This window comes from Eupeodes corollae, chromosome 3 (genome assembly GCF_945859685.1).
Source record: "Eupeodes corollae chromosome 3, idEupCoro1.1, whole genome shotgun sequence".
Taxonomy (NCBI): domain Eukaryota; kingdom Metazoa; phylum Arthropoda; class Insecta; order Diptera; family Syrphidae; genus Eupeodes; species Eupeodes corollae.
Genome location: NC_079149.1, coordinates 17,313,162 through 17,432,538, shown reverse-complemented (window position 1 = coordinate 17,432,538; position 119,377 = coordinate 17,313,162). Strand labels below are relative to the sequence as shown.

Genomic DNA, 119,377 nt, shown 5'->3' with positions numbered 1-119,377 from the left:
AAGTGTTTTTCAAAAAGGGCGTGTAGATTTTGAAATGGAATAAATCAAGCCGTGTGCGAGGTACTAACAAAATTATATATTTATGTGAAAGGCGCAAGTATGTCATTAAGTGTGGAATATGACTAAATTTGAGCGCTGGCCTAAGTTATGTTCACTTTTATGGCATCGGTCGATTGTGCCTCCGACTTCAGGAAACCCCATAGGAAAAAGTCTAGTTCTTGGTGGCCAATTTACATCACCCCTGCGAGAGATAACCTTATCCTCAAATTATTAATGCAAAATACGGATCCGAGTGGTCTAATTTTCAATGACTCTTCCGCATAGATCCGACTGAATTTGAGCGTTAGCCTGTGTTATGTTCACTTTTAGGGCATTGGTCGATTGTGGTTTATTTGCAAAAACCTTCAACTTTAAGAAACCCCATAGGAAAAAGTTTAGTCCTTGGTGACCAATTCACATCATCCCTGCGAGAGATAACCTTATGCTCGAATTGTTAATGCAAAATATCAATCGTGGCGTTTGCTGCGTAGCCCGTAATGTCGTCCTGCTGGAACCACATGAGGTCTAGGTCCATATGATTCAATTTGGGTCATAAGAAATTAGTTATCACCATTATGTAGGGCTCGCTGTTGACGATGATTGCCTCACTATCTTCGTTTTCACCACCGGCCCAAAATACACACCAAACGGCGTTGTCTATGGTCATATGCAGGCCCAATTCCCGACGCAAAAGTAGCTAGGGGGCGCGAATATCTACCAACGACAGTTTTTCAAATTAGAACCTTTAAAAAATCAAAAATGTAAATTAAACATTGTCAATTACTCAACACACAGATGACATCGACATATTTGATGGCAACTAACTCAATTATAAACATGAAGTGATTGGCAAAAACCTGGGACTGCACAAAAATGAGGTTGGATTCTTCTGTGGGAAAGGTTGGAAAACCAACAAGGTATGTAACAACGAATTTGAAGAGGTTCAAACATTCTACTATCCTTGGCCAATAAAAGTGGCCGTTAATAATAAAGAAGAAGAAATACTCGGGCACCTGCCTATAGCAAATGGAACCTATTAGTCTATCAAAGCTCTGGTCATTCTGTTTGGTAGTTGATTGATCAGGAGATTTCCACGCACCCTTGTGGGATATCAAGAAGTGTGAACTCCGTAGTAGCTACCAGATCAGAGTCAGCGTGAATTCCTCGTCGGACGTGGTGTCGTGCAGGCTGTATCCGATTGTGCTACCAAAAATGTCTTCTCTTCCGAGCTTGACGTTAAAATTTTCCTAAGACAATTTTAATGTTATAACCAGGACACTGCTCATAAGTCTTGTCGAAGAGCTCGAAGAACATGCCTTTTTCTTTCTCCTCTGTTAGGACATGCGTACATATGAGGCTTATGTTTGCGAATTAAGACTTAATACGGATTGTCCTGATGCGGTCCCTCACACTGTTGAAACAAGTCTAGACTTTTTGCCCGAGTCTTGTTCCAACAGCAAATAAATCTTAAAAAGTCACTGCCTTTGTTCTCGGTAGCAGTAGCCGTTGTATACATAGCAGTCTTCTAGATTGCGTTTACCCGGTATATCCCATGGCACTTTCTGGGTGGCAGTGATATCTGCCTCGCAGGAGTTTAGGGCTTCCGCTAACTGTTTGGCTGCACTTGGCCTATCAAGGTAACATTCAAAGTACAGCTCCTAAGTTCTTTGTCCTTATTTCATTTGCTTGGTTTATTATCAGTCAATCCGTTTGTTTTCAAAGCTTGTTGGTGCTTTGCAAATAACTATTTGTACGTGGTTGGAATGTCGCCCCAAAGACACAACACCCAACCTTGAAGGCTAGATTCTTAATTTAGATCCAAGAACGGGGAGTCGGATGAACCGCTTCTTATAGGCCTGGGCTCCGAATAAGTCGTAGAAGCCCTATAAGATGTTCACTAAGTAGTTCAACCTTACTGGAACTGTAGACGCCACCGCTAATTCCATCTCGGGAGTTCCTCCACTACCGTCTGGATAAGAAGAGGTTTTTTTGTGAAAACACCCCTCTCTCATTTGCTACCTCTAATAACTTTCCACTGAGTTAGAACCCAATCTCCAAATTAGGTACTTGGCACACGATGTTTCCCACCGGGAGGTGAGTGTAGTAGTAGTATTATCAGTGATTTAGGTGTTAATCAACAAAAAACGGCATTCCGTGGGAGAATGGACATTTATTTAACTATATAGGAGAAGATTACCAAAAGAAAACAATATCAGCCATATCGCCATCGTTCCAGCATTATATCGTGATTTTAACAACCTTCACCCCTTTTGTTGTTTTCGAAGCACATATTGTCCCATTTTCATTATTGGTGGTGTTTATACTTGTAAAGTATCAAAAGATGAAATCTGAAGAAGTGACAGCTACCTAAATAGCTGTTATTCAAAATGAAACTTTTAAATGGAAAACTGATAAAAACAGTTAAAATTGTGTTAAAGGTTTAAATTTAAATTTTTTTTTTGAAATATGATCTTTTTTATAACTGCTTGAACAGAATGAGATGCAGCTGTAGCTAAAAAAATCGCTGTAGTATAAGCTGTCAATAAAAACGCTCACTAATGTAGCAAAGGTCGCCCACAATGGTGTAGCGCAGGAAATTTATTCGGTCATGTTCAACGCATATGAAATTTATATTTGAACTGAATTTGTATAGTAGCATACTATAAAAAAGTTACAAAACCAGAAAAAATTCTCAAATGCATTGAACGCTCCCCAAAAAAAAGTGAAAAGTCAAAGAATAAAATGGGTTCCCCCATCTGTCATCTCAAATGTAGCTTGTAGCGTCGCCAAAAGTTAAAGTTGAGTCAACTTCCGCTGCAGCTACTGCTACAGCTACAGCTTCTCATTGTGTCGATGTATACTATTTTCGTATCTTTTAACTTTTACAGTGCTACAGGCAACAGCTACAGCTACACCATTCTGTTCAAGCAGTAAGTTCTTAATATATCTCACATTTTTAAAAAATAGTTTTGAGTTTTGTTTTATTGTGTTTTCAGATTAATAAACTTCCAACAACTTATAATGCTCATTAAATTCGTCGGCGAATTGAAATTCCATCTACACATGTCAAGTTCAATTCGCCTCCCAATCAGCTGATATGTTGTGATTCGTGAAATGCTACGAAGTGGTTTATTTGGAAAATCTAGTTAAAAAGCAAGGAAAAAAAAACAAAAAGCATTGTTCACGAGCTTCAATTTAATTTCCATATCTCTTTTATTGGATGATTTATTTCACTTTAATCAATTCTGTCGTTGGAAACTCAAATTCAAAATGGTAAGTTAATTTCTTTTGTTGTTAACAAAAAGCACGACAACGACGTACAACCACGACGACGTCACATCACATTGCACAGCCCATCCCTACTCCTCCATCGAGATTCGAGATGACTTCAAGTGATAACAAAATAAATTTGCATTTCAATTTCATTTTCTAACCCAACACAGAGCTACCAAGACGAAGAAGAACAAATGGGCTATCATGTGGACTCATTCCCAAAGGATTTCGGGTATGGAGCATTTGAACCGGACAACGATAATCAGAGTGTCAGTGAGTCGAAACCACGCATCCTACTCATGGGCTTGCGTCGCTCTGGCAAGAGTTCCATCCAGAAAGTAGTTTTCCATAAGATGTCTCCCAATGAGACACTGTTCCTCGAATCGACAAGTAAAATAGTAAAAGACGACATCAACAACAGCAGTTTTGTTCAATTTCAAATTTGGGACTTTCCCGGTCAAATTGACTTCATCGATCCAACCTTTGACTCGGACATGATCTTTGGCGGGTGTGGAGCACTGGTGTTCGTTATTGACGCCAAAGATGATTACAATGAAGCGTTGACTAAATTCAAGAATACAGTTATCAAAGCGTACAAAGTCAATCCGCGAATTAAGTTTGAAGTTTTCATACACAAAGTAAGTACATAGTTCAAATGTAAATTTAAATGCAAATGTCGTCTAGCCTGAGAAACTTTACATATGTCCACTTCATAATGTAATTATATATTTTATTAATAACGCATTAAGGGTGTGTACATAATGTATAAAGTAGACAGGCAGACAATTGTAGATGAAGTATGTAAACAGATAACCATGTATTTTGATTGTTTGCTAATAAGTATTCAATTGTTAGGTTGGGCTTATCGGAATTTGTTTTTATTACTCTACAATCTTGTCTAGGGAATGTTAAATATACTGCACATAGATAAGGGAGTACTTTTGTTTTTTATTTGCGCTAATGCTCGGTGGAATTTTACTATTGGCGGCAATATGATTTAATTTTGTTGAGTTAAAACTTTCCTGAAAGCATCTCTTGTGATATTTATTGATGATCGAGCGTTGCTTTTAAAATAAATGAAAAACTTTCTGCTCGCTTGTTCTATGTTTCCCCCTCAAATCATTCAGAATACAATAAAATAGGGTAAAGCTTCGGAATGAGAGTTAGTATGTTGGAAAATCGTTTATTTTTTTTTTGGTTCCTCATAAAATCTCGTTCTTACTCGTCGTAAAGTATGGACCGCCAAATTTTAGCCATTTTATCTCTGAATATTGAATTGTATGAGAAAATGTGTGGCGCAAAAAATAACGGAACGGATCCAAAAACGGACATAACAACGAGCTTTAAGGGGACCATAACCACCGACAACGACACTGTTTTAAGAACACTTAGTTTAAAATTAAAAAAATAAAATAATTTTGACAAAAAATATTTTGTCATACAGTCAATCAAGTTGATTTTTTACAATCAGTTTGAATCAGAAATTATTCTAATCATTATTTTTTTTTCAAATGAGATAAATAATGTTTTAGCCAACATTTTAGTCCATCTAAAAATAATTTTCTATAAAATATGATCAAATTCATATTCGTAAGGTATTTTTTAGTAGTAAAATAACAAAGACCCGTTACTTAAAATGCCAAAAACAGTTTTTATCATTGAAACATATGTGTATTCCAAAAAATTGACAATATGTAAATAAAGAAGATAAGTGTTTCCAATAAAGGTAGCTGAGTTCCTTATACCGGTGGTAATGCCTTAGGACCCGTTTGCTGATACTCTTTTCAAATCTGTGCCATAACTAACTACAGTGAGTGCCATTAATATTCGGTTTTTTGTTGCTTTCCAAAAAAAACCTTTACTTTTCACTTTAAACTTTAAAAACGTTAAAAACCAGTTTTTTTTTAAAATACTTTGAATTTTATAATTTCAATATACATATATAATTTTTTTAATTTAAACAGCAAATTAACAAAATAAAATAAATAAATAACTTTTATATATATTAACTTTTTAATTAATCTTTCTTATCATTGATTTTAATATTTCGTTGGATGCCCTTGATTGGTCGCTTCGGCATATTTTTTTTATAATTGTTTGAAGGTATTCAATGTCTATTTTGCTTCATTCTTCTTGAAGCCGTTGCTTAAGTGCACTTATTGGAGAGGTTCTCGCGAACTCGACAGTCCAATTCATCCCACAAATTCTTGATGATCCTCAAATATAAAATACTAAATTTCCCATGCCTCTTGCCGAAATGCACCCCCAAACCATGATGTGCAACCATAAGAAAAGAAAAAAACCTAAAGAAGAAGATGAGACAGGAAAGGCATACGATTTCTTTTGAAAAACCAAAACAAACTTGTTCAATCCATACCAAATAAGTTTAAGTCTGTGATAAAAAGAAGCTATGCCAACAAAAATACTTAAATCCTCCTAATATAAATAAATGATAGATGTACGAATATACATTTGTTGTATGTAAATTAAGGTGCTGGGTTTTTGTGAATAAATTTACTATTTTTGTTGAATGAAAAAAAAAGAAAATCCGGCTCGAAGGACCAATAATATTTAACGTTTGCCTCTAAGGAGAAAAAGTTAGAGTTTTAAGCTAAAAGCATTTTTTTTAAATATAATAACAAAATTATTTGTTATTAGATATCAGAAGCCACTTACGTCTTTATTCAGTTAAAAATTGAATAAGAATGAAAGAAGGAAAAAATATCAGTAAAAGGTAAAAATAAATTGTTTCGTAAATGAAAAATAAAAAGGTTACTGCTAGCCCATAAAACTAATGCTTTAAGTAATTATTAAAAATGTTTGTATTGTGCTTAAGCTGAGACATGCTATAGCCATCAAGACTTCATGTGTTACTAGGAAATTTTAATAAATAAGTTTTCTTTTTTTCATTGAAAAAATAGGTTATGATAAAAGATTGATTTGTACATAACAAGAAAACTTTTAACGTAATATAGGGTCGTTCATGAACTTCGACAAACAGAACCGCAACTAAGTACTGACATCTTTCAATAATAATTCTCAAAAGGTTCGTTTTAGAAGTCTTATGTCTGCTCACTTTATTCTTGTCCTTTATTTATTCAATCAGTTTCTGGTCCAGTTTTTAAGAAGATACTTTGTTGTTGCTATAAAAACAGACCTTTAGCGTTCTTAAAACGTCACATTTATTTTTCAAATTATTCCTTACATATATATTATTATTTTATTTTAATTATTCCTTTCTACACTTTAGGGTGCACGCTCATAAAAATTCTTTATTGAATTGTTTGACGATATATTTAAATTTTAGTTAAGTTGAAAAAAAATCTTCCTATTATTTTGCCCTGGCTGAATATCTCCTTATGTTGATGTATTTTATAATTTATAAATATTTTTCAATTAATAATGTATCTAAGGTCGATGGAATAAGTGATGATTCGAAAATGGAATCACAACGTGACATTCATCAAAAAGCCTCCGATGACCTGAGTGATGCTGGTCTAAATCAAATCCACTTAAGCTTCCATCTAACCTCAATTTATGACCATTCAATTTTCGAAGCGTTTTCAAAAGTAGTTCAAAAGCTTATACCGCAATTGCCAACACTGGAAAATCTCTTAAACATTCTTATTTCGGTAAGTTATTAAAAACAAAAATAATTAAAAACAAAACTTGGTTCTCTATTCTGACAACTTTATTCTTCTATAGAATTCTGGCATTGAAAAAGCTTTCCTCTTCGACGTGGTTTCAAAAATATACATCGCTACCGATTGTTCTCCAGTTGATATGCAGTCATATGAGCTATGCTGTGACATGATTGATGTGGTTATTGATCTATCAAGTATATACAGGTAATAGCTTCAAGAAAGGGATTCACGAAAAAAAAACAGTAACAATAACTCAACGATTTATTTTAGTTCTGAGGAAACAGCATTCGACTGCAAAAGTTCTAGTCTAATAAAATTGAACAACAGCACGATACTCTATCTGCGAGAAGTAAATAAATTCCTAGCACTGGTCTGCATCCTGCGTGAGGACAATTTCAGTCGGCAGGGTGTTATCGATTACAACTTCCTTTGCTTCCGGGAGGCCATAAGTGAAGTGTTTGAACTGAGAATGAAAAATCAGAAACTAGAAACCTTGGACGAACAAGACGAAGACGAGGAAGAAGAGGAAGATTATAAGAGTGCAACTCTGATCAATGGTGGAAACTCAATTGTCAACTCAGCGAATAATTCAATCATTACTTGAGAGATTTAAGGAACAAACAAAAAAAACAAAACTTAATTAGTTACCTTTCTTTCTTTAGTCTAAGCATCAATGATTTATTATAAATAATATTCATGTGTTAAAGCTTATATATACTTACTTTCTTTTGTTTATCACTGATGCTTCTTTTTTATTTTATGTGCCTTTTTTTTTAAAAAAAAAAAGTTTTATTAATTCTTGGTTTACCTATATTTCCTCTCTTTGTTCTTCTTCTTTTATTTAAAGTTGTTATTACCTGTACAAAAAGCTTTTAGCTCATATTTCTTGTTTATAACCAACCATTCAAAAATATACAACAACAAATGCTTATAAGAACGGTTAGTATTTAGCCAGCTTATGCAACAAAAAAGGGAAAGTATATAATTTCACTTTCATTTTGTAATCTTTTCAAAACTAGTTCGCTGTTAGTGCTTAGTATTTTTCTAAAAAAATAAAATGAAAGAGAAAATGTCAAAAAAAGAATAAAATTAAAAAAAAAACATTAAAAAATTAAGTAATACAAATTCGAACAATTTAAAAAATAAATTTAAAATTAACTCAATTGGAGGGTTTTATTTTATGTTTTTTGTTGTTATGAATTGATCATTTTAGTTCCAATACATTTTTTTCAAGGAATCTCGAAACTGGAGTGAAGGTAAAATAGAAAATACACTTACATGTTTTTCTTCATAGTCAATTAAGACACGTATAATACAAAGAAGTCTGTTGTCCCGAAATTTCCCTAAGGATTTCGATTTTTGTGCTTCGAAAAATAACTCAACGTACTGGAGCCAAAAAAACAATACCCAAGAAGAATTAATTGCGCAACAAAATTAATCTTTTTTTTGTTTAAAAAATTTGGATGTCCTAGGTACCTTTTTTAAGTTCAAATATATTCAGGGCTATCGTAAGTCGCATATCATATTTGTCCCTTATTCGTGAACTTATTTCGAAATTAGGGAAATATTCCGCGAGAAATTTTTACCAATCGTGAACTATTTTTTTATGGGAAATTTTGTTCTCTTTCCCGTGGAATATTCCGTTGCAATTGTGCAAGTTATCTCGAGAACAAAAATAAATAAATTAATAATTAAATAAACGGAGATACTAAATTATTGATTTTTTAAGGTCTTAGTTCTTCAAATTTCAAACAAATCGAAAATTTGATTTCCTTAATGGAAAAAATCACGACATTGCATGGAAACAGCTTGAGTAAAACAAAAATACTATACAAAGCTAGTTGAATTTTGACTACGTAGTCACTAGCTTTATGAATTCGCCGATATTAATTATCAGACAGAAGAAGGGTAATTTTGAGATAGCCTCCCATCGTGCACTGATGCTTGATATCGGTGATCGATGGGAAGTGAAACCGATACTTTAGCAGTGACTAGGCCGTTGACCAATTCGCTGAAATACTTTCTAAACAATTAAGAGCATCTTTTAAATATAAATATTTTAATTTGTTAAGATAAGGATAAAATCAGCACGATCTACACTTCCAACGCTAAACTTTTCAACGTTTTTTTGGAAAAGTTAGTACAATCTTGCTGATTCAAGCCCAATTACAGCAAAATATACATATGTATAAGTTATTCATAAAATTTAGAATCACGCCATTGTTGTTCATTTACGATATTGTCTCAAGTCCTATCCAATTTTACTCTATCACCGTACCCTATAAATAAAAATGCACTTGTTTGTGGTGGGTTAGGGTCGAGCCAATGTTTGAGTCATACATTCAAAATTCTGTAAGAAAAAAATACTGTATTGTCAAAATATTGTACGTCAATGTTCTGTATATAAAAATACAGCAAATATGTATTTTGAAGTACAGAATTTGTTAAACAGAAATGATTTCGAGACTACGGAATAATAACAGTTACCATTAACCAAGCCTTAGTAAAACATTTTAAGACATTCAATATAAATATTTTTTATATTAACATTTACAAAAAGCGTATAGAAAATGCTCCACTAGGATGAGGCCACTGCGAATATTTTCGTGCAGCATTTTACAAGTGCGATCTTTTAAAAACTTTTGTAAAAATATCTAAAAGAGTACCGAAAACAACTGTTTTAAATTAATTTGAAACACACATAAGCTCTGGAAGCAGTATGATAACTACAGAAAGAGCAAAAATAGATGTTTTGAAGGATTTACGACTCTCAGGACGTGAAATAACAAGGAGACTTAACCGAAGCAAGAAAGTTGTAAGTTGCAAAAATATGGGAAAAATGAAAAAGAGTACAATTTAGAAAGAAGAACATAATGAGAAGAGCGGTTAATTCCGAAACTTCTCTCAAATTCCACTCTACCAGCGTCTAAAATAAGGGCCAAAAGCTGAGTATCAGCCAGATTAACAACCGTTCAAAGGATAATACAAAAGTGAAAGTCTTTTTGAGTAAAAAAAGGTTTAATATTGACGGCTAGTTGGTAACAACTTGTATTCTCATGATTTGAGAAAGAATAAGCTAATTTTGGAAAGACATCATATCCGTACCTACATCAGGTGTAACAGTCTGGGGAGCTTTAGTTTACTATAGCACAATCGACTTTTAGTTGTTGTCCACAATGACAATACTGAACAGGAACAACCATTAACGTTTCATGGAACATTCATTTCCAAAAAAAATGTGTTTGTTGACCTCCGCCTTGGATTTTCCAATAAGACCCCAATTCACTTTTGGAGGGTTCTTAGAAGTTGAATTCAATCAGAAGACGTGCCCCTTTACATGGCCCCTTTATTCATCACATTTATGAAGTTGGCAGACAATTTGAAGACAGGGACGCTTTTCTATGATTATTAAAAAAAATTAATATTTCCATTCCAAACCGTCTTACAATTCAGATATGGACATACAAATAGAAACAACAAACTGAGTTTTAAAAATTCATTTTTTTATTGACTTAACAAGATTTTTTTCCAGTTTGGTCTTCATTTTCTTATTTTTTCCTTCAAACTAAAATTACCCATTATTTATAGTAAAATTGTAACTTAAAATGTTTTAAATTTATAAATGTAAAAAAAGGAACAAATTTCGTGGGCATTAAAATAGATAAAAAGATCTAAAAAATTAAATTAAATGCAAAGCTATTCTGGATTTAAAAATTATTTTAATATCTGGTAGCCTGGCCCTTAGCTTTAATTACAGTGTGATACCAGTTGGACATTAGGCGTGTACCATCAACTGAGCGCTCCGAGCGCTCAACTATTTTTTAAGTGAGACAAAAAATCTCAGCTGAGCACTGAGATTTTTTGCGGAGATTTCTGAGACAAAAAATTCATTTCTCAATTTGCTTGCTCATCCAAAACAGCTGTTCAGTTGTCATTTGTCTGGTGTGGCGCGTAATTTAAATAATTTTTAAGAAAAGAAATAAAATTTAAACATTTTTATAAATTAATTAACATGAGTGAAGAAGATCAGCAAATTTTTGAGGTCGACGGGGTGCAACATCTTTTGATCGATACAGCCGAAAATATAGATGTATTGAGAACTGGTTTTGTTTTCCATTTCGATATATTTTTTTCCAAAAGTAACAAAGAATTATCAATAGAAAAAAATAATAAATTCAAATCAAAAACTATAATTGATAACTTATGTTTTTGATAGCTTATGTTTGTAACACAAAACGATTCTGCCTCCGTCAATCGGACATTGAGCGCTCACTGAGCGCTCAGTTGATGGTACACGCCTATTGAAGCAAATAATCTGCAGCATCTGTCAATTGAAATATTGCACCACTTCTGTTGAACCATCCTCCACAGTTCTGATTTAATTTTTTTAAATGTTTCCCAACCACACATTTTAAATCTTTCCCAACATGTTCTATGGGATTTAAGTCAGGCGATTTGGGATAGGCACTCCAAAACGTAGATTTTTCTGTCTTTAAAATACTTTTGAGCAGATTTGGATGTGTGCTTACGGTCGTTGTCCTGCTGTAGTAGAACACATTTGAGGGGCATGTTCTCGTCCGCATCCGTCAGCATCGAATCCTTCATGATATTCACCTCCATATTTTGATCCATTTTACCCTCAATCAAATGTATTGGTCCAATGCCATACCAATACAATTAACGGTAAAGTATGGTACTGCCGCCACAATTCTAGACTGTTTCCTGGACGTATTGGGATTTAGTTTTTTTCAAAGAAAGCCTTCTAAAGGTTTGTCTGCCATAACTCCCGAACAAATTTTTTTTTGTTTCGCCCATCCACAAAACATCCCCCACATTTGCCCACTCCAATCAAAATTATCATGGACGAATTTAAACCGCGTTGTTATTTTTTTTTCCTTAGAAAGCACCATTCTTGCGATCCTGCTAAACAAGTTAGCTTCAACAAGTCTTCTACAAACAATTTGGAAAGTTATTAGAAGCTGTAGTTTGTTTTGCAAACTTACAAAAGACTTGTAAGAATCTTTTTTTTTAGGCGCAAATGATATTTCAGTTTTCTCTTGGGGTTGTTTTGCTTGGTTTTCCCGTTTTTTGGATCACATCGGTCAAATTGCTTTTGTAATCAACTTGAGAGATCTGCTTCGTAGAATTAAAATGACAGCTTTCTCTTCTAAAGAACAGACGTAAGAGACTTAATTAGCAGTCAAGTTCATTATTTGAACGTACATTTCGACAAAGGCAACTAGTTACTTTTTCAATTGTCATGAAATTCAAATTCAGAACTTCGCAAACCACTACTTTATGTTCATAATACAAAAACTACCAAAAACATTATTGTCTAAGAAATACTTTTCAGGTAAGCTACAAGTCCATTACGCTTTGTATTTTGTATTGTAAAGAAATATTACTTATTTTTTTCCAAATAAACAAGGAAACCAATTGCAGACAACATTAAATGGAGTTGTGTAAAAAATAAATAAATCATTCAGTTATAAAGTTCAGCTTGCACTTGAATAAAAAAGCATGATCAACTGTCATTTTGATAGAAGTAGACTTGACTTAATAGTTAGGAAATTTTTTCTTGACTAACTTTCCAGTCAACTTTCTATTAAAGTTGTCTTAATTGAAAGGTAATTTTTTGGCAGCTGGCCAATCAGAGGCTACAAACTTGCCTTACTTTCAAGTCCTTTATTGCGTCTGAACCTGCCTAATGCTTACGACGACCGATGTGTTCCTTAGAATTAATTTTAATATTATTAAAATAATTTAAATTTACTTCCTAAAGTGAAGTTATTGTTTTATGAAAGTAAAAAATATTAAAAAGTAATATTTCTGATACTAGTTAAACATTTAGGTCTGTGTTCCAATGTGATTCTATTTTGATGTCTACCATAAACACAGTCTTACGCAGGAAACGGTTCATTTCTAAACCAGCAACAAACAAAAAAAATAAAACCCTATCTTTTTAATGTTGTTGTTTTAATTTGGTTTTACTCTTAGAAATTGTCTCTATGTCTTTTTTATGTCTTTTTTAATGTCCATATCTGTAGGTTATATCCGAAAATTGTGGGCTTATGTATAAAAACATTATAAAAAAAATGTAGTTAAATCATAAATATCTCACTAACTTTGCGGTTTTTTTTTCTCAAATTGAAATTTTTAACGTGTCCTTATCCTTTTCTTTCATCTGCACTTTTTTAAACCCTTTTTGTGCAGTTTATTTTATTATCTGTGGGAATTAAAACGCTCGTTTTCAATTTACCCTTTAGTTTTATAAATTTGTATTGTTGAAATACGTACATATTCAAAGGTAGTATAAGTTTCCGGGTACAATACATCGACCAGCTATAAAAAGTGAAAATCGGTTCCAAAATGTGTGGCCTCATCCTAGTGAATGTGTTTAAAATAAAATTACATTGAATTCTGGCACCTCTATTGTTCAGATTTTCAAAAAAAAATTATAAATTAGAACAATGCAAAAACACAATTTTTAAGTATACAGGAGCAAACAGAATTCTGCTCTACAATATTTTTACAGTCTTATTTAATAGAATCCGCTAAACAGATGAATAGTTATACAGTGAATAAGGATTTGTGTAGGCTCTATGTAACGTTGCGAAAATTCCTATTTATACAAAATTCTGCTATAAATTTTAGTTATACAATGCTTTTTTTTTTATAATAAGCGCACACTCAAGGGGATATATTACCCTTATTATGTAGACACAGTGTGAGCACTAGGAAAGGGAGAGAGGGGTTGAAAGGAGATGTCGGTGCACATTGGTTTTGAATTCCTGAATATTGCAATAGCTGGGAAAGACAGAGTGTGGTAAGGCATTCCAGATTCGCACAGTACGGCTAAAGAACGAATCTCCATATTTGACAGTACGACCGAAGATGGGCTCGAGGGTATATTGATGAGCATTCCTAGAAGCGCGAGTATTACGGTTTAACTGTTTAAGGGGAGGAATGCAGCTGGCTATTTCTCTAGAGCATAAACCATTAAAATAACGGTAAAACAGGGTGAGACAAGAAACATTTCGACGATGTTCAAGTGACGTAAATGATCTTATGATGGTAATATCACCAATCAATCTAAATGCTCTACGTTCAATACTATCCAAGAGGCTTAAGTAAGTTGCAGGAGCACCAGCCCAGATATGGGAGTTATACTCAAGCTTTGGACGTATATAAGACTTGTAAATAACAGCCAGATCAGAGGGGGAGAAAAACTTCTTGCATCGCCTTAGAAAACCCAAACATCTTGCGGCATTTTTGGTGACATCGCGTATGTGATCGTTCCACAAAAGGTGGTTGGTGATACACATACCGAGAATATCGAGATGTTCAGTTTCCTCGATGCAAGTGCCATTTATGGATAATGGCAGCGGGGGTATATTTCGCTTCAACGATACAAGACAGCATTGCGTTTTCGAAGCATTAAATTCCACGCGGTTTCTTTTTCCCCATTGTACAATGCTGTTTAGGTCGGAATTTAATGAGCTTATCATATTTTGTCGTTGCAGTTCCACATCCGAAGAAGAGGGGTGTGAATCTGAAAACGAATATGAAAAGCTAAGAGTACTATCGTCAGCGAAACAATGTATTGGATTAGATGTTGGAGACAGGAGATCATTAATAAAAATGAGAAAGAGTGTTGGAGATAGAACAGAGCCCTGGGGCACACCAGCATTTATTTTGGGGTTTTCAGACTTGAATCCATCCAATACAACTTGTATTGAACGATTCGAAAGGTAATTACTAATCCAATGAAGGAGGGATTCGTGCAAACCGAAAGCACGCATTTTCGATAAGAGAGCCTGATGCCAAACCCTATCAAATGCTTTTGAAATATCTAGTGCAATAATCTTACTTTCTCCAAAGCTATGTAAAGATTTGTTCCACTGTTCGGTGAGATGAACCATGAGATCACCAGTGGACCTATTGCTACGAAAGCCATACTGTCGGTCATTAAGAAGCTTCCGTTCTTCAAGATATTTCTTGAGCTGATAATTAATCAGCGTTTCCATGACCTTGGAAAGAAGGGACATAAGTGCAATCGGTCGATAGTTAGACGGTGAGGAAGATTCGCCTTTTTTGGGAATAGGCTGGACAAATGCGGTTTTCCATCCGCTCGGAACGAGACCTGAGGAGTAGGACAGATGAAAAAGCTTACGCAGTGGTTTCGCCAGCGATGAAGAACACCTCTTCAGAACAATAGCGGGGATACCATCCGGACCAGCAGATTTGTGTATGTTAAGATCTTTTAGGACCCTCGCTACGGTACGAGTGCGAAAAAAGATTTGCCCCATAGAATCATTAACTCGCTCAAGTACAGGCGGAGTCATAACACTCACTGGCAGAGTTGAATTGGCGGCGAACTGCCTAGCAAAGAGATTTGCTTTCTCTAAGGAGCTAACAAATGGAGTGTCATTCACAACGAGCGTAGGAACCGAGGAAGAGGAAGAATTCCTCATATTTTTTACAAATGACCAAAAATTTTTACTGCCTTTGGGACATTGCAGTATTTTTTGCCGTAATTTTTGGTCATGTAAAAATTTGGTCCGTCGAATATGGGCGTTGCAGGCCTTCCTGGCTTGCTTGAACTTATTCCGGTTTTCCTCAGTTGGATTGGCTTTAAAACAACGGAAACTTACCTTCTTAACCCTAATAACCTCTTTACAGCTCGCATCGAACCATGCGTTTTCCTTAGGTCTGATGCTTTTAACCCTATTCGGGATAAAAGTTCTCATTCCCAGGAGAATCAAACTTGTGATCATATCAGCGCTGGCGTCAACGTCACTATCGAGGAAGCACAGTGACCAGTTAAAGATCCTGAAGTAATTATTGAGACCGTCCCAGTTGGCTTTCTCGTATTGCCAAACGGTTCTCTTAGGAGCTCTTTCTTTAACTGGAGAGTTTTTACACGAGAAATTTGCAGATATGACACAATGGTCAGATGTGCCTAGAGGAGATAGGACACTAATAGTGTACCTACCAGGGTCAGAGGTAAGAATGCTTATATCAAAAAAAGTACCAAAATGTCTTTAAAATCAGCTTGTTGTCATAACAACTAAAATATAACAAAATATTTCCAATTATTTTTATGATATTCTCTTTCGAAAATCTATATTTTTTTTAAATTCTTCGTTTCTTCGGCTCACGAGCTAAACTGGAGAGGCATTATTGTTTAATTTTAATTTCAAAAAGAGAGGAGAGAAATCAAAATGACATTTACAAAATAATAATAACAATAATTTCCTTATGTAGCTGTAGGCTCTATTCAACCTCAAAACGCGTTTAGCTTATTATGGGACTATGCAACCTTATATAAGTTTTATAAATAGCATTTTTGCGTTTAGAGGCATTATAGAGATTACATAACTTTATGTAGGCTCTATACACCGTTTATAAATAAGACTGTTAATGTATTGTGTTTTGAAATAAAGACAAGAAGCATTATGACCAAAAAGTACGATACAAAGTTCTGAGCACAATATTTCGTTTTGTTTGAGATTATGATGATTTTGGCCAGATACCTTTTTAGTCCTTGAAAAGAAATACAACTTAACTTTGTTATTATCATTATATAATTTATTTCGAGTTGTTTTCTTTATTGTATACGTAACCATCGGTAATAGGAATTATTACGAGTATATATATTTTTGTTTTGAGATATAAATCCATGATAAAGTAAGGTTTTTATTATTTTTTTTATAATATTTTGGTTTATAAATTAAAAGTCTTTATTAATTTGTTAACATATTTGTTTTTATAATAATGTATATATATAATAATATATGTATTTGCAATATGCCACATTTTAAGTAATGATAATAATTATTTGTATAGTTTTGTAGTAGTAATATTTCTATTGGAATGTCTGTTTATTTGTTTTTGTATTTACTGAAGACGGAGAGAGATTTTTGCAAGACAGTTTTCTTTAATAGTTTTATTTTTTTTTTAATTGAATATACGTATGATAATATTTTAAAACACATAATTTCAAAGGATACAACTAATTGAAAAACAATACAAACAAAAAATAGTGCCTAAATGAAAACATCTTGCTTTTTTAACTTCTTTTTTTGTTGTTGTTCTTTTTAAATTATTTATTTATTTGTTTGTTTTTTTTTTGTTTTGAAACCTTGCACTAATATTTTGTATGTGTTAAGCATTGCAATTTTCTTATTCGATATTTCATTTGTTGTTTATTAATTATGATTATGCTTTTATATGGCAACTAATTGATAATATTTTAATATTTTGAAGCGATATATTTTAAAACTTAACATATTTTTATTATTAATAGTAAAATATAAATTTATTCTTAACTAAGAAAATAAAAATTCAACACAACTAATAAAAGAAATTGCACATAAAATTTTGATAAATATTTGTTTTTTGTTTATTTTTAAGTTATACATAATTTTCTACTTGAGATTTTTATCAGATTTTTATATTTTTTTGTTTATAAATTTTATTTTCATTTTTAAAATAGGCCTAGCTAGTCTATTCTAAAAAATATTACCGATATTTTTATTTATTGATTTTTAAATACATATCATGTATTTTTTTTTTGTCTATACAGATTTTGTTTTTTTTTTAATTTATAATAAATAAAAAGGATTTTGAAGTTTTTGGAAAAATATATTTTTACATAATATCTAAATGTGTTGTATTAAGAATTTTGTGTGTGTTTTTGTGTATATATATGAGTGTGTGAGTGTTTTTGTGTATGTATACGTTTTCCTTTAAATATATAATATTTTATTGATGATGTAAAACACGCGTAAGAGATCATTATTAAGTTTTCGATTATATTCTAATGTTGTTATAGGTTTTAACAGGTTCTTTTGTTTTATATTTTTTATTATTTTTGTTTTTTTTTTTTTTCTCTGTTTTAATTTATATATAATTAATTAATATGCTTTTTTGTAATTTAAATTTGCGTTGTATTTTTAAGAGAAGTTTATAATATAAATAAGATAAGTTTTGTTTTTATTAGATTTTTGTTTTTTAATTCTTTTTGCTAAACAAGATGTAAATTCGTTAGAAAGTTATTTTTTTTTTATTTTTGTAATCAACAATAAATATATAGAGAAGCTTTAGTAAAAAAATTAAAAATTAATACAGTTGTATAAGAAGTTTTAATAGTTTTGTTTTGTTTAAGTTGTATAATAGTTTCAGCTTTGTTCGATTCCTGGCTTTGTTTATTTATTTTTTTTAAATATATATTTGAAACTGGTGGAAATAAGGAGATTATATACTAAAAAATGTACAGACAAATTACTAAGAGTTAAATTATTCACTTCCATTAAATTTAGTACCGTCTTCAAAAATGTCGAATTTGTAATATTTGTATAAAACTTTAAAAATTTAATTTTTGTTATGTCGATTTTTCAATTTTAAGTAAATTAAACAATTTGTATGATAATGAAAACGATATATGAACGATGAATAACAAAGAAAGGCTTAACCCAATATAACCTTGACGCATGATATGAAGCATTGATCTGTCGATTGAAAGTGTGACACCTAAGCTGCCTTTCATAAATAAGGATTATAGCGAAACTAATCGGGTTTTTCATGGGTGAATTCAGATTTCCGTAAAAAAAATGTTTTTTGTTTTCCTAGCACTTGGAACAAGATTGAAATTGTTGTGTCTCTTTTCAATATATTAGTATAACTTCGTGTTTAAGAATGCGTTACAGCTGACAAATTTATAGCTTAGCAATTTTTCTTAATTGCACTAGTAAGTCTGTTCCAGATATTTTTTCACACTAAAAGTTTGTCAAAAGTCAAATTTGAGGAGTTGGGATGAAATGCTCTTGGAGAGAAAGCAAACTGTCAAAATATCTGGAACGGTTTCCGCATCAGTTTGCACGAGATTGGACTACTTTCTTAACGTCAAAAAATAAACTCGAGCAGAGTTACCGAAGATCATTGATAAATTTTAATCAACTTAACTATGAATAAGAATCCAATAAAATGAATATCAACAAAAGTAAACTTATATTTATTTTAAATAAAAATAAAATGATTCTTTAAATTATGAAACTTCAATTAATTTTTTTTTCTCCAAAAATCACTACTATTTTCAATAAATATTGACAATTATATACAGTTATGGTCATTAAAATAGAAACAGCAACAACTTTATTATATAAAGTTAAATAAAAACAAAGAAAAGCAATTTTCTACATTCTAACTGTTATTAGAAAATCAGTACTGTAAGAGTAAAAAATTAAATCAAAAGAGAGATAATGTAAACGAGAGAGAGAGCACACAAAAAATGAGAGACTGCCGGTTAGATATAAGAATATTGTAATTTTGTAAGGCATTCGAAAAGTAGCTGTGAATAAATAAGGTTGTTGATTACTAAAGGAGTGTTATTGAAATAAATTAAAAGTAAAAATATACAAATGAAAGTGGTGTTTTTGTTTAAAAAAAAGAAAAGTTAAATAAATAAAGAGAAAGTAGATTAAAGTACCACTACTTTATTTTAAATTATGGGATCCTTAGTTTTTTCCTCTCTTTCTTTGTTATTGTAAATGACAAGTTTATTGAGAAAACAAACATTTTTCCTGGTCATTAAAATAGAAACATTGCAATAATCAAGACGTATTTATCTTTAAGCTCAAAAAAATTAAATAATATTTTAAAAATCTTAAATTAGCCAAGTAGTATGTACCGTCTGGATTTCTTTTTTTAAGATATAAATTTATATAAGGTTAAAAGGGGCGTGGAAGGCACTGCAGCAAAGAAGAGAAAAGTGCAATTTTAATTTTACGTAAAGAAGGGTTTTTGTTAAGAAAAATCCTTCTTTACGTAAAAAATATTTAATCATGATTGTGAAGTTGTGGATACTTTTGCGCAATTTGATCTTAGGCAACTAAATCATTTTCATAATTCTTTTAACAATGTGCTTGATTTGGTTTTCGTTGATTCAGATTCAGAAACAACTGTATGGTTTCTCTTTTTCCTAACACAATTCATCATGTCGCATTCAGTTTGCATGTAGAATTTTATGAGTAATTTTCAGCTGAAACTCTCGGTTCTAAATTTAAATATAATTTTGCTATCAAACATTTTTGTCAAAAACGACATTATATCCGAACTTCGTGGAAACATATAACTTTGCGAACAAAAATTACAAATAAACACCTTATTGTTTCACACAAACGATTCAGTCAAATTAACGAAAAAACAAAAATTCACAAGCCGGGAAATTCTTTACGACTCATAATTCCGAGCATAGATACTGCGTGTAGCAAAGTGGCTAAGTGGTTGATACGGGAAATGAGTTGTTTAAATCCCATTGAAAGTGCATCGGTGAAAAATTCTCTACAGTTTTGTAAAAATATACAAAACCTAGTTTTAAAACCGGGTGAAAAGATGTTTTCGTATAATGTTGTGTCTCTTTTTCCGAGTGTGCCTGTTAATGAAGCTATTAAGGCATTAGATGATTATCTTATAGAAAATAATGTGCCAAGTGAAAAAAGATCTGTTTATACAAAAGCTGCCAACATGTGTATGAACCATAGTTTTTTCCAGTTTCGCAGTGAATATTTTAAGTCAACAAAAGATACAAGTATTGGTAACCCACTAAGCCCCTTCATTGCTGAAATTTATATGGCAAAGCTTGAAATGAAATTGAAAGCTGAAGGTAGTTTACCAGAAGTTTTTTATCGGTATGTGGATGACATTTTTACAATTTTAAAAGAGTCAGAAAGTGATAATTTTTTAAATCTTTTAAATAATCAATGCGAATCAATAAAATTCACAAGTGAAAAAGAAGTGGATCAAAAACTAGCCTTTTTAGACTTGGAACTGACAAGAAAGTTGGACAAAATTGATGTGGCAATATACCATAAGCTAGTGATTCTTATTGCCCTATTCAACATAAACAAGCGTCGTTACATTCCATGGCACATCGTATTGTCAATCTCCCACTATCTATAGTAAATTTTAAAAAAGAATATGAGTACATACTTGTTGTAGCTATTTTAAATGGTTATTCCAAGACTCTTGTGGATTCCATTATAAAAAAGCATTCAATGAAAGAGTACCAAAATGAAAAATCAACTTTGTTTAAGAAAAATTGTTTGGATTCCAGGAATGAAATGAAAAGAGAAGTCTTTAATTATGTCCCAGAAATAATGAACAAATTTAAAAACCGTTTAAATCAACATAACATTTCACCAGTGTTCTCTAATAGCCAAAAATTAAAAAACATTTTTGCATCTACAAAAGATAAATTTGACCAAGAACAAAAATCGGGAATTTACGCTATTGAATGTGGAGCTTGCAAACGACGTTACATTGGACAAACAAAAAGAAACTTGAATGTAAGATTTAAAGAACATTGCAATTGCATTAAAAAGAAAAAACAAAAACAATCGGCTTTTGCCGATCATTTAATTGCGGAAGGTCATGGTTCTGATGAGAGTGAGCACTTCAAAACATTACTAAAAAATGTAAACAACTTTAATGCTTATGAAAGCTATTTTATTGAAAAAGAAAACAACAATTTGAATGTGGATGGAGGAGACATTCAATCACCTTTGTTCTCTCTTGTATAGTTTTTACTTACAAAAAATCTAACTGTTTCTTCTTCGCTCTGGATTTACCAAAACTAATAATTGTTTGGGTCAATTGAGTTAGTGCTGATGATGAGCGCCACTGAAGCGTTCGAAATGCATTCACGTGTAAGTCATTTTTAATTAATGTTTAATTTGTTTTTTCGTTAATTTGACTGAATCGTTTGTGTGAAACAATAAGGTGTTTATTTGTAATTTTTGTTCGCATAATTTTGCTAAATCGAATTATGATTCAATCAATAGTCTTCTCAATTAAAATGATTGGCATGCATTATTTGTTGGTGCAAATTTTGAGAAGTGCAACGATTCTTTTTTAAAAATTGTGCATGATGCAATTAAAATAAGGTTTATAAGCATTTTCGCAAATCAAACAATGACCGTGATCTTTACAAACAATATCGGTTATTGGAATTTTGATACTTTAAATAAATTTCTTTACAATCAATATCTTTTATCTGTTGAAAGTGATTTAAAATCTAATAGTAAAAGTTTTTGGAAATTTATAAATACGAAAAAACAATCAAATGGCATTCCTAATCTAATGCGTCACGATGGCATATCATCTTCGGATCTTAAAGTAGTTTGTAACTTTTTTGGTAAACATTTTCAATTCGTTTATTTAGATAGTAATCCAAATCCAAATATAAATCTCGATAATCAATTTAATGGTATTGATAGTTGTCTAAAGATTGGAAGTTTACATTTTTCAATTGAGGAAATTGAAAAAGCTTTATCAACGGTCAAAGTAGACAAAAGACTTGATGTAGATGGAATTGCATCTATTATTTTACAGAAATGTTCAATAGTTTTTGCTGTTCCTTTACAAATAATTTTTAATCGATCTCTTGTAAGTGGTGAATTTTTAAGTACGTGGAAGCGTTCTATCATTACACCAATTTATAAATCAGGAAATAGGCGCCCCATTTGCAAGATCTCTACCGTTCCAAAAATTTTTGAAAAATTGGTTTATGAAAAATTAACTACAATGGTAAAACATGTTATCTCTCCCTGTCAACATGGGTTTCTCGCAGGTAGATCTACCAGCACCAACCTAACAATTTTTTCAAACACCATTTTAAATGGGCTCGAAAAAGGTTCCAATTCGATGTTGTTTACACAGATTTTTCCAAAGCTTTTAATAGGGTGAACCATGATATATTACTTATGAAGTTGAATAAAATTGGTTTTCATTCTAATTTGCTGAACTGGATACGGACATATTTAAAGGGTCGCATTCAGTTTGTTCGTATTAATAATTTTCTTTCATCGCCTATCAATGTTACCTCGGGTGTTCCACAAGGAAGCCATCTCGGTCCGCTTTTTTTCTTGTTATTTATCAATGACATTCCCATCGAAGTGGCACAGGGGGTGGCCCGAATAAGCAAAAAAAATATTCAGAAAATGAAAAAATAGTAATTGCGATTCTAGACCTAAATGAGGCCGTGTCAGGTAATTTATCAGGGAAACAATTCGGTGATCCGAGTGATGCGAATATTCAAGTGGCGGCCGGCAGCAGCACCAGTGTTAATGTGACTATGGAAGAAGCTGATGAGCAGGAAGTACTTCTCGCTATGTTCAACGATGACTCTTTACCACAACCAGACAATCTCTCAAAACTCTTCTTTTTATACGCATTTCCTCTTCTTCGTTAGTTTGGGATTTATCTTCGCTTTCAAGGAAATAGTCGCAGTGAAAAAACATTTTATAGAATTTATACAAATTACACTTATTTTTGAAACTTCCTCGACTTTATTTATATTTTGACATTTGTTAATAGGAGTGAAGTTAGTTGCTCCTTTAAAAAAATTATCATTTTTCGTTTTTGCCTGGCAACTTTTTTTGCTTTCTATTTTCGTATCTTATAATCGCTCTTCACCATGACTTTCGTTTCTTCGAGTTTCGTTTTTTCTGCCGTTCGTTTCGTAATTCATAATAAGGGCCCTGTATGAAACTTCGTCTCAAACACAGCTATTATTCTTATTGTGAATAAATAAGATTGCCGTAAGTACATTGCGACCTAAATATCTATTGGGTCATTTCTGGAACTCGAATTTTTCATCTATTTTATCTCTTTTGTATTTAAGGCACCATCAGAGAGGTAAGATTGTTTTCTTTTACTATGTATATTTTCCCAAGTGATTCCCCTTTTGTAGCACAAGTACTTCTTATATTCCCAAAACTTGATCAGGGGTCTGTTTCACCGAACACTTTTCACTTCAAAAAAAAAATAATATCCTGCGAAGTAAATGCAGTGTTTCACAAATTTGCAAACTGAAAGACTTTTCATATTTTTCAATTCTATAATTTCCTTGTTGCAAATTCGCGTTTAATGAAAATTAATTTGCAAAGTTGCGAGGTGAAAAGCGTTGTTTCCTGTTTTTAAAAAAAACCTACGACTGGGAAAGTCTATTCGGTCAAGGATATTTAGTTAACAATTTACAATGAGTAGGTTTGTTACTATTTTTAGGTTTTTACTACTTAAGCTTAAACAATTTTTTAAACGTTTTTGGTTAAAATTCCCAAGTAATGTGTTTGCCTTCTACATTTTTGGAAAATTTTGATCTTTTTGGTATACTCTTCATTTTACTCGACAGTAGGGCTCGGATTCTATCAGTGGAATTGTAGTATACATTTTTGCTAAGGAGTCCGTTTTTGTATTTTCTTCACTACGACGTCACGTTAATCGACTTCGAGAAGGCCTTTGATAGCGTTAACAGGGAGTGTATCTGGTTAGCTTTGCGGATGAGAGGCATCCTAGAAAAAGTAATTGCTATTATTAAAGCAGCATATGATGGATCCAAGTGCCACGATCTGCACGATGGTACGATGTCAGATGATTTTGAAATCCGTAGCGGATTTAAGCGAATCTTGTTTTTGTTGGTGATAAGCGATGTACTGCGTGCAGCTTTGTCAGGTAGCGGAGGGATCCAATGGACTTTGACATCCTATTTAAAGCACTTGGATTACGCGGAAGATGTTTGCTTACTCTCTCATAGAATAATGGATCTCTATCAAATGACAACAAGTGTGAAGAGAGAAGCAGAAGTTGTGGGGCTGAAAATTAATTCCGGCATTCAATTTCGGAACCCAACTATCCTCTCAAATAAATATTTACTCGCAACCGGTGAAAAAAGTGGAGAGCTTTCAATACCTTGGAAGTATCGTCTTCATCGAGGGCGGAACCGAACAAGACGTCAGCTGTCGCATTGGCAAAGCAAAAGCGGCGTTCGGCATGTTGTCGAAAATCTGGAGGAATAACTTTATCAGCTTAAGAACAAAGATACGACTGTTTCGCGCAAATGTAGTATCTGTGCTTCTTTATGAGTGCAGCACTTGGAAGGTTACTTCAGCTATTACAAGAAACCTGCAAACCTTCGTGGATAGATTCTTCGTAACATCCTAGAGATTTTCGGGACAAACCGTATATCAAATGAGGTCCTTCATAGAACGACAGGCCAGGAACCTATAGACTCTATAACACGAAGGCGTAAGTCGCAATGGATTGGACATACGCTTCGAAAAGGTAACGACTGCATTGAAGGCCAAGCAATGCAGTGGAATCCGCTCACACAAGAAGGTAGAAGAGCTGGATGACCGAGAAGCACATGGAGCAGGACCGTCACAAGGCAAAAGTTGGAGGGATGGCGCGTAGGCATAATAGAGGCCCTATGTGATGTGACAACAACATCATTGACTCAGTAATTTTTTTAGTACAGATTTTTGTTCTTTAGTCGTACTTTACGAATGCCTTTTCCTGAAATTTCAATTTTCAAGAATCCAAAACCGTTGTACACTAACACCTCCTCTTACAAGTTACGGATAGGTGGCACCTGTTCTTAGGTCGAAATGTTAATATGAAACAATTGGCAAAATTTCGGTTTGTAACTGGCACTTGTTGTTTTAGGTCTCTGATAAGTACTGGATGTATTATGGGAAGGATTTTCTACCTATTTTAATATCTTCTTTTTACCCATTTTGATGTCTTTTTATATTTTATATGACAACTTTGTTTCCAGGCCAATGGAAAATCCATTAAAAGCTTATTGTTATCAATACTTTGAATTTTTGGCCGCGATAGCATTCTACATTCAAATAATTATTCATAAAGAACGATCCGGGCCGAAATTTTTTGGGGTTGTTGGTTAGGAAGATTGATGATGCATAAGGTTTGTTTAGTCTTCTAAGCCTTCGGATTTTAGAAGGGTTTAAACTTTAATTAAAATATTATTGAGCAATAACAAATACAAAATAAATCTTCAACATTTTCCACCAGTAATCAAAAGCACGATTAATTAAATGCAAGCTTTTTAAATAAAAACAATAATAACAGTTATTATCATGTTACTAAACATTCGATTATACACAGAAAGACTTAAAAGAATAAAATATGCGACCGACCCTTTGCTCTACTTTATATGACCAAGAATCGATTAAATATTTTGTTCTGCTTTAAAGTAAAATATTTAAAATTCATCACAACTTATTCGGGCACTCTAGTATTGCAATTGCCATGATACAATCGAATCTTACCCTCACAGTGAAAATACGTATCGAATACTTCACTATATCCATGATCCTTCCACCAGGTGCACAATTGTCGATTCCAAACACAATCCAGTCGATAGATTAGACTGGGGAACTCATAGCCGAGCAGCGTATAAAAGTCTTGATCTCCCAGATGACCCTTGAACGAATACTTGTTGGCCATTTTGCGTACATTCACCTCCTTCAAGTTATCCTCGTAGAGCTGGGAATGTCTGATCTTCTTGAGGTGCAGCATCACAACACCAGAATTTAATCCTGGATAGCCGTGTTTGATATGCTTGTTGTGTTTGTGTTTATTGCCGCCCGATTGACTGGCCGACGAGCCAAGAGCCACGGAACTGGGATAGTAGGAGCTACCAAAATTCGTATTTGGATAGTTGGCACGATAGCGATAGAGAATGTGTCGATAGACTGGCGTCAACTCTGGCGACAGGCCGAACAGGTTCTCCGGAGAAAAGCGCTCGAACTCATCGAACAGCAGACGGACATCTGCTCGGAAGACGACATCACAATCAATCAGAATCGCCCGTTCAATGTGCGGCTCTACGAGCCGATGCAGTCCCAGTGACAGGTAGAACAGGGCGTCGCTGTAGTAGGAGCTCGGGTTCGAGCTGAAGAACGGCATCATGGCTTGAACAATATCGGTGATTCGCTCAGCACACTCGTGAACATCGTACAGGGTGTAGTACATGGACTTGCGATAGTGCCGAATCTGCTGCTTGAGGATCTCCTCGGCGGACGCTTCGCTCTTCGAGTCCGTGATGATGTGCAGATGCAGTTTGATGGTGCTGAACTTCAGCAGACTGCGAGCGAAAAGTTCGAACTTTTGCTGCAGCTGGTAGTTTTCCTTTGTGTAGATCACAAAGATGTGATGCTCGAGCAGGAGGGAGGCCGCCGCACCGTGCTGATGCGGATGGTGATAGAGCGAGGTTTCATTTTGGCGCCAACTGATGTATTTGACTCGATTCGAGTTCGAATAAGAATTGTTGCGGTGTTGAACGAGGGGTTGAGCAGCTGGGGCAGCAGCGAGAGCCACTGGATTGATGTCATTGGCAGCTGCATCATTGGATTTAGTGTCTACGCGACGACTTTGGAAGAGAGCAAAAAGGGATTTTCGACTAAAGAACTCGGAATTGGCATAGAAAATCACGAGGAAACCACTGGCTATGATTAGCAACAGCAGAAACTTGTTCATTTTCGTGAGTTTGCTAAATCTTAACGATTTCCGACGACGTCGGCATGTCACGATCGTGAGAATCTTCTTGGAATCTTCGCTGCTGTGGACAATCTTAACAGCTACTTTGGTGGCTGCTGTGGTGACTGTCGTTGTTGAAATTGGGGCCACCAATGCGGAGGCCGAGGGTGATAGACTTAATAAGGAGTGTAATTAGGTTGTCGTGTTGTCTTTTGGTTTTATTGATTTTAAGAATTGAACTTTTGATGCATTTTTTCTTTTGGCTGATTTAAGTTTTTTTGTTGTTGTTGTTGATATGATACGATTGCCGGATGGTTTGAGGTTTAAATTAAGATTTAAAGAACTTTTTGAGTTGCCATCAAGGACATCAAACAATCAAATGGGATAAACTTGTTTTTATACTTTTCACTTGTTATCAATGGACAGAGGGAAAAATGTAGCACACGCAAATGGAAGGTTTTATAATTGTGATTTTAGATGATTTTCAATTGGAGTTTTTATTAAATGTTTGGTTTTTTTCCAGTCGTAGATTTTGTATTGTTGTTTTCTTTGGGAAAATACATGTTTTTTAAAGGATTTAATGCAGAAAATTGTAAATTTGTTGAAATGTATTTTATTAGTGGACTAATTTTTGGAATGTTGACATTCGGAAAATGTCAAGTGTCAAGTCAAACAATTTTTTTTCTTTTTTTTTGCAACATAGCTTCAAGCGGAGAATAGTAAGAACGAAAGTTAAGGGGTTACACACACTGCTGTTTAAAAATACGTGATAAAAATTGGCTTTGTCCAACTTAAGAATGCTGTAGCTTTAACACCATTTTCGTCTTTATAAAGTAAATAAGTTTCTCTTAGTTAAAGGTGGTCCTGGGATTAAATTTTTGGCAGCTTGTATTTCTTTGCCCTTGCCTCCCAAGGAATTATTTTTGCGGGCTAAAATGTATTGTTGTGATGACGGCGATTGACCAGGCGGTGATAGTGTTATAAATTGGTTTCGAAAATAAGAAATGAACTAAAGTGCAAATTTAAATAATTTATGCGCGAAAATTTAAGTGCGAAAATGATACTTATACTGGCTGGCCCCTACTAAACTACTCGCTACTCTTGATTGGAATCTTATGCATTTATAGAATGCTGAAAGAATATACCAATGATTTATAATTTTGACCAAGTTGATGTTTATGTTTGATTTGAGAACAATTAAAGTGGTGATTCTCATCGGCTTTGTTGAACTTTTTGATGATTAAATGAAAACAGTTTTCATCTGATTCTTCCCAACGTTTCAACGGTGATTGCCGTCTTCTTCAGGGGATGTCTTTATTCACAAAAATGATAAAAGTGTTTATTTAATACATACGAATATTATGTAAAGCATACAAGTATAACTTACATTGATTTAAATATTACAAAAACATTTAAAAAAAAAAAAAACAATTTAAACAAATAAAATTTAAAGCGCTTACGATTTTGAAGACTTGTCACTGTTAAATGTAAACTGTTGAATTGTTTGTGTCTGAAACTAAGGAACAGTAAACGGCGGATATGTTTTGAGTGTCTTGTTTGCGGTTCATATTATTTTTGTTATTTATGATGTGAAGTGTTTCTAATGTATTCCGTTTGGATGTATGTTTCTCCGTTGCAGGAATTTGGACTCCTTCAAAATCTGGTTAATGTCCTCTTTCGATGGTGTGGAATGCTAGTGCTGTCTTTTCCGTTTTTTTTTTTTTGGCGAATGTCTGATTTATGGTTAGCCATTCTTTGTCGAAGGAGTTGTTTAGTTGTGCCAATGTAACAGAGATTGCATGGTTCGTCGCTTTTCCCTTGCAGTTTATTTTGTAAACTACGTCTGAGCGGAGATCTTTGTCCGTTTTTGTCTTTAGGCATGTAAATAAAGATGCAACTGTCTGGTTTGACTTATATTCTAAGTTCACGTCAGGGTTGTTTTTGGCGACAACTTCTTTGAAATTTTCCGAGAGTTTGGGAACATACACAACACTTTTATAAACACCATTCTTCTCTTTCAACTTATTGCCGGAAGAAACTTGATGTTTTTGACGAAGTATCAAGTTTCTTATGATTTTTATCGGAAAGCTATTGTCAATGAGTATTTTGAGTCACTCAACGCAAAGACTTTATTTATGAGATTGGAAGCTGTGTTTATACTATTGTGTTTGGCTTGGTTAGATCGGAAATTGACAAGTCTTCCAGATGCCGTATCCTTCTGATACCAGTCGAAAGATAGACGGTCGTTTTCCCCATAGAATGCTATTGACTCACTTTCTTCCTTCTCTATATCTGGAATTTCAAAACACATTGATAAAGTGATCATTTGAGTTTGAATTTCTGTTCGGAAAAAGATACACAAAATCTCAATCATCTGGGTTGATGCTGAAAGCCACAGCTTGGTTCTTAGTGGAAAGAGTTAATGATGCAGGTACTAACAAATTATTTTTTCAAAATTTAATGATTTTAATACATAAAGAAAAACCATTTTTTAAAGTTTTTGTTTAGATATTGTCTCTTTCAAAGCAACTCAGCATCTCCTCTACCCATACTAAAATCATTAGGGGTGTATTCATAATCATATTTTAAACCCGAGTCTAAATTTGACATCTAGGTTCTATTCATAAAGAATTTGTCAGCTCTGGTTAAAAGTATTTTCTACTACAATTCGAGTACGAATCCACTTAAACCTAGCTGGAGCGCCAAAATCTTTGAGATCCTTCTGTTGGCTGTTAGTTGAGAAATTGTATTTAAATCGCACTGGTGCTGTTAAAACTTGCAAGTACACAAATATTGGCAAACCTTTCATTGAATTCCGATCTTCAATATTAAGAAAGATAATCATAAACTTTTTTCTCGAATCATACGAATCGTCCTTATCTATTTCAAATGAGTCGATTCGTGGTAAGTAGAGCTTTAATTTTTTGTTGATTTCCAGCAAAACATCAAAATATTGATATATATATGTACAGTACATGCGTATGCTTAAGTCTTTTGACATTTTAATTTTTAAATTTTCAAATAGCAGTTACGTCTCGAAACGTAACTTTCTCAATCAGCTTAAACATAGGTTCCGTGATGTTTATTTTTAGACTCCAGGCTATCGTTTTAAAATGGGTTTAAATTGTCTATGAATAAGATAAACTGGAGTTTAGTTTAGCAATTACAAAATCAGGACTTATCAAAGAACTATGAATATGGGCAATTGTTTTCACCTTTTTCTCAGGTAGTAATATAATATGAATAGACTTGGATCCACCTCTAGTGCGATAAGTTTCAGTGCGAATTTTAGCAAATTTCTTGGAAGTGTATTTCATTATTCGTTCCTAGCATTTTAATATACCTATAGGATCCGACACTTTTGCTGTAAAACCTGTTCTTTTTCATTCCATGTAACTTGTCCCTCTTTTTATTTTCTAAGTTATTTAAGTGGTGGATAATTACTCAGAATTTTACTTTTACATTGTAAAACAGATCCTAATAAGTTGTTCGACGAATATATTGCTTTTGATAATGGAATATATAAATCCATGTTAGCACTTGAAATGAAAATCTACAAAAAATCACAAACAGTTATTCGAAGTTTTCTTAACTTTGCTCAAATCCACTGATGTCGGAAACTCCAAGATTCCAAAGAAAATCTAAAATTTTGCATGGAATGCAGAATTGGTGTTGGATTTCAAGACATTTTGATAAGGAATACAAATTTTTGATTTAAATTCATATAGTCAAAGTTCCCCTTCCGTGAGACTAGTTTATATGGTTTATCAGGTTTTCCACTGTTAATAAATAACATTTTAGTGATTGAGGAAATTATCCGTTTTATGATGGATTTAGATCATAAAAAGGCCCCAACTTGAATGCAATAGCATTTTAACAGCAGTCACTTTTGAAGCTGGCTCTCATGTTTTAACATTTGAAAAGCATAAAATTAACCAGTATACTTACTTAAAATGGAAATATCGAATTGAATTTGTAAAAATTCATTGCAAAAACTGTCAACATTTTGATGTCACAGTTCGTAGTTTGCAAGAAAAGTTTTCTGATCATAATTGGCCACAGCGATTTTGTGCTGTAATACGTCTTCAGTATTTTCCTTGAGCCTACTTGAATTATGAGGACATTTTCAATACTCCTCTAATCAATTCAAGACCTTAGAGATGAAATTCGTGACAATATCGAGAAAATGCAGCCATAAATGTGCAAATCGTTTATGAAAAGTTTATATAACAAATATAGCCCTCTCTGGCAATTGGCTGGGTTTTCAATTTTATGCATACAATAGAAAATGCATATATTCCTCTTGGCAGTTAATGATTTCTATTAAAACATCCTCGATTTTAATACCAAAATGAAACCTCTTATTAGAAAACTTAAAAATGAAAATTTAAAAATGAAATGAAGTGAGATAGACATATATATATCTATCGAAATAATTCACTATGTACAAAATTGACTTCACAAATAAAAACATTTCTTTTAAGATCTTCGATACGATTTTTCTAATATTTTTCGTTTTTTGAGATCTTTCTACTCATTATGGTGGATCAACATGTTTATCTGTACTTACATTTAAAAATATGAAGACTGAGATTTAAAGAAGATAGACGTGAAACTTTCTGAAATCTGCATTTTAAAAAGATCCCTATCTATTAACTCTATCCATCCAACTAATATAATTTCAATATTTTACGTCATCTTTTTGGGTGGATTTGAAAGTGGAGAAGAGTGTACATCCACCATGAAGCAGCATTCACACATGAGCGCGACCAACTAACGACGTTTGAACACATATTTCTACAGAAATTTTTAACAAAACGATAGCAATATAGTTTCTATTGTATTTATGATGCATACTTTTACTTTTCAATATCATATATTAATAAATTTAAGAAACCAAATTTATTCGTCACGAAAAAATTGTAGTTGATAAGAACAGTCAAACTTTTATCCACACTCGTAACAAATGAAATAATCGCGCGTACTTAAACTAAAAAAATCATTCTTGTTTTAGTTTCGGTGGTGAATGGGGCTCGGCTGTGGTCAAAGTTAAACGTCATTCGCGACGAATTGAAAACTCGGAAAGAAATGTCAAAATCGATGAATATTGGTTGGTCGTTGCTGTTGCTCATGTGATAGTGCTTTATTGGTTTCCATTGAGACGTCCTCGTTTTTTTAATATCAAAATGAATCGTCTCACAAGAATCTCAAATATGTTTATGAAATTTTAAAAAGAAATGGAGTGAGAGAGACGCATATATCTCTATCAAAATAATTCATTACGTACAAAATTGACTTTACAAATAAAAACATTTCTTTTAAAGATCTACAATACGAGATTCCGTATATTTTCCGTTTTTTGAGATTTTTCTAGTCATTATGGTGGATTAACATGTTTATCTGCAAATACATTTAAGATTTAACGAATATAACTGAATATAACTGAGTTAATTTACGAATATAAACATGAAATTTTCTGCATTTGAGAAGATCTATTACCTCTATCGTACTAAAGTATCTTGGACATGAGCTACGAACTGCGTACTGTGGATGTTCGCATATTTTGACTTTTCTTTCACATGAGCTTTATTTCTACTTGCAGACGGCGACGAATTGTCCATTTTTAGTTACCTTTTCAACAAACAAAATAAGAATGGTATAATTGTGACGTTAAGTTAAGCACGAACAATTTATTCGTTGCAGTGTGGATGGTATGTGGAACGCGAATAGAGTTTGACAGTTCATAGCAACCACATTTCAATTCATTACGTAAAAATTGTTTTTACTATTTTTACTAAGTTGTCTTGTTTTAGAGAACAAAATGCTAATTTGTATTATCCTAACATAAGTATCAATTGGTTTCTTATAATTTAAATGTGTTTTGTTTGAAATTGACTTTTTGAAATGAGTAAAATCACGTATGTTTGTCCATTCTTTGTGCGCTCTCTCTGCCATAATTATAAGTTATTTTACATCTTCTTTTTTTTTGTGGATTTAAAATTGGAACAGAGTGTACATCCACCATAAACGTCACATTTTTGAAGCGTCTATATTGTGTTCCATCATTATATCAAATTTCAAAATTCTGCTTACACCTTTATTCTATTTCACTTTCCATATTCCACATTCCAGTTCCAAATATTCCAATTCCCGCGTCAGTTGAATGTGAAAGAAAATTTGAAAATTTTTACAAAAAAAAACTCGTTCACCCGTCGCGGCCGCGGGTTGCGTTTTGTTATTCGTTTCTTAAAGCATTAGATGCAAATTTTATTAATTTATAATTTAAATAAATAAATAATTATAATTTAGTTGCTTGCAATTAAAATCTATTTATTTGAATAATTAAAAAAAACTACAAGAAAATCATTTAAACAAAGTTTCGATTTTTTATTTTTGTGTGCAAACAAAAATTCTTCAACAAAATGGAAGAACTCGGTAGAAATTTCTTACAAACCATAAATCGTGCTAAAAAATGCGAAGCCGATTGGGAAAAAGAAATAAATGTAAAGAAAATGTGTAATATTTTATTCAATGATCCCAAAATAAAAGTCTATCTTGTTTTTTCTTTTTATTTACAAATAGTTAATGCAAATAAAAATGCAAGAAGTTTTATTTGGCTCAAGTACGTCGCTCGCCGCCGTACCAACCCCCACTCTTCTTGTTCCTGCTGCATCTGCAGCAGTAGCAGCATCCCCACAACAAACCAAGAAGCGCCCTAAACGTCTATCAGCTGTAATTGATAGAGATGGTAAAATTCCACAACACACTTCATTGTTTTTAAGGTTTCTTAAATGTTATTCTTTTTTTTTTTTATAAAATTAAAGAAGATTCTGAGGATACGCCGAAGCTTTCGATGAAAAGTCTTTCAAATGAGATTGAAGCTGTTGCCAATGAGACGGTACAAATTGAACAAACACCCAAAGTACCAGAGCCTTCGCAACCAGAAAACACTGCAACCGAACACATTTTCGCACGTCCACAGCGTGCCGCCAAATTGAAAGCCGATAATTTGGTAAGAATCTATCGATCAGAGGAGAGACATTTGTGTGATTTTTCCTTTTTGAATTTAATTTTGCAGAAAGAAGTATCAATAACTGCCAAGATGAGACGCCCTGATAATTTCAATGATACTGCTAAAAAGATTAAGAAAGAAAACGAAACTCGTGCTTCTCAAATTGCACCAAAGAAATCAAGTAGATCGAATAACAAGGAGAATGAGAGTAAAATTTCAAATGAATCGGTTTCAAGCACAAAGAAGGTAAATATTTTTGTTTGGCAAAAAGAAATAAGAAAAATAACAAATATTTTTTTTATTTAGGTGGTAGATGAATCTCTTGTTGTTGTGGCCAACAAGGAAGCACCAGTTGTTGAAATTTTCTCCGAAGAAGATGATGCTTCGTCTGTTTCTAGCATTGGCTCTAAAAAGAGTAAGTCTATGTCAATTTTGTTTATTTTCGTTGAATGTTAATTTTTAAAATCAAACAAAATAAGTTTAAATCGCGAAACATTTGAAAATATTAAACTTAATACAGAAAGCTGAAAATATCACAATCGAAATTCCATTTCCATTGGTGCAGGAGTTAAGACTTCTTTTTGTGTTTGAGACTTCAAACATAGAGTTCTCACAGCTTCACGTCAGTCAAATTATTCACAAAAGCACTAGTATTCCCCATCATTAGGTCTTTGAAGTTTGATTAAATGGTCTGAAGTCATAAAATTTTGTTTTTACCAATATAAAAACAGTTTGATTAACTATTTATAAATTGATATTATTGGTTTGAGAACAATGAAATATTGCAAATAAGCTCGGAAATGAAGACCTTTCCAATTATTCATTATTATTGACGTAAGGTCTTTTTGCACAAAACCATAACGCCCAAATACTAAAATATCGTAAAGACCAAAGAATAAAATTTTGAATTTCGGTTTTATGATAGGATTGGAATTTTGTTTTTATTTTTTTATATTGTACGCTTAGTCAAAAGCGCATTCTTAAAAGAACGAGTATTACGGTTGAATTGTTTGAGGGGATAAATGCAACTGGCTATTCATTAGAATAGAATTGATATAGCCCTGGTCCAGATGGTGTACCTTCTTATATTTTGAAAAAATGAGCATCCTATTTATCCTATCCTCTTCATATTCTTTTTAATGAATCGCTTAAATCTTCAGTTTTTCCTAAAATTTGGAAGAGTTCGTACATAACACCGATACATACAAATTATCGCCCCATTGCAGAACTGTCCGCTATCCCTAAGTTATTTGAGTCCATTATTTGTCATATCGTTTAATTGTAAGTACATAAGTCTATAATTTGTGACAGTCAACATGGTTTTGTTCAAAATAAGTCAACAGTTACTAACCTCTTTCATTTCAGTTCTTTTTGTTTAGATTCGTTTGAAAAACGGAAGCAAGTTGACTGTGTCTTCACAGACTTCAGTAAGGCCTTTGATAAATTGTGAAACAAAACGTTAACGTTAAGGCTTTAACAATAAATTTTTTTAGTTGGGTTTCGTCTTACTTATAGATCATACAGCGTAATTTATTGGAGTGAGTGTTCATCATATTTTTATACCAACTCTGACGTACCACAAGGTAGCCACTTAATGCCTTTACTGTTTATTTTGTAAGTTAACGACTTACCTTCTATTATAAAACACTTATTTGTTTTAATCTACGCTGATGACATTAAAACTTTCAAACGTATCGACTCACTCCACGTTTACTCCTACAAGATGATCTAAATAGTTTTCGCGAATGGTGTTTTATAAATAAGTTTTTACTTAACATAGACAAAGGTAAATCAATGTGTTTACACGCAAACAAAATGTTTTGACTTTTAATTATCAATTAGACTCATCTTATTTGACTAAACTCCACTTTCTCTGACCTAGGTATTATTCTTGACTCAAAATTACCTTTTAGAAATCGTTATGACTATATTTATAAAATGATTTTCATATGATTTTCGCGACACTTATATTCTTAAACTTCTTTTTATATCATTTGTAAGACCAATATTGGAATATGACATGGTCGAATAGGCTCGAACTTTCACCGTACAATCAAAGACTCACGCTCATTAATCTTCCATCGCTTTCTAAATACAAAGAGAGAGTACATTTAGCTGTGCTTTATTATAAAATTAATCAATGGGTTATATCACCATCAAGTTTGGAACAATTAAACTTATTTATAGCCGTTCAAGTATTAGAAGACAAGTGCCTTTACGTCATGTGATCGCTCCACAATAAGTGGTTTGTAATGCTCATACCTAGGACTGATAGATTTTCAGTCTCCTCGATGCAAGTACCACTTATGGATAGTGGCATTGGGGAAGGGTTACTCTTTTTCGACAATAGACAGCATTGAGTTTTCGATCCATTGTACAACGCTGTCAAGATCAGAATTTAATGAGCTTATCATACGCTGCCGTTAGTAGTCTACATCCCAATAACAAGGATGATAATCTAAAAACAAATATGAACAGCCGAGGGTACTGACTTTGTTGCAAAAAAAAAAAGAGAAACATCGAAAATACATCACTAAAGAAACGTCACAATGCCCCCAAATAAAATGACATATCACCCAAACCAACTTTCAATGTCTTAACACCCAAATTTAGAAATGTCATATGGTCCAAAAGAATTTTGGTGGTTGGGATCTGAGATGCGTGTAACTAGTGAAGGAATACTTCACCCCTGCAACTAGGGCTAACAATAGGATTTGGGGTCGGTTCGAAGTTGGGTGTATGCACATTTTGTAAACAAGCAAACCATTTCTTTTTGAAAATTGGCTTTGTTTATCTTTTTGAAAGTAAAATAAAGCCAAACATATTTGAACGCTTTCTTGACGTTCCGAATTTGGCTGCTAAAATTTGAAACTCAAAATTTCGTAGTGCCAAAAATAAACACAACTTTTGTCAGAATGTCCAAATGTTGAAACACATAACATCTTTTGGGCGATTTGGAATTTAGACGTTCTAATACTTCAAAATTGATTAAGGCAGATATTGATTTTGCACTCCGTGACATTTTCTTCTGAAAAGGTTTTTGGGTGATATCATATTTTTAATATTTTAGCTTTATTTTGTGGGCAGTAAGACAACGTTACTTTTTATTTGGAATTTCATAAAACTCAATAAGGTTTTAACGCCCAAAAGTTCCCAAAAGATTTGGGCGCTATGAGATTTTAATTTGGCGGATATGGTTTTGGGCGTAAACACCGAACGCTTTTTTCAAATTTTTTATTTTATACTTTTCCAGATCTTCATCTTTTATTGAAGTGTTGTAAGTTGATAATTTGTTTATATCCCAAAATCCTATTTTCTCCTCAGATATCGAGACTTAATCTTTGTACTTTGCTCAAATTGCATCATTTTGTAGGATTCTTCTTTTCCTCTTAAAAACTTATTTTAAACTCTTCGAAATAGTTTATTTAGTTTAGTAAGTAAAGCTATTCTACTGGTAAACAAAGTTATTTTCGCCCTTCTTTGCATAATTCGTACATAATGAGCAAGTTAGAAAACTTTTTCTCATTTGCTCGTATAGTAAAGGGTTTTTTTTTAGATGTGTGATTTTCAAGAAGAAATAAAACGCATATATTATAATGTAATGGCCAAAAATTTAGCTTTATTATAAAAATAAGTATTTCCAATCATGTTTTTAAAATGGTTTTGAACAAATTCCAGCCGAAAGACATTTTCAACAACTTTTTGCAGTATGGAAACGTACGTCAGAAATAAAGCGCCAAAGCATATCTCCCAAGGTATCAATCTTCTCAGACTTATCCAAGTAGAAAAGCCACTTTACATAATCCCATAAAAAATAGTCCAGCAGTGTTTAATCTCACGATCTTGGGGTCATCCCACAGACCTACGACGCAGGATAATGCGCTCATCAAAAGCTTTCTTTAATAAAGTGATGCGTATCGCGAACTGAATCATTATTTTGATTATGAAATAAGAAACAAAAGTCAAATAACAGCGGTCAAAAAGCCAGATTAAAAAAAACACCAACATTCTTCATAACATGGAATTGATTTTGTATGTGCTAGGACTTCAATAAGCTGCTCTTCAGGCTTTTTATTTTTTGAAAATATTTTACTTTTGTTTCTTCATTTGATATAAATTTTACTTTTTCTTCTAAAATTTTACTGAAGCAACCTTTGCTCACTAAAACTCCAGACCGTTTATTTTAAGAGAGTATTCAAAAGTAGCTTATTTACTTTATGAATTGTCTGCTTATTCTTATGCGAGAAAGCTTATTTATAAAAGATTTGCAATGTGATGAAGGTAAACCTTCTGTCGTGGTTGCTAAGCGATCATAATGTCCTTATTAAGAAAAGAATAGCATTTTTTTTTGTGCATTGCGTGAAATTTTTATAATTTCCTATCGTGGTTTTGGTAGCTGTTCCCGATTCCATCTTAAGTTCATACCAAACGGAAGAGAAAAAAAATCCAAACTTAAAACCTGAAAATGTATAGGTTCAAAAATATACAACAAAAAATAAAACAAATAATTGAAGAAGAATCAATAAATTTGATCAAAATAAATTAAAAGAAAAAAGTCAGAAACAACACAAACTTGGAAAGTCGGAAACATTAGCAACAAATCATATTATGTTATACGTGTTTCGCACATAAATAAATTAAAGAATTCCATGAAAGAGCTGAGTTTCATAAGAACTGTCGAAACTGTTTGAACGGTTAGTCTGTTTTTTACTATAAAGAAGGTATAGTTCCCTGAGACTTCGAACTTATAAAATGTCACCAAAGAAAACTCCATAATCTTTTATAATGTCGAACGTCATAGCGTGTTTTTTTCGGCCATCACCGACAAGCTTCCAATATAATTTACAACCAAAACTAGGGTTTTCCAAGCATTTTACTAGTGCCCAAATGGGTTTATAGATAGATAGATAGGTTCATTATTTTAAGATATAAATTATTAACAAATGTTATTCTTTAAGAATATGGACACTGCAATTCTGCCGTCTGCCTGATCGACATTTCATAACAAAAACACAATTTAAATATAAAGAAGTTTAAATTCTATTTAGTTCAACTAATTATATAAACAAAAAGAAATAATAGTTTGTTAAAGAAACAAGTGCGAATTCAACAATTTTGAAATGATTTTGAAATTAAAATATAAATTTTTTGCATGATTTGAAACACAAAATATTAATTAGGAAACTTTGCAATAACTGGTTGAGGTATGGAAAACTAGTGCGGTAATTAAGAGCATAGCATGTATGAATAGACAGTTGACCATCCGAAATCTAGAGCCGAGTCGGGGGAAGAAAACTCAGTTCGAAATACAGCCGTCGAATCTCTTGGAGTAGAGGACACGATTCAACAAAGTGTGTGATGACTTCTGGTTCTCCGGTGTTACAAAGGCAACAGATTTGATGAAGATCACTTCAATATTTCAACTCGGGCTCTAAATATGTAACTAATAGCCTCAGAAAATAACTCGTTACTGAAATAATAAGCCTGTGATGTTATTTGGTGGTTAAGGTTTCTATACAGATTTCTTGATAATGTTGTTGAGGCTCTTGAAAGATGTTCACTGAAAATATGTTCATCAGTTCTGGCGATCAGATTAGTGAATATGGTGTGCCATTGATACAAATTGGACTTCAAAAAGAATAGATTACTGCCATTTGAAGAAGCTGTCTGGTTCCATATCTTAAAAGGGGAGGCATTTGCTTGCATAAGTCTTATCATAATGGATTTGTGAAGCCTTCTTTTATCCCTTTCTCATAACTTTCAATATGTAGTCTTAGTTCGTTTCAAGGTTTGTAATGTGAAGAGGTGTTATTCGAGACTCTACATATTATATAGAATTTGAAGAAATACCTTTGCACAGCTTCGAACTCATCCAGTTGTAAATATCCAAAATCTTGAGTACCGTAGTTTATGCAGCAGTTCACTGTTGCTTGAAAAACACGATATTTGGATTTAAGATCGATTTTTTGGTTAGAGTAAAACTTAGGCCACATCAAGTTTAGAGCTAATTTGGCGTCGTTGCCTTTTTCTTGCACGTGTTTCGAAACACTAAGATTGTAAGACAACTCCAAGATATTTAAAATAATGAACGACCTCAATAGGCGAGTTGTTTAGGGACCAGTTTTCTTCACAGAGTCTTCTTCTTTGACGCGGTTCAAAAATCATTATTTTTGTCTTGTTAGTATTGACGCAGAGACTCCCAGGATTCACAAAACATATTAAGTTTGTTGATTTGCAGCTGAAGGGTAGATGGACTGTCAGTCAGTCAAAACTAAATCGTCGGCGTAGAGCAAAACTTTGATTTTTGATAACCGGCAAAGAGTATTCCACCCGGAAATAAATCACAAACATCACCAATAAACAAGGCGAATAATATCGGCCTTAATATACACCCTTGGGGGACACCTGATGTTGTTTCAAACCATTCAGAAAATTTAGTTCCGTCCCACACTGATTCAGTAGATGAGACAAGAAAGGACGTTTACGTGAAATTCCTAAGGATCACAATTTGTACATCAAGGCATTTCTATTTACCGTGTCAAAGGCTGCTTTAAAATCCACAAAACAGGCATATAATTTAATTTTTTGCTCAATCGATCTCTTGGAAATACTCGTCAGAGCGAATATATGGTCTTGCGTTGAGAAACCCGATCGAAATGGGTTTATATTTCTAGTGGGCTAAAGAAGTCGGCGAGCTCCTTTGCTAGACGCCTTGCACGATTGTTCCACCTTAAAGTTTTTTCCTAAATGTTACTTTGGAGCCGTAACACCACTTTTAGCTGACCATCTAGCAATGGATGATAGGTTATCATTTCTTTTAGGGCTCAATCCTAGATCGATCGAAGTGAACTAATCTTTTGTAGCTGCAGATCATCGGCAAAGAGGTGTACATTACATTAAAGTATTACTTTTTGTACTTCTTTGGCATACTATGAAAAAATTATGGCCAAATATTTTTCTTTGAGGATCCCACATGAAATTTTCAAAAAATTAGATCAGACTTGATTGCAAACAAAAACCACTTAATGCTTTCCAGAGGTAAGAGACAAAATAAGTGTGGAATTCCTTGGAGTAATAATAGAGAATGAAAAACGTGACTTTATAATCATCTAACGCATTTCTTGCTAGTTCAAAAAACTAACCTGAAACATGATTGTTGTGGAGAAAGAATAAAATGTTGGTAAAGAAATGTCTTTGGTTGTTTTTGCCTTAGTTTTTCTTAAAGCATTGAGATAGGGCGAAATTCGGTGTTGGCACTAATTTTTGAATCGGAATTGATCTTAGAACTTTGATAGAAAATATGTCCTGCAAGATTAATGGTAAAAAAGCTTTTAAAAACATTGTCTGCAGGTAATCCATACCAATAGCATATGATTTTGAATAAAGAAAACTTTCGACTACATCGTCAAAGATTAATATCTCAAAACCTAAAAGCTCGTCTAGAGTATATATGGCCGAAACTATTTCCCTAAAAAGAGAGATTATTCAAAAAAGAGCCATACATTTTTTCATTATTGGAATTTTCAATTTCTATTGTGGTGTATCCAGTTTTACGTAACAAAAATATGAAGTGCAAACTTCTCAGCAAGAGTCTCAATTAATCCATTATTTTTTTTTTGTAGAATCAAAGAAAGACAGCAAGACTGCTGTTGTCAAAATCAAAAAAGAAAAACTTAGTGTACCATCTGAAAATAGAGTTTCTGATAAATCACAAGCCACAGTGGTTCCAGTTGTTCCTGAACCAGCGGAAGTAATTCCAATTGTTGCCCTCAAACGAGAAACAACCGCATCAACTGAAGAATCTCTTCAAACAACAACAACAACGTCAAACACTGACACTCTTTCCACAGACACAACCACCGCTGATACCACCGCAGCTAATGGCAAACGCACCCGCAAGAAGAAGCCATTCACTCATCGGCCAATCAAAGAGGAACGCGTTAGTTTGGAGGCAGAAACAGTTCCAACTCCAGTTTCAACTCGCACTCGCAGTGGTAGTGCAGCTAGGGCACGACCAGCTTCTATCTACGAAGATGCTGTCGATAAAATGCCCCAAGAAGCCGTACAAGAAGAGAAAGACGATGCGCCGTCTACTCCTAAACGATCTGTTCCAGAAACTAATGCTACTACTGCAGCACCTGCTGCAAATGAAACAATTGCCACTAACAATGCCACAATGCTAACAGCGTGCGACGCAACATTTGTGACCAATCAAGTGAATAACACCTTTGCTATGCCACCTCAGACTACATTCAATTTGGGAAATAATCCCAATGCTACAGTTTCCGTAACAAACAACAACGAAACAGCCAAGAATCCAAATCTGAACTTGGGCGATGCTACATTTGATGTTCGGACTCCACCACAAAACGATAGCATCATGACTGAGGATGATTCTTTCGATAAGCCATTAATGCCAGCGATGACAAAAATTCAGCCACCTCCACCACCACCACAATCGGCAAAGGTCTTGAAGTCCAAATCTAAAGGCAACGAACTGTTCAAGTATGTAGAAAAGGGAGTCTTTATTTTGGTGTCTCTTTAGGTAGAATTTTGTTAATAAATAAATTTACAGCCCATGTGTACAGAGTCCAGTGAAGAAGAAGGTTGAAGCATTTGAAAATCATGCACAAAAAGCCACAAATGAGTCCGCCTTGAAGACAAGATCAAGAAAAGCCAAGGAAAACTCCGAACCAGAGTTGCCAGTGAGTATGAATAAAATAACAATGAAATATCTTGGAATTTCTGTTGTAATTGTATTTTCTTAACTTGAATTCAATGTTTTAACCTTGTCACAGAGTGTCGGAGATATGAAATCATCCAACATGGTGACAACACCAGTTATTGGAAAGCCTCATGCTCCAGCCTTGGGAAGATTCCTCACCCCAACACAACAATCCAATATAACACCCAACGCGTCTAATGCTAAGAAACTACCCAACAGTGCGTCGAAAGCAATGCAATTCCCAATGACGAAGCAGAATTCGGCATCAAACTTGAAGAGCACCAGTTCAACTTCAAAGCAATCATTGTCACGGGAGAACAGCGAAGATGACCTGAAGAAGGGTTTCAATAAGCTTCAGGTGAGTTTTTCTTTTTGTATCTCTCACCATCCAAAACTAATTCCTCATATCTTCTTGTTAAAAAAGAAATTGGCAGATGAACGTAAAAAGAAACGTGAACTTAAGCATCTGCAAGCGGCTCAACTACGCGAAGCAAAGGAGAAGGAACGTGCCGAACGTCTGCGAAAACTCGTCAAAGAGCGCGACGAGAAGAATCGCAAAAAAGCCCAAGAACTGGAGCAGAAGAAACGTGAACTCGAAGAAATCAATCGAAATTTGAAGCTCCAAGAAGAACGGGAACAAAAACTGAAAATTGCGACAGCCAGTGCCACTAAATCGAAAGTAGACCCAACAGAAATCGCCCGACAAGAACGAGAACTACTCGAACAGATGAGAAAGATGCCACCACCGCCAAAGGTCAACAGCAACAAGTACAACTTCAACATGCTGCATAGTGATGACTCAACCGATGAGGAGGGCAAAGCCTCCTACAAAAGACCCAAACCGCCAACATGGAGCAAGAGTTCAGTTCGTGTGGATGCTATAACCTGTCAAGCGTATTGCGCGTCGGATGTCATTGATAGTTTCTTTTCGGTGCAACCGATGACACCCGACTTGAAGGCAATCTTCCCCAATATCGATGCACGATACTTGAAACGTAATTCAAGCGCCATCTGGCGGACGCCGCCACGTTATTCCGAAATGCCTAAATATTAATAAAACATATATATGTATAACTATTATTTTTATATATAAAATTTAAATTTATTAAGTTTATTATTTTAATTATTCCATTTATTTGTAGTATTGAAAATGCTTTGTCTAAGCGTGAGTTGTTTTTTTATTTTAATTCATATCGGTTTTTCTTTATTATTACTTTTTTTCTTGTCGTACATTTACTGTTACATAAACAATATAAATTAGAAAAAAAATATAAAAGAAAATAAAAGAAACATTCTTTAGAAGGAATTTTTGTTGTGATAGTTTTCATTTTAAATTTAAGGTTAACACTTGTCCTATAGACCTCTAGTGCAGATGGCACACAATTAATTTTTGTGAAATGAGATATATCCCGGTGTGGGTTAAAAATCAAGCAAATCCAAAGAAAACTCATGATTCGAACCATAGACACACCATATATCCGGTCTTTATATGGTGTGTCTATGATTCGAACTGTAATTTAAGGGAGAAAACCTTTTACCTGAAAATTTTTCAAATATATTCCTCGTAGTTTCGTTTCTAAATATTTGAAATAAATGTTTCTGTTGTTTTTTTTATTCAGTAATTGTTCACATACTATTGGGGTTACTTTTTCCATGCAGAGGTAACTACACCGTCGCGCCGAGACGAAATTAGTTTGTTTCTTGATTCATGTTCAGACATGTTACGTTCTCTGAACTGAAACTACCGCGTTGTTTTAATGACGCATACAGTGGGGGAAATTCAAATAAAAAACATGGTTTTGAGGTATTGGGTGTTTTCATAAACGCAGATGAATTGCGAAGATATGTTCATGAACATCATAAATGACATCAGCGTCGCGCATATTTTTTTGGCTTCAAATAATATGATAATAAAGGGTGATTTTTTGAGGTTAGGATTTTCATGCATTAGTATTTGACAGATCACGCAGGATTTCAGACATGGTGGCAAAGAGAAAGATGCTCAGTATGCTTTGACATTTCATAATGAATAGACTTACTAACGAGCAACGCTTGCAAATCATTGAATTTTATTACCAAAATCAGTGTTCGGTTCGAAATGTGTTTCGCGCTTTACGTCCGATTTATGGTCTACATAATCGACCAAGTGAGCAAACAATTAATGCGATTGTGACCAAGTTTCGCACTATACTTTATTAGACATTAAACCAACCACACGAATGCGTACAGAAGAGAATATTGCGTCTGTTTCTGAGAGTGTTGCTGAAGACCGTGTAATGTCGATTCGTCGCCGTTCCCAGCAATTGGGTTTGTGTTATTCGACCACATGGAAGATTTTACGCAAAGATCTTGGTGTAAAACCGTATAAAATACAGCTCGTGCAAGAACTGAAGCCGAACGATCTGCCACAACGTCGAATTTTCAGTGAATGGGCCCTAGAAAAGTTGGCAGAAAATCCGCTTTTTTATCGACAAATTTTGTTCAGCGATGAGGCTCATTTCTGGTTGAATGGCTACGTAAATAAGCAAAATTGCCGCATTTGGAGTGAAGAACTGCCCATGCATCCCGAAAAATGCACTGTTTGGTGTGGTTTGTACGCTGGTGGAATCATTGGACCGTATTTTTTCAAAGATGCTGTTGGACGCAACGTTACGGTGAATGGCGATCGCCTTCGTTCAATGCTAACAAACTTTTTGTTGCCAAAAATGGAAGAACTGAACTTGGTTGACATGTGGTTTCAACAAGATGGCGCTACATGCCACACAGCTCGCGATTCTATGGCCATTTTGAGGAAAAACTTCGGAGAACAATTCATCTCAAGGAATGGACCGGTAAGTTGGCCACCAAGATCATGCGATTTGACGCCTTTAGACTATTTTTTGTGGGGCTACGTCAAGTCTAAAGTCTACACAAATAAGCCAGCAACTATTCCAGCTTTGGAAGACAACATTTCCGAAGAAATTCGGGCTATTCAGGCCGAAATGCTCGAAAAAGTTACCCAAAATTGGACTTTCTGAATGGACCACCTAAGACGCAGCCGCGGTCAACATTTAAATGAAATTATCTTCAAAAAGTAAATGTCATGGACCAATCTAACGTTTCAAATAAAGAATCGATGAGATTTTGCAAATTTTATGTGTTTTTTTTTTTAAAAAAGTTCTCAAGCTATTAAAAAATCACTGTTTAATATGGCACATGAGTAAAAAGTAAAATATAAATTGGGAAAAATATAAGTTTTATAGGAAACAAAACATTTTTATGAAATAAGAAAATGTAGGTACTCAAAGTTGTTGAGAATAATGTAAACTTATTCATTTTTAACAAAATTAAAGACAAATTATTATCAAAAAACAAAAAAAATACGCAAAATAACACGAGGAAATTCCCACAGAAAAACTCACGTTTTTATTAAAAAAAATGGTAATTGGTGATTAGATAATTGTAGTTACTTTAAAACAATATTTTGTAGAACCACCAATTGGTCTTTACGACCGATATCATTCGTTTTCGAGTGGATTCACCAAGCTTTTCCATTTCCGCTTTTGTAATTGCGGTCCATTGTTAAATTACCTAGGATTAAATCGGGACTTCGAAACGGCCAATGGAGAAATAATATTTGTTTCTTCTTAAACCTTCCTATTGCAGCGGTTCTCAATCTTTTTTAGTCGCGGAGCACTTTTTGCGTAAGAAGTTTCACGCAGAGCACTTCGTTGCGCATATGCCATTTTTCGCAGTTACATGTATCACGCAGTTCCTGAAGTGCAAGTGATACACTGAAATCATTTATTTTTAAATATATCTGACAGATACGCCAATTTCAATAACCAACGCTCATTACACAACATCTCCCCCAAAACAAAGTTGTCTTTAATGAAGAAGGTTCTAACTTCAGCTCTCATTTCGCCATCTTACTTCTGCCTGAAGAATTAAAGTCAAATGAAGACCACCCTACCCATGTCATCACACAATACTTTAAAAAGCCTTGTATTCTTTGGCCGTGATTTATTTAAGTTAATTATTTTTACGCTTTCGTCCAACACGTCTTTTTATTCATTGCGAAGGTATGACGGTGTAGAACGCAATGGCTACTGGTGCTTCCTTTAACAATTTGCTTTTTACTTGCGACGGTACAGGACGTTATTCCAGTCATGGCCTAAGCACCGTCCGTGCATACATCCACGCAGTTAACCCATGGTATGTCCTTTGCAGTTAAAACAATTTTCAATCAAATTAAAAATGTCAGCACCGGTTGTAGTAGTTGGCAAAAGCGTGGCGGCTTGCAGAAGAATCCTTCTTGAAAGGATTGTAGATATTGGTAGCGCATAAATACTATTAAAGTAGCCAACCCTGCAACATCCGTTGATTCATACATTTGCAGCGCAAATTTTGTGACTTATTCGTAAAAGTAAAGTAGTGTCCGATTCGTCTTGACAAAGGAACGGTGTCAACAAATTGTTTGTCCTTTTAACCCAAAAAACGTGGCTTTATTTAGTTTTCAGTAATGTAGTGGGCTTCACCAGTTTGCGCTATTTGGAAACTTAACAAGTAGAATGCCCCCAACACATTTTCGTTCACTGCTTTGAGTGATAAGTAATAATAGTTTGAGATTTAGTAAGTTTAGCATACTTTCTTTTGAAGAGATCAGTCAGTTTGCTTTTGCAATCTGGATGAATCCCTGCAAAGTGACGTTTGATTTTTGCTGCAAATATTGCACTGTTCGACAACACTTTGCGGCAAATTACGCATTGAGGTTTGTTGCCACTTGTCTCAGCAAACCCAAAATTCAAATATGATTCGTGGTACATCCTTTTAACTGATCTTTTTTCAGTAGCATCGATCACCGCCGTGGCACTAGTAGGTATACTAGACAAAATATCAAACTCAAAACCTTCAGAAATCTCGCCGCCGCTGTCTCTATTGCGTAATTTTTCTTTGCACTAAAATAAATATATATGGAAAACCGAAATTGAACAAACAAAATTAAATCAATTTATCAATTATTAAAATTACAAGATCGGAAGCTTAAAATTAACTAGTTACTATAGTCCGTCTTGGAATTATTTCACTTTTTCAAATATTTCCACGGAGCACTTGGATATTATTCGCGGAACACCAAGTCCTCCGGGGAGCACACTTTGGGAAACCCGGTCCGATTGTAATATGAAGTCAGGGGCCTGATTATTGGCTTCACGGCGGATCGTTTTCAATTCGACTCCTTGTTAAAAAATTCGCGGTGAAGCTGGAATATAATAGTTCTTATTATATTCCAGTGATTTGACACTTTTGGTTTGACTTTTTCTTCCTTTATTTCAATGATTTGACAGCTTTCCATACATTTTATTTTGTGAAATTTGCTGTGATTTATTCAAAATTGTATACATATTTTGTTGTGGATAAATTATAAGAAAATTAAAATAAAGCTAATTCACAAATTTTATATGACTACAATCAAGAAAGAATCCACGAAATCGAACAGTGAATAATAATAAACACTCTTTCGCCTGTGAATTCGCCAAAAAAAGCAGTCGCATTTCAGCTCGCCAACAAACATTATGATATTTCAAATTCGCCTTCGAATTCGTTAATTGGTCGTATTCAAAACGAAGAAACCAAAAACGAAAACAATTATTGAAAAATGGCTAATTCGGTGGCAAAACAGTTCACCGTGAATTCCATAATAAGTCCCCAGGTCTCTCAATCACAACATTTTTCTAACAACTCAGGATACATTTTTGAGTTCACCCTTCCAGGCACAAATGCAATTTCATTTGAAGAATAATCTACCCAAACCATTACGCTGCCGCCAACGAATTTAGAACTCATTCTCACTTCTGTTTGAAGACGTTTGTCATGCCAATATGACTAAAATCTGTATAAACCACAACATAACTTTTTTCCAGTCCTGGGTCCAGCTTATGTGACTTTCAGAAAAATTCAGCCTTGCTGACTTATGGGCTGTATCTAAATGTGGTTTCTTGGTTCTTTTTTTTTTAAACAAGGCTAACGTTGGCTTTATTTGTCTAAGGTGTCGGATTGAAACAGGCAAGTCAAGTTTGGCCTTAATTTGTGAAGCAAAAAGCTTGTTTCAAGTGATATTAATGGAACTTGAAGTGTTTTAAGCTTTTTAGTTTGCGATTGCTTGGCAATTTTTCCATACAATTCACCTATCCTGAAAAAGGTATGAATAAATGTATTGTATCTAACTATTTCTCGAGCGTTTTCACGATCCGAAAGGCTACAATGTTTATATAAAGTGATATTTGACTTTTCTTCCGCTCTTAAAATTTTTTCACGTGGCGGGATGAGATTCTGTGGAAAAATTCTCCAAAATAATTTTTAAAGGTACGCAAAATGATTTTCTACAACTTTCAAAACTCAATTTAAACAACTTTATGAAATAACCACTTATTAGCTATTTTTATACAAGTTTCCGCTTTAAAATTTCATTTTTTTTTAAATTTTATTCCACATGCAATCACGAATAATAGTCGCATTCACAACGCTAGTGGCTACGTAGTCAGGGTTTCTGATTGGCTAAATCTAACTACAAAAGTAGTTGAAATTTCCCCTCGGACGTAGTGTACAAATTTCGGCTAAAAAGTTAGTTGGCACTCAGTTTGACGTTTCACAATCAGCTGTTGAAAAATTTTCAAAAGATTCAAAAAATCAAAATGAAACTTATAGTTCAGTATTTCGTTTCAAAATAAACTTTGAAATAGAAGCAGCTGAAGACATTTGCAATCAAATCTTAACAGGTAATGTTTTTTAAGTGCAATATACAAAACAATTCAATTTACAATTTTGTTTCAGATCCAGTGTAGGCCGCAGCATTCATGGAACAAAATTTGAGGGCACAAAATGCAGAAAATACGGAGGAAGGTAAATTTGAGTTATTTTGAGCAATCTTAAATTATTTCAATGCAAAAGTAAGCTAAAAAATACATTTAAAAATATTATTACAGATTCAGTGTCTACTGCAGCAAAACATAGGCAATATAGAGAAAGGTAAAATTAAATTGTCTCTATTTAAAAAAGAATATCCTATTCATAAAGATTTTATTTTTTAGAATTTTCTTGGGAGCACCGCACCGTTCTTCTGTTTTTAGAACACTGCAACAGCCACAAACACGACCTAAGAAACCCAAAAATCAAGCGCAGGACGGTGTTCCTTAAAATTAAGGAGGCGATGAATGGTAAAGGCTACAATTTTAAAGAGAGCTCGCTGGAAAAGAAAATGGGCAATTTAAAGACACGATATAACCGCATCCTCGACAATAACAAAAAAACTTCCACAGGTCGGGGATGTTCCTTGAAACTGGTCAGATAAAGAACCCACTGCGAGGAGATCGTTTACGACAATCACAGCTCTAGCTATTTGCCAGATATATGAAGTTTCTTAAATTGACCACAATTAAACTATTTTACATACCTATGACTTCATCTTCTTGCGAATCGCTCATTATATCTTTTATTTTTATTTGTTTTTATTTAATTTAAAAATATTGTTCAAAATTCTCAAAACATTCTCAAATGTTTCCGATCTAGCGTTTGTTTGCTTTTGCGTCTGTCATTAATATGACACTTCTAGTTGAATTTCGGCTACGTACCCACTAGCTTTGTGGATGCGACCAATGTTTCAAGGTGATACAAAAATATTAAACAAATAACGGTTGCCCTCATTTTGGTTTGACAGGATTGGATTGGATTCAAAAGTAAAAAGTGCTGCCAGGTGTGTAGTCGGTGCAATGAGTTATGCAATTATGCATGGAAAGTTGCAGTGTTTTTATGGGATTTTTCCATAAGAAGATATAAATTACCAAGATATTGCTAAAGGGGACGAAGATGGAAACCGGGCCATCGTAATGAAGTAGTTTATGAAGAAAATCTTTCTAGAGGTAAGAAAGTTTGTTGCTATCATATTTGATGAAGAAATACCTTCACACTGGAGAAATTGTTGCCTTCGATCAAAAAAAAAGTTACAATTCACTCAATGCAGAAATCTTTTAAGATACCTAATGGAAATGGCCACCTCTTAGGAATAAGTTAAGTAATCTTTATAAAGATATTTTAGGCTTCACACCAAAACCAATGTCTAAAAGAGATACTTTTTTCGTAAAAGGGCTATAATCAATATTTTATTGTAACTTATTTTTTTTTCGATATTCAGCCTAAAATATCTCGCTGCAGACATTTTTGATTTTGATGAACATGCAGTGACGGCCTACCATCTACTAACGCAGATTTTTGAAGTTTTGAAAACATCCAAAGTTATTACGATCAAAGATGCAAGTTTCACTTACCTCGCTGAGTAAAATTGAGGTAAGTTTAAACAAGCAAAAATGTTCTGCATAGTCAAACATTACCGCGTAAAATACTACAATGTCCCAAATGTCAAAAGAATGGTCATTACTAAAAAATGTACGTAACATTAAATAACCGTAAGTTAAAAAAGGAAGTAGATACCACTACCTCTTGTAAGCTCGATTAATAAAGCCAATCTGCTTGTTGGACAATTTCCTGTTTATTCGACGCTGCCAGAAAGTGACATGTCTTCCCCTGTAATTGTAATCTTTCGCACTCTAACAGTTGCTATAGCTTTAAAAGAACATTCTTGTCACAAACAAATCCGTTAGCCTGTTGTACGTTCTATTGTTGTGAAGAGATGGTTTTTAGACGTGGCTAAACTGTTGCGTTAAATTTGAGATTAACTTAAGCTTTTCCATTTATCCTACTCTTCAAGTTTTTTTTCCTAATGGAAGGCCAACAACATTTCTCCGGCCTGTCCCTAAGAAAGGACAGTCCCACTGTACTTAAATATTTTAAAGTCCGTGGAAATGCTGATAGTTTTCCGAAATTATGTATTTGTTTTGGAGATTGATATGTCAAAAGCATTTAATTCAGTTTACATCAAGCTTTATTACCGAAAATTCGTTTATTTGGTTTCAATGAATCTCTCCTGCTGAGGGAGACGGGCCATGGAACTTGGCTTTCTGAGCCGAATATAGAAGGTTGATGATGACAACTCAATATTTAAGTACATAGCAAACAAAACATACGAAATTACAAAAATTAGAGAAAAACTAAATTTAAATAGGTTACATTCTTTTTTCCAATCATCTAAATTTCCAAACGTGAACATTTTTAAAGCCATTATTTTCGATACAACAATTCTCAGTCAATTCGTAAGTTGCCATTTTCTTCATAAATTTCAAACGATTTTCAGTCAATCCATGTCTCCCGGGATCACCAATGAAAATCAATTTCCCTCGAGCATGCAACTCATCCAACCATGGTAACAAAATGTCTGCAAAGTCGGCATCATAAAATAGATCTCCTAATAAAATAATATCCGCCTCAATAATTAAATTTCCAATTAGATTTTGTTCGTTGGTTTCGATTTGTACTCCATTGAGAGTGGCATTCATTTGGGCAGCAACTGAAGCAACTGGAAAATAAAATGGATTTTAGTTCTTGTAATTTATGTGATGGGGATGTAGCTCAGTGGTAGAGCGTTCGCTTTGCATGTGAAAGGCCCCGGGTTCGATCCCCGGCATCTCCAAGTTTTTTTTTTTATTTTTAAATATTTTAAGACTCACTTGAATCAATATCGTTTGCTATGACGGATTTAGCTTTACACATCATTGCTGCTATTGATGATGCTCCACATCCACTTCCAATGTCGAGGACATTCTTTGATTTGACCAGGCTAGTGTTGTCCAGGATGAATCTATGGACATTCAAAGAAAATCTTCATATATTTCTTTAAAGTACCTATATAAAACAAGAAAATTCAAACCTGCTCAGTGCTTGTCCGCCAGGCCAATAGAACCCCCAAAAAGGATCATTTTCGAAGACTTTATCACTTTCTGCTGTAACAGGTTCATGGAATAAACGACACTCAGGTGTTATCAATCTGAGTGCTATTTCAGGAGTCAGATGGGCTCTAGATACTTTTGTATTTGCTTCGATTCGCTGGACCAAATTTGAAAACCTTAATGAATAAACAAATTGAACATTTATTGAATATTAAATAAAGGTCAGTCTTTGAAAATTCAAACAATGGGAATAAAAGTCGGTATTATTTGTTTCTTTGATAGAAATTATTATTTGAACATAAACGTTTCACTTGCGTCCCGAAGGGGTTTAATGATTATGTGATACCTATGGCGTATGAGTGTTTTTCTCTGTTGAAGGGGAAGTCTGTCTAACAAAAACTGTTGACAGGCCTGGAAAATCTCAAGTTATGCTTTAAAAATACCAGATTTAAGTTTGTTTTCTGATCGATTTTCAATTTTGTTTATAGTTATGAGAAGTGTGCACTTCTTAAAAATATAATTTATTTGAAAAAAACCTCCATTATTGAAAGGTAAGCTTTCTTTTTCGAATGAATACAAAAATTTCACTTCGTTAGCGTATTTTGATCTTTGAAGGTTTATGTAATTTTTTGAATCCTGATTTCTTTTAAATGCTTCTATTTCACAATCATTTCTCAGCTGTCAAACTCAGGTGTCATTTGAAGTGTCATTATATTATATTTAAGTGTTTACGAAAAACAAAATCACTTTTTGTATGCATTAGAGATGGTTTTCATAATCAAACAACCGTAAGGTCTGCTCTCTTAGTTTTGGTGACGTCAATTGGGCAACATTAGATGTTTTTGAAAACTACGCAAAAGACCATGTTTACGTAAATAGTCTTTCAACTCTAGACGCATTAAAAACCAACAATACTCAAATCCGAGATAATTGCTGAAATGGTTGAAAAAGTGATTATAAATTACTTTTTTACTTACAAAATTAAATTCTGCTTCGACGTAGTGTACAAAATTCGGTTACAAAGTTAGTGGAAAATTAAATTCTGCTAATCTTCCCGAAGTGGTCATTTGAAATTTTGGTACTATTTTTCACACTTAATAACAAAGGTGATCGAAATCTGTTAAAGACTTGGACACTCAGTTTTAGATTCATAAAAACACGAGAAGTAAACTTATTTCGGTCATTTCTTTTTAAACTCAAGTTCTTATGTTGTAAATGATGATAAATTTGTAATACAAGTGCGGCACAGAAAGCGAAAGTATTTTAAATCGTAACAGCGCCACCTGTAGGCAACATATGCAAACGATCTTGGTCGCGTTCGAATAAAGAAAAAAAAAATTTGTTGATATAATTATTAAAGTTTAAAGCTTTTTAGTAAATAATATCGTTTAAGGACGGCTCTCATTTTCGATACAAGTACGTACGCACAACGTAAATGATCGTGCAGTTTACTGAAGATAGTTTTCGGAATTTCAGCGGAACGACGTATTTCGATTTTCAGTCTTTAGGGTTTTTTTAAGAAGCCCAAAAAAAATCGCAGACGAAGAGGTCGCGTTATACTACGTTTCCACAGGGGACTAAACCGAGATTTAGCTAGATTTGTCACAAATCTCTTTGAAATCTCAAAGATTTACCATACAAATTTTAATCTCCTCAAATGAAAATTTCCAATAAAACTCATTAACATCTACTTGGAAACATAAGTTTGTCAAATGAAACAAACTTTTTTCGGAGAATAAACCGTTGTTGTTGAACCGACCCATTTAATAGCCAATTTTATTTATTGACAGATGGAAATGTCAACAAAAACTATCTGTCTCACTTCCATGTGATTCAAATTCAAAACAATAAACAACTTTCAAGGAATCACAGACGAAATAAAATGTAAGTATAGAAAAACAATAAATATGTACAAGAATATAATAAAACTAATTACTTACAGATGATGAGTGAACAAATACAAAAAAAAAACAACGAAAACCTGGGCAGCGGAGGATGAAACGCTTTTGTTGGAGTTGTCGGCCGACAAACAGGCTGACCAGATCGGCCAGAGAAAAAACTGTCACGTTTTCAAGGAAATAGCAGAGATTTTGGTGGGATATACTCGAGAGAAAATAAAAGTGAAACTTCTTCTTTTGTTTTCTTTTTAGAATTTATTATTAAATTCTTTTCACTAACAGAAGGGAAAAGAAATTGGAGGGCCCTTCTGGAGGTTCTCCGTCTCAATGGGGTCTGTATTTACAAATAAATGCAATATTGGGAGAAAGACCACTGAGTAATGTGGAAAATCTACAAGAGGACAGCATTATGGGTAAAACAATATAACTACTAACTTATCGTCGGAGTTGTTTTCCCCTCCTGCCACTGCCGTTGTTCCTTCGGCTGCTTTGTCCGCTTCCACTTCGACCGCTGCTGCATTCACTACTCCTGCCACATTATCCAGTCCGGATGTTCCATGTCCATCAAACTCAACAGCTGGAAAAAAGAGGAAGCGAATTCAAAGGGATGAGGAATTTCAAAAGCCGAGTTTTTCAAATCTATTTACGTTCTCCTTAATTATTTCTTCGGTAAGTGGGTATGCAGACAAATATATATGAAAACGAGAGCACGTTTTACACGGATTTGCAAAATTCTTTTAAAATTTTACCAACCGTGCATTTGCCAACACCAAAGAGGTGTCCAACACTTCTGTACTCTGCAGAGGATCCAAGTGCATATAAGGCTATTGCAATTCTCTTCTCAAGAGGTATGGACTTCCTATAATTAGTGCCTTTTTTAAATGCTGAAGATGAGAAGAAAGATCTTCAAAATTCTGTCGGTAGGTACATACGGAAATTTTCTTTAAATAATTCATCGTCGTTCTTAATAACATCCTCTTCCCAAAAAATACTTGAACGTACCTGTGAAATTAGAAATATAATAAATACAATGGACTAGGTTGTTGACTTTTCTTATAGGCTGCTTTCTTAAACATCAATTTTTGTATTTTATTGTTTTTTTGTTCTATCTAGCTACCAAAATGTTTATTAAGCAGGCGTTTTTTTTTCTATAAAAGTGAATTTTCCTATCCAAAGCACCCATTACCACTTTCAAATTGTTGAGAAGAATCAATTGACGAGATACTTAAAGTTTTAAGTTACCGACACTCATTCTTTTTTAAAGAAATTAACATAACATATAACTTCATAATAAACAAAATATTAAATTATCAATCAATAAAATCAATACAAATTTCATATTTTTTTTTCGAAAGGAGAATATTGACGTTTGGTTGTTATGACATTAACCAAACGTCAAATTAATCTACTTTTCTTTGGTGGAAACACCTTCAATCTCGGATTATTTGTTGGTGGAAACGTGCTATTAGTGTGACGGTTACCAACATTTTTTTTTAATTATCGTGCTACTCGGCAACGTCACCCCGTCATGCTGAAACGGCACATGGGCTTTTTTTTACAAACTGACCCATTGTCGCGAAAAGCGTTTCACTCACGTCCGCACTTTTTTTTCTTCGAAAAATACATTTTCCTTTCCCCCTAGATAAGAAAGTTTCTGAAATTCACGCATCTTCAATACGTCCTAAAAAACCTTATTTTCACTTCTGATAAATTTAAAATGAGAATCATTGTTTGCCTAACACTGGATTTTCTGTAGTTTAAAACTAAACGAAAAAAATAAATTTTATTTGAAAATTAAGACTTTTATTGACACATATGTAAGTATTATAAATAATAAAAATATATACAAACACTTAATTTCTTTCGTTTCGTATCGATATTTTTATTTTAAAACAGTGTTCCTTATAAAAAAGGCGTTCTGTAGTATTGTTAGGTATAGATATTCTTTTTTTAAGGTATTTAACCCCGGTCATTACTTAATACACCGTACTTTTTATACAAAATCTAGTTTTAGAAAGGATACTATTAGAATATTTATTTTTAAATATAAAAATGAAAAAATCTAGTTTGTCCGATACCGCACAAGTAAATCCAGCCATTCGGTGTCAAACGTCAGTCGAGGAAAAGAACAATAAAAAAGCCGGCTGTCAGAGTATTTTTCGTCAAATAAATTATATCTAAATGTTAAGTACCTTTCTGTTCATTATTCGTAAAGCGTTCATCAATAGTCTGTCAATTCTTGAACGTTTTTATAACATTTAATTATTGATGAAACACTTTTTTACGATTCGTGAACGGTTATTTCGGGAACGTTCCCGGATATGATTTGGCGTATTTTCCTTGTACAACATTTTGTATGTGTTGTTTTTATTATTGCTTATTTAATATAGATACATAACATACCCATGTTATTAAACAAACCTTAAATTATGTGCTTTGTTTTGTTCTTGTTGATTTTATCAAACTTAGAAAAACGTTCCCGAACTGATGGTATGGTTTCTGTTCGATATTCAATGCTAAAAAATATTACTTAAAAAGTATAGAATTCTGCGCGCTGCCCTGTCAAGTTAAAAGTCATCATTATAGATTGGAATTTTTTTTGTCATACAAAAAATTTTAAATTTGCAACCTTGGTGATTTTGAGCCAGCTACACGCTCTGATATGTCAAACTAAAAGTAAATTATTTTGTAAAATTTGTTTTAGCACAATATATTAGTTGACAAAATATAACCTGTCAAAACTAGATGACATTTGAATTGTCATAATTTGAGCAGAGTGTGAGTGCTAAAAAAAACAGCATCGTTTAAAAACTTGACACCCATAAGAACCAACAACACTCGATTTATGGCTGAAATTTGTGAAAACGTAGTTAAAACAAATTTTTATTTTGAAGCGTTTGGATTTTTTAAGCTTTGTTTGTAAATAAATGAGGAGATTCTTTTACTAATCTCGAGTTTTGTTTGTATCCTTTAATTTATGGTGATGAAAAATTAAAAAAAAGTCTTTTTGAAGTCATGTACTGTACAATGTTGGCCAAAACAAAGGAAACTTTAATTGCCTCGATTGTTCAATAATTAAAAAAAAAAACAATTTTGAATTAAATAATTGAATTTTCGGTTTCTAAAATTTAAGCAAATATTTACAATAATAAATAAAATGAAATAGTTTTTGTATTAGTTCTTTTAATAAAGCACAATAAATTCATTATTAGGCTGGTCAAAACAAAAGCAACTCAACAAAAATATATATACATTTTTTTTAGTCTAACTAAAATATTGCTTGGAAGTCCTAAAGTGTTTTTAATCACTTCAGCACATCTTTGAGACAAGGAGTCAATTAAATTTTTGATCAAACAGATCATTTTTATTTTTGCAATTAGTCCTTCCAATTCGTCAATCTACAATTTTAAATAGATTTTCTGTGGAGTTGAGATCTGAGGGCTGTACTGGCCTTTGTAACATGTCAACTTGGTTTCCTTGAAATCATGTCTTACCCGTATTGGACGTGAGCTTTTGGTCGTTGACCTGCCGAAATATCCATTTCAGAGGCAATTGATCTACAGCGTTTTTCAGCATTATATTTTGAAAAGTGTAACGGTACATAAAACGATCCATTGTACCATCTTTTTGGGAAATCGGTCCCAGTCTATGCCCTGAAAAAAATCCCCACAATATTTCGTTACCTTTTCCTTGTTTAACAGTAGCTTTTGTAAAACCTGGATTTAGTAAACTTTTAGCTGATCTACGAACATGACGGAAACAACCGGAACCCTTAAAATTGAATTTGGACTCGTCCGAAAAGATTAAGTTTTTCCATTTTCGAATGTTCCAGTTGATGTGGCTATGAGGAAATTTTAATCTCACCAGCTGGTTTTTGGTTGAAATAAAAGGCTTGTTTAGAGCTTTGAAATATTTAGTTCACAGCTCGTTTCCGAATTATTGTCGAGCTTAGGTTTGGTGGAGTTGTGTTCGCATTTCTCTCGATGATAAAAAAGTCTTTTTTAATTGATTTTATTATAGTAGAATCCTGTTGTTTTTCTTGGTCTGCCACCTCGATGAATCGTTTGGAATAACTTTTTAGACTTCTAAATTTTATTAATGGGCAGATCACTGATTTTGAAATGGAATATTTGTCCAATATTTTAATTTGACTCATTCTACTTTTATGTATATTCTTTTATAAGAGTATTTGTTTTCTGCTGATATACTTGCCTGTGAATTGAATAACACCTAATAACTAGATTCAACTGCACCCGTTTCCCAACAACTTTAATATGATTTTGTAGTTACCGGACTATAACGTTCCTCTATTAATACGAAAAAGAGAGATAGCAATAAATAGTTGCTTTTCTTATGACCAACACAAAATTAGGATAACTGTCATACTAATCTTATATTTATCGAACCGTTATGAAAACTATTTTCTCTTGTGGTCTATTTAGAAGTGAATACAGTGATGTATTAAATTTTAGAAAAATATTAACACGATTTTTTAAGTTATTAATTTTTGTATGACATAAAAATAGTAGTATTTTAAGTTGATAACGTTTTGGTCAACACTGTAAGCATAATTTGTGAACAAAACCGACTTAATTTTTTTTTCTTAAAAAACGATCCGCAGTAGTCCAGTTTTTATATTTCAAAGTTGATACAATTAATTATTTGCTAGAATAATTTATCAAAAAATTCTAAAAAAATAGCGAAATTCAGACTAGGGGTGAAATCGTGTAAGCTGATTTTTCATAGTTGACTATCAAAACCAAGAAAATAAATATGTGTTAGGTGATAACCAATACCAGAGTCTTAACCGAAGAATTTGACATAAAATACAAATTTCAAGAAGAGGGTTTTTTCGTAGACTACTACATTAACAATTGTTGTTGAAACGAGCTTGAAGCTCGCCTCATATCTTTATATACCTGAATCGAGTTGAAATTAGCTTGATTCCCCGACCGGAATCGAGTCAAAATTTGTGAAGAAAATTGATTGATTGATTTTTTGAACACATAATTTCAAATGCACAACTACTTAACCAACACAGCCATCGAGATGCAAATGCAATACCAATCGTACCAACATTTGAGAACGAAATCACATAAGATCCATTCGAGAATCGTATAAATGTCAAAAACCCATCCTTAGTAAAATTCTACTTTAACTTTTATCGGTAGTATTCATACTAACATCCCTATTATGAGTATCAATTTGATAGTTGATAATATCTATCAACTATTTGATGAATCGGTATTATGAACATCAACTTTTAATTTTTGAACCGATTGTGAATAGTTTATTGTGAATGAGATTTTTTTCTCGTTTGACGTTTTCAATTATTGTTTTAAAATTTTGTTATGTGTCTGGACTTCTGAAACAAAAATTTAAAAAAAAGTTACAAAAAATAAGATAGAGACAATTGCAACTGGCGGAGGACCTAATAAAACAATCCGATTGACTGATGATGAAGAAGCAGTAAGTCGCCTAATGCATTTTAATGCCTGTGTTAATCCCCCGGGTGTTGAATTTGGGTTGCAATTAACAAATTTGACTGACGAAGGTGTTATTGCCGACGAAGACGAAGCAGTGCAGGTCGAAGAAATTGTACCCTTAGTACAATCACCGAAAAATAGTCAACCAAGGACCTCAAATAAGGACCAAAATGAAAAAAAAAGACTTGCATTGCTGGAAAACCAAACGTCGGCACAAGATAATTTTTACAACAAAATGATTTCTGAGATGAGTAGCATGCAAACAACATTGAATCATCTTAACAAGAGTATGGACAATATTGAATACTACAACAAAAAAACTTATATTTTGAAAAAAAGAAAAAAAAAAGTGAAATCCTTAAAATTAAATAAGAAAAGTTATTGCTCTACAAGGAAAACATCAAAAACAAAGAGAACGACAGAAAAACAAAACTACAACTTAAAAAACAGCTCTTGGAAATCGAGCAAGCGAAGCAAAATTTAATGAACCATTTTCATCCAGTTTGATTATTACTGTGTAATTAGTTATATGACTGAATTTAATTTAATTTTTAAGTTTTTATATGAAGTGAATTTTTAGTTTTTGAGTTTTTACGTGATTCTGTTTAAGTTTTCAATAAGTTATCATTATTTTGTCTTTTAAGTTATTAAAACAACCATGAAGTACAAAAATTCCGCTTTTTTATTGATTAATTATTCGCTAGACATTTATTCATTTCGCATAAAACTTGCAATGGAATCTCTTATGCGGCTGCCTTCAATAAATGTTGGGTTTGCAGGATCAGGGGAAACATGATGGATTTCAAGAATGTTTTCTTCATAAAAGTCTTCAGGATTTTCCAATCTATACTTTATACAAATGTTATGCATGTTTCTTATGTTTTTTTATTTAAATTTATGTTTGTTTCTTTAAATTTATATTTTATTCTATGGAGAGAATGAAAAAAACGTACCTTTTATAATTTTTTCTAAATTTATTTGAGACCTATCAACCAAGAATTTGTGGTTGATATGATAATTGATGTGTATCTATTTTTTTGATATCCGTAATACCAAGTAATGTCAAAAAATCATTCACAATAATGATAAAATTCACAGTTCATCAACAAAGTTGATAGTTGATAGCCATAATACCAATGCATTAAAAATATTGTTATGTATCAAGTATCTAGTTGATAGTTGACAGCTATAATAGGGCTGTAAGGATATTGTTTTTGTTATTCGTGTTAAGTCCTACTATACTATTCATAGATTCTCAAACAAAACACGGGTAATTTTTAAGGATTATTAAAATAAAAACATTTATCTTACATTCATCTGTTGTAAAAATTATGTGTTGCTTTCCGTAATGTCTTTCGATATAATTTTAGGTCCACCATTTGCACAAAGTTCAAAAACATTAGAACTTGGTTGACTTGAAATGCAAATCCTTGTAGTAAAGTCACACAGTCCATTGTATGGCCTTGGATGGTTGTATGTCCTTTGTTTTTGTGAATTGTTTTCCGTTTAGGTAGCCTTATTTTTATTTTAATAAAGGAACCGACCACTTCACTCATTTCAACTTTCCGTTTCTTACTTAGACACTCTAACCCAAGGCAATTTAGTTGCAGTCCCCAACTTCCAGTATTGACCGAAATTCTGTACAAATAAATTTGTCTCTGGGAACTTTCCATCTTTTTTGATAAAAAGGTGGGCTTGGCATCGCAATATAATAAACTTCTTCAAATACTTGGTTGTGTACATAATCAATCAATTAGCTTTTAGGTACAACTCTTCTACCTTTTTTTTTCCTTTACTAAACAATTAAACAAATAAATAAACTGATTCTGAAAAAAAGGAAGTCCAAACAAACTAAGTTTTGTGCAACTTCGTGTTAATTGAAATTCTCTTTGATCTGATGATGATGCTGCTGCTCTACATTTTCTACACAGGTTTAAAAATGTAAAGTACAAAATAAACTGCACCCAAATTGTTTCCATCATAAACAAAACTGCATTTCGCTTTCCAAAACTTGTGAAATACAAAAATCCCCCAAACGTGTGCAAAGAAAATAAAACTCAAAAGAAAAACTTCAATCTGTCCAAAAAAAAAGAAGAAAGAACTAAACCTCAAGATCCAACTGCATAGCTTATAAAAAATATGGGAATCCCAGCGAAAAGTACACTAAGTTTCTACACCCGAGTTTGTTTGTACGTTCCAAAAAATGTAATAAAAATAAGTTTATTTTCCAGAAGTCGTATCAGTTTGTTTTTGTTTTTAAGAGATTAAAAAAACACCATTTTCAAGCGTGCTTAAATCTGGAGGCGCATAGTTGATGCAGAATTTGGAATTCCCCCGTAATCAAACAAGAATTTATAAACAACAAGAATTAAACAGAAATAAAGTTGAGCTCTAATTTGTGGCTTGTGGTCAACTTAAAATGCACGCATATCTTCTACCCAAGGTTGTTATACAACTTTTGGACTTTGCATTTTAAGCACGCCCCTCTGCTTGGCGTCTATACGTTTAGCCATGAAATACTTCAAACCAAAGAAAAGAAATCTTCTTTTTTGAAATAACGTCTGTTAATTTAAAAGTGGCTTGAAAGTTGAAAGTTTAAAGCCAAATTCAATTCAGGGAATCCGATATCGCTTCCTCACCTTCACACTTCTTCATGCCAATCCGACGACGCGTCGTCGGTCTGATCAAATTCCAAGAAATTCTTGACCATTTTTTTTGTAGTTAAAGGTATTTGGACTTGCTTTTTGAGCAAATAAACCCAAACAACTTCACGTGACGTTGATAGAGAGTATTCAGGTTATTTAAACAAAATAAAAAGCGTCCATAATAACAAAAACAATGCGAACGTGATTTAGTTTTAATCTATGCTTGCGTCTTTCAGAGATATCAAAACGACGATGTTGAAATTTTTAATGAAACTTGTCTCTCTCTGAAATTGACGTCGTCGTTTTTTTTTAATTCTCTTCTCTTATAAAATTCTCTGAAAGCTTTAATTGATGGACTTGAGGACCGAAGAGAGTTTAAAAGCTGGGAAAATCCAGAGCTATCAATTCTTCATTCACTTTTCAGAAACCTAAAGCACGGTTTATCAGGTCTCGTGAATCATTTTTATCTTGAGATTAATTTATTTTATTTATGTTTAATGTGATACGGCCTTAAAGTAGGTAGTTTTCGTTTATGGACAATGACTTATGAGAAAATAAAATAACAATAACAAAGCCAATTTATCATTTTGGAGGCTTGTTTTCGGAGGTTATAGGAACTTAGCTGTATATGCATTATGTTGATTGAACTTTTTTAAAACATAGTTTATGCAATGTTTAAAGGGACAAAAGATATGGTTATGCGTTCAGTTAAGCACGTTTATGTTGAGCTTCAAAATTCCTACATAGTGAACCTACTGGATGAAAAGCACGTATTTTGGTTTGGTTTATAGCTTTTATGTTACTTGCAACATTTTTGTAAACAAAGGTTACTTCTTCTCTGCTACCAAATAATGGTGTTATTCGAGCCACACGCTTAAGGTTGAACTCAATTATGTGGAGAAGCACTAACGTCTACGTGGCCGGATGAGAATAAACAAACAGAAGGAAAATATCAAATAGCCACCTTATTAACCGCTTTACGTCAAGTTTTCTTTAATTTTTCTTTTAAAGGGTAAGGGTTCTGTTTTCACTTTATTTTATTAAGGCTGAATTTTATCACTTTCTGTCGATTGATCTATTTCGGACGTTTTCATTTGGCGTTCTAGAATCTATCTGGAGTTTATTAAATGACAGTTCTTCTTCTAGTTTGAGAAAAATGATCATTTTCTTTTTAAGACCCTGATTACACGGGATGTTTTTTCGTTCGTTTTCGTCTTTTTGACAGGTACCTACCTCGTGATTACATCTTTCCTTTTTTTGTTCCTTTCGTTAATCCTTTTTTTGACGTTTCTGAAAAAATTGTGGAGGAAGAATTTAATTTTGTTTCGTTGTCCGGGCAGTAATAATCAGAGAGTACCTACAAATTATAATTGAATTTCTGTGGCAATAATTTAGTGAAAAATAAAACAAATTTATCGAATAATTTTTATTGATTTTTTATCAATTTTTGTTCAGCGTGTTATACAAATTGGGCCAACTTTGAAACAGCGTTAATAGTTTTTGTCCACATTTCTTAAATCCTTTAAATAAATAATTAAATTAACATTATTTCACGTTTATATTTGCCTTTACTGCACCGTACTCTGGAAAACTGAACTTATATCTGTAAATTATGCATTTTTTTTTATTGGTTGTCAAAGCATAAACGTCAAAGTTCAACCAAAAAAAGTCCATACATTTTCAGGACTCTTTTCACGATTTCTTTCCCCCTACGTTTCTACACCCCTCACCCGATCTGTCAAAAAGACGAAAGAGGAAACAACCGAAAAAACATCTCGTGTAATCGGGCACTAAGAGATCTGAGCTGTCAAGAAAGAATTTTGATTCTTTTTTAGCTCACTTTCAGGACTCTTTTCACGACTTCTTTCCCCCTACGTTTCTACACCCCTCACCCGATCTGTCAAAAAGACGAAAGAGAAAACAACCGAAAAAACATCTCGTGTAATCGGGCACTAAGAGATCTGAGCTGTCAAGAAAGAATTTTTTTTTTTTTTAGCTCACTCTAACACACGTATCAATGCTTTTGATGGTTGTGTTTCTTTTGTTAATCATAACACGAGTGCTGCTGTACTCATGTTTGTTTTTATGGTATGAAAGAGACAAATGGCAAACTCTTTAACTTTTGACAGTTCAGTTCTAAAATTTGTTTATAAATAAATCGAAGAATAAACTCTACTCAAAGCGTACTCGAAATGCTCATGATTTGATCAGTGCTCAGCTATGAGCTCAGAAAAGGTATGTACATACATAAATACTTTATTTATCTGAAATTGAACGTAGCCATTGGCGGCGTTTAATCTCAGACAGATAGGGTATCCGGATAGCTTTTTGTTAGGGTTTTACGTGTAAAATAACAGCTGATCAAAAACAGCAGAGATGTCAAAAAAGAATCCAAGAACAGCTGATTTAACACATGGTTGAATTTCAAGAAACTTGAAAGTTGATTTTAGCTTTTTTGTATTTGTTGGTAAACAAAAAGATAGAAAATGTTAGTTCAAATTGTATTACCGGATGTTCTGTACATAAAAGACTATGAAAAAGCTATTTGCCTCCGAATTTTAGAAGGTAATAATGATCTATTTTTTTAAACTACAAAATTGACAAAATTCAAAATTTATTAAATTGTTACGCACCTACAAATTCATCATCATCTGACGAATTCAAATTATACATTAAATGTTTTATCTTAGAACAATTTTGACTTTGAAGCTTAATGGCTGAATCACAAACACGCTTCAGGTTCGGCTTCGTCTACGTTACGGTGGGCCTGCTTCAAGGTTGCATTGAATGACATTTCTATCATTTCATCCCTCCAAAGAGCAAATATTTTGTTTGTTGAAATTTTTTTACAGCTGTTGAGCTGTCAGACAAAGCAAATGTTCAGATAATTGAACTAGAGCATCCGTTTGGAGTCACATTACGTTCTTTTCCTTACGATTGTCAAACGAAACATGAGGTCGAAGCTCCATTGTGATAGCATGCATTGAATTCCTATGGCTGAACTCGTAAACGTCAGGTGAAGCCGAAGCGTATTTGTGATTCAGCCATATATGTTTCCCTGCTTTTTGTGAACAGCTGAAAGTTGTTTTTATTTGTTGACAGCTATCTCAATACAGCTATCCAACTCGTTCAACAATGTATCTAAAAATCCATCTATCCAATATACCCTATCTAACACGAGATTGAACGCACCCATTTTAAATATCTATTTGGGCAGCTGTCACTTTTGACATTGGAACAGTACAACTGCACCATTAGTAAAAAACATTCAATTTGTCCGAATTCCTAACAAAATTATGAGCATTTTAGAATCACACTTTGCTTTTGAAATGTTTCTAGTCGTATCATTATTCGTGGAGGTAATAATAGTTGCCCACCAAGATTTTGTAATTTAACACCTTTAGACTTTTTCTTTGAGGCCACGTGAAAAATACACTTTAAGCGATTGTTATAAAATCGAATAAAGGTCTTAAATACGGTATTCGGGAAGTTATCGAGGACATAATATACAGGCCGCATATGCAGGAATGATCATATTTAGATATGGCGCTGCAAGCGTACCCATAGCGGCCATTTTTCTGATATCATATTTGATAGTATTTTGCATATTTTTCTCTCTACAATGAATAGATTTTTCTTAAGAAATATTTGATTGTTTAATATCAAAATTAGAACCCTTATTGAGAAATCCGATTGACGTTTAAGGTTTTCTTCATTTCACTTGTACTACATCTTCAGATCTGTCAATCAAACATCTTAAACACGTTGTTCTGTGACATTTGCTCTCAACAAATATACAAGTTGCAAATCTCATAAACCTTTCAGAAATTGTTATAATTTTTGTAAAGGGCTGCAAATGTCAATTTTACTTTCACATTCAGGAGGTAACAGTAAAAATGTACGTCATTAAAGCATTTATGAATCGTTTAGATTTTGTTTGTGGAATTACTCTGTGACAGCTTGACACAACCTTGAAGTTATACCTTAAACGACCAAATGACGTATTTTTAAATTCACCACTATGGAATTGTTTATTTAAGAATGTCTATTTTTTAGTTCAGACCAATAATTTCCCCATAAAATAAGTACACAAATCCGGTTCAGTCAAAGTCACACGTCAAATTAAGAAATTTTGTTTCATGGGTGTGTGATTTGTGATTTATTTCTTTTGTATTTTTGTTAAAAATTTCCAGCTCAATTTTTCGTTTTAATATGCATATCATACTGTTTTAATATATCCCAAAACAAACAAATAATCTGATTAAATTATGGCATTTTAACTTGTTTAAGGTTATGGTTTTATCATTTGACTCATCTAAAAAACCAGATGTCAGATGATCTTAATTTGATACCTCTGTGTGTTACTAATTGACAGTTGTTCGCTTTCTCACAGACTGGAAATCATAATTTGACAGATTACAATGCATTCTATTCCAATTTAATGATTTTGATTAATTTTTCATTGCATTTTCTCATAATGGACCTTATTATTTTTACTAACTGCCGTCAACTTCATCGTTTATTTAATTCATTGATCACTGTTGATCTGATCTTTGCCGCGCGTCACCGCCTCGAGTCGCTGGCCGACACGCCGGCTGACACCGCACCACGATTTCCGGTTAAATTTTAATTGAAGTACTATGGAACATAACTCAAAATATACTGGGTATATAACAAATAACTTATATACCAGTGGTATAGTGGATTGGGGCCGTTATTATATTGCATTTCCTATTCATTAAATATGACCTTATGGTATACACTATCGATTTTATATACCAGTCTGGAGTTCTCTAGACTTGATTAAATTGAGTGGGGATCTTAAAGAGTAGACACGTTTTTTTTTTTCTTTTATCAAGTTATGAATATTTAATTAGAATTTCATTATTTTTGTTGCAACTACTTATATTTTCTTTATATCTACCACGCTACAGAAAATATTGGCGTGGTATTCGGTTAAACTGTCAGTTTATAACTAGTAAATGTAATAATTGAAATTATTACAAGGCTGTTTTAAATATTGAATCAGGTTTTTCTTATCGTTTTGTTTGTAAATATTAATCAAAACTTTTGTTTGACACATGAAAATTGTGTCATTTTGTTTGTATGTGGTGAGTTTGGTGACTTTAAATTTCCTGCTAATTTGTAGCAGTTTTTATTAACCATTACGAAAATCTTGAGTTGTTGCTTTAAAGAGGAGAATTAAATTCAATTTGGTGACAGTCTCTTAACTCAATAAAATGGAAAATAACATTGTTGAGGTGAATATAATTTGATTCCACATTAAATTTTGACGTTTCTTCAGTGCGAATATATTTAAATGGAATTTTCGCTTTGCATTCTTTCTACTTCAATTTTGGATTTTATTAGTGTCAGACGGCAGACGCAACACTGATGGTTGACAATAACAGTGTAAATGATGCCATTAAAATTAACTCACCATTACATATATGATTCGAAACGTCACAACGTTATTCATAAGTAAACATTTTTGATTTCATGGTGTTTTGGAGCTCGATAGGAAAATTGATGTATATGGACCGTAACTATGATGTTCAAATGGTAGACATGTGCATTTAATAGGACACAAGTGTCCACAGGTTTTTCTCAAAACTCACCTCTGTCTATCAACTCCTACTCTCACCTTCCCGCGGTGAACATCGGGTGCCTAGTACCTCAACTGGAGATTGGGTTCCTACCCTAGTGGAAAGTTGTTGAGGGCAGCAAACGAGAGAGGGGGGAGGGGTTTCCACTAAGGCACCTCTCCTTTACCAGGCGGCAGCGGACTTTTATCCGGTTCCCCTTCCTTGGAGTTATACTAAGGATCTGGCCCTTTAGGTTGGGGGTTGTGCCATCGGGGTGACTTCCTGGCCACGTAAACAATACCTTTAGCTGCGAATCACCAACAAGCCTCGGATACGGACGGATTCAATGTTGACAACCCACGCAAACGAAATAAGGACAACGAACTTCGGATATGTACGTGGAATGTTAGGTCCCTTAACAGACCACGTGCAGCCGAACAATTAGCCATCCAAAAAGTGCGATGGGATGGACCGGGCAAACGCAAACTAAAAGACTGCGATATATACTATGGCAATTGCTACCGAGAACAAAGACAGCGTCTATTTGGGTGTGGAACACCAAAGACATATTCTTCGAGCTCTTGGACAAGACATATGAGCAGTGCCCTGGCTATGACATTAAAATTATCTTAGGAGATTTTAATGCCAAGCTAGGAAGAGAAAACATCTTTGCTGGCATAATCGGGAGATACAGCCTGGACACCACCTTCGAGAACGGATTTAGGCTGATTGATTTCGCTGCGGGGCGAGATGTTCTGGTAGCTAGTACGCAGTTCACACATCTTAATATTCACAAGGGGACATGGAAATCTTCTGATCAATCAACTGTCAACCAGATTATTTCCATTGCGATCGACGGACGACACTTCTTCAGTATACAAGATATCCGAACTTTCCAAGGGGCCAACATTGACCCGGATAACTACCTCGTTGTAGCCAAGGTACGGCTATGGATATACCGGTCCAAGCCAAAACAAGTTAGTACTGTAAGAAGTTTCGACGTTAGACGGCTACATTCGCAAGAGACTGCCATGTTCTTTTCCGATCGAGTCTCTAGCAACCTCTTAATGCTGCCTGCATTAAGCATTGAAAACCAGTATCAACATTGCCCTGCGGCCATCAGAGATGCCGCCTCTGAAAAGCTAGGTTTCACATGGTCACAACAGCGAAACCCCTGGTTTGACGACGAAAGCCGACAAGCGCATGAGAAGCCTGCGATCGAGCAGTTAGAGGGATGTCACAACAGGAATGAGGTTCGTAAATTTTAAAAAAAAGGTAAAAAAAACATCCCAAGGGTACCAGCCACGAACTGAAGCCTGTAAAGACGATCAGGGGAACATCGTAGTAGAACCGCAGTCGATGCTGAGAATATGGAAAGATCACTTTTCCAAATTATATAATGGCGATGACGAACCGAATTCCGCTGTAAAGGAGATAGAACCACTCAACCTAGGCGACGCAGATCAACAATTCCGCCTACCCGACCTTGACGAAGTGAAGATAGCTATATCTAAACTTAAGTCAAATAAAGCTGCTGGAGCTGACGGCATCGCTGCCGAACTATTCAAAGCAGCAGGCAATACTTGGTACGGAGCATGCACTAACTCATCTGCAAAATATGGTCGGAAGAAAGCATGCCCGATGAGTGGAATCTCAGCGTAGTGTGCCCGATACATAAGAAAGGAGACACTCTAAACTGCGCCAACTACAGAAGCATCAGTCTCCTTAAAATTGCGTATAAGATCCTCTCTGCCGTATTATGTGAACGTCTGAAGCCATTCGTCAACAACCTGATTGGTCCTTATCAGTGTGGCTTCAGACCAGGAAAGTACACTATCGACCAAATACTCACACTACGGCAGATCTTGGAAAAAACCCAGGAACTTCAAATCGATACCCACCATCTCTTTATCGATTTTAAAGCCGCGTATGACAGCATCTATAGGGAAGAGCTCTACCGAGCAATGTCCAGTTTTGGCATCCCTGTCAAACTTATCCGTTTGTGCAGAATGACGATGGAGAATGCACGCTGCTCTATCAAGGTCGGAAAAGATCTTACCGATGCATTTGATGTGAATAAAGGTTTTAGACAAGGCGATGCACTGTCATGCGACTTCTTCAACATCGTTCTGGAAAGAATTGTGCAAAACTCAACTGTCAACACTAGAGGCACAATCTTCCAAAGGTCCATCCAATTACTCGGATACGCAGAAGACACTCATCATCCCGGTTCTCATTTATGGCGCTGAGGCCTGGACCCTGTCAAAGAAAGATGAGAACGTCTTAGGATGCTTCGAGAGAAAAATTCTTCGGGTGATTTTCGGTCCCGAACGCATAGATGGAGAATGGAGGAGAAGATATAACGACGAACTGTATGGGCTGTACAACGACACTGACCTAGTAAGCAGAATTAAAGTCCAACGGCTTAGATGGGTAGGTAATGTAGAGCGGATGAACATCAACGCTCTGGCTTGAAAGGTCTTCGAATCCAATCCAGAGGGACGGCGCAGTAGAGGAAGACCGCGACTCAGGTGGCGCACTCAGGTGGGAGTGGACCTCAACCAACTTGGCGTGCGAAACTGGAGACAGCTAGCTAGGGACCGAGCTGGTTTGAGACGCATGTTGGTTGAGGCCCAGGTTCGCCCCGGACTGTAGCGCCACCTTAAGTAAGTAAAGGACCGTAACTATGGACATTTCAGAAACTTACTTTTGTATTTCAAAATGAAATTACTGTGAGTTGTTCATATGCAAAGCAATGTTAGGAAAAAGTTGTTTGATCAACAAAAACTGGGATTTTAACAGATTTTAACAATTTAGTTTTTTTTCCATATGATAAACCCGGTAAATATACTTAGGAATCGTATTTATTCTTGACGTTCTATAATCATCTATTTAGGTGTCAAATGTTACCCTTTTTACCAAATTAACATAAGATATGAGAAGATCATTAACTAAAAGTTTTTCATGTTCACGGTTGGCGCGAATGTATATAAAACACATATCAAATTGTAATTGATATCAGTTCCTCTGGTGTAAGGACATGTTAGTAAAGAATAGATAGATAAGCTCGGTAAACAAAAATGACGTTCGGCTAATAACACAAAAGTCAAATTTTCCTCCCCATTAATAAAGCAGGTATATTAACAGATCCCGTTAATGCATATCAGAGTGGTATAAGCTTTTGACGTCTTATATTCACCTCATTAGTGTCAAAATGAAATTTTTTTTATCAGATTTACATCAGATCTGACAGAACCACTCAACGAAAAGTGTTCTATGCTCACCATAATACAATTTGAAAACTTCTAGCAGCGGAGAATTATTTTAAGAAGCAATTCTAGCTATTTTAAAGTTAAAATACTCATAAAAAATACGCTAATAAAATCCAGTTTCTTTTATTAGTGGTAAATGTTATAAATTGCTAATTTTTATAAACAAAATCATAAAATTTGTCGGTCGTGTGGTGTGAATTGCCCACGTCACAAGGGAATTAAAAAATCCTTATATTTTTTAAAAATATAAGGATCAATATTGTTATATTGTTTTGCCGTTATATTTTATAAAACAAAAAAAAAACATAAACAAAAGAATGCTGTAAAACTTCTTTTTGTTAAATTTTATTGTTTTTAAAATTTGATTCATTTAAATTTCTTATCAAAAATAAATTAAACATCGGCTTACATGATGCAAAAATGTGGTTATAACGGTAATCGAACGAAGAAAACGGAATTTTTAATTGGGGCTAAAATCTTTTCATAAATTTGAACCTAAATATAAGAGTTCCGAAGGCTCGAGTGTATATTGAACTTTGACTTTACTTTAAACAAAAATAAAAAAAAATTAAAGCCCAAAACCAAAACAAAACAAACAAAAAATTATAACAACGAAGACCTTAAAGCTGGGTGAATGGTGATTCATTGAAATTGGGACTCCCCATAATTACTTTGAACTTCTTGGAACTTATCGAAGCAAAAAGTACACATACTCAAATTTTGTTAAGAATATTCAATTCAAATTTAAACAACAACAGAGAAGTGCTGTTGAATAAACAAATGTATTTAAAAAATTCCACCTTTTTGCTAATTCATATCACAATTTTAATTTTAGTGCCTACTTGGTAATGAATTGTGAAGGATGAACAAAGTCCGTTCATCATTAACTCAAAATGAAAATGAATGAATTGATCTTATGATTATTTATTATTCGCATTGCAATTAACATCTAAACAAGGCTTCACACTTTAATTGTATGTCTTTATTTCTCGCAATTAAAAAGGTACACAAAATTGTTAATTATAGTAAACAAAAAACTTATATGAAGCCGTAATTTTAAGTTTCTTGAACTTCTTCACTGAACTTATAACCAATCAAATTTTCGTTAAAAGCCATCACTTCTTTTGACGAACTTAAAATAAATGTTTGAGTATCGAATAATTGACGTTCCTTACCGTTAGCGAATTTATTTTTACGTCCCATAAACAAAACGAAATAAAATCGAAATCCAAAAATCGATGATTTACACATCCGGTATCACTTAAAGTCATATAAAACGTTGAAGAACCTGTTCATGGTCTGTCTGGGTCTGAATATTTTCGAATCGAATCAAAGCGATTTGAAGAAGTAACGCGTCACAGTCAGCTGAAATTATGAAATTCCAGCGGAAGACATTTACCCTAGAAAACAGAGTTTAACTTGTTGCAGTCATCCATACGTGGACTTGGAGTTTGGAATTTCGTAACAGAGTATAATTATTTGAAGAGAGGCTTTACACAGTATAAGTTGTACACGAGCAGTGGAAGGCAGGCCTGCTAATTAATATTCACCACGTTTTACAGCGAAAGTATGTAAACATAACGCCAATGAACGCAAAGGCTCACATTTACAGTGGTGCAAGTTAAGGAAATAAGAGGATAAATAATGTTGCTTTTTAGGGGCCAGTTATAACTGTCATTGTTTTTCATAATTGAAAATATGAGTTCATGTGTTTTTAATAATAAAACATACTTTTTTTAACTCGAAACTTTTCTTTTAGTTGATTTGAATGCTTTCAATTTATTTGTTCCAGCTAGATTGATTGAGGTTCTTATTTATCGGGCACACTATGCTGAGATTCCACTCATCGGGCATGCTTCCTTCCGACCATATTTTGCAGATGAGTTGGTGCATGCTCCCTACCAAGTCATAGCATGCTACTTTGAATAGTGCGGCAGCGATGCCGTCAGCTAGAGCAGCTTTGTTTGACCTTAGTTTAGATAAAGCTATCTTCACTTCGTCAAGGTCGGGTAGGCGGGATTGTTGATCTGCGTCGCCTAGGTTGAGTGGTTCTATCTCCCTTACAGCGGAATTCGGTTCGTCATCGCCGTTATATAATTTGGAGAAGTGGTCGTTCCATATTCTCAACATATAGACTGCGGTTCCACTACGATGTTCCCTGATCGTCCTTACAGGCTTCGGTTCGTGGCTGGTACCCTTTGGGAGGTTTTTAGACCTTATGGTAAAATTTACGAAAATCATTCCTGTTGTGACATCCCTCTAACTGCTCGATCGCGAGCTTCTCATGCGCTTGTCGGCATTCGTCGTCAAACCAGGCGTTTCGCTGTAGTGACCATGTGAAACCTAGCACTTCAGGGGGCATCTCTGATGGCCGCAAGGCAATGTTGCCACTAGAGAATCGATCGGAAAAGAACATGGCAGTCTCTTGCGAATGTAGCCGTCTAACGTCGAAACTTCTCACAGTACTTCCTTGTTTTGTCTTGGACCGGTATATCCATAGCCGTACCTTGGCTACAACGAAGTAGTTATCCGAGTCAATGTTGGCCCATCGGAAAGTTCGCATATCCTGTATACTGAAGAAGTATCGTGCGTCGATCGCAATGGAATTAATCTGGTTGACAGTTGATTGATCAAGAGATTTCCATGTCCCCTTGTGAATATTAAGATGTGTGAACTGCGTACTAGCTACCAGAACATCTCGCCCCGCAGCGAAATCAATCAGCCTAAATCCGTTCTCGGAGGTGGTGTCCAGGCTGTATCTCCCGATTATGCCAGCAAAGATGTTTTCTCTTCCTAGCTTGGCATTAAAATCTCCTAAGATAATTTTAATGTCATAGCCAGGGCACTGCTCAAGAGCTCGAAGAATATGTCTTTGGTGTCTTCATCTTTCTCCTCTGTTGGGGCATGCTTGCATATTAGGCTTATGTTGTTGAATTTAGCCTTGATGCGGATTGTCGTGATGCGCTCGCTCACACTGTTGAAACTCAAGACTTTTTGCCTGAGTCTAGTTCTAACAACAAATCCACACCCAAATAGACGCTGTGCTCGGTAGCAGTCGCCGTAGTATACATCGCATTCTTTTAGTTTGCGTTTGCCCGGTCCATCCCATCGCACTTTTGTAAAGGGACCTAACATTCCACGTGTATATCCGAAGTTCGTCGTCCTTAATTCGTTTGCGTAGGTTGTCAACAGTAAATCCGTCCGTATCAGAGGCTTGTTGGTGCTTCGCAACTAATTTATTTTTTACGTGGCTAGGAAGTCACCCCGACGGCACAACCCCCAACCTGGAGGGCCAGATCCTTATAATAACTCCAAATAAACGGATAAACGGTTCTTTACAGGCCTGGTTTCTGAATATGTCGAAGAACCCCTAAAAGGTGTTCACTAAGTAGTTCAACCTTACTGGAACTGTAGACGCCATCGTTGATTTCATCTCGAGAATTCATCCGCTGCCGTCTGGATAAGGAGAGGTGCCTTAGTGGAAATACCTCCCCAACATCTCTCGGTGGCTGCCCATAACAACTTTTCACTGGGGTTAGAACCCAATCTCCAGTTGAGGTGCTAGGCACCCGATGTTCACCACGGGGAGGTGAGAGTAGGAGTTGATATACAGAGGTGGGCTTTGAGAAAAACCTGAGGACGCTTGTGTCCTCTTGAATGCACATGTCTACCATTTGAACATATGAATACAGCTTAGTTCTGCTGATGTTTTAGAAGGATTACTAAGTCTCAAAACCAACGCTAAACCTGGTGTGGATGGCATCACTGCAATTGTCTTAAAACGATGCTCTAATTCTCTTTGCCTACCTTTGCTTATTATTTTGAACAGTTCTTTGTCTTCCGGAATATTTCTGGACGAATGGAAATCATTTTTCTTGATTCCAATTTTTAAATCGGGCTCTAAAAACAACGTTGAAAACTATAGGGGAATTTGTAAGTTATCTGCCATTCCTAAACTTTTAGAAAGTTTAATTAAAATAAAACTTGATTTTCTTGTGAAGGAACATGTCAGTAGTGCCCAATATGGATTTATTTCTGGAAGATCGAACGTTACTAACTAAGCTTATTTTTCTTCTTTCGTCGTTGAAACTATTGAAACCCAAAGCCAAGTTGATGCTATTTATAATGACTTCAGCAAAGTCTTCGATTCTGTATGTCACAATATAATAAATATTGCTTCGTAAGCTTGAAGTATTCGGCATACACTCAAGTCTACTCCAGTGGATCTGCTCATTCCTAATTGGTAGAGTGCAAGAAGTAAAAATAGAGGAATATACTTCAAGGCCTATTAGATGTACTTCAGGTGTCCCTCAAGGTAGTCATCTTGGTCCTTTGCTGTTTATAATATTTATTGATGGTATTGTCAACCATATTCATTTTAGCCAATGTTTAATATATGCAAATGACCTCCAACACTTTTTGAAAGTAACAAGCGACTACGACTGCATTATACTTCAAATGCATTTAGATAACTTATCCTGTTGGTATAACTCAAACAGCCTAAACCTTAACGTTAAAAAAGGCATTGTTATTTCAATCTCCAAGAAACATTTTATTAACGAGTTTCCTTATTCTCTAGGATCCAGCCACCTTCAACGAACTTTTAAATTTAAATATCTAGCAGTTACATTCAATCGCAAATTTTCTTTTGTTCCACATATTGATGCCATATCGTCGCCAAAGCTAACTCAATGTTAGGATTTGTAAAACGAAATTCAACTGATTTTTCCGACCCCTACGGCTTTGTTGCGCTCCATACTACTTTAGTAAGGTCTATTTTGGAATATGCTGTTGTCATCTGGAACCCTCACCAACAACTATTCTGCGATAGAATTCAAAAGATCCAAAATCGTTTTACATGGTATGTTTTTTATAAAATACATTGGAATTTCTGTCCAAACTCCCTACTCTACGAGAATGCCCTATATGCCTTACTGCCCTTAATTTGTATTTATGCTCCAACAAGACCGTTAAAGGAAAGACACCTTCTTTCTCAACCTAGACGTAATACAAACCACGGAATGAATTAACCAATTTCAAGGTCATAAGGGAGTTCAATGAAATAAATGGACATCTTTATCTTTCATTTTCGAGAACAAAATTCAAAAATGATTTATTGTACTCATTTATAAGAATGTAATTTAATTTTTGTTTAAGGGTATGTCTCCCGCAGAAGCGAACTCAGAACTCATGTAAATGAATTTGTATGTATTAGTGAAAGATCGTTACTCTCTTCATTACCAAATTCAAAATTTGAACTTCCAATTACTCTATATTTGCCTCTTGATCTTATTTGTCTCTCAGAGCGAGGAATATATTTCCGCACAAGCAGCCAATCAAAGAAATAAGAAATAGAACAACGTTGCATGATAAACCGGTTTTTTTTTTGTATGGCTAGTTAGGTAGATTTGTTATTGTCTTTTGCAAACCATATTGGTTCGAATTTTATAAAGCAAGTGGGTATTTTGCTATCGAAGGAGATGTTTTTTTCTTGAATTTCTTTTTTTGGTCGACATTTTCTAATTATTGAAAATACCTATTTTATTTTAATATTTTTTAACTTCCCATTGGAAGTTATTGTAATGGGTCCGATTTGTCAAATTGAAAATTTTGGCATTTCTCGACGTTTCAAGGTCCCTAGAGATGAAATAAAAGATTTTTAGAAAGATGTCTGTGCGTGCGTGTGTACGTACGTTCGTACGTCCGTACGTTCGCGACGTTTTTTTCGTCTTCCATAGCTCAAGAACCAGAAGAGATATCGACTTCAAATAAATTTGGTTATATAGATAATATGGCAGAAAGATGCAGAAAGGGCTCTCAAGAAAATTGCGTAGGTGTTTTTTTACCATAGCAGTTTGAAAAAAGGTGAAAATTTTGGTTAACCCTCAATATCTTACGAACCCAAAACGCTAGAAACTTGAATTAAATTTTGTATAATATATTATAACGTGATATCCACCAAGTATATTTTTTGAAAAAAATCCATTTAACGGGTTTTTTTTATAAATCAAGAAAACTGAAAAAAAAATGTGTCACCTACCAAATTTTACGACTAAAATATGATTTTATCTCCAAAACAATTTTGTGCAACAAAGAATAATATTTTTGACATCTGATAAAATTTTGAGAAAAATCGAATTGACAGTTTTTTTTTAATAAAAAATAAAAACCTAAAAAAACTATACTAAAACGTGGTAAACATTTACTTTCGACTCAAATAGCTTTTCAAAAATTAAAAATATTAGCTTCAAACCTTTTTTTATTTCTTAGAAAATATTGTTTTCGATATTTAGTGATTTTTATATAAAAATCCAACAGTCCGTTTTTTCATAAAAAATAAAATCTACAAAAAATAAAACGCAAATTTGCTAAAAATAGACAAACTTTTAAGCAAGACAAATCGACAGACGGGATGGGATGTTATTAGTGTGGGTCGCATCCCAGCCTCTTTTTTTGATTTTGTTTATGGTCAGCTGCTTTCCTTAGATAAAAGAAAAGGCAGAAGTAAAATGAAATAAGGAAGATAGCTATGTAGGTGTGTATGTTCTTTTTTTTCAACGCGTATGTAATACACCTACCTACTTGATGGAATTTCGCTGTCACTTTGCATGGTTTGATCGTTATTTGATTGAATATTGTGTACGTTAAAATAACCACTTGCCACGGAAAAAATTCTTAAAAACGATGCTGGAATGCGACCCACACTGATAACGTCCCAACCCGTTTGTGGATATGTCTTGCTTAAAAGTTTGTCTATATGTACTCAATTTTTACCAAATTTGCGTACTATTTTTTGTAGACTTTATTTTGTATGTATGTAAAAACGGACTGTTGGATTTTTATATAAAAATTACTGAATATCGAAAACAATATTTTCTGTAAAATAAAATAAGTTTGAAGCCAATATTTTTAGTTTTTGAAAAGCTATTTGAGTCGAAAATCAATTTTTACCAACTTTTGTTAGTTTTTTTAAGGTTTTTAATTTTTTGTACAAAAACTGTCAATTCGATTTTTTTCAAAATTTTATCAGATGTCAAAAACATTATTCTTCGTTGCGCAAAATTGTTTTGGAGATGAAATCATATTTTAGTCGTAAAATTTGGGAGGTGACAAATTTTTTCTTCAGTTTTTTTGATTTATAAAAAAAAACCGTTGAATAGATTTTTTTTTCAAAAAATATACTTCTTTGATATCACGTTACAATATATTATATAAAATTTAATTCAAGTCTCTAGCGTTTTTGGTTCGTAAGATATTTAGGGTTAACCAAAATTTTCACCTTTTTTTCAAACTGCTATGGGAAAAAAACCACCTACGCAATTTTTTTGAGAGCCCTTTCTGCATCTTTCTGCCTTATTATCTGTATGGGAAGTTAAAAAAATGCAATACCCAGGAGTGATAGTACGCAAAAAAAAATCAAGAAAACAAAATATATGACAGCGAATTCACGATACCTACAATACCTCTTTACCCTTTTTTATACCTACACTACAATGTGCAGCCACAAAACTTGCCGAAAGTTGAACCAAAAATCAAATTCTGCTTATACGATTGACTACGTAACACCCAAATCACGAGTCCATGACCTCACATCATACCACATACAAGAAATAAAAAAAAATTTCTTTTTTTATATTTTCGGTTATTGTATACCGCAAGCAAAACAAAGAATACAAAAACTAAATGAGCTATGAGACCAACAACAAAAAAATCTAAGAGAGGATGGGCGGGCGAAATTCTTTTGCAAAGAATTCTCTTCCTGAGCGCTGAGATGCAGTGGCATTCTTGGGAACTGGAAACTTCATTGTGTGCGTTTACAAAGAAATTTGTTGTTAAAAAATGCAAAATAGACCTCTTTTATAAAAATTAAATTAAATAAACAGTAGACGCAAGAACTTTTTACTTTTTTAAATAGAATAAACAAAATGCCAAAAAAAAATAAAAAAAATATTTTGCAATTATATAAATTCCCAATCCCTCACAATTGCACCACAAATGTTGTTATATTGAAATGCATTTTAAATTATGTTGCGACAAATATTTTTTTTTTTCAAAATCGATAGTAAGAGTAATATATATGGTCCTTTTTTTTAAAAAAAAAAATAAAACTAAAAAAATAAAAATCAGCTCGCCCCATGAATTCGCAAAAAATATTGTAAAAAAAAGAATGCATTTTGGATTTTTTGTCTAAAAAAGTTACTATAACTATTTAAAAAAAAAAAAATTTAAAGCAAATATCTGAACATATATTTAGAATTTGAAAAAAAGTTAAATTGACTTAGCTAGCTGTTATACTTTGGAAGTTTTATCAAATTTTGCACCTATGCCACAATGCAAATTTGCCCTATTTTTCATAGTTTTCTACAATTTTTCTTGGAATAAATAAATAAATTTAAAAAAAAAGGAAATCGATGCTATTTATAAAAATTTATTGTTTTTTGGAAAAAAATATAAAAAAAGTAAAAAATTATATTTTACACCCTGCCCCATTGATTTTCGCAAGTAACTACCTGAATTTAATGATTTTTTAGTGATTCTAGTGCTTTTAAGGAACAAAAATTTTTTTTTAATTTTTTATTCCTTTATACATATTTAGCCCAATATATTTTCAATCAAAACCCGTTTATTTCGTTTAAATATTTAAAAATATGTGAACGCTACAAAGCTAAGCGCAAAGCACCAATCAATTTTTTTGCATGCGACATGCCCTTAATGTTAACTTTATTTACCTAAATAATTCTAAAGTAATCTGTGGAGCTTGTTACTCGTAGGTGAAATAAATACAATTTTTCAGTGATAAAATGGTGTTCAATGAACAGCTGATTTGTGCTTTCTATTTTCTTTGTATTCCCACCTGTCAGTTTTACTTACAATGATCTACAATATGAATGATTTCAGTCAGGAAAGAAACGACCTGTCAAAAAATTCCAATGACTGTTTCCATTGAATGAAACCAATGCTAGCTATAAGTGGTAACTTAAATACACAAACCATCTTTTTTTGACAGTAATCTGTCATCGGAATTGTTTAAAAGTGAAACAGAAGTCAGTAGAATGATGAGTTCCATTTTCTCACAAAATGAAATCAGCTGATCATGACAGATAATTTCCTATTGAGTTTGTATTTTTAATAAAAAAGGAACACATCTGCAGATAAAATTTTTAAATATAACGCTAAAATTACTGAGCGTAAATTTTACGAATATAGATTAAAATCAAAAGATATTATGGAAACTTTTATTATAATTATTTTTTCTCAAAATTTTGTTAAGTTTTTCCTACTGTATTACTTCATCTTTTGCCTATATTATTAATGTTAGCATAGTGACATGGCAATTTTTCTGTGTGTTAACTTTGTTTTAAATTAGTTTGTATTTGCTTTGGAGTTCCAAAACGTATCTATAATATCTAAAGTCCAAAGTTTATGTCCCTTTTGTCTAGCCGAGTCGGTTTAGTTGAATGAGTTAGCGTTTCTATTTGTGGTTATTGTTTAAATTTTGTTACTAAAGTGAGAAAATTAATTCGAATATGAGGAAATCCGTGGCGACTTGAATGTGGATTTGTGGGTTGAATCATAGAGTTCATGTTTTTTGTTTAAACGTCATTGATTTTTTCTTAGTATAGTTTATTTTTGTTTAAAATTGGGGAATTCAGCTGTGGTCATTCATTGATGGAATTGTAGGAACTTGTGAGCTTGAGCAATATCCGTCTTAGAGGAGGATTTCGGAACTTAATATTTTTATTGCGACCTTGAATACTTAACTCATCTTAAACATACCCATAATTGAATAATATTCTGATCAATGAACTTAACCTCACATTTTATATTCTAGCCTCTCATTTACTTTTGAGAAGTAATTGTATTTCCATTTTTTGTATAGAATTGTTTGTTTTTAAATATTGACAGGTTTAATAATCGTTAATCTCTGCAAAATTTCAATATTTATGGAAACAAAATGTTGATTGCGAGTTGCAATGCAATTTGATACTAACGAACTGTCAAACTCAATTCACGTTCCACATACGATCCACATTACAACGAATAAAATATTGGAGTGCATCTTACTCACTTAATTAAGGTGGCGCTACAGTTCTGTGTGAACTAGTACCTCACCCAACAAACTTCTCCATCTAGCTAGGTCATCTGCTGCGCTGTCCTGTGGGTGTGGATTCGAAGATTTTCCGGCCGGAGCATTGGTTTCCATGCGCTCTACGTCACCCAGCCATCTTAGTCGTTGGACTTTAACCCTTAGCAGATAGTAGTTCCATTTTCTCCTCCACTCCCCTTAGATGCATACGAGACCGTAGATCACGCGAAGAACTTTTCTCTCGAACCGACCCAAGGTGCTTTCATCCGGGTCTTATATAGTCCCTCAAGAGAGGGCTTTAAAACTCAGCGCTGGTGTTGTTTTCTGCGTTTAAAGCGGAGCCTAGGTAGACGAAGTCCTTGACTATCTCAAAGTTACGTCTGTCAATGGTGACGTTTTGACCAAGACGTCGGTGTTGTATGTCCTTTCTTGACGGCAGCCCTCATTAACCGTTAAACCCATTTTTGCCGCCTCTCCCTCAATACTCACAAAAGCCCCATTGCCATCACGCTAAGTTCTTCCGATTATGTCAATGTCGTCAGCATATGCCAGTAATTGGACAGACTCTTGAAAGATAGTGCCTCTAGTGTTAACGTGTGAGCTCTGCACTATTCTTTCAAGCACGATGTTAAAAAAATCGCATGACAGCGCATCACCTTGTCTAAAACCTTTTTTGACATCAAAAGGTTCTGTTAAGTTGTTTCCAACCTTTATGGAGCAGCGAGAATTCTCCATGGTCATCCTGCACAAACGGACGAGTTTGGCAGGTATTCCAAAACTAGACATGGCTCTATACAGCTCGTCCCTGTAGATGCTGTCATATGCGGCCTTGAAATCGATGAAAAATGGTGGGTGTCGATTTGGTGTTCTTGAGTTTTTTCCAGGATCTGCCGTAATGTGAATATTTGATCAACTGTGGACTTTCCGGGTCTAAAACCACACTGATAAGGACCTATCAGGTTGTTGACGATTGGCTTTAGACGTCCACATATTACGGCAGAGAATATTTTATAAGCGATGTTAAGTAGACTGATTCCTCTATAGTTGGTGCAGTTTAGAGGGTCTCCTTTTTTCAGGATCGGGCAAACAATGCTGAGATTCCATTCATCGGGCATGCTTTCTCCCGACCACATCTTACAGATAAGTTGGTGCATGCTCCTAACCAACTTATCTCCAACTGCTTTAAAGAGCTCGGCATTCAAGCCATCCGCTCCAGCGGCTTTATTAGAATTCAGCTTAGATATGGCAATCTTTACTTCGTCTAAGTCGGGAGGACGGGATTGTTGGCTTTCGTCGTCTATGTTGAATGGATCATCCAGCCTGATAGTGGAATTCGGTTCGTCGTCGCCGTTATACAGTCTGCAGAAGTGGTCCTTCCATATCCTGAGCATTGACTGCGGTTCCACTATGATGTTTCCACTTTCATCTTTGCAGCCTTCGGTTTTAGGTTTATGTACCTGTGATTTTCGTTTCACCTGTCTATAAAACTTTCGAACTTCATTCCGGCTTTTAAACCTCTCAACATCTTCGAACGCATGCTTCCCATACACTCTCTTTTTCCTTCTGAGAAGTCGGCATTCCTCTCGCCTCTTGTGCTCATACAGCTCATGAGCCAACATTCTTCATCAAACCAGGGGTTTGTTGTTGGCTGCTTGAAACCCAGGTCTGAAAACGCGAAGCTACAACGAGGTAGTGGTCCGAGTCGATGTAAACTCCTCGGAAAGTTCGGACATCCATGATGCTGGAATGATCGCAATATGGTTAATCTGGTTGACGGTAGATTGATCTGGAGAAGTCCAAGTTCCTTTGTGGATGTTGAGGTGTGGAAAACGCGTACTGGCTACTATGACGTTTCGCCCCGCAGCAAAATCTATGAGCCTGAATCCGTTGTCGGAAGTGTTGTCGTGCAGGCTGTTCTTCCCGATTATTCCAAAGATGTCTTCCCTTCCTAGCTTGGCATTAAAATCGCCCAGGACAATTTTAATATCATAGCTAGGACACTGCTCATATGTTTTGTCTAAGAGCTCGAAGAACATATCTTTGGTGTTGTCGTCTTTCTCTTCTGTGGGGCGTGCGCGTATGGTCGAGAGGCGCTTATTGATGCACTTATAGCTCAAGACTTCTTGCCTAAGTCTGGCTCCAATGACGAAGCCGCATCCAAAGAAGCGCTGTTGGTTTTTTGGACTGGGCTCCAAATAAGTCGTAGAAGCCCTATAAGGTGTTCACTAAGTAGTTCAACCTTATTTGAACTGTAGACGCCACCGTTGATTCATTCTCGGGAATTCCTCCGCTGCCGTTTGGATAAGGAGAGGTGCCTTAGTGGAAACACCTCTCTCCCTGCATCTTAACCCACAAATTTAATTCTAGTCTTGAAATGTCATAATGGACGAATATTCGTTCATTCGTTAGTAGTGAAGTTGTGACATTTGAATCACACAAGTATTTACCTTTTAATTTTTCACATACATAGGTACAGTCATAATGCAGTCGCTAGCTTCTTTAAATGCTTTTTGAATAATGTTTATTTTTAACTAACATTTGACAGTTTATTGATAATGATGGTTTTCCTATTAAATTTGTTTGTTTTAGTATTAGGAGTTTTTTGAGGGCCTGGTCAAACGGAACGTGACCAAGGCTTGCGGTTAAAAATGGAAAGCGCCAGGTTGTCTAATTAAAACTGTAGATTTTTACAAAGAACGTGTCAAACGTCAAATGTCAAAACCGAAAAAAACCCATAGAGTTGTTTTTTAAATGTCAACTACTGCTGCTGCTGCTTAATGTTCATGAAACCTTCATAAAAATTCCTAATTTATGCTATTTAAAAGAGTACTGGTTTTTTTACACTTAGCTGTGACTATTTGACGTTTTGAAATTTTCATTCTACAGAAACGAGAAATAATATTCAAAAATACAAATAAAATAAAAAAATCTAACTAAATCTAAATCTATTCAAACAAGATTTAATTTATTTTTTAGAAACTGAGGATAACGTTCTGATGCTGGTGTTCAGCGTTCAAGTCGGTATGTTTAGTAAAGCGCCTTGCACATGAGAGCGAACACATTTCAAAAAGTCAATTTCACTAATGTTAGGATACTAAAATTTGCATTTTGTTCTCTAAAACAAGACAATTTTGTAAAAACAATTTGGTGGTAACGAATTGCAGTATGGTTACTACGAACTGTCAAACTCTATTCGCGTTCCACATACCATCCACACTGCTAAGAATAAATTGTTCGCGCTCAACTTAACCTCAAAATTATACCACTCTTGTTTTGTTTGTTGAAAAGGGTTATTATAAATTGACAATTCGCCGAATAGAAATAAAGCCCATGTGAAAGAAAAGTCAAAATATGTGAACATTCACAGTTTGCAGTTCGTCGTTCGTAGCTCTTGTGCAAGAGGCTTTAATCTGAACTCAGCGGTTTGAGCAAGTTCAGAAAACTTTCATAACGGAAAAAGAAACACAAATTTAAAACTCTGAACGTTCAGAGGTAAAAAATAATAAGTTTGACAGTTCAGGTTCCGTCTCAGATAAAAAGGAAAAACATCCCATTAGACACCAAAATGAGTCGCCTCAAAAGATGTCATTGTAAACACAATGTTTCTGTCAAAAACGTCAAATCTGACACAAAGTTGTTAACACTTTCTCTGCAGTCAATTTATTTCTTCAATGTTAACATGCAGCTCTTGTTAAAATAAACCTTCTAGAACATGGAAAAAGATTTACAACTCAAATGATTTATTTAAGCCATTATTAAACCACTATATAAATGTTGGATTAAACTTCAAGAACATGTTTTAACATCATTAAACATCTTTCAGGATTCCATAAACCGCAAGATTATCCACGACTAATGCTCAAGGGGGAGACCATAAGTACTAATTAATTACAATTGATATCATTGCCAATGTCGTCGTATGCGAATGACCGGGCCGCTGTCGGCTGGTTAATCATAATATAACTATGAGAAGATATAAGATATACAAGAGCTTCTTAAAGAAATAAAATGTATATATCGGATGCCCTGTGGCAAAAACCAGTCTTATGGCGCTTAGGATGTAAAATATATTTAGACTTGTCCAATGGCCATTCCACCCATGCAAAAGTCATTGTCTCCGTCTTGAGATAAAACTTGCATTCAACTTCAATACGTCGACGCACGACGTGCAATAGCGAATCACCTTTATGCGATGATGTGGTTGGAGACCATAGGGAGGCCACATAACAGTATAATAAAAATAGAATCACTAAAATACCCAAGAATCACGACCACGACCGATGTATTATGACCAAGTACCTATGGAGAAGGTCAACAAGTTATTCGATATACTGAATCCTGTGTTTGCTATAAAAGACTTAAGGGAGTGCCTTAAAGTCATCAGTTGATCGCAAACCAAGTATACCTCAACATACAGAAAAATATGGAGAATTGGATTTTAATCTCTATCCTCGTGGCAATAAGTGGACTTGCAGTCAACTCCCACACCATTGTCTACCCAGGAAAGTCGGCGTTACTTTCGTATAGTCCAGCTAGAGGGGAATTTCCAGTCGAAAGCCTCTTTGGTCGGGGATTCTTTAGTTACATCGATAATCACGGCATCTCAAGGACTATCAACTTGGAACCAAATCCTCTTCTGGGTGTTCGCGTAAACAACGATGGAAAACTTTCCACTGATTCTGGAGCAACTGCAAGTCTAAGTGGTTCGCCAAAAGAAGATCGATTGAAGCCAATAAAAGAATTCGATGAAAGACCTTTTCAAGACAGCCTTGAACAAGAGAAAGGAAGTGCACCGAGTTTAGAAAGTGGTGTGAGTAATCTGAATGCAGTTTCTCAGCAAACAACGGGTGACCAAAAGTTGAACGAACATCAAATACTGTCAGTCACAGTTCCAAAACAACAAGAACAAATTCTCTTGAATCCAGAGTCCGGAACAGTTCTTTCCCAAGTTCCTGGTCTACAACCTGGCAATAATTTCTATACACCACAGAACATAGCATTTCCAAATTCACCGATCACTTTAGGGCCATCGTCGGTACCAGGAGTCTTAACTCTGAAGAATCCATTTTTAGTTCAACAATTGGATCATCCAGCTCAAAATCCTTCAACAACTGGTAACCCTGCAGCAGTTCGACAAAATGTACTATCATCAAATCCATCGGGACAGCTTATCTTCTATCCCCAAACTGGCTCAGCTAATGCTGCAGCTATTCCAAGTGTACCTAATCAGATTTATCTGTTTCCACAGAAAGAAACCAACTCTTCTAGTAACCAAGGTTTTCCTTTTGTCATTTCCCGAGATGGCCAAGACCAGACGGATGCTATTCCACCAATGGTAAGCCTACCTGTCTCCAGCCAACCTACAGCGATCTTCCAACAAGTTCCAATCCAAGGTATCAATCAAGCTGGCCAGGATCCTTCATTTTCGTCGCCATCATCAACTTTGCCTGGACTCGAATCAAAGTTGTCACCTGAGCCGCTAGTTGCTTCCATCAATCAAGCCTCTCCCAAACTTGAGACACCAATGACAGGAGTCTTTCTCGGAGGAAACCCATTTTTCCCACCTTCAAGATTTCCACTCACTCCAGCTGCTCAAGGAGGACTTTTGGTTCAACCAGGAAATCCGTTCCTTTCAATCAACAATAAGGAAAAACCACTTTCATTGCCAAAACCACCAATAACAACAACAACATCCGCTCCAATCTTTAATGCTGACCAAAAGAATCCCTTTCTAACGAATCTTTTAGAAACCAATGTTAACCCCGGAACTCCTTTAATTCCAGTTCAACCAACTGCAGTTGAACCTACCAACCCTCCTCAGTTAGAAACTTCAAAACCTGTCTCCACATCATGTGATTATAATTCAGTTGGACCTGCAGCCTCATCACCAGAACAAATAAAAGACACACCCGAAGTAGAAAAAGCTAAACGTGAACACTTTCTGGCTCATCAGTTAGCCTTAGAGCAGTTGGCACAAGCTCGTCAAAATAATGATAATGATGATAACAACAATCAAGAAAATGAATCATCTTTGACGTCTGCTCTTGATAATTCACCTCCATTTTACTTGACAGCTAACAACGCACCGTTAGATCAGCCCGTCACATCCGGACCAACAGCGATTTTCGAACAAACAACAAATAAAGTCAACAGTGTTGAATCAGAAATTTCCACTACTCAAGCTCTTCCGTTATAATTACAAAATGTACACAATTATATAACGAAAATTATTATTAATTAAAACCTATAATAATTTGTAAACACACACAAATAATTATTGTTTTTTTATTCATTCATTATCTTTAATTTGAAAGTTCAAGTGACAGACAGACAGTTGTTAAGGTCAACGAACTGTCAAAACATTAAACTTAGTAAACTCATGATGGACCATTCTTTATGGTTGGTAGATTTAATTGGAAATTTGTGGTTTCAATAGTGTTTTACACGTGATTGGTAAATAAAATCCTTTAAGGCCGCCGGACGTCTGGTATTTGGCGCATATCACGTGAATTTTGATAAGTTCCAGTTTAAATCACATGCTAGTTTTTATTTTTGTAGTTTCCAAATCAATTTTAGGTATTCTTTTTTTTAAGATGATTTTTATTTATTACGTTGTGACAATGGAGGAATGACATTTAAAAATCCAAAGGAAACTTGGCTAGTTTATATTTCTAAGATCCCAGAGATTTTCTAACTCTCAGAAATATGAACAAAATGTCTCGTTTTCACTACAAAAACTCAGAAAACAGAATTTTTTAATCTTAGAAACATAAACTGGATATTTTGTTAACTATTTTATAATCCAAATAAAGAAAAGAATGCGCTGTCATAATCAATGGCGAATTACTGCTGGAACACAATAGTGAAGGAGCCAGAGCCGGAATCATAACCGGAATACCTGTCGAAATATTAAAAGTACGCAAATGCAGATGCACGAACACAACGCGACGGAACTGGAATCGGAGCCGCAGCCGGAGTCGGAAGAGTTGGCCAACTTTTAACTTTGACGTACTACACTTTTGACGTCTATCATTTCACACAAATTTCCATTAAATCTTTAAATAGCAGTTCGGTAAATACTTTTAAATTTACTAAGGGAGTTTAAAATTTTAAATCCTTCTTTTCGTTCTGCTAAATTTTAAATTTCGAATTGCCTTTTATTAAAAAACGAGTATCCAAACATGTCTTAAAAGTGACAGTTTGTGAAAATAAACAAAGCCAATACGCTTAAACAGACCTATTAATTGGAATTGAAAAATATTGACTGGACCATTCCATCCACTGCTCCAATAAAAATAAACGACAGATGTCATATGGATTTAGCAAATTGTAAAGAGATAGTAAGATGTCAAAATCGTTTAAAATAAGCGAAATTACTTTTGATCCTAGTAATTTGCTGAAAATAGATTTAAAAATTTACTAAATCGTTCACAATTTTCCGCTAATTTTTCTAACAATTCATTTACAGTAACAGGAAGCCATTTTGGAAATTCCAACCGACAGAATGATTTGCTTTGGAGCAGTGACGGAAAAAACAACCTTTTGTTTTACATGTGGCATTTACTACAAATATTAATAATTTCGACATTTAAGTAACACGAGGTATCTAGGTCATTGTAAAATTAAATTATTGCGATGATTCGCTGGTTTGTGGAAAACGCCTTGATTGCAACGAAAATAGTTTAAGGTCACGTTAAACATATTTGAATTATGTTTATAATTTCTAACTTATTAAAGCAATTTTATGAAATAAATCCTGTATGTTAATACATAAGATGGAGTTCGTATGCAGGACACTTAATACAACAGTTCTATAAACTAGGAAAAAGTGTGTTTAATAACTTTCTTATGAAGAGAAAATCTGTCAAATTATGAAGTACATAGCACTATTTTCGTTTTGACAGGAATGTCAAAAAATTGCTCAAACATCAAATAAATGATCGTGCACTGCTCTCTTCTCTAACAAAATGAAAATAACGGTTCTTTTTGAAATGTAAATTGTGTGCTGTAATGATATTGAGAGATCTAGTTTCAGTATGCCGTGGTTTATTAATCTTTTCAATTGTTTTTTGTTTTTAATTTTGTGAAGTTTATTTTGAAAATGGAGGCTTCTCATAAGCCTCTTGAAGTAAGAAAACTGATTTTTAAACTAAGAAACGACGGAAAAAGTTATGCTGAGATATCGTCAACTATTGGTAGACGACGGTCTACAGTTCAATATGTATTAAAAAATTATTTGAAAAATAAAAGCTTTGAAGTGGCCCAGGAAGAGGTCAACAAAAAAAATACTAGACGCTCAAGCTGATATGCAACGCAAATTTGAAAGAATTGTAAAGGCTGATCCCAAGTTAAGTGCTCCTAAAATAGCTGCTGACATTCAAGCAAATGATGAAATATCGCTTAACCCTCAAACTGTTACGAACTTTCTGCATTCAAAGGGATATAAAGTTCGTCTGGTACAAACAAAACCCTTAATTTCAAAAGCAAACGTTTCAAAACGCTTGAACTACGTTTCGAAACCAGATGATTTTTGGAAGAATGTGTTATTCCTTGACGAGAGCAAGTTTAATGTCATTGGGTCGGACGGTCGCAGATAGGTGTGAAGATTTGGCAATCAACGGTAAAACATGGAGGCGGAAATGTTATGGTCTGGGGAGCTATGGGATCCAATGGTGTGCAAGCGCTTTAAAAATTGGCCTTAAAGACGACTTTTTACTTGTGCAAGACAACGATCCTAAACATTAATCAAGGATTATAGCTTCTCTATAATGTTAAATCAAAATTGCCTCATCCTCCCCAATCCCCATACCTTAATCCCATTGAGCATCTTTGGGACTATTTAGGAAGAAAGGTCTGAGAATCGAACACAAGTCATCAGCCCTATCACAAATTATATCGTAATATTTCGCCGTACGGACAGCTCCTCCCCGATCTACGGTAAACTGCCTTAAAAAAATCCGAGTGGATTCAAAACAAGTATTTCCGCATTGAACGCTTTCATTTTGATTTATGTCAAAATAAAATTAAACAAATTACACATTGAATTCAATTCTTATTACAAAACAGATGGTGCTAAAACTCAAAACAAACTTCTTTTTTTAAAAAATCACATAAACTTGATCATATTTCTAACAAAATGGATTCATTGGCCTTTGCAATTATTGCCATCACTGAAGAAGCTACATTAAGAAAGAAAAAACTAAAAGTTCAAAGACAAATTCTCAGAGATGCTTGAGTTAAATGACCAAATGTAAGTTAAATATGTGAACTTATATATACCTATATATATTTTTGAAAGTCTAATTTGAATACCTTACAGATTACAAAAAAATTTTCGTCTAAATAAAGCAGCATTCAAGTATGTTTTGGATCTGTTGAAACAGGAGTATGACCCTAGGGTTTTCTCTTCTTCATTATACCTGAAGGTGGATATCAACTTGGTGTTGGAAATGATTACGAAGTTGGTATAGCACAGTCCTCTTTTTCCTCAAATTTGACAACCGTTTTAAAGGCTCTCGAAAGACGTCTATGTCATTTGTTGATTTAGCTTGCGATGACTCATTAGCTCATAGAGCCTTTCATATTGTGCCTTGGTCGTTTTTGCCCTTTAAAATCAAACAATTATTTATAAAACAATAGAATTTGTAAATTTACTTACATTTTTCCTTAAATTAAACGTTTTCTTTCAGCGTCCGACACAAATTATTAAACGGGGAAAAAGTTATTTTCATTCCATTCCATTCCATTCCATTTTATTCGAATTCCGTGATGCCAATTTATACGAACATTGAAAATCGTAAATGCTTTTTTCACTCCGAATCTACTACGATGGAATTTGTGATCGGGAAACGTAGCATAGTTTTGAATACGATGGAATTTGTGATAGGGCTGAATAAATGGAATGGAAATCTGGTTTTCTTTAAATACCTTAGCTATTATTTTGAAGAATCACCTGTACGAACACTTTTTTGATATAGCGTAGAACACTAACATCTATTAATATTTAGCTATTTATTCGAGTAAGTTTCTATTATTCTATAAATATTGATTAGTTTATTTTTCTAAAATTTCAGAGATATTTTTTAGTCTGATTGACAGAACAGGAAAGTTAAATGTAAATAGAATATTTAAGCTAAACGTCAAATTAGCATTAATTTTCTTTTAGTTATTTAGAACTCTAGTTCATAAAAATTTCATCCTTAGAATTGTTTGACACCTAAAGTGGAAAACTGTGTTTGGGAAATTCTTTTGATCTTTTTGAGAATACAAACATCTCTGAGATTTAAGAAAAATAAACTGGCCAAATATTTTGATTAGATATAAAAACGACAAATGTCTGATGGCTTAGAAACCACTCAAAGAGTTTTTTTTAATAAAAGAAGTTTTATTCGTTTTTCTATATATATTTTCCTGAACAGCGGATTCTATTCTGTCAAAAAAATACACAATTATACACAATTCCAATGAACGTATTTATGTGGATTTTAGGCGCAAGTTATAGCTATCATTGGTTTTCATCATTGAAAACAAACATTCAAATTTTTTGACAGGTCGTTTATAGCTATTTTTTTTTTCATTATTATTAATTCATTCTTAACCTATCTTAAAGCTAGACAAAAATTCATAAAACTAGCCTAATTATCCATAACTTACAACTAACTTAATGGTCCCATACGGACACTCTAAGTTAAACTATAACACTTAAAACTAATGCCTTTCGGCCCTAAGATCTATTTTAACTTCAATTCAATTTTATTTATTATTGTATTAATTAGAAAATTAAAAAAAAAACTAATATCAATATCCTTTTTGATTTTGCTTAAAAACTACTTAAATAAGGTCCCTAATATAAAACTTAAAACTAACTTAAACTACCTATTCTACCTATAAACTACTTAAAACTAGAACAACCACAGCAGCAAATCTAACGTTTTTTGTTTTTATATTTAACTGTCTTTTTTTGTATGTTTTTTTTTTTTATATTCCATGTATTTTTTTTTGTATTTTTTTTTTTGTGCCACCATGCCTATTCTACTTAAAACTAAACCCTAAAACTATAAAACAAGTATGTAAGCCGGCCAAGGCTTAAACCCCATCCCAACTACCCACTATCAAGTGCCGATTGAAGCCACCAAAACTGGTTCTCCTGCTTCAGCCTATCAGTTCGGTCCCGTTCGGACACAGCCCTACTGAACCGAAGGAGCTCTGCTCCGCCTTGTGCCATGACATCGTTTATAGCTATCCTTAAAAAGTTCTGTCATTGAAAAAAATTTCTGATTGAAATCCACCGACAATTTTTGAAATCTGTCATTGGAACTGTGTGAAATCGGAACCCAAATCAGTGAAACGATTCGTTTCACTTTTGAACACAAAAGTATCAGCTGTTCCGGAAAATGAATTTACGTCCGGAAAATAGAAAAATACATTTTTAGAGAAAAATAAATGCGCAATTACACTTTTTGTTCATAAAAAAAAATTATTTGTGTGATTTCCGATCGATCAGTATATAATTTTCATTTCTAATCAAAGGAAACACCTTCAAATATCGATTCAAAAATTTTTCAGGATCAATTTCAATGATAGCTATAACTGGCCCTTTAATCAGTAGATTTCGTTTTAATGACGGGAATTTTCTATGATCGCTCTTAGCTAACTGTCAAAAACTTCCTGTGATTGGCTTAAATGATAAAATCCAATAATAGCTATAACTGGCTCCTGGGGGCAAGCACGAGTTGTTTATCGCTTTCCGGACTTAAAATCATATCTTCAGGTTTTCATGTTGTACAGGTGGATTCATTAACCGAATAAGTTTGCACGTACATTTGTTTTGTTGCAAATCATCTTTATAAAAATGGGATATACAGATAAATATGCCGACAAGTCACTGATTAGGATCACGATTTTTTTTGTTAACTTATTGACAGTCATTTCCCATAATAAAACAATGTTACACGACTGAAGAACTGTCAAAAAAGCTTTCTGTATTTTAGCTGAGCCTTCAGGCACACTATAAAAACTACAAACTGATAAAATTTCGCTAAAGATGCTTCTAATTAATCACCATAGCAACTACAAGTTGTAAGTAATATTTTTGTATGTTAGTTTTTTTATATTTCGTCAACTTGACCTAGAAATAAATTTAAATTTTGATAATTAAAGTTCTTTTAGTGTCTATCAGGCCTGCTCTAGAAACGCTCATTCATTCTTTTCATAAAAAAAACATCATAAAAATAATTATTGCTATTCACGTTTAAGATCGTGATAACGAAATGATAGATAATTGCTGCTGGGGATGTTGTTCAAGCCTTATTATTGTTTACTTCTGTTTTAGATAGTAAAATATAAATAAATATAAATTTCGTGTTGCCATATAATCAATTTTTTATTTAACTTCTTTTTTATCTTTTACCTATATTTACGAGTATATTTATTTAAACAAAAGAAAGAACACTTAATTTTTGTTAGAACTAGACAGGGCAACAAATAATTAAAAAAAGAAATTAGTGACTTTAGGTTTTTCCGGTTGGGCTTTTTCATTTAGTATGTCACTAGTCACCCTTAGTGTTCCTCACTTACAAATGTCTAATTGATGACTTTATAGATGTTTAAAAGCACAATCGAAACATCAAGTTTTAATTTGACTCTTTTATAACTCTAACACAAAAAATAAAAGATCTTATCAAACATTTTGATTGATCGTCTAATTTAGATAATGAGAATATTAAACGCCAGAAAAACAAGATTCCTTATCTCAAAGTTACTTATATACATTGAAGAATGATTTTATAAATACTTGAATGCCCTTGAAAGAAGCCGAAGAAGAAAAACTTTAATATCTGATGAAATTATGAATTAAACTTTTTCCAAAATTATGAAATAGAAATTCTTCAAATAAATTCTAAAATGAAATCAAACTTATCTTCTATTAGAACCAGAAACTAAAATGTAATCATGAAAAATCAAGCCAAAAATACTTTGTTAACATTTATTTGACTGAGATAGTTGCATGTTTCAATATCTTTAACAAGCCATACATTTCAAGACCAAAGATACTCAACAATGAAGTATCTTTGAGCAGAAAACATATTTCACAAATCAGCGATTAAAGAAATCGTTTGCGTTCACACTTAATTTTGACAAGAAACTTAAGAAAGAAGATTGTAATGCTTTGTTTGATTTGATGGCAAGAAATTAAATAAGCCATATTATTTTGTATTGAAGTAAATCTGACAGTTCCTGTCAATGCACAGTAACAGTCAGAGTTACTTTAAAATATGGAGATATGTATGTATACGTCAATTTGACATACACTGCCAATCACTAGGATGAGGCCACATATTTTTCAACCGATTTTCGGTCCGATACCTGTTGGAATTTGTTTAACCCGGAAAATTTTACTACATGAGAGTAGGTACATATTTTCTTAAAACAAAGTGATACAATTATAGGGTTAATTAGAAAAGACCTTTGGAATGAGCTACCTAAAAAGGATATAAAAAAGTGAGTCACTAGGATGAGGCCATTGCGAATATTTCGTTGTAGAAGTTCAGATCAGCAATTTTTTTCAAAATTTGGGTTACAATATTTAAGAACGTTTTACAAATAACTATTTTTATTAAATTTCAACTACAAATGGGTTCCGGAAAGACGTTGATAGTAGCAGAAAGAGGACAAATCGATGCTTTCAAGGAGTGGGACTCTCAAGCCGAGAAATAGCAAGGAAGCTGAACAGAAGTAAGACAGTTGTAAACAACTATCTTGCTGATCCTCAAAACTATGAAAAAAAACCAAAAAGGACGCACAGCCCAAGCAACAACATCACGAGAAAAGCGGTTAATTTTACGTATTGCTTCAAATTCTACTCAATCAGCTGCTAAAATATGGTCCAAAAGCGGAGTATCAGCCAGTATTTCGACAGTCCGAAGGATAATAAGAAAAGATGGTACTATCCAGAGAAGAAAACTCAAAAAGAAACTTGTTCTAAAGCAAGTACACAAGGAGCTGCGAATGAACTTTGCAACAGAACATGTCTCTTGGAGCAGTCAATGGAAACGCGTCGTCTTTTCTGATGAAAAAAAGTTTAGCCTTGACGGCCCCGATGGTTACAACTTTTATTTCCATGATTTAAGAAAAGAGGAACTAATTTTGGGAGGACATCACAGCCGTACATCAGGTGTTATGGTGTGGGGAGCTATCACCTACTATGGCAAAATCGAATTGGAGTTTCTTTCTCTAACAATGAACGGAAACAGCAACAAATACTTGTTGGAACACTCATTTCCGAAGATGAAAAATATTTTTGGACCTCTGCTTTGGATTTTCCAACAAGACAATGCCGCCATTCACACTTCCAGGGTTGTCAAAAGCTGGATTTTATCAGAAAACGTAGAGCTTTTGCCATGGCCACCCTATTCACCGGACTTGAACATAATCGAAAACGTATGGGCATGGCTATCTCGAAAAGTTTATGAAGGCGGTAGACAATTTGAAGACAAGGACTCCTTAATTGAAGCTATCCGTGATGCCTGGGACGAGATTTCATTTGACTATTTAAAAAAACTTTATGATTCCATTCCAAACCGTCTAATAGAGGTCATATCGAAAAATGGGGGGCATACTCATTATTAATTGAGAAAAACTTAATAAATAAATGTTTGAAAACCAAAAACTGTAAACATTTCTTTCATTTTTTTGATATTTTATAAGATTTTTCATGTGGCCTCATCCAAGTGACGCACTTTTTCATACTGTTTTTAAGTAGCTCTTTAATTAATGTAGGGAAATTCCAACTGCTTTTTCTATTTAACCCCTTAATTTTATTACTTTTTTTAAAGAAAATATCTATCTAAATGTCTACTCAAATGTAGTAAATTTTTATTGGTACGAAATTTCCAGCAGGTATGAAGAACGAAAATCGGTTGAAAAATATGTGGCCTCATCCTAGTGATTGGCAGTGTATGTAGTTTGCCAAGGGTAGTTTAGAAATGACATGTCGATTGGAATTTTTTTTGTAGAATGTCTTCTAAATCCTGATCGCTCATTTTCTCCAATAATGGGGGTGCTGTAACTTGTGATTCGGTCCAGATATTAAAGTCAAGATAATCTTTGGCATTGAAGTTTAATTTCGGTAGTTCAAAGACTCTAACTGACGACATATGTCTTTTTCTAGCTTGGATAATTTTTCTTAACCCCAGTTCTCTGGTGTTAGGTCTTTCATCACAAAGCATTGCCATTAATATGTTCTCCGGATGTGAAAAATAAGAATTGCGTTGAATAACGGGGTCAATTATATCTCTTAAGCTCGAATTGAAGCATCTTGACAAATTTACTAATTCGAAAAGGTGACTTGGGCCTTTTTGGAAAGAACTGTCTTCTTTTACACTGAACCAAACTGGGCCATACACCTTTACAATGTATTCTGCAAGTATTTTTAAGTTTTAAGACGTGGCAACATAAAGCCTTAGAATTCTATTGGCAGCTGTCAACCACCTAGAGTGTGCCATTTTTCCTGGGTTTCTGTTGGAGAGATTTCTGGGACAGGATCCTTTACTTATAGCGTCACACATTTAAAATAAATATTCTTCATCCGTACTTAAAGTATCTTAGATTTCTTTTGACAAAGCAAATAGGTTCCCTAGGATTGGTAAAAACTCAATAACAGGAAGGTCACAACAATTTTTCAGCGCCTTTCCAATGTGTCCTAAATAGATTTGAGGTCCTAATGTAGCTCCATCCAATTAAATAAATAAATGACGCAGAGGCATATTTATTAAATTGTTGTTGCATGTAGTTGGCATATGAACCATTGCAGTGGTCTCCCCAGCTTCATTCATCCATTAGCCGGATAAACCCACTTTTCCAACCAGTATTTCTAGCAGTATCATCGCAACCAACAAGAGATAGTTTACTTAAATCCAGTTCTCTGTCCGCAAGAAAGGAGTTAATAGAATCCGCTATAGTTTTGCCTTTTCTAGAGAATATGGTAGTTTGAACCCGGTTCCGTTATTAGTGAAATATGTTCCATTACTTTAGTTCCTCTGTAAAATCGTTTGCCTCGTTTTTCACAAAAACCAATGTCCTATCTTTTCTTCCATCGAAATAAATGCTTTCAATGTTCGAAAGACAGTCTTGAGGTTGGAGATCTTCTCTTTGTCGTTTTATGGCCCTACGAACTTTACTTCTATCTATGACGTTTTCGACATTTGCAGTGGTTACCAAGCCAACATCCTGTTAGACTGCACTCACAACTGCTGCTGCTGATCAATCTGAAATACCGTATTAATCACAAACTCTTGCCAAATTTGGAAGACATAACCGATTTCTTACACTAATTTCTTGGCATTTTGAAGAAGTACTTGGCTGTGGGTCATCATCATAATCAGTATGTGGGCAAACTGGTGGTTTTATTTTGATCTTGATCTAAGTGTGACATATTTTCGGCATTGACAAGTTTCTTATCCTTATGCAGTGCTTATTGCTTATATGAATTTCTTTAACTTATTTATCCTGAAAAGACTCCCGCAAGCAGTGTTTGTATTTTTGACAATCATCTTCAACAACTGCCTCAACAACGACTTCTTTCCCCAAAAATTGAAAACTGCTAAGATCGTGGCAATTCACAAGAAAGGAGATCCTACATTTCTAACTACAGACCAGTATCAACATCAGCAAACTTCTGGAGGAACTTATATTAAGGAAACTAAAAAACTTCTGCTGTGAAAACAGTATAATTCCTGACATGCAGTTTGGTTTTCGGGAAAAACAATCGACGCTGCTTTCTTTCATGAAGTTTCATCACTACGTCACCGCAGCTCTTAATAGCCATCGTGTCACCGTTGGATGCCTTCTGCACTAATAAGAATTATTTTTCCTTTTTTTCTTCCAGAAAATTTTATGTACAGTTGGAGAAATGCTCATCGTCAATGAAGAACATCAGGGCTTGAGTTGCCCAAGGATCGAAGCTCAGACCGTTTTTATACAGCATCCTGACATCTGACCAACCTTACCCCGTCAACTGCGAGAACCTTCTATACGCCGATGATTCATTGATCTACTGCTCCTCAATGTCACCATATATAGCCGTGAAGAAAGTAGAAGCACACATCAACCGTCTCTTTGATGTTTACCATAAATGGGGTATTAAAATCAACGCATCAAAGCCGAATCTCATTTGCTTCAGAAGGCCGTCAATTGTTGTCTGTAGAGGATCTCAAAGAGCGACAATATTCAGAAACTTGAAGTTGAAACTCCCAGATGGATCGTCACTTTCAACCAAGAAGACCGTCCAGTACCTGGGAATTTATTTCCACGAGCTATTGAAGTTAAACCTGTTGCACAGAAAGTTTTTAGGATTGTCCCTATCCTAATCCTTAAACCTATGTTAGCCCGCCAAGACCAAACGCCCTAGATAACTCTAAATGACATTCTCAATTTGAAGCCACCAAAACTGGTTCTCCTGCCTCACCCTATTTCTTCGGTCCCTATCGGAAAAAGTCCTACTGAACCGAAGGCGCTTGGCACCGTTTAGTGCGAATACGTCTCGACTGTAAAGGAGTCACCTATCTACAGTTTAACGGCTGACGTGGTTGATTAGCGGAACCACCTCCCTATCCTGTATCAACCCTCGATTGTCTTAATAGAGGAAAGCTTCGGGCGGAATGTTGCCACTATTTTGTCAGGCCAAAGGCTCCCCTAGCTCTTGCTGGAGCAGCACTTATGTCTGTCGAAATACAAGTAGTGATCCAACCAGATGCCAAGGTATTTTATTACACTTTTATTCGCCAGGGGCTGTCGATTTGGTCCAACGATCACTAGATTTTTCCAGTTCTTTCTCGTATCCTTTGAGGCTTCATACAGCGGAGTCCTCAACAGAATAGTTTCGCATTTTTGAATGTTGACTTTCAATAACTTGTCAAAGTCACCCTGCAAAAGTGTGTTGATAACCTTGTGCCGTTCTGTACGCAATTAGGTCTTCGGCGTACGCTATTGCCTGAGTCAGACTTGCTATCAGATTTGTGGTGTAAATGCTAAATAAGATCGGCGAGTTAACCGCTCCCTGTTAAAGACTATTTCAAAGATTTGCGTCTGCCATTAAGAATGTCATAAAGCATACACAACAGTGGTTTACAGACCCTCTAACCATACGGTGTCGAAGGTCTTCTCCAAGTCAACCAGACAAGCACCCGTACAATCTTAGACGCAGCATGAATAGTGTCAGTCATGTCCCGCCTTAAGGCCGAACTGATTATCTGGAATTATTTGTTTGTTTTCAGTCCACTTGGACAGAGCTCTATTTATAACCTCCTCGGAAACCTTACTGATACTCGGCAGCGGGCCTATCGACCGGAGATTCGCCATACTCGAGTTGTCCTTTCCTTTTTTCGGGGGAGGATGTACCACAGCTATTTTCCAACGGGCTGGATAATATGCATTATTCAGAACGTTGTTAAACAGAGTGGTATAAATGTCCACAGCTTCCTCCACAATGTTGGATATACCTCGAGCTCGAGCTCCATCTTCGTGACTAATAGGAGATTTAGAGAGTTCTTGAGAAATCGAAGCATAAAAATTCAGTTTACCGATTTCTGACAGTATGTAAGAATATGGATGCCCGAGAGATCTTAGAAATATAAACTGTCCAAATTAAGCATTTGACAGCTTCAAAAGTGACAGCTCGCTAAATAGCGTTCTATTAAAAATGAAACTTCTTTTTTTTCAAACTCTTTGGCGAACATTTTAGAAAACCTAGCGCTAAAGGTTTAACAATTGACTTGTTACCAATTTGTTAATTGTTTAGCGATTTACTAAGGGAGTCCAAAATTTTGAACCTTTTATTTCAGTTTAATAGGGAGGTTTACATGGACGAGCATGCTCAACAGCATGGCTTTGCGTTTACATTGATACTGATGTTGTTGAGCCTTAGTGTTTTGTCGAGCATTTGTTCACAAGAGTTGGCTGTGATATTTTTGAAATCCATCGATAGTTGTCGAGCTGCTCTTCCATCTTAACCCTCCTTTTAAAAAACGAGCATCCAAATATTATGTCTAGTGACAGTTCGTGAAAATAAACAGAGCAAATACGCTAAACGGACCTATTGATTTAAATTCCCAACTATTTACTGGACCATTCCATCCACTGCTCTTCTAAGATTCATTGTACGGATATCATATGAATTAAGCAAATCCATATGACATCTGTCAAATTTTTAAGAGTTAATAAGATGTTAACATGGTTTAAAAATTTGGTAAATCATCTTTTAAGCTTAGTAAATTTCTGAAAATGGCTGTAATCTTTTACTAAATCGTTCAAAAATTTTGCTCCGATATGATTTAAGTTACTACGCACTTTATCAAATTCTATTGATAGTACTTAAATCCTCTTTAAGGTCACAGCAGTCAGGTATCAAGTGGTTAACAATGTTAAATTATGCATATCAAATAATGTTATCTATGAAACAGTCCATATGAGTGTGACCAAAATCATTTTCTTATCTCCTTCATCCTCGTGATGGGTGGAATTCATAATCAAATGGCAAATTTATCGTTAAATATACTAATAATTTCGTAAGATAAAACGTATTCACTATTTAACCAATGACAATTGGCGACGATGACAACAGCCAAAGGAGCGTTTGTAAATATATGACATATGTAAATATCTGTATTCATAGAGTTGCAATGGATTTTCAAAACAAACAGTCTGATGCAATAGATTATAGAATTTGGTTTCTTGTTTATATAGACCAACTGATAAAACAGGGGTTCCCCTTTGAAGGACACATTATTGTTATCTAATAAAAAAAATGCTTAATTAGTGACAGGGTCGTGCGTCGGCCATATTTAGGTCATTGACATTTAAATATTGTAAAATCAAAATAGGAACTGAATGCATTTTTTAACCCTCAGTTAGACGTCAAAAAGCATTTATTCTTCGGAAGAAGAATTTACATTTCTTCCCATTAATTCTCTGACATCTAACTGATTATTATTATTCATTTGAAGATTGAAAGAAACTAGCTTAATATGAATTAATAATTTGCAAATACATAAATTATTCATCAAGTTCACGCTCAATTTATTTCCATAATGTCTATACACTCGTAGACATCTATCAAAAAATTCTCATTATATTTAATTGATAAAAATAAAAACACTTATCTAATTATAAAATTGCACCTATCATCGGTCTTCACGTCGCGTCGTCGCGTGTATAGGGAAATCCATTTAAAAGGTGAAAAAAAGTTGTAACGAAACAAAGTGCAAACTTTCCCGCATTAGATAATATAATAATAATTTAATCGAAACGAAATGGAGTGTGTTCTTGAAATTTTCGCTTTAACTTCAATTAGATAATAATTTTCAAGATTGCTAAAGGTATGAATAAAATGCTTATATGGAACATCTATACTCCATTCGTTATATTAAACGCAAATAAAATGATAAATTCAGCAATTATGTATTGCATTATCAGAATTCTTTGACTGCGACGTAAAAAAAACGTTATAAGTATCTTCATTATGTGGGGGGTACTTATATAATTCATTGATAATAATCATTTGCAGCAGGCGTGGCCCTTTTATCTTTTGTGAACTTCAATTTAATAATAAAAAGGTTTTCCCAAGAAGAGGATTCAATTTAAAATCGACTGCTAGATGGCGCTTTCGAAGTTGTTAACTTTTGACAGTTGACAAGTAAAAACTATGACATTACTAGACATGAAATGATACACGCTGCAACAATGAATTTTCAACAATTTTAAAGAGCACTTTTTATTGGAAAACCCTGTAGAACTTCATTCCATAGGCATATATTTGCATGCTTCGCGTTTCATGGATATGGGAAATGAAAAAAGTGAAACCGATTAAATGATATAAATAAATAAAAATGGTAGTAAAATATTTAAACTTCACTCAGCGAAGAAATTCGATTGATTACAACTGAATCCAAGAAATTTTATTATAAAATTAACGACTTAGTTGCACGCTCTTGTTTCTGCAATTTAAATAAGAGTTTAAAAATGTCTTTGAAAACACGTAACTAAAAATGTCATTATGTTTTTCTTTCAATTTCTGAGTCAGAATTGAGCAAAAGCAAGAAACTTATTACGATTGGACGCAGCTTCTTTAAAGCTGAAAGAAATTAATGGCTGCATCACAAACACTCTCAACTTCGGCTTCACCTGACGTTTACGAGTTCAGCCATAGGAATTCAATGCATGCTATGACAATAGAGCTTCGACCTCACGTTTCGTTTGACAATCGTAAGGAAAATAACTTAATATAACGTAATGTGACTTTAAACGGAAGCTCTAGTTCAATTATCTGAACATTTGCTTTGTCTGACAACTCAACAGCAGTAAAAAAAAGTCAACAAACCAATTATTTGCTCTTTGGAGGGATGAAATAATAGAAATGTCATTCAAAGCAACCTCGAAGCAGGCCCACCGTAACGCACACGAAGCCGAAGCTGATGCGTGTTTGTGATTCAGCCATAAGTTATAATCCCAACCTCAATCAATTTTAACCTGACATATTGTTGACGTCGGTCATTGGCTTAAGGGTGCGTTCACATTGAAATTTCAAGATGTCAAATTCCAAAAGTTTTGTGATTATTTCCTTCTCTAAATTGTGATAGTTCCGTTTTTTTTTACGATCATAATAAAATGCCTTAATTTTCTATTCTCCTAACAGAGTCAGTATAAATTCCATGAAATTTTTCACAATTTTTTAGAATTCTTACTGATTCCTACCTTTTGACATCACTCCTATCTGTCAAAATGATTGAAAATTTTCGTCTTCTGTCGATTAATATTAAAATTTGGCAATATTGTGGTTTTATTTATATGAATAATTCTTATTGGAAATGTTCAATTTTTATGATTATTCCTATTTTATTTAATATTTCTGAATTTATTTATCTTATTGTAAATTGGGGAAATGTTGAAACTTTAATTTTAAGTTCATTTATGACGGCCATTTTATTTAACTCAATTTTTCGTATTGTGTCGGTTTTGTTGAATCAAAAGGATTTTGTGAAATTTATTGAAGACATTCGAGACTGGTTTCAGGAAACTGAGGTAGAAATTAAATGGATTTTAAACAAAAAAAGTATATATGTGAATTTTGTTTTAGAACCAAAGAGATATGGCATCACTAAGAGTGTTGAATGCAGTTGCAGTTAAAGCTGATACATTTTCAAAGCTGAGTTTGTTCTTGGGGAGTGTTGGAGGAGTAATGACAATTATTGTACCATTATGCATGAACTCAAAAGGTAAATATTTAAAGCTTTGTGAAAAAGTTGCGAAATACTTAATGTTATTGGACCATAGTAAAAAAATTAGATTAGTTTCTTAGAGTAGGTTCAAAATAATTAAAGCTCAGCAGAAAGTATCCAAAAATTTAAATTTTAAGTTAAGAACTTGTATTTGATCAATTGTATTCATATAACTCAAAGATAATGTTCAATCCTTTTTTAAGAACTTCCTTATCCTGTTTGGATACCAACAGTTGACGTTTATAAAAGTCCGTGCTATGAAATCATATTTGCAACACAAGTTCTATTCGTGATGCCTTTTATTATTGTCACCTACATACCTTTTACCAATTTATTCATAAATTATCTTATGTTTGGTATTGGGAGCCTTCAAATTCTACAAAATAAATTGGAAAACGTAATTGATTCAACGAAAGATTTTGAGCGAATTGACAGAGACTTGGAGTATTGTATTCAGTACCACAACAAAATTATAAGGTAAGTTTTCTTGAAAACGTTAAACAAACAGTGTTTTTAATAGTTTCGTTAAGTTTTTTTTTTCATTTAAGTTAGAAAATATTCAAGGAAGTAGATATTTTATTTATGGAAGAAAAAAGTGTTGTTGGTTAAAAAAAAAATATGGCGAAATTATGGCTGAATCACAAACACGCTTCAGGTTCGGCTTCGTCTGCATTACGGCCTGCTTCGAAGTTGATTTGAATGACATAGGTATTTGTTGACATTTTTTTTACAGCTGTTGAGCTATCAGACAAAGCAAATGTTCAGATAATTGAACTAGAGCTTCCGTTTGGAGTCACATTACGTTACATTACGTTCTTTTCCTTACCATTGTCAAACGAAACGTGGGGTCGAAGCTCCATTGTGATAGCATGCATTGAATTCCTATGGCTGAACTCGTAAACGTCAGGTGAAGCCGAAGCTGAAGCGTGTTTGTGATTCAGCCATTATGTTTTTGACATGTTAAAAACTAATGTTCGTTGATTTATGGTTTGTTTTCACTGACTCTAATTTGATTTCATGAGAACGCGTTCATCAAACGAAATAATGTTAAATGTGTTGAAGGGAATTCGAAATATTATGATATTTTCTTCAGATGTTAGTTTTAAGGAAAATTTCCAGCAGTGCAAATTTAGATTTTCTTTTATGGGTAAAACGAAATTTCAGTTGAATTCTTTAAAATAAATTTAGTTATACTCGTATATTCTTTAGACAAAGAAAAATACAAAGAACATTTCTTTATATTTATTCAGATTTCACCGAAATTCCACATCTATCAACGTTTTACGGAATGTTTGTTCAATGTGAACGCTAATAGTTTCAATACGTCAGAAATTCATTAACCTATATTTATTTTATTTGAGATTGTGAACAACTTAAAATCAAACGAAAAGTCAAGCAAGGCTCCAGCCATAATTTTTTTTTCTGACAACTTAAGTTTATGTCAAATATAATAGTGGACATACTTAAAAATTAATAGCAGCACCTATCAATTCCTCATCGTCCCACGAATTAGATGAATTATCCATTAAATGTTTTATCTTACAACAAATTTGACTCCTAAGCTTAAATGTTCCTCTACTTTTTGTGAACAGCTGAAAGTTGATTTTATTTTTTGACAGTTATATCAATATAGCTATCCAACTCGTTCAACAAGGTATCTAAAAATCCATCTCTCCGAGATACCCTATCCAACACGAAATTGAACGCAGCCAACAACACATTAATGCATATCAGTCGCAATGTATTTCAATTTTGACATTTATGTAAGTTCAGGAGAATGTCAATGAATCTGGCTTGACTTAAGGAATTTAACGAGACTTAACGAAACTGATCAAAAACTATCATTTTTTATGAAATACAAACATATTTCATCGTATAAATTCGGTCTTTTAAGCTCATTTATTTTAGGGTATATTTTGCTAAGCTTTACTTTTAGTCATACTCCATTTTTATATGTCAAATGTCATTAAAATAAATTTTGTTTCGTTTAAGATTTTGTGACACATTGAGTACTCTACTATCGCTGACGAATTTAATGGAGTTTTTGATGTTTAGTTTGATGCTTTGTGTTTTGCTTTTCTTCATACTTATTGTAAGTTAATATCTATTTATAACATTTTAAAATTGTTAAATATAAATATTCATAGGTTGACAGTTACATGCTACAAATAAATGCTGCCATTTATATTGGTAGTATATTTTACGTAGTCTTACTTTCGTATTGGCATGCTAATGAATTTTCTTATGAAGTAAGGAACGTATTTGGCTTTTTCTTGCATCGTGTGATTTTAACATTTTTTCTTTTAAAGAGTCTAAAAGTTGCAGAAGCTGCTTATAACTCTAATTGGACAATTTGTAATTCAAAGATCAAGAAAAGTATTTTAATTATGATTTTAAGGAGTCAAAATGCTTTGCAAGTGAATACTTTTTCTTTTAAACACTTTAACAGAAATTTATAATAATTCTTATTTTCCTATATATTGTATTATTTTTCAGATCTCAGCTGGTGGAATGTACCCGATGACACTTGAAACATTTCAATCACTCTTAAGTGCTTCTTACTCATATTTTACAGTTCTAAATGGAATGAATAACTAGATTACAATATTGTATAAGTTCATAACTTAAAAGTAAACATTTCCATTCATGGTATTGTTTTTCTAAGTTAATTAGTTGCGTTATCAAGAAAATTAAGTGTTTAAGTAAATTTGAAAAGAATATTTTTAAATGTGTCACAGTGTTGGAAAGGAAATAAGTAATATAATTTTTAGTAACTATTAACAATTTTATGACACTTTCGAGAGTTTTTTGTGTTCTTTAGAAAACTGAGTATTGAAGTGTTCTGATTAAATGGAAGTCCATTCAGACAGGAAAGTGGCTTAGCAAGGGATTTAGTAAGTGCCTACTATTTTTACAACCATCGTTTTCAATTGAATATCTATAAAATACATAGTTTTTTATATGTCTTTAGCTATTTTTAGTTCACAAAATAAAAACTTTATCAAAGCAGAAAATAAATTAAAAACTTTTTTATATGTGAGAAAAAGAGACAGATACTCACTTTGGGCAACTTAAATTGAATTTTTGATTATTTAGAACACTAAACAATTTGGAGTATATTCTAGTCATAATAAGTTGTTACTTGTTACTGCGTTTGGACATATCCCCACAAAAACGGTGCTGTAAGAAAAATAAAATAAAATTAAATTCCAAATAAAATAAATGAGAACTATCAATTGGCAACACTGTTTTTTGTGACATTTGCTTTGACAGCTGTAAGCTATTTTAGTTTGGCAGTTTATCATAATTTTAACTTTACTTTGCTTTTGGAATATTTGAAAATTAATTGTAAACAATTTGAAATTGTCAATTTCAAGAACATTCAAAATGTAGATATTGTGTAATAATTAAAATTGAAAACGTTCACACTTAAAAAATGCGCTATGAGACAGTTGTCAAGCTATTTCAAAAGTGTCTTTTTGCTTTAATTTTACTCAATTGTAGAGGGTCATACATTTTTTGGGATTAAAATTAAAACAAATTAAATTAAAATAAAATAAAATATATGATGACCAAAGGAATACATTTTTGATAAACATTTTGCTTCATTATTAAGATTGGAGTGAGTCTTTTGCATGTAATTCTTTTGCTAAAATTTGGCAGTTCAAAGCTAAGCAGAGACTGATCGAACTGAGTAGAGTGTGTTCAGAGCTCTCTGACTTAATTATGAAACAACTTGAGCACTAAACTGTCATGATTTGAAATGTCAAATGTCAGGCTGTCAAACGTAAATATTTGTTAATCAGGAAAAGTGAGACTACTTTATTGTTCAACAAATATAGATAAAGCAATTATTTTAAGGAATGGTCCAGGAAAAAAGAGGATGAAAAACTGCGATATTTACTATGGTGACTGCTACCACGAAAGCAAACAGCGCCTTTTTGGAAGCGGCTTTGTCATTAAAGGCAGACTTAGACAAGAAGTCTTGAGCTATAGGTGCATCAATGAGTGCCTCATGACCAAGGCTAAATTACCTGATATGCGCGCACGCCCCCACAAAAGAGAAAGATGACAACACCAAAGATATGTTCTTCGAGCTCTTAAACAAAACATGTGAGTAGTGTCCTAGCTACGACATTAAAATTGTCCTAGGCGATTTTAATGCCAAGCTAGGAAGGGAAGATATCTTTGGTTTAATAATCGGGAATAACAGCCTGCACGACGACACTTCCGACAACGGATAAAGTCTTATTGATTTTGCTGCGGGGCAAAACGTTATGGTAGCCAGTACGTGTTTTCTCCACCTAACCATCCACAAAGGAACTTGGACTTCTCCAGATCAATCTACCGTCAACCATATTAACCATATTGCGATCGACGCCAGACACGCTTGCAGCATCATGGATGTCCGAACTTTCCAAGGAGCTAACATCGACTCGGACCACTACCTCGTTGTAGCCAAGGTAGCACTTCGGGTTTCCAGACCCAAGGCAAAACAGGGAGTTGCTGGGAGAAGGTACAACGTTGAATCGCAAGAGATCGCCAAATCCTTTTCCGACCGAGTTACAAGTAACCTCCCTCGAAGTTCTATGCCGCCAACACAATGTATCGAAAACCAGTGGCAACATTGCCAAGATGCAATCAGAGAAGCCGCCTCTGATGTGCTGGGTTTCAAGCAGCCACCAACAAGAAACCCCTGGTTTGATGAGGAATGTCGGCAGGCAAATGCAGCCAAAAAACAGGCACGCAAAGCGGCGCTGCATAAAAGGACGAGAGCTGCTCATGAGCTCTATTAGCAGAACAGGCGAAAGGAACGCCCACTTCTCAGAAGGAAAAAGAGAGGGCATGAGAAGCGTGCGGTCGAAGATGTTGAGAGGTTTAAAAGCAGGAATGAAGTTCGAAAGTTTTATGAACAGGTGAAACGAAATACACAGGTACATAAACCTAGAACCAAAGGCTGCAAAGACGAAAGTGAAAACATCGTAGTGGAACCACAGTCAATGCTGAGGATATGGAAGGACCACTTCTGCAGACTGTATAACGCTGACGACGAACCGAATTCCCCTGTCAGGCAGGATGATCCATTCAACATAGACGACGAAAGCCAACAATCCCGTCCTCCCCACTTAGACGAAGTAAAGATTGCCATATCTAAGCTGAAGTCTAATAACGCCACTGGAGCGGATGGCTTTAATGTCGAGCTCTTTAAAGCAGTTGGAGATAAGTTGGTTGGGAGCATGCACCAAAGTATCTGTAAGATGTGGTCGGTTGAAAGCATGCCCGATGAATTGAACCTCAGTATTGTTTGCCCGATCCTGAAAAAAGGAGACCCTCTAAACTGCACCAACTATAGAGGAATCAGTCTACTTAACATTGCCTATAAAATCTTCTCTGCCGTAATATGTGAACGTCTAGAGTCCTTCGTCAACAACCTGATAGGTCCTTATCAGTGTGGTTTTAGACCATGAAAGTCCACAGTTGATCAAATATTCACATTACGGCAGATCCTGGAAAAAACTCAAGAACACCAAATCGACACCCACCATCTTTTCATCGATTTCAAGGCCGCATATGACAGCATCTACAGAGACGAGCTGTATAGAGCCATGTCTAGATTTGGCATCCCTGGAGAATTCACGCTGCTCCATAAAGGTTGGAAACAACCTAACAGAACCTTTCAATGTCCAAAAAGGTTTTAGACAAGGTGATGCGCTCTCTCGAGGGACCAAAGTGTTTCTATATAAGACCCTTATCATCCTCGCCCTGCTATACTGTGCAGAAGCATGGACTATGGCAAAAGCGGATGAAAGGAACTTTTGGTCGGTTCGAGAGAAAAGTTCTTCGTGTGATCTACGGTCCCGTATGCATCGAAGAGGAGTGGATGAGAAGATGCAACGACGAGCTGTACGGGCTGTACAGCGACGTAGACTTAGCCAGAAGGGTAAAAGTCCAGAGACTAAGATGGCTGGGTCACGTAGAGCGCATGGAAACCAATGCTCCGGCCCGGAAAGTCTTCGAATCCACACCCACAGGACAGCGCAGGAGAGGAAGACCGCGGATCAGGTGGCGCTCACATCTTACCTTTTCCACTAGAGCGACCAGCCTCTATCGCCATTTTTATTGTTTTGACGATAATTTTTTTTCCATTTCCCGACTTCAAATACCAAATTATTTGTTTTCAGCATTTTACTTCGTTTACTCTGTTATTTTATTCTGAGCTCACAAAGCGCGCTCTGAACATGTTCAGAACTAAAAAAGAAACACGAATTTGAAGCTCTGAATGATCAGAGCTCAAAAAGGAACGCTATTATTTTTTTTTGACAGTTCGAACTCTTCTCTGAACTAAATAAGAAAAACTCTGATTATAACGACGGTGTTGGTGTCAATTGATGCCGTGAAAACATAAAATTACACAGCTATAAAACTTCACCCACGATGGAGCCATAATTAGCCGTGTTGTGTAGCTTTTTTCAACGTTTTGTTAGAACATATTCCCGAGTCATGATTTTCAATTCTCGGCAAAAGCATATTGGTACGAATCTACAGAAACCGTAAAAGTGGCTACGTTTGAACTGCCACTTTTCTAATAAGTTTTCTTAACTTTTAGGTATTATTCGATTGCTAAGCGATCCTTTTTTTTTAATGGGAAACATTGAACTAAAATCATGACACATCAAATGACAGATGAGGGTGACAGATGTCAAATGTGAGTGTTACCAACTTGAAATAACAAAATGAAACAATTAAATACTTCAACTTTAATGAATACAAAAGAATAGAATTTTTTTTAAATAAAATTGCCTAATATGGTGTTTCTTATGAGCTTTTAACAATTTGTATGGTCAATTTATTCATACCCTGCCAAATAAGACTCAAAAGTTTAACGAATTTATTAAATTTTACCATCTCTAAGTGTGAGTCTCACTCTCTAATTAACACTTTTTTAAATTCTTTAAAATAAACAAAAAAATCCAAATTTATCCACAATCCCAACTTCAATATGATGTTTACCTTTAAACACTCAAGTCAAAACGCACGTAGCCCATTCAAGTTTTCTCATAACACTGTTTTGTTTCTTTTGGTCAGCTTTTAAGCCGGCTACAAAGCATGATATGAATGGGAATAAATGTTCAATGAACTTTTTTGCAAAACACTGAACTTTTATTTTAGCCTTTTCTTTTGTCTCGTCGGTGGATATCTTAAACAAAAAATCAAGAAATTAAATATAAAAGTGTAAGCTCCTCCTTATAAGGTAAATACGAGAATAAAACATTTAATGAGGTGAAGGTCTGATTTCTGATATTTTCGTTCAAAATCGACAAAAATAACACCAAAAACCAAACGAGAAAAGGTTTGTTACTTAGGGCTCGATATAAAATAGTTCTAAGTTTATTTTTAGCATCATTTATTCATAGACTCTACCACAGGGTATGCAAATTTTTGATACAAAAATAGCATGAGTATTTATTTAGGTTATAAAATATCTATTTTGATTAAATTCAAATAAAAACCTGAAATGATAAACGTTTAATTAATTTATTAGCGCTTAAAAAAATCAATATAATAGTGACGTATTTTGCGTAAATGAAATTCATCCAACGGGTTTGACAAGGCTATATCGTAAAGCTTAACAAATTGTTATACATTTTTTGATTGTCAAACATGACGTACGGTCACATAAGAATGGATATAAAGATAAATGTCCAAATCGTATTCAATATCAATGTGATGTGAGTAAGAATTTATATAAAGATAATTTTTTGGTTTTGTTTTTATTTTGTGAACAGATGGATTTTGGCGATTTATTTACAAGGCCAGGATTTTTTGTCGAGTATGTATATAAGAACACGTTCACTTTTAAGAGAATCTAAATTGTATGAAGACTGCGTACAGTAATTGTCTTACTTCATTTCCGCTAAGAACCTTTTATGAAAAGCAAAACAATCTCTGTATTTTCTGCATTAAATATTTAGACTTCATAAAAACATTATAAAAGAGTTTTACTTTCTTAATTTAATAATGAAAATGCACATCATTGATCGTTCACTGTGGCGTATATGTACGTAATATTTTCTTTAAAAATATTTTTTGAGAAATACAGACGTAATACTTGCATTTAGTAAATATTGCCTTCATTTATTCAATGTTTCTTAAGTGTCTAAGAAAAAATACTGGTCCCGTCCGGATACAGCCCTACTGAACCTAGGGAGCTCTACTTCGCCTTGTGCCATGGCGTCCCGATTGTACAGGAGTCGCCTATCTATACGGTTCATCGTCTGACGTGGTAGATCAGCGGAACTGCCAATCTATCGTGTATCAGACCGCACCTTTCTAAAAAAGGAATGCTTCTGGTGGAATGAAGCCGCTCAAGCGTTCACTCTCAAAATATTCGTCGTTCGGACAGAACGCCCCGAAAATTAAATTGTTGGTCAAAGACATAGCTCTTGCGATGTGACCTCGAACGAGTTCTATCAAGAAATTGTCAATTCTGTTGATTTGAGCCCCGTTGTATAGGACCTCGTTGGAATAGTAATGCACATAAGAAGATTCGGCTGTTCAATATAAGCCGGTACAGCGTCGTAAACACTGCCACTCGAACACCCGAAACTTCTCCATCTGGGAAGGGGCAACGATGAACCACACAGGACAACCATAAACGACCATCGGCCGTATGAGATCCATGTAGCAAATTATTTTCACTCCGGGGTCATGCCGACTGCTAAAAAACAGCCGTTTCGTCAGAGCGAAGGCTCCTCTGGCCCTGGTCAGAGCAGCATTTATATGTCTGTCAAAATATAAATACTGATCTAACCAGATACCGAGATACTTCACTAGACTTTTGTTCGCCAATGGCTGCCCGCGAAGATCAACGATGACCAATTCTTGCGCCAATTCTTACACGTATCCCTCGTGGCCCCAGCCAACGGAGTCCGGAACAGAATTGTCTCCGACTTCTGGACATTTATTTTCAGTTTCCAGTCGTCGCAATATCGCTGAATCTTGTCGAAATCACGCTGCAAGAGAATTCTAATAACCTCAACCTTTCGGGCCGTTCTGTACGCAATTATTATTTTATTGTCCACAGCCCACTTAGTCAGAGCCCTATTGATGATCTTTTCGAAAACTTCGCTTATGCTCGGAAGAAGACTTATCGACCGAAGATTTGACGGGTTGGAGTTGTCCTTTCACTTTTTAGGGAGAGTCCAACGTGAGATAACACGGCCATGGAATTTGTGGCTCAAAATAGCTATTATTTCGTTAGCTGTGTGGCAAGTGCCACCGTCCTGTTAAAACCACATATCGTCGCTTACATATCTTCCAATTCGGGCCATCAAAAGTGCCTTACCATCTCACGCCCTGACCTACCTCTGGTTGGTTGTTTTGCTTCTTTGATAATCACTCTTCGATTATCTATAGATTAAATGTGACAATTCCGCTTATTGGTGAATTCATTGAGGTGAAAACGTGGCTCATCACTAAAGACTTTTTAAACTGAAAGTTGATCGATTTCTTGCCACCATTCTGATTAAAGATTTTTAACCCTATAAAGATAAACTGTTCCTCAAAAGCGCCCATAAAATATTGCTTTATTCTTTCAACCGAAGACGTTTGAAAAAACTCGTGCATTTGAGCCAACTCATTCGTCCATCAACTCTAGGCGATAGACAGTTCTTCAGCAGTTTGGATATGGTAATGCGTTGCGCTCGAGAGGCGCATGTTTATCTCCTGTGAGATTGAGGATCAAAGTGCAACTGACGACGAGTACGTAGATGAGGTTATGGAAGAAACCTTAGATGACACCTGAACATCTGAACACCACGGACATGACCATCGCAAAATTATTCCGGCTCAAAGAGACATCAGAGGTAAGAATAGACACGTTTGGGCTACTTGTAAGGGCCAAAGTCATGGAAGAACATCTACTAAGAATATAGTTCGTTCTAATAGCGGTCCCACTCGAATATGTCGAAATATTTTGGAGCCACTTTTATGTTTTCAATTATTTATCACGGATGATATTATTCAAGAGCTTGTTCAGTGGATAAATGTGGAAAATGCTATTAAACGGAGCGGTATTATACATATATATATTATCTTCGACATTTAAAAAACTCAAAGCTTTTATTGGTATACTTACTCTCAGTGCTGCAATGAAAAATAACCGTTTATCTACAGTCGAATTATTTGATAGTTAATTTAGTGGCACAAGATTTGTGACGGTTATGAGAAGAGACAGATTCGATTTTATTATCAGGTCTCTAAGAATGGATGACAAGACCCTGCGCCCTGCTCATTGTCACCAAGATCCATTTATTCCTATTCGGAAGGTTCGGGATTTATTTATTGCTCAATGCAAAAATAATTACTGTCTTGGAAGCAATTTCACTGTCGACGAGCAATTACTTGGATTCCGTGGTAGATGCCCATTCATATCTAACAAACTAAGTAAATATGGAATAAAAATCAAAATGATGTGTGATAGTGGAGCTTGTTACATGCTGAACGCTATGTCATACATTGGATGAGCAACAAATACAAATGGTTTGCCACAAGGCGAGTATTACTTGAAGGAGCTATCAAGACCAGTTCATGGCACAAACCGAAACATAACGTTTGACAATTGGTTCACGTCCATCCCTGCCACAAAATCAATGCTAATTGCACCCTATAAATTGACAATAGTAGGCACGGTAAGGTCAAACAAACGGGATATCCTCGAACAGTTGAAAACACCTGTTCTCGCCAAGTGGGAACGTGATGAAGGTTCCATTATAAATTCTTCAACTGGAAAACCTGAGATGAAAATGTTCTACAATAAAACTAAAGGCTGCGTCGATACGTTGGATCAGATGTGCTCTTCTATGTCATGTTCTAGAAAGACAAACAGATGGCCAATGACAATGTTTTATAGCATTTTAAACACATCCTTTGACAATTCTTACATAATTTACATGCATAATGTTTTGCTTAACGCAGGAAGACCATTGAATCGTAGAGAGTATATGAAGAAGCTTATCTCTTACATGGCAGCATCGTGGATGAGATCCAGATTGGAAGTCCCTACTTTGAACAGACGTTTGAAAGAAAATATTCAAAAAATCTTGCCACAAACTAGTCAAGATTGTTCTGAAGAAGCTGACGATGAACCTCCAGCTAAAGTTCAGCGTTACTGTAGCCTATGTACTATGAAGAAAAAAAGAATGTCTAAGATGGCATGTATCAAATGTAGGAAGACAGTGTGTGGTGAACATACATTTTTTATTTTTGACCGAATGCTATTCTTGAGACTGATAATTGTAATTCTTCAAAAAAAAAAACAGAAGATCTTCAATTTTGTGTGTTCTTTTTCTTATGGATTTATGAAATCCTTCTTAGAATAAGAAGAATTAAAAAATATACCTACGTGTATGTTTTAGGTTTTTTGTATGTTTTAAACGGTTTAGTTATATTTTAACAATGAAATGAAGAAATAAACAAATTATTTATTTAATTTAAAAAAAAATTAGATTTGTATTTTAATCGTGCGCCTCTCAGGCTTTAGTTCTTGAGTCAATCGCACCTTGCAGGCGTGTAAATGCAAGTCTTTTTGCATAATGTTTATAAACGACAAACGTAAGAGGTCCAATTGTTGGACACGGACGGTTGCGAACAGCAGCAATATTTTCTGTATTTGAGTTTTACGAGCATGCAAATTTGTGCACGACATTGCTGATTGTACGCACTTTTGGACGATTAAATTGAGCGAAACAATTACGATGTGCACCTTATGTTTTTTGATTTAAACGCGTATTTTCATAATAATATTTCGGTGGCTAAATTTGAGAAATGTCAAATGAAATGCAGAAGAAAACTTGACGTTTAGGTTCGCATTCAACATTGGCCTTTGACATTTAATCACCCTTTATTTGTTTACTCAAATATTTAACTAACCATAAATAATATTACCTTCAAATGATTGAATGCATCGAAGCATAACGTTTTTGACGTTTGTTAACATTTTTAGAAAAATTAAAGTGACAGTTTATTTACAAAAAAAAACTAAAACCAAAAACAAGTACTACTAAAAATTGGTAAACAGTGATTTTAGACTCGAGTAACTTGGCACTCAGTGAAAGCTATCAGTGTGAGTCGCATCTCAGTGAAATAAATCTAAGTGCAAGTTTTTGGCGTTTGTTAAAAAGGTTTTAAATCATAAAAATTTAATTTGGTTCAACGGATTTTGTTTAAGTCTTCAATCCATTTGTATATTTAACAACTGGCACAAATCGCTTCTAGGAATCTAGGAGTAAAGATATTCGTTTTTTAACCGTACAACGCAAATGTTGAATGTGTTACCACACTTGTTTTCAACTGTCGTTGTTATGCTTATGAATTCAACACCAATGTACATTCTTTTATTTAGAAATAGGTTATCAAGGAGACAGGGGTGCTTCCGTGTTTTAAAGCCAACCCAACTTAGGAAAACCGGAAAAAGTTTAAGCAAGTCAGGAAGGCCCTGAAGACATGACCCAAAATTACGGCGAAAAATACTGCAATATCCCAGAGGCAGTAAGCATTTTTGGTCATTTGATAAAACATGAGGAATTCTTCCTCTTCCTCGGTTCCTACGCTTGTTGTCAATGACACTCCTTTAGTTAGCTCTATTGATAAAGCCAACTTATTTGCAAGGCAGTTCGCCGAAAACTCCACCTTACCAGATAGTGTCCTGACTCTCCCAGTTCTTGAACGAGTAAATGATTGTATGGGACCAACAATCGCACTTGCGTCCCTTTTTTCAAAGGTCATGGAAACGCTGATTAATTATCAGCTTAAGAAATATCTTGAAGAACGGAAGCTTCTTAATGACCGGCAATACGGCTTTCGTAGCAATAGGTCCACTGGTGAAGCTTAAGAAATATCTTGAAGAACGGAAGCTTCTTAATGACCGGCAATACGGCTTTCGTAGCAATAGGTCCACTGGTGATCTCATGGTTCATCTCACCGAACAGTGGAACAGATCTTTACATCGTTTTGGAGAAAGTAAGATTATTGCACTTGATATTTCAAAGGCATTTGATAGGGTTTGTCATCAGGCTCTCTTATCGAAAATGCGTGCTTTCGGTTTTTATGAATCCCTTCGAACCGTTCAATAGTTGTATTGGATGGATTCAAGTCTAAAAATCACAAAATAAATGCTGGTGTGCCTCAGGGCTCCGTTTGGTTTCCGACCCTCTTCCTCATTTTTATAAATAATCTCCAGTCTGCGACTTCTAATCCAATACATTGTTTCGCTGACGATAGTACTCTTAGCTTTTCATATTCGTTTCCAGACTCACAACCCTCCTCTGCGGATGTGGAACTGCAACGGCAAAATATGATTAGCTCATTAAATTCCGAGCTACACAGCATTGTACAATGGGGAATAAGAAATCGTGTGGAATTATGGCTGAAACACAAACACTCTTCAGCTTCGGCTTCGCCTGACGTTAACGAGTTCAGCCATAGGAATACAATGCGTGCTATCACAATGGAGCTTCGATCTCACGTTTCGTTTGACAATCGTAAGGAAAAGTACGTAATGTAACGTAATGTGACTCCAAACGGAAGCTCTAGTTCAATTATCTGAACATTTGCTTTGTCTGACAGCTCAACAGCTGTAAAAAATATGTCAACAAACAAAATATTTGCTCTTTGGAGAGAAGAAATAATAGAAATGTCATTCAAAGCAACCTCGAAGCAAGCCCACCGTAACGCAGACGAAGCCGAAGCTGAAGCGTGTTTGTAATTTAGCCATTAATGCTTTGAAAACGCAATGCTGTCTTGCATCGTTAAAGCGAGATAAACCCTCTTTGCCACTATCTATGAGTGGCACTTGCATCAACGAAACGGAAAATCTTGACATCCTTGGAATGCGCATCAGCAACCACCTTTTGTCTAGCGATCACATACGCGATGTTGCCAAATATGCCGAAAGATGTCTAGGCTTTTTGAAACGTTGGACGAAATTGTTCTCTTCTTCTGATGTGGCTACAATCTACAAAACCTATATACATACGTCCGAAACTTGAATATAACTCTCATCTCTGGGGTGGGGCTCTAGTAACTTATTTAAACCTCTTGGACAGTATTCAAAAAAGAGCTTTTAAAATGATTGGTGACATTAACATCATCAACTTGTTTACATCACTCGAACATCGACGCAAGGTTTCTTGCCTCACCCTTTTTACCGTTATTTTAATGGACTATGCTCTAGTGAAATAGACAGTTGCATTCCTCCCCTTAAACAATTTAACCGTAACACCCGCGCTTCTAGGAATACCCATCAGTTTACCATCGAGTCCAACTTGGGCCGTACTGTGAAATACAGAGATTAATTTTTTAGCCGTACTACGCGAATGTGGAATGCCTTGCAAAGCTTTATCTTTCCCTGTCATTACAATGTTCAAGAATGCTGAATCAACCCTTCAATCTTTTCTCACTGCGTCTTTGGCATATTTAAAGTACACAAAACTTTTTAAGCTTGTGCTATTTATTAAAAAAAAAAATAGAACTGATGTAGTTTTTAATGAAAATATTATCATTTTCCAAAAAATCTGTATGTTACGGAAACCTTTCTTGCCGAAAAACCCGTGATTGCAAATTTGTCCCTATATTTATCGTAATTTTTTTCAGTTTCAGTTTTTTATTGAAGTGTGTATCTTTTCGTTTTTAGTAATGGTCTAGTTCCACTTGTTAAATCTCAAAAGATGACAGCTTCAAAAATGACAGCTGTCTAAATAGCAGACTGTCAAAAATGAAAGCTTTTTTTAAGAAACCTGATATTACATACATATATTATTCAAAGTAATTCCTTAGAAGTCTTTTTCATGAATGAATATTTCATTGTTTACAAGCCCCCTTCAAATTTGTATCTTTCACTTGTGGTTTTGCATGGAAGTGGTTCTCTTGTGTGCTCAAAACCAAATCACATGGAAATCCCCACAAATTCACATAAACTCTTGAGACATAAAAATGTTAACTTAATAAACCAAATTCCGAAAAAAGAAAACCTTACGCAGTACTTTTATTTGGAAGTTCTATTTTTAGCTAACCCTTCCAAAAATAACTCTTTTGAATTATAAAACAAAAGGATAAATAACTGGAAAGTTTCAAATACACATTTCAACATATATTTATCATTAAACTTATGTTCAAAACCGTTGCTGACACATTTGTATGTTGAATAATTAATGTTCGAAGAATATTTGACAGATGATTTATAATTTTATAAGTTTTGAAAACATCTGTTTTCAGCATTCATGCTGG

At 34.3% G+C, this 119,377-nt stretch overlaps 5 protein-coding genes and 1 non-coding gene across 6 annotated transcripts; 4 read left to right on the top strand and 2 right to left on the bottom strand.

Annotated features, from left to right (window-relative positions):
- Positions 1-3,127: 3,127 nt before the first annotated feature.
- LOC129951681 (ras-related GTP-binding protein C) lies at positions 3,128-8,119 on the top strand. Its single transcript, XM_056063965.1, has 5 exons — positions 3,128-3,312; positions 3,483-3,950; positions 6,726-6,944; positions 7,018-7,160; positions 7,227-8,119. The coding sequence occupies exons 1-5, from the start codon at positions 3,310-3,312 to the stop codon at positions 7,558-7,560; spliced, it is 1,167 nt and encodes a 388-aa protein (XP_055919940.1). The 5' UTR covers positions 3,128-3,309; the 3' UTR covers positions 7,561-8,119.
- A 16,304-nt stretch (positions 8,120-24,423) lies between these two features.
- LOC129952564 (xyloside xylosyltransferase 1) lies at positions 24,424-28,010 on the bottom strand. The gene has a single exon (XM_056065199.1). It carries the CDS (start codon positions 27,294-27,296, stop codon positions 26,037-26,039), a length of 1,260 nt encoding a protein of 419 aa, XP_055921174.1. The 5' UTR covers positions 27,297-28,010; the 3' UTR covers positions 24,424-26,036.
- A 5,503-nt stretch (positions 28,011-33,513) lies between these two features.
- Positions 33,514-44,138, top strand: LOC129952732 (inner centromere protein). Its single transcript, XM_056065532.1, has 9 exons — positions 33,514-33,799; positions 33,879-34,044; positions 34,121-34,308; positions 34,375-34,554; positions 34,615-34,723; positions 41,931-42,813; positions 42,884-43,013; positions 43,107-43,391; positions 43,458-44,138. The coding sequence occupies exons 1-9, from the start codon at positions 33,719-33,721 to the stop codon at positions 44,085-44,087; spliced, it is 2,652 nt and encodes an 883-aa protein (XP_055921507.1). The 5' UTR covers positions 33,514-33,718; the 3' UTR covers positions 44,088-44,138.
- Positions 44,139-52,118: 7,980 nt separating this feature from the next.
- LOC129949100 (electron transfer flavoprotein beta subunit lysine methyltransferase-like) lies at positions 52,119-107,230 on the bottom strand. The gene is made up of 4 exons (XM_056060347.1): positions 107,154-107,230; positions 52,830-53,024; positions 52,630-52,760; positions 52,119-52,478 (listed from the first exon to the last, which is right to left on the bottom strand). Exons 1-4 carry the CDS (start codon positions 107,219-107,221, stop codon positions 52,147-52,149), a joined length of 726 nt encoding a protein of 241 aa, XP_055916322.1. The 5' UTR covers positions 107,222-107,230; the 3' UTR covers positions 52,119-52,146.
- Positions 52,521-52,592, top strand: Trnaa-ugc (transfer RNA alanine (anticodon UGC)). Its single transcript has one exon. It is a non-coding gene; the product is annotated as a tRNA-Ala (tRNA).
- On the top strand, positions 103,576-106,893 carry LOC129949098 (odorant receptor 43a-like). The gene is made up of 7 exons (XM_056060345.1): positions 103,576-103,895; positions 103,951-104,089; positions 104,296-104,569; positions 106,085-106,184; positions 106,240-106,341; positions 106,402-106,509; positions 106,589-106,893. Exons 1-7 carry the CDS (start codon positions 103,596-103,598, stop codon positions 106,688-106,690), a joined length of 1,125 nt encoding a protein of 374 aa, XP_055916320.1. The 5' UTR covers positions 103,576-103,595; the 3' UTR covers positions 106,691-106,893.
- Positions 107,231-119,377: the final 12,147 nt, after the last annotated feature.

Bases quoted from the DNA above. Each gene is read 5' to 3' on its own strand.
- LOC129951681 (XM_056063965.1), top strand. The intron at 3,951-6,725 runs GTAAGTACATAG...AATGTATCTAAG, and splicing joins TTGAAGTTTTCATACACAAA to GTCGATGGAATAAGTGATGA. The intron at 6,945-7,017 runs GTAAGTTATTAA...ATTCTTCTATAG, and splicing joins TCTTAAACATTCTTATTTCG to AATTCTGGCATTGAAAAAGC.
- LOC129952564 (XM_056065199.1), bottom strand. From the start codon at position 27,296: ATGAACAAGTTTCTGCTGTTGCTAATCATAGCCAGTGGTTTCCTCGTG.
- LOC129952732 (XM_056065532.1), top strand. From the start codon at position 33,719: ATGGAAGAACTCGGTAGAAATTTCTTACAAACCATAAATCGTGCTAAA. The intron at 33,800-33,878 runs GTAAAGAAAATG...ATTTACAAATAG, and splicing joins ATTGGGAAAAAGAAATAAAT to TTAATGCAAATAAAAATGCA. The intron at 42,814-42,883 runs GTATGTAGAAAA...ATAAATTTACAG, and splicing joins AAAGGCAACGAACTGTTCAA to CCCATGTGTACAGAGTCCAG.
- LOC129949098 (XM_056060345.1), top strand. From the start codon at position 103,596: ATGATTGAAAATTTTCGTCTTCTGTCGATTAATATTAAAATTTGGCAA. The intron at 104,090-104,295 runs GTAAATATTTAA...TCCTTTTTTAAG, and splicing joins ATTATGCATGAACTCAAAAG to AACTTCCTTATCCTGTTTGG. The intron at 106,342-106,401 runs GTAAGGAACGTA...TTTCTTTTAAAG, and splicing joins CTAATGAATTTTCTTATGAA to AGTCTAAAAGTTGCAGAAGC.
- LOC129949100 (XM_056060347.1), bottom strand. From the start codon at position 107,221: ATGACTAGAATATACTCCAAATTGTTTAGTGTTCTAAATAATCAAAAA. The intron at 53,025-107,153 runs GTGAGTATCTGT...TTATTCATTAAG, and splicing joins TTCAATTTAAGTTGCCCAAA to GTTTTCAAATTTGGTCCAGC. The intron at 52,479-52,629 runs GTGAGTCTTAAA...TTTATTTTCCAG, and splicing joins AGCAAACGATATTGATTCAA to TTGCTTCAGTTGCTGCCCAA.